General features: G+C 41.2%; 1 protein-coding gene across 1 annotated transcript; it reads left to right on the forward strand.

Moving 5' to 3' along the window:
* Nucleotides 1-24,511: 24,511 nt before the first annotated feature.
* Nucleotides 24,512-112,552, forward strand: PIGG (phosphatidylinositol glycan anchor biosynthesis class G). The gene is made up of 13 exons (XM_030467779.1): nt 24,512-24,689; nt 30,201-30,406; nt 31,131-31,340; nt 32,589-32,777; nt 38,149-38,287; nt 40,655-40,867; nt 46,646-46,863; nt 49,497-49,778; nt 58,650-59,107; nt 65,257-65,448; nt 71,302-71,611; nt 82,934-83,097; nt 110,784-112,552. Exons 1-13 carry the CDS (start codon nt 24,530-24,532, stop codon nt 111,007-111,009), a joined length of 2,967 nt encoding a protein of 988 aa, XP_030323639.1. The 5' UTR covers nt 24,512-24,529; the 3' UTR covers nt 111,010-112,552.
* Nucleotides 112,553-144,179: the final 31,627 nt, after the last annotated feature.

The raw sequence follows: 144,179 nt of genomic DNA on the forward strand, positions 1-144,179 counted from the left end.
TTAGTAACTAAACATGTTCAGTTAGACCAAACATGGCAATTATCAGTCACTTCCTTTGGTGTGGCTTTGCTGAGCAGCAAGACAGGAGCAGCACTCTGCAAGTTGCACTAATAGAATCATGGAATGGTTTGGGTCGGAAGGCACCTTTAAAGATCATGTAGTTCCAACCCCTTGCCATGGGCATGGACACCTTCCACAAGGTCGGGTTGCTCAAAGCTCCATCCAACTTGGTCTTGAGCTCTTCTAGGAACGGGGCATCCACAGCTTCTCTGGGCAACCTGTTCCTCTGTCTCACCACCCTCACACTAAAACTCTACCTAATGTCTAACCTAAAGCTATGTTATTTCACTCTAAAGACGTCACTGCTTTCCTACAGGTTTCCTTCAGGCTCTAGAAGGCCACTGTAAGGTCATCCTGGGTCCTTCTCTAGGCTGAACAAACGTGGAAACTGACCTTCAGGAAAGCAGAACCAGAAACTGTGAACCTAGAGCAGCAGTTGTGAAGTCTCATGGCTCCTCCATTCCTCCTGCTCTGCCAGTCTGTTTACAACCTAGCTATGGGTTACCCCAGAGGCAAATTAGGCACCAGGGGTATATGAACCAGGAGAACTGGCTCCCACAAGTATTTCAATGCATTTAATTAAGGTTTGTCCTGCTTTGAGAGGATCAGGATAGAAAACCCCTTCCTGAGACGCCATCAGCCACTGGCATCCTGGTGATGTGGGGGTTATAATGGGGAGCAGCTGAGCCTATAGGAGGAGAGGATGGGTCAGGTGATCCAAATGGAACAGTCAGAGTGATCTCTCCCATGGTGCTCCTTTCCTCCCTGGGGAAGAACATCACTCACTGAGAAAGGATTCCTTCTGCCTTCCCAGGTAGGACCAGCTTGGAATCTCTGAGACTCTTGCAAAATGTCACTGAGACCCTAAACTTGGGCACCCCCTCTCCTGCCTAGTCCAGTGTGGGGCTTTTCCAGTTGGAAAGTAACTACCAACTGAGGAGTGTGAGCTCTGTATTTACATATTGTTACATAAATTTGTAATTCACTGTTACTACCTCCTTAAACCTGCCCAAGTTTGTTCTTCAGGCTTGAAGTATCTCTCCCTTATTCCATTCGTTTCCCCTGGGAGGGCAGTGGGGAATAACAGAGAGCATCTGTCACTGTCTAGCTACTGTCTAAAACTGTGACAAGGTGGTTGTGTAATTTTGTTTTGAAACTTTTTTGTATATTAGGGCTAAATTTGCCTCTCTTACCCTCATTGACCCATCTGGAAACCAGGGATGAATAAAGTGTTTGGGTTTTTTGGTTTGTTTTGGTTTTTTTTTTAAACTATTTTGCTTTGCCATGGAAGCTGCCCTCCCTTTGCCTTCTCTCATTCCCACTTGTCCTTGCCTGGCTTTTCTGCAACTCCTACCCAGTATGAGCCTAACACTTACTAGACTTAATCTGCTTCTGTGCCCTGCAGCTGCATCCTGACATATACAAGACATGGGTCACTTTCAGACATCTGTTTCTTCTCCTGTGCATGAGGTTGTCATGAGCAGCCCATCTCCCATAAAGAGGTTGAGCCTCACTGATCTTCAGATGTAAAAAAGGGTGTTTGGGGATTTCCTAGGACCTAGGAATTTCTGTCAGCTAAGGAGGAGAGGCAGAGGGCACTCTGTTCTTTGCTTTTCTGAACGCAGGCAGCTCTTCTTGGCCTGTCTTTGGCCTTGTGGCCTTTACAGTAGGTGATAATCCTCTCCATCCTACTTGGACTGGAGAAGGGATGGTGAAGGAGGCGGCTTCCCTGGGCCAGCTTTTCCAATGTCAAGCAGGGCTGCGACCAGCGCAGCTCTGCCAGAAGCAGATGCATCTGTAGTCCCTGCTGGGGGGGTGGGAGCTGGGATGGGAGCTGGGCTGCAACCCTCAGCCATGCACTCCTCAGGGTGGGTGGCAGCTGCAGTGGTCTCTTGAAAAAATGCAACGGACTCCACGCGAAACTACTTATCAGAACTGATTGCTCCTTTGTTTTGACGGCCACCTGCTGGCAGAAGGACATCTTCACAGCCATTTCACACTCGTACCACAGAGTTTTGACCAGACTTGTACCACACTAATGATTGTGCATGTGTTTGCGTATTTGGTATCCGAAGGATGCAGGAAAGTGGCTGCTTTTGGGTGTCTGAATCTATGGAGCTGATAACACCTGCGTCAGGGCGGGAAAAGATGTCGACAGGGGCTGGAAAAGCGGCAGAGACACTCAGCTTCTTTCCCCAAGCCCTGATGGGGAATTTGCTGCGCAGCTGCTTCTGGTTCTAGCTGGGATAGTGGTGCCTGCTTTCCCGTGCCAGGAGCCCAGAGATTCTGCCACTGCTGCTTTTCAGCTGCCATGCCATGACAACAGCTGGTCCACTGCTTGAAGCAGAAGTGGACAATGTACTGTGCTGTTGTCTTAGAACTAGAGAAAAGTGGAGAGGAGATGTGCACCAGAGGAGCCCCTGAGCTGGGTGGGAGCCACACACACAACACTGATAACAGCATAAGAATGCAAAGGGCTAAGAGTAAGCAGACTGATCCCAGGCCAATGCATTGCTCATGCCCAGGCTGTGGTAAGGATATGCAACCTCAGTACAGATGTGCAAGTATTGAGTGCAGGTACTCAGATGCAATTGACTGCAATGGAAAGAGGAAGAGTAGACTAAACACTCAAAGCTTCCTTGCAGTGCAATCTGCTATAAGGTCCCAGTACTTGGCCTAACCCCGCAGTAAATGAGGCTGTACTGACTGCTCAGCATGGGCTGCTTCATTGTGGGGATGCTGCTGAGCCATCATTCCTGGGTGGTTGCAAAGGATTCCTTACCAACACTGTCAAGCACCAGTCTCAGGGGTGGCATCCTCAACACACATTCTCTTAGAAAATACACACTCTCTAAGTATCTCACACCAGTATTCCTACTACCCATCATGAAAGCCACCTACTACCCATCATGGAAATTCCTCTGATCATCATGTTAAATACTTAAACTCAGGTGCTCTATTAGGTTCTGCTTTGGGAAGTTTCCTGAAGATGCTATCAGCTTCAAAGAAAATTGATCTGCATTTCTTTACCCTCATGCAGGGAGGTAAAAAAATTCAACTTAGTTGACAGCAATTCTCAAGGAGTTTATATGAACAAAATCTGAAAAGCAAAGTTTGAGGTTTATGTGGAAGAATGGTCAAAAGCTGCATCTTTAATATGATAAAGCACCTTGTGTACAGTAAATAAAATTAGACAAGTCTCAAATTCTATTTCTGTTCCTGCCAAGTGTAATCTGCCTGCTTCAACTGAGGAATGATAAATGCTGTTCTTCAATATCAGTGCTATGCAAATAGTATTATAAGATTACCCCTGATGCTGCAAGATCAGCATCTGCTGGAAGATTAGCATAGACTGGAAGATCTATTGTTGTGATCCATGATGATGTTTAATACTACTTATTCTTTTCCATAGATAGACTTAAATGCAAATGCATTTCCCAAAGGCACTTTTTCTACCACAAGTATTTGTTGTTTCTGCTGAAGCTTACAAGGAAGAAGATGGTAAAAGGTTCACTTATCCAGAAATCTGAAATTAAGCTTCAGGTCTGCAGAACACTACAGGTCCTTCAAGTGGAGTGAATAATTTTTAATGATCCCCATTCGACAGTGCCTAGGAGAAGGCATACATACCTGCTTTTCCCACCTGTCTTGTCCTTGGCCACCTATGCACTTTCTCCTGGGAAGTCACTGGAGTTCAACTTGATCAAAACCAAGAGTTTCCCCCTACCCTTCCCTTAGAAATGGCTTAAGTCTTATGAATGCAAATTGCCTGAGGGCTGTATAGGAGAGAAGTGCACATAGATGGAAGGAAAGCTTTATGAAGGGTGCCAGGGGTTGTCTACGCATGAGCAGTGCTGCCACAACTCCCTGTGTGAAACCAAGGGCATGTGTTTGCCCACAAACCAAGAGCCTGGACTTGTCCTGGCTTCATCTGTGGGCTCAGCTTTGCTTCTGAGTTGGCTCCTCCAATGTGATGAAAGGAAAGGAGTAGAAGTTTTACACTGAAAAGTGCAATGCATTACTTCTAGCATTAGTTTGTCAGCATCTTGCCTAAGCCCTTCCCATGCACTGCTCATTGGCATCCTATGTCCTTTGTCAGGAGAAATGCTCTGTTGATACCAAGCAATTTCTTCCTTTTCAGACACGTGTACATTTAGAGTGATCTTTGAATGATTCAACCCCATACTTGCTAATACGTTATCCTTTATCCCCTCCTGTGTGTCCACAGGGTTAATTATAACATCATTACTTAGGTTTGCTGTTTCTTTATGCACAATATGATTTCTTAGGAAAGAAGAGCCACACAACTACAAAACCCAACCAAAACCTATGCTAAAGGACTTAGGCAATGGCATAAAAAACCAAAAAATCAATTAATTCAAAACCCACCGGCCATTAAAATATTTTGCTGGTACAGTTAGGCCAAGTTAGACAATATCTGTCTAAGCCTATGACAAGTTGTAGATGCTGGTGATGCATCTAACTAACTTTGCAGAAATGGCTGAAATCAAGAAAAGATAATTTCAAAGCCTGACAAGGCCTTAAAATCTGAGTTGAGATCTAACAGAACAAATTAATGCTACAAAGCTTGAGGTCTGTTATGAGGATGGCTGAGGTACAAGGATACAATTTCTGGGTGAGAAAAGGCAAGAACAAAGCCTCTTAAGACCTGAAATTTCAGAACTTGTGTGCCAGTGATGCGTTTGTTGTGAGAAAACACCCTTCCCCTGTAAGGCATTCCCAGAAGCTAGGAGAAATCAAGTCCTTCAAACAAGCTTAAATACTGAAGGCTTTGTATTGGAAGGTAAATATTTCTGATAATTTAGGTTATAAAAATCTCAGATTTGGTTCATTTAATATTTGTCCTACAGGCCTTTGAATTTCCTATGTGTCTGAGATACTGTGTGTCCTTATTTTCCAAATCCAGTTATCAGTGATGAAGCTGTTCAGTTTTGGAGCAATGATAATGAACAAGAAAGCAGCCTGATGCTCATGGCATGCTGAGGCAGACCCTTATTTTCAGATATGCACCTTTCACAGAATTATCTGCTTATCAGCCTCTTCCCAACTCCAATTTTGGAGTAATCTGAATTATTTTTCTATTATTCTCACTATGGAGAGAATTTGTTGAAAGCTGAAGTAGTTTTCCTTGATGCTAAGTCTCACTGCAGTTGTACCTCCACTTAGCTTTTTAGCTACAACTCAGGTTTCTGCAGCCTGGGACAGGGGTGGGTCTGTGGGAGGCCATAAATCCTTGTGGAGGAGAGAGGGGGTTTCTCTGGTGCTAGCAATGTGCTGTCTTCTCTGCAGGAGGGCTTAGCAAGAAACCTATGCTTTGCAGTTTTGCTTTTTGCTAAAGGGCAGAAAAAATAGAGTGCTCATAAGATCCAGTTGAGGTATCTGAATAAGTCTCTAACAAACTGCATAATAAAAAAGTGAATGCAGTAGGGGATCAGCTGTTTACAACAGTCTGTAATCTCTAGCAAATAGCACACTCACTTAGCATCTTTCTGGCTTTCAGATATGACAATAAGGACCTTTCAGCCCCAGGGATGTGGAGGGTAGGATGCCACGAGCTGTTTCCCTCCTTTCTACTTGCAACATCGTGGTTTGAACGGTCACTAGGATGAGGTGTGCCCTGTGTGGTGGGAGGCACTGCTGATTTATTGCCCCCAGCTGCACTCTGTAAGACTTGTACATGCCCTCTGCAACAGACACACCACTGCCTATTGCAACAGTGTTAGAGGCTCTGATGCTCAGCCTGGTTGTTCCTCAGCACTGTGGAGGGGCTGGTTCTTCCCACACGTGCCTCCTGCTCCCCCATGTGTAAGGAATGCTCGGAGCTGCGGAGCGCGGCACCCGGCACCTTTTTAAGCTTCCTGCCCTCTGGCTGCGGAGCTGCCTGGCAGCAATGCCTAAGATCTTAAGGTCCACGCCTAGCACTGAGTGTGTTCTGGCCCCTGGACAGGTTTTATGCTTTGGGGTCCTGCTGCACATCAGAATTGCAGCCCAGAAAGGCAGCCATGTCCTGGGCTGCATCCGAGGAAGTTCTCGCCCTCTGATCTGTTCTTGTGAGACCCCACCTGGAGTACTGTGTCCAGTTCTGGAGTCTCCAGCTCTTATGTCCACATAAGAAGGACATAGAGCTGCTTGAATGTGTCCAGAGAAGAGCCACTAAAATGATGAGAGGGCTGGAGCCCTTATGAAGACAGGCTAAAGAAAATAGAGTTGTTCAGCCTGGAGGAGGCTCTGAGATCACTGAATTAGCAGCCCTCCAATATCTGAAGGGGATCCAACCAGAGAGCTGGAGTAGGGTTTTTACAGGGGTGTGTAGCAAGATGACAAGAGGATATGGTTCAAAAAATGAAGAGGGGAGATTTAGGTTGGACATTAGGAAGAAATTCTTTCCTGTGAGGGTGGTGAGACACTGGAACAGGTTGCCCAAGGAAACTGTGTCTGCCCATCCCCGAAGTGTTCAAGGACAGGCTTTGGTCTAGTGGAAGGTGTCCCTGTCCATGACAGGAGGGGTGGAGCTAGATGATTTTTAAGGTCCCTTCCAACCCAAAAAATTCTATGATTCTATGGTGGTTCTATGATCTCTGGGTGCAGGGCTTCTGGGGATACAAATGATGGAGAGCCTTGGGTTGATGCACCCCATCAGCTGGGGCAGGAGAGGGTGGGACCTGCCTGACAGCATCTCTTTTCTGTCATCTCCACAACCTGATCTGCCTCCTCTTTGCTTGCACTCTGTGTGCTGGAGCAACCATTAATTGCCATTAATAGCAATTAATACCATTAAGCAGACTTAATTTGCTATCAAGCAGACATGATGGATATGCAGAGCATGTTGTCACATGCATTGCCAGATTTACTGCTAGTAAGGCTTTAGTGGCTGTGAAATGAGATAAGCTGAACAGTATTACATTAGTATCCATGAACAAAGGAATCAAAAGTAAGGGTTCTGAATAACAACAGCAGCAACAGAAGATGTATTAAGTCTGATGTTAGATTCATGAAGATTCATGATGTTAGGTTCATGAAATAATTAACGTTTCCAAGTGTGTCCTAATTTCAGACAGAAGAGAAAATACAACAAGATGAACAGAAAATGATGGGTTACACGTTTGGAACAAGGCACTTGAATGGAGCCAGATGGGCCCAGATGTTTCCTCCCACTCTCTGATAATTTCTGACTGAAATGATCACCTATTCAAAGAGAAATGTTGTGGAAGAAACTGTAACAAAAATGCAAGAGGAAATTTTCCACAAGCAGTGATTGCATTCAGGCAGCTCTTACTGCTGTACTGAGACTAATTATGTATGAAAATAGAACATTTGAAGGCTGACTTAAAGAGGTGCTTACTGCTGCTCACGATTCAGTTTGCATTTTGATCCATACAATGAAAGACTTCATAATCAGTCTCCTCTCTCATCAGCTGCCTTTGACTCCAGGTTTCCTTTTGGTCATCTGTTCTCTCTGTTCCTGGTTACTGCAAGCAGACCTCCTCTCTCTCTTTCAGCTTTCCTGACAAGTTTGAGAACAGAGACTATTCTTCTTGCTAGCCAGCCTGTGCTCCCTGCTCTCCTCCTCACCTGCCTAGCTGTAGTCAGTCACATGTGGTATGATCAGAAAGGTTTGGTTTATTTTTCTACTCAAGACTGCAGTGTTCAGGTGCAGGTCTTCATGACAATTGTCTGTGAACAGCCCTGACTGCATAGTTCAGTATCCTACTACTTGACCTTCCTCTTTGCTGGCCCTTTCTCAGCTAAATTCCTTCCCAAATAAACAACTCCCTACAAATTCCTGCTTTTTCATTGGTGCAGTTTTGGTAAGTCCATACACCAGTTTGGTATCTCTGATATAGTTAGCTATACAATGTCTGTACTCCATGCTATTACTGATGCTGGGTAACTGCTGGCCTGGGGAGAGTCTTTACCCCAAAGGCTCCCACAGGCGATGTTCAGCCCTGTGTGTTCAGCTACTTCTCACATCTCTGAATGGCCTGTGAGAAACCCAGGCAGCCCTCATGTTGGCCTGGAAATTTCCATCTTCTTCCTCCACCACATTCTGTCCAGAAGAGCTGTCAGGGTCCCCTGCAAAGCCATATCTCAGCACCATCTGTGGGTGGCAGTCCATCTCCACTGTTCCTCATCACAGATGGGAGAGAGGAGATGCAGAGACCTCACACCCACCATCCCACCATTGCTGCCATCGTTTTGCAGGGAGGGCAGGAAGGACAAGGGAAGATGCAACTTGTGACACACAGGCACAACACAGTTGCATTGTGACTGACTTTAATTGAAGCTCCTGCTGTATCCTGATGTCCCTAGTGCATCTCTTCCCTTACAGATCCTTCCTGTCAGATGGGAGAGTCCAAGGTGGGCTGCAGTTCCATCTTGCCCTCCTTGGAAAATGTGCCACCCTGGCACCAGGACTGCAGCCAAGGTCTTGCCCCACTCATGTGAGTCCCAGGCACTGGCCTTGTGCTGCAGGTGAGCAACACCTTCTTCACACCTTGCAAACCACCCAGGGTTGCCAGGGCAGCCCATGGAGTTGTTGCTGGGAAAGCGAAATAACTTCAACACTAAGGAGGTTTTCTGAACGAAATCCCCCAGGTCTGCATCTCAATTCTCCTCTTCCAAATGCCCTCAAAGTTAGGAAAAAGGCTCTTCTGCCTGGTACAGCCTCCAAACCACTCCACCAGCAGCTTCTAGGTTGGCTCTGAGGCCCTTTGAGTCTCACAGCACCCCAAAGGAGCTGATGAGCCTTGGATGGCACACTGTGGGGTTGCTGCCTCTTCAGAGAGGTTCACTGGGGTCTGAGAACCTTTCCTCAGTGAGTCACATCTCAGTCCAGCTCAGCTGGGGAGCTGGACAGAGAATCATCATTCAGTATTAATCTAGTTAACCTTTCAGAGATGCATTTCTCTCTCAGGTGTGTGTGTCCCTGCTGCTCTGCAACTGGGAACTGGCTCCTGCTAAAGGGCTTTTCCTCAGGCTGGTGGACCAAAATGCTCCAGGGAACCCCACTGCATCCCTCTCCTCCCTGCCTGAACAGTTTAACCCAAGGATTTACATTTCTTTATGCAGCCAGACAGGAGACTGTTTCCTTTGACTAACCCAGGGCAGCATGTTTCTCACCGTATGCCTAAAATGCTGTTACAGGATGGCAGGTGAGCAGGTACCACCAGCTGGGGTGGTGCTTAAGGTGTGAAGAGCTGCAGTATCTATCAAAGCAATGGATTCTCTAAACACAGGAGAGAGCTGGAGAGCACAGACCAACAAACATGCCTGCAGAAGCTCACAGCTCTTTAACTTGGCATATTTCTTCCAAGCTGCTATTAAGCACTACACTGCAGCCAGATGATGTTCTACTGCTCTTCTACAGCTCTACCGCTGTTTGCAGGCTGCAAATGGCCTAGAGCTGTACTGGTAGCATAATAGTTCCTGAGACAAGCTGCCTTATAGTTTCTATTCAACATATAGGAAGTGCTTAAAGCCATAAACCAAGTCTTTAGTTCTGCTCTGGATCCCTGTGCCCTGGAAGCCCCAGGGAGCAGGGGTAATACTCATGTTCAGTTGCTCCAAGGAATGCTACAAGCTGAACAGCTGTTAAAAAAAAATAAAAATTTTATGAAGGCAGTAACTCCTCACCACCCCCTCACACTTGTTAACTTGTAGCTTACAACATCTCCTTTCTGCAGATGTGAAAAAAAGAGGCTTTTGCCCTTTTGTGCTTCATTTCAGTAGGTTCCTGGGTAGGACCTGCACAGAAACAAAAATCACACAAGTTCCTGGCCTGATCTGGATGTAGTAAGACAGTGCCCTTCATGAAACTCTCCCGTTCAGGGTACACCTGCAACAGAGCTGATCAGCAAACACCACTTGGAAGGAAGATGCAAGGACCCATTGTGCATCCCCAGGCAGGATAGTTGCAGAAAAACACAAACCTACCTAGAAATATGCCTTGGTAACCTCTGACCTGCAGTTATTGCTACCAAAGGATCTCACAAGTGTGGGATACTCATTTAGAAAACTGACCTCCAGAGTGACAATCAGTTCTTCTTCAAGCACCTCTGCTAGGATGCACACAAGCATGTGAACCACAGCTCCTGAATGGAGAGGCTCCTGCATGCAGATGTGGGAACATTGCTTTGGCAACCCAAATGAAATGTCAATGATGATCTGGACAATTATACCCATTGTAACCATATCACAGGTTCTCTTTTTCTTTGGGTTTATTTTTGGTTTCTGTTTTGTTCTGTTTTCACTTTTTTGTTTTGGTTAGGTTCTGGGTTTGGTTTTTCTGTATTGTTTTGCTTTGTTTTGTCTAACTTTTATATTTTTTTCTCAGGAATAGGATAGTGAGAAGATGAGATAAACACAAATTTCAGTGCTGTGAGACACACTGATTCCTCAGCAGACTCAGAAAATCTTAGCCAAAGCTATTCTAAAGTCTGTGGTTCATGTTCCTCTTTGAACACTTGGCATATGAGATATTTCAAAGGTCACTGAACCCTAATCAAAGGAACTTTCAAAAAATAAAGGAAATTCTTGACAATTAAATTGGACAGAGTGTTTTTTTTCCCTGACCAAGAGGTTCAGGTGTTTTGAACCCGGCATTCAACAGCTCTCAACTGGAGGTATTTCTCTGCACGTACTTGGGGAGAACTTCCTTCTAGCTAAGAGACAGGGGCCAAACCAGGCACAGGAGACTTTGAGTACTCACTCAGCCTTAGCTTTGTCCCTGTGAGTGTCACACACTGCTCCTCATTGCAAACACTCCCCTGCTGCCACAGTCTGTGGCTTTGACTGGGAGTTGTTCACAGAAATCCTGAGAAGCAGCTTTTCATATGCTGGAAATGCTGTGATCTGCTTCCTGGCATCCTAGAAATGGGCAGGGTCTGCCAGTGTCTGTATGCCCTAATTTCTTCCAAGAGAAATACATCTCACCACTCTTGGTAAAGGAATCTGGTTGCCTCACTGGGTATAAATATAGGTGGGGTTTTCTTTTGGTAGCAGGAACAAAAAAATTTTAGCAATTCTGAATTCCCAAAATAATTTCAGTTTTTCATGAAATGTAGATGGGAGAATCTTCATGTGAAAATAGTTGATCTTTGTTGCTGAGCCAGCCTGTCCAGGATATACCTTCTCACATGGGACAGGTGACAGGTAAAGGCAGAATGAGTATTATTTTTCTTTGTTTGAAATCACAAGGGCCAAGTCACTTTAATAAATGCCATGTGGTTACCAGCAATGCAGCACTAAGTGAACAGAAGCCACATATAAATAAATGATGACTAACTCTTGACTTGTGAAAAGAAATGCCTGCCTTACCGCTGCAGTGGGATGGCTCCAGTTCAGTTCTGGGAGGACACTCACTGTCAGCTTGTGGGATGCTCTCTAAATGAAAATGGCACAGGTCCCCATCTCCAGAGGAGAATGCACCCTGCTCTGACACCATATTCTGCTGATACCTACAGCTGTGGCTGTTTGCTGAGGGGAATCACCTGTCCTTACTGGTCCCAAAGGCAGGCAGGCTCAGCTGCAAAATGAAGAAATTTGTTTGTGCTGATACAGACTGTGCCAGGAGGGATGCAGCTCAGATGTGTCTGTTTTTCAGCTGTAATCCCATGATCTAGTGACTGGAGCATGGAGTTACTGGCTTGAACATGGAGTCACCTTAGCACTGGGTTCCAAGTAATGCTGCCTTCTCTGTGCCTTTTCTCCCACACCTCCCTTGATTGTAGAAGCTGGCTTGCACTGACCCATGTGCTGCCTGGGGAAGATTTGTTTTGAAGAGCCTCAGCCCCTTGTATACTTGGGCATCAAACCTGTTCCCACCACCACATGCAAGCCATCAACTCTGCAGAGAAATCAGTCACCTCCAGCAGCCACTCACTGCTATGGCACCAAGTCCCACCAGTGACTGACCAGGCTGGGTCTCAGGCTAAGGCAGCCACTTCTGGAAGCCCTGTGTCACCTGCAGTGAGGCCTGTACCTATGCAATTAAAAGGGATGTTCTGGTACTGCCTGAAAACCAGGTGTGAACTGAGCTCTTTTACCACCAAAGGCCCTGGAGAGGAAACTGGCTTTAAGCAGATGATGAAAGGCTGCCCAAGCAGTGTCCTTGAGCAGTGTGTGCACCACACTCTGTCTGGAGCAATGGGCTGGGAGAGGGACCCATGGATGTGTTGCCTGTACGCCTGCTGTGAAACATCAGGGGTCCTGCATGTGCCCTTTCAAGGGGCTTTGAAGACGCTGGAGGAAACTCCTTGCAAGTGAGGGGCTCTGCACTGCCTGCCCTGGAGCAGCAGGAGCTCTCTGAGGCAAACTCCTTTGGCAAGTATCCTTGGTGCCACTCGGTTTCCCACCACCACAGCACCTCCAGCACCCTGGTATATCTGCACTGCCTGGACTTTCAGAACTTTGGCCAGCAAAGAAGCTCTGCCACCAAAAGACATCTTTTGTCAGTTGGCATACAGCATCTTGTCTGTGGTAACACTCCTTTTAAAGAACACTGTTTAACAAAAGCGGAGGCTGCAACACCTGTGTGACAACAGCAGGTTATCACAAGCACTGCAGGGGTGAGGGAATCAAGCTGCCCACAGAGGTGGGTGTGAGATGGTGATCAATGGACTGCAGAAGAGAGCTCAGGCATAGGACTGAGAGCACCTGTGAACCCACCCACAGCTGTGCCCTAGAGGGGTTGCTGGGAGAAGCTTTCCCCAGAGACCTACAGAGGCTTTGGCTGTGGGTAAAGGGGGATGTGCCTGCCTGTTAGGAACTGCCTGGCCTGTCTGGAAAGTGCTGCAAGCTGGAGGGAGTTATTTTAATACATCTTTATTTCTGCATCACTGGCAATGAGTTTCCTCAAGAACAGCTTCTCTAATTCCTCTTCTAGCAAACAGCTGTCCCCTAGTAAGGCTCATGATATCTTCAGGGCTGCACCGTGTCCAGTGTGGGCACAACATAGAGATGGCCAAAATATTACTCACATTTGTTTGTTCAGACGGAGTGGAAATGTGGAGAAGCTGGGTTCACTCCAGCAGTAATGGCTGGGTGACTTGTTCTGGTTTATTTGCACAGATAAGAGATAAGGATGTTGGTGCTCAATGTTCTCTCTCAAGATGCTGCAGGCATAACATCAGCTCTGTGGTGAGCCTAAATGTCAGGCAGGTTCATGAGGGTACGGAGCAAGAGTTTTTCAGGCAGATTTCCCAACCCCCTGTCTCTAGATGAAAACTGAGTTCCAGGGTTTAGCTCAATAGAAGGCAGGCTTTGCAAATGAACTGATATTAGAAGTAACGTAGTGAAAATGAACGGTGTGTTGCAGCAGGTGAATTGAAATGAATGCAGCATGAATATTAAACAGAGTAAGTAGCATGTGATATAAATTCTGTAAGTATAAATATCATACTGAACATTTTGAAAGCCTGAAGATGTTAAAATACCACAAACATTGCACCGGAATACCCAGCATTGCAGAGATTTCTCATGCAGCCTTGTTTTGTTACTTTGTTTTTTCAAGAACTAGGCTCTCTATCTTGAAGTCAGTTTAAACTACTAGAATATAAACAAAAAAGGACTGCTTTATTTCTTTAGTTACAGAAAACACCTCCAGTTCCTTTTTTCTCTTTGAGAAAAAGGGTTCTCTGAAGGCATCTGTCCTTCCTGGAGACCTCTGCTCCCATTTGCACCAGCTGCACCAGCCTGGAAAACAAACATAATCTGGCTACTTCTGCTAACAGCTACATGGTGGTGTTTGCTGTGTCCCCTCTCTATGCTGGGTGCCTTATCCAAGAAGCGAACATACTTTCGTTGAAATGGCTGTCAGCACTAATAAACTAGGACAGGATTTCTAGCATGATCTTGCTCTCATCAAAGAAGGTGCCTGTCAGCTGCAAAATCTCAGGGACTCATTTGAAAATATCTGGTTTAAATGGGGAAATACTGTGCTCTGGAGGATTTGTACAATCAACTCCTGCTTGGTAGCAAAATAAAACAGGAAGGTCTGAAAGTTTTTCTACCCTGGTGCTATGTCATGCTGTCCTTCCTTGACTTCCATGTATTTTCCTGTTCCCTCCAAGCTTTAAATGAAAAAATTCTCTGTATTTACAAAATGTAACAGAGCTGATGCTTGAGTACTGTTTTTGCATTTAGAGGTGTGTTGGTGTTACTTGACTGGAGCAGTCCTGGCTGATAATGTGGCAAAGTCAGTGCCTGACCTTGAGATTGGCCCCATGAAAATACTTGAAATCTCCTGCAGAATAAACTTCTGCTCATTCTGATTGGGAAAAGCAAGTCCTTGGTTACTTAACTGCCTTTTTGTCACTTCATTTTTATGTCAGCAGTCCCCAGATGGCACTGTAAGGCCATTTTATGTAGCTTTTTGCTTATTGATTTTTTGTTGAAGTCCATAGGCACTACACAGTCTTTGAAGAAATGCTATATTATTCCATATTGAAGGAAGTGCTGCTTCTTAGGAACAATGGCTTGATGACAAGATTATTTATTTCGGTTTTGGAGCCTCCTCCGTACAAATGGCTTAGTTCTTTTTAACTGTCAGTGTTTCATAATGCTTTGGTCCCCCCAGATCCCTTCCTCCCAAGATGGCAGATCTTCTCCTCTCTCACTTTTGAATGTTATTAAAGTACTGCAGAATAAGATACCTGGACAGATGATCCTGACACATCATATTCACAGCCTGGTGTATCTCTGCATTTTAAATTTCCATACTTCTGCTTTCAAAAGTTTTTTATTTCTCTACCATTTCTGATTTTTTTTTGTTTTTTCTTTGTTTTGTTTTTGTTGTTTATTTTATTGTTTTTGTTTGTTCATGGGTTTGATTTGGTTTTGGTTTTGTTAGTTTTGGTTTATTTTTAGTAACTGCTTCTGCTGTTAACTCATAATTCAGTTACTTAAAGAAAACCAGTATGAGTTCAATGCATTTTTCTCCAGACAGCGTCGCAAGCTTGTAAGAGGCCTCTCAGCTGTTAGTAACTATTAAGATTGCTACTTCTATAATTTGAGGAAAAGCCAAAGAATAATTTTTGTTGTTGCATTCAGTAGTCAGAAAGGGACAGACTACCAGATAAAAATAGCAGAACACAATGGACAGAAATCTTCAGGGAGAGGATCAATAGTGGCAGTGAAACCTGTTCGCAGGTGGAAAGGATTACATTCCTCATCTCGTAAAGGAATGGTGAAATTCAGAAAGAAATAAAATGTCTGTCTAGTGAAATGATGTTAAAACAACAAAATGAGGAAGACAGTTTGGGATGCTGAGGATTTAGAGAAGGAAGGACAGAGGTGGTAGGTGCTGTGCTGCCTGCAATAGCCTCATCAGCAACAGGATTGATCTGTGATGTCCTATTGGTTGTAATTTGTTTACATTTTTACTAATGATTTTTGGCACAAGAATTAAAATTGGAATATGTAAAGAGGGGAAAGCAATGATACAGCATAGGTTACAGTAAGCTAAAGTGGTAAAATTATGCTCTTGAGGCCAGCAGCCAGGATCTTTGTTACCAGCTGGAAGCACACGGGAGGGAGGTGGTGTTGGAGAAACCAAAGGTGAGAGCATGCCAGGTTCAGGATGATGGGACTCCTGATGGGGCACAATTGTGGAGAAGCTCTTCAGCATGTCATGGATGCTGCCAGCAGAGAGGAAGGAGACTCTGAGAGTCACAAGTGAGCTATTGTGGCCTCTTTTCAAACACTGTGTGCAGCATCGGTCACTTCCAATAAGGCTCAGTTTGACAAATTATAATCTTGGAAGGTGCAGCACAGCCTAAAGGGATGGTCCAATAGAAGTGTCCCCTGCAAAGTCATCAGTGCAGAAGTCCGAAAAAGAAGCTGGAATGAGAGGAGCTAAGCTGGATGACACACAGTACTAGCACATGAGCAAGGAGTCGCTAATATGTGAGAGTAGAAATCAGCAGTTTTCTAGCAACTCCAGATTGTATTTTTGAGGAGCCTAAAATTCCTGCACAGCAGCAAGATGAGTGCAACAGCTTTATGGAAGACAGAATTTAACATGATAGAAAAAGGGTAATTTCAGTGACTCTTCATCAAGTTAGTCTCATTTTACTTGAAAAAAGTGATGTGATTTGTCTTAATTAGTTCTTCTTTGTGAAGTTGTATCGGACCATTTTTTGGGAATCAACTTAATCACTGTTACAAATAAAAACCCACACAAAACAGAGAGAAAAAGGAAGAAAAAAAGCTTGACATCCTGCTGCAGCTATTATACTCTGTGATTTTGGTGTTTTGTGTATGCTGATAATTACACTCACAGCTAAGTCTGCTGCAGTTTAAAATGGAGTGGGTAATGGAATTCTTGTTTCAATAAAAGAGACTGCTGTGTTGCCTCCATTAAGGCATTCAAGGTAAGGCAAACTATTCTTATCAAAGACTACATAGAATTCTCATCATCTTGTTGGTTTTTGATTCCTATAGTTCTTAATGAAAGCTCTCAAGGGTCATTAAAGATGTCTCAATATATTCCTAACTTTCCTAGCTTCTTTTTAGTTCTCTTTTTTTTTTCTTACTATCAGGGATATGGGTAAATTTTGAACACTTCCCAGGAGCTCAGATAATTTCAATGGTGCTGTGACCCAAGCCTCATTCTCAATCTACCCTTTGAGAAAATAGACACTTAAAATAGATAAAGTAAGGAAGAGATCTTGCTTAAGCCTTGTTCTCTTGATGGATGTGACAGAAGCAGTTTTGGGAATGAAAAGAAAGCTCAGACAAGTAAACTGACAATTTACCAGAGCAGATAAGCTCTAACTTCCTGCAATCAGATGCAGACATTGCCTGACTTCCTCTAGCTATAGGGCTTACAGGGTCTCATGTGGTCTCTGAATGTCAGTGTGGGTCCATCTTCATGTTTTAATCCCCTTGTCAAGTACAAAATACACAGCAGTGACTCAGCAGTGCTATGTGACTTCAGGAAACAGGTGGCTTCGCAAAGTGGGGAGGGCCTATGAAAGGCTGAACACAGTACAAAAACCTCCTGTCTTCTTAAGCCTTAGGAATTCATGAGACTTCATAAATACCACAATGGCAGCGGAAGCAAGGGATCCAGACATCTCAAGAAATTAAACTGTAGAAAACCCAGAGGGATTTGTTTTTCTGCTTGGCCCGGCTGCAGTGGACAGGTGCAAAACACAGGGACAAAACTTGGGGAGTCTCCTTGCTCAGGTAACCTGCTCAGGAATGCCCACACCGATGAAAACTCCACCTCCTGCGTCTTGGCCCTAGACAGTCTGCATTCAAGAGTATTTTACTTTTGGAAGTGGTGATGCAGATAGTCTGTTTTGGGGACCAGCTTCCATCAGGTGACACTGCACCAAGCTTGGCTCCCTGTGACCATCCATCCAGCTGAGTTCCCTGTGCTATCCTCTGCCCTTCCCAGGGCATGCTAACTCTCAGCTTCACCCCACAGAAAATGCAGCACCCTGCCATTGCAGAAGCAGCCTGGGAAAACCCCAAAGTACCAGCATGGACGTCGAATTGATTCAGGGCAGGACACAGAAGAAGCTGGGGCCAGATATGCAGCAGGATGACTTCCTCACATAACCCTTCCCCACAGGGGAAGAAGTGGGTATCTGCTTGGCCTGCCTGCATCATCTGCCTGGCATGCTGTTAATTGGTGACAAAGCTATCAAAGCAAAAATGTATAGCTACAGGGTTTTGGTAGGGATTTATCCTGAAAATACAAGCACTTGAAAACCTCTTTGAGAATTTACCAATGCCACAGTTGGATGATGCTGATTCATTACCTTAGGTGACTATAGACAGCTAGGTTATTGTTTCTTCAACTACTAACAAACACTTCTGCTTTGTTTGGGTTTTTTTCTTCTGTAACAGTAACAAGCAGCATTTCTTGACCTCTCTACAGGTACTCATACATATTATTAAGGACCTTTGTATTTGTTCAGCTTCTCCTTTGATGATGGCCTGGGTATTTGGCATCTGATTTGACAAAATGCACACTTCAGTTAGCAAATGGCCTGCACTCTTAATGCCTGCTAGCCTTTCTCATTTTGTTTTTTCTTAAATTAAACAGTTGAATAGTGACTAAGCATTAAGATAAGTAGCTTTACGATGCTAGCTAGGTACATCATAGCATTTTCCAGCAATGAGAAGCAATGCATGAAGACCTCTCTCCTGAACACAAGTACTCATGGTAAGAACTGTCAGAGCTCGTTTCTAAAACAAGAGGTGCTTAACATTATACTTTGGTATTTTTTCAAGGTAAAGAATGAGGTGCCTAGATATTAATAAGTATCTAGGCTTAAAGCAAATCAAACACAGTGCTAATGAACTTCTGGCACCTGCAGGTTAATTTTGAAGTTAGTTAATTTTAAGAAGAATTTGTCACAAAGAAGGGAGAAATATGTGGCAAGAAGCTTGCAGAGATTTAAAAAATGGCTGGAGTTTCTTGCTTAGGAAGGTTATTTCAGTAAATTCATGTCTTGGAAGAAGGTAACTACATTTTCTACTTCAGCGTTGTAAATGAGTATTACCATTGCTCATAGGGACACAGAAAAAGTGGATTTCTGCACCATGAGAAATTTTTGGTAGGACAAAGACCATGTGACTGAAGAAAACCTTATAGCACTGGGCAGAAGAGACAAGCAAGGAGGGCTGCAGGGTGCTGAAGTCTTCACTTGGATGCTCGGGATAAACATGATTATTTGGAAAGGGAATAGCTAAGCAGGGGAAGGGGCAGTCATGTTTCTTGCAGCTGCAGGATGCTATTGCTGGATTCCACAGTGAAAAAAAAGCAAACATGGCTGTTGAATGTGTTTTGGTTAGGTAGTTTGTATCATTCCCCTTTTCTCCCACAGCTCATTTGATTCCTTGGCACCTGCTAATGAGCCAGCTTACCACAGATTGTTTTCTTGATGGAGCACTAAGCAAGTCTTTTTGCTCTTCCGAACTCTAAAGAACCAGTACCACCAGGACTCCTGTTGCCTCTCTAGAAATGAGTTAAGGAAGCTCATGAGAGCAGCAGAGGGACTGTCAAACCTAGAGCATGGCTGAAAAAGCTTTTCCCTCAGGAAGCAGACCACTAAGAGAAATAGGATTAAAGGAGGAGACAGTAACATACAGGGGCAAAAACAGAGAGAGGAGCAGTTTTGGTCATTTTTCGTGTGTAAAGCAAAGTTTTGCTTCAGCTGTGCCCTGATTTGGATCATTTTTCCAGTGCCTGGCCTGAAGGCTAGATGGCTGGCATTACTCTAACTTAAGGAATCTGCTGATGTTTTGGGGGGTTCAGACATTTATACTGCCAGAATCAGTTCACATCCTTACATGGTTCTGGAAGTTTTCCTTAAGAACATGTTCTTTTTTAGACGTATTTTAAATGAAATTAAAACCTATCACTGGGTCAGAGCATCCCAAGATGTGTTCTCACCAGCAGCACATGTGGGGATCAGCCTCAGTGATCCCATACTAGACTTCCAAGTCTCAGAAAGCCTGCCTGGATGGGAGCAGAAATGTGGTTCTAAAGCCAGCCCTTTCTTAAAAGAGAGTGACTGTATCTCTGTATAACTCTGTGTAGAGAAAGGGGGATAGAAACATTACTACTAAGCAGTATGAGCCTTGGGTGCCGGGCTCTGGGGAAAATTAACTAGCATCCTCTTTTTCAGTCAGTTTTTGTTCTGCAGCTTTGCTTGCCCTTTGAACACCAGTGATTTCATACTGCAGCACAGACCAAGCCTGCACTGTCAGAAACAAAACAGATTTTTCACCACCTGCAGCTTACCATCTTAGAGGTTATCAGGGGTTACCTTCTTTAGTGATCCCTGACTGTCTCCACCTCAAACACTAGAAACTCTGTAAGCATGTTTTCTTAATTATTTGAACTATTAAAATTAAAGGCAGACTCTGCATGTATGCACACGTGTATGTGTAAAGACAGACAATCATTTGATGTGAATAAAGCTACTGAATTATACATTTTTTTCCCTTTCTGTTTAATTCTCCTGTATGTGCACAAATTCCCATTTGGCCTGAGATTTAAAAAGCAGGGTTTACAATGACAGTGCTTCACTATTTTCTTTTGCCTCAGAAGCTACAAACCACTGGAGATTTTGCAGTGCACCAGAACGGAGCAGGGAGATTCATACTTCAATAGACAGTCTTTGATAACTTTTTCTGATGTTTTACCAGTGCTTAAAAACAGCAGAGACCTGACTTACATTCAAATTGCCAGGTACTGAAGAATGGAGAGATGAGAAGAAAAAAATACTATTATGTGTTCTTCCAGATTTCTAATTACACAGCAGTGCTTTCAGAGCATCAGATCACTTTAGAAAGTGTTTGTTGTCATTGTTACAGCTTCTCTTAACTGATACACTGCACATCCCCTTTACATAAAAAGTGTGACTTTTACTTACAGCAGTCAATGTTGCCACTGTCCCCATCCTTGCTTCCTTGCTTCTCTAGTGTGCTCCTCAATAGGGAACTGAAGCAGCATGAAACGTTAACATACCTGACTGTGCCAAGTTTGGAAGAAATGCACAGATTCCACATAAGTATACACACACACTCAAATGTGAAACCCTGTTAAATTAGGACCAGAGAGAAAAAATACCTGAGGCAGTTAGAGACCAAGGTGGCAAGCTGCAGATTGCCAAACTTATAAGCTTAGGAGGTAAAGAAACCTGGGAGCAAGACTACAAGAGCATCAGTCCAAAGAAGTAAAGCAAAAAAGAAACTGAGGAAACTGTCTGCCTATTGGATGATTTTGAAGTGAATATCTGGCCTCTTTTCCAGTAAAAATGTGAAGCATTAGTATGAGAGAAACAGGAGAAAAAGAGTGGGGGGAGCAGACATGCTGTGTATTGACTAACACGTGCAGCATTACCATTGGCAGAGGACTCGGAGACTGTGGGAAGGTGGTGTGCTCTTTCCTCATGGGACACAACAACTTCCTTTCTTACCTGCTTTCCAACTGTTACCCTAGTAAAGAAAAACTTTATGGGATGCCAGGGAGATTAACATCACCACCTGGCTGCTGTGTTGGTTGCAGTGACTCTCACTAAAATGTGTTCCTGCTGGTTTAACGGAACCAGTGGCAGGCCTGGTGAAAACAGTTTGGAGCAATGCCTCTAGTGAGGGTTGGGCCCAGCGCCTTAAATCCCTTCTTCTTTCTCAAGACAGAGAGGCCTTATTTTGCTGGAATGGCTCTCCACAGCAGCAGTAGAAGCAACGTGCTGCCTTTGCAGAGAAATGGGCAGATTTATTTCCCAGGTCAAGAAACTGCACTGTGCTCTGAAATGCTTGCTGGCTCTGATGAAATAACAGCCTGTTGGGTGGCATGAATTGCACTTTACTGCTCAGCCTCCTGACACTCTGACTCTAATGTTTAACCTTCTTAAGGTTATTGAAGATAGTCAATGCTCCTGGACAGAAATGGGTGCTCACAGTGCTGGTCATGTGCTTACAGACTGGGGAGCACACAAACATTTTCTCTGAATTCTCATGAAATAAGCAGCTCTCACAGGGCATACATCTGTTATGCAAAGCAGGAGATTACACCTAGAACTTGTAAAATGGCAACAGAAAAGCACAGCAGTGACTGGGAATATATTATGCTATAGTACACTCGTAAACTCATAGACAACTGCTCAGCCAGATCTAAACTCTGGTGCAGCATTTGTTTTTTTTTTTTCCTGAGGTATTTAGTGCCTGCACTTTAAGTGCAATAGTAATGACCTTGAATGTTGCTCTAAGATCTTGCCAAAAGGTGATGGGGGTGAAAAGGTGATTGTAGTGTAACGAGGCAACCAGGTGCCACTAATTGCCAGGGAGTAAGCATGAGCTTGTGTCAAGCCCACCTGTGCCCAATTAGGGTGGGCCCCCACTGCGCATGAGCAGGACCAGGGGGCCAATAAAAGGTAAGGCCTGAGACACAGGTGGGGCTCACTCCTGAGTTAGGCAGCAGAGAGATCAGTCGCTCTCAGAGCAACAGCACCGATCCAGGCTAGTCAACCCTGTGGGCTATAGGCTCGGAGCACTGTTCGTGAGTCTCTGCTGGAACACCTGGTTGGACCTTGAAGCACCGTACCCTAAAAGAGGTTCGTCTTGCTACAGGTGATGCTACTTAGTCCATGCTCAGAGGTAGGTTGTGGGGAGTGTGAACCACATGCCAGCTGATCACATAGGTGTGTGGAAAAATCATCTTGCATGAACATAGGAATTACAATCTTAGGTAGGAATTTGAAGTGATGAACCATGGAGAAAATGCAGAGTTTGGGGAATTTTCACCTTATTCCTGAAAGGGATACAGGGCTACTGTAATATTTAGAGCCTGAAGCACACATACAATGACCTTAAGTAAAAGCCAGAAGATTCCTTTTGCCCTTTCCTACCAATTTAAAGCCTTGCACAGTCTTCCTGGATTCCACTGCATAGTTAACTACTCAATATTAACTTTCAAAGGCCTTGAAAGCCATGCTTCTGGAAAGAAACAACCAAACCATACCTAAAACAAAAAGCAATTCTGTTTTAGGGTTATAGCTTTGCAACTTCTTAGGAAATGAAAATGTTAGAAACAGTCAGAATAGAAGCAACAGATGGTTAAGAGGGACCAGAAAAACCACTATCTGGCCATAATATTAGTAGAATGCTTCGGCATGTCTTATCCAATCATCCAGGTAAGAAGCATGAGCCCACAGGGTATGAGTTCCTTTAATTTTCCCCTGTATTTAGAGGCCCAAGGGTAGACTTGGAGGGATATGAAATTATGTGAAGTTTTTGTCTCAAACCCAGTCATACCTGCCTTTCACATCAAGGCAGTTTTGCCTAGTGACAGCTCTTGCAAAGTTCTTGCAATAGGCAGATGATCAGTAAAGGGTGGCAGTAAAAAAAAAACCTGATAAACCCAAGTGAGGAAACAGTCTAAAAGCATGGTACAACTCATGTGGCCTGTTTTTATGCAAAACACATCTTACTTTATGATGAGAGAAATGGCCCATCTGGAAAACTGCTCTGGAGACTAGTTGGTGTTTGTCTAGTGACACCAACCTGGGATAATGGCTGCAAGCAGGTGGAATGCCACCCTGGCATCAAACTATTGCAGTACACCTTAGACTGGGAGCAGACCACAGTGAGCAGTCACCTAGGATACTGACTGGCACTGGCAGCCTCTGGCTGCTGGGGAATCCTACTTGTCAGATTAAGGAAAAAAATGATGCTCACGTGTAAAGCAAAGTAGTTATGTATGCTCTGAGAAACCTCACCATGTTTGCCTAGCAAAGAAGGGAGACATTTGATAAGTGGTTTTATTTGGGGGAATGGAATCTTGAGTTTTGAGGCTGTCTTCCTGTATCAAAGAGCAAGGCCACTATCAACTCTCCTTTACTTTGCTCAAAGTCTTTTATTTCGTTTTTGAGAATAATAGTCTTTTAAAATCTAATTTCTCCACTGTCATCTGCCACGATCTACCTGCTACTGTGTTTCCTTCCCAATGCAAGTAAGTTATTACTACCCAGTATTACTAAAAAGGGGTGGAAAGATTCTGCTTGCCGAACACTTGCAACAGCCACTGGCTTCCGTTCCCTTCCTCACCTCCCACACACCCTTTGTAGCAACTTTACATAAAAATACCCCCAGAACTCGAACCTGTTCTTTACACGAAGCCGCCGGCTGCCAAACGGGTTCCTCTCGGGAACCCACCACTCTTCCGTCCCTGCAGCATCGCACCGCAAAGTCGGCACAGCCTCACCCCGCTGTCCTAGGGCCCTAACCGGTAGCTCCCCGGCCCCACGCCGGCTGCCGATGCCACGCGTCTAGGCCACGGGATTCCCCCACCCACCCCGGCAGCTCCTCCACCGCCGCAAGACGCGGGGCAGTGCCGGACTGCAGCCGCACGGCCGGGCCGGGCCGCTCCCTGCGCCACGGCAGGGCCCGCTGGGAGACTCAACTCCACTCTCCTCTCCAGTCCACTCCTCTCTCCTCTCTTTTCCACTCACCACTCCACTCTCCAGCCCACTCCTCTCCTCTCTCTACTCCACTCTTCTCACTCCTCTTCCCTCTCCAGTCCACTCCTCTTCCCTCTCCAGTCCACTCCTCTCTCCTCTCCAGTCCACTCCTCTCTCCTCTCCAGTCCACTCCTCTCTCCTCTCCAGTCCACTCCTCAGTCCACTCCTGTTTCCTCTCCTTTCCACTCTCCACTCCTCTCTCCAGTCCACTCCTCTCCTCTCTCCACTCCACTTCTCTCCTCACTCCACTCCCCATTCCACTCCTCCCCCCTCCCGCATGCCGCCTTCTCCGAGCGATCCTACTTCCGGTTGGGGTCAACCCTCTCGCGGAGCGGTTGGCTGGCCGATAGCCAATGGCGAGGCGAGGCGGGCAGCGCGCTGGGCGCTGGTTGGTCAGCAGCGGGGCGGGTGCCGCCTGCCAGAGGCGGAGGAGCGCGGCCGGCGGAGGTCGGGGCTGCGCGGGGAGGATGCGGCTGCGCTCGGGTGTGTTTGCCTCCTCCTGCCTCCTGCTGGAGGCCCTGGGGGTCGTGCTGTTCCTCCGCGGCTTCTTCCCGGTGCCTGTCAGATCGCTGCGCCGCAGAGAGGCCCGCGGCGATCCTCCCGCCGAACCGGCCCCGCCCGGCCCAGGTAACCCGAGTAGGCGCCACCAGCCCCGCCGCGCCCGGTCCGGCCCTGCTGGCCTCGGCCAGAACCGGAAGGAGAGCAGGGCGGGCGGGGCGGCGGAGCCCCGGTGGGGTTTCGTGTCTTGCCGTTCGCCGTTGCGTCTGCAGCTGGGGAATTTGTGTGGGGTCTTCGGGGCCTGCGGCGGGCAGGGCGGGCCCCGTGACGGCGGGCCCCTGGATGCTGCAGCGCGGCTTGCTGTAGCACCGTCGTGTTTCCAGGCCTGTTTCCCAAATAACTTGGAACTTAGCTAATTGTGCATGTAGTTACCGGTCACTGCTAGCTCTATCCACTCACGGTCGCAAAAAAGCTATAAGCATCAGCTCTCGCAGTTTCATAGGTTGTGCTTTCTTTGTCGTTTTATACCTGTTACCACTGATGCGGCCGTCATACCCATGCTCGGTAATGGTAAGTTGTTCGTGTTAAAAAATGCCGCTTCACTTATAACCCTTCACGTGCTTGCTCTGTTAACCTACTGGTTGTGTTGCACTTGTGAATCCTTGTTTTGGTTTTGTGGGACTGGTCTAGTGCCACTTCAGTGAGACTTCTGTAGCGAGGAAAGCAGCTGTGATAATATGGATTTCCTTCACAGTCTGGTCAGATTGCAAAATGCGCAACATACATTACTGTTTCTCCGAAATCATGATCTCATGATCATCTTGCTGTACTCCTTAGCTGAAATTATTAAACTAAAGTTTGCTAGCATCTTTTGCATGAAGAGTAAAGGAGGTGCTGATACTGTCTAGTCACAATTTGTATTAAAATAATGTGAAGAAGAGAAATGTGTACTTGAAGAAGTATTTTTTACCAGTGTGTGAAGATTTTGAAGTGAAACGCTTGTTCAGTGGACAGCTGAATTGAGTAATACCTTTCTTATACAAAGCTCTTGCCTGAGACATCTGCTTATGGTTAACTCGGTGGAACGGGGTTGTAACTGCCAAACTTCATCTCTAGCTGCTTTTTATTTTTAATTTTTTTTAGAGTGTATGACACTGTGTGTTGGCATAGGCTTACTTAAATGGTGAGAAATAGTGGAGGGAGAAGAAAGTTTTGTAATGTTGAGTGTGGTGCGCTGATATCACTTAAGCAGAAACACTGAAGGAATCTAATCTGGTATCAGACCTGAGTGGATGCTGCCAATGGTAGGTTGCTTTTTAGCTGGAGATTACCAAGGCTGTCAAAGATGTCAGATAGGCTGCTGTGAGTCATCAGTAGCATTATCAGGAGGCTAACACTGAGGGACACTTGTTTGGGTGAAAGGAAAGCAGCAGACATTTGGGTTTGTAGAGGACTGATTTTACTGGTTTGAATTGAAGTGTATAAATGTGTATCACAGGGCTCTACATTTTAAATATAGGCCTGTTACTGGGAATCCTGGGTACAGGCAGACAAAAATGCACTGGCAGTGGAAGTACTTCCTTTCTATAGTTTTTGGGGTGCAATGTGCTTGCAGTGATATCTTGCTCTGAATGATAAACTCTGAAGGCAGGGAACTGCTTACTAAAGAAGCCTTATACAGGCGGCTTCCAACCTACTTTAGATCTCTTCAGAAAAAAATATTCTTCAGTGCTTCTGCATTTCCTGAATGTTTCACTTTGAGAAGCAACCCTGACTGCCATTCAATTTATGCTGCCTCACCTGTGGGATGTCTGGTAAAGTTGTGTAGTTGCTTGTATACCAGTGAATCCCTTCAGCACATCACTGTGGTGACTTTTTTGTACACCCTGCGGTTTTCAGCACTGCTTACAGAAGTCCAGCTTCATTTAAAGTAACTGCTTCCTAAATAATAACAGGGATAAATAAGCAAACTGCATGGCAGGGATTGCACAACATGTTGCTCTAGCTATCATGTAATAAGTATTTTCAGGTGGTTTGTAAGCAGGTTCTAATTCCTTTGCATTTCTCAACACTCAGACTTAGTGATGAGTAACACTGTAGGAGTGAGTTGTGAGTAAGGTGCCTGTGTTTATGATATGAACATTTTTTGGTGTCCTGCAAGTTTTATTTTTTAAAGCAACTGTTGGGGTGTAACAGGATTCTTTTCTCAAGTGAACAATGATAGCACTTGGAGGAAATGGCCTGAAGTTGCAACAGGGGAGGTTTGTACTAGGTACGAGGAAGAGAGAGTAGTCAGGTGTTGGAAGGGGCTGCCCTGGGAGGTGGTGGAATCACCATCTTTGGAAATATTTAAAAACTGTGTAGATTACATGCTCAGGACATGCTCTAGTGGGTGATACAGAGGTTGATATGTGTGCTTTATTCGGGAGGGGATGCTGACAGTTGGGTGTGGTGATCTTATGTTCTCTTCCAACTGTGATGATTATGTATGTGGATTATTAGAAAGATTTAACTAACAGTACAGTGAACCCAGTTGTGCTTTTCTTTTTTTTTTTTTTTACTGAAAGCCAAAGCATGCCTGGCAACTTGGTAATTCCATCCTGGGAAAAACATTGTAATTTTACTGAAAGTTGCTGACAATTAGCATTTTGTTTTTGAGATTTTCTTCTCCCTCCTGTGGTTCCTCCCTCTGCAGTGTCCTTATCTGCAAAAGTCACTAGCAGTAAGGATTCTGTGAACATCAGTTTTTTGATGCTTATCAATGCACCCAAAAATACAGTTTTTGAGGATATTCTGAAGCTCTCTTTTTAGAGGAAACATTATCTATGACCTTTCCAAATTGTCAACCACTTACTAAGAAACGCATCCAAAGGAGTGTGAACCCCCTAAACTTTATATAACACATGTATTGAGTGGCTGATTAATCACAATGTTGTCTGAGATCCATGGGTAGGATCAATTCTGCTTCAGTTTTCATAGAATCATAGAATGGTTTGGGTTGGAAGGGGCCTTAAAGATAATCTAGTTCTACCCTGACTGCATGGGCAGGGACACTAGACCAGGTTGCTCAAGGCCCCATCCATCTTGTTCTTGAACACTTCAGGCAGGGGGCAGCCACAACTTCTTTGGGTAATCTGTCCAGCATCTCAGTGCCCTCACAGGAAAGATTTTTTTCCTAATGTCTAGCCTAAATCTCCCCTCTTCAAGTTTTAAACTATTTCCTCCAGTCTTCTTGCTGCAAACCTGTGCTAAAAGCCCTATCCCAGCTTTCTTATAAGCCCGCTTCAGACATTGGAAGGTTACTGTAAGGTCACCTCAGAGCCTTCTCTTCTTGAGACTAAACAACCCCAACTTGCTTAGTCTGTTTTAGATGCTTTAGATGCTTTAGACCTCTGATAATTTTAGTGGCTCTTCTCTGGACATGCTCAAGGAGCTCTATGTTCTTCTTATGTTGGAGACTCTAGAACTGGACACAGTACATGAGGTGGGGTCTCATAACAGCAGAGAAGAATCATCTCCCTTGGGTGGCTGTCTCTGCTTCTTTTGCTGCAGCCCAGGACATGGTTGGCTTTCTAGGCTGCAGGCACACATTGACAGCTCACAATTTTTGTTTGCACAAACCCAGTTCTAAAGCCTATCAAGGTCCCTCTGCATGGCATCCCTTTCCTTCAGTGTGTTGACTTCACCACACAGTTTGGTGTCATCAGCAAACTTGCTGAGGGTGCATTCAATTCTGCTGTCCAAGTCACGGGCAAAGACATTAAATAGCACCTGAGTACTGACCCTTGAGGAGCACCACTCATCACACATCTCCATTTGGACACTGAGCCATTGGTCACAACTCTTTGAGTGCAACCATACAGTCTGTTCCTTACCCTATGACTGGTCCATCTATCAAATCTGTATCACTCCAGTTTAGAGACCAGAATGTCATGTGGGACAGTGTCGAATGCTTTGCACAGGTTCAGGTAGATGTCATCTGTTGTTATGTCTTTGTGCACTTATGTGACCCCATCATAAAAGACCACCAAATTAGTTCAGGCAGGACTTGCCCATAGTGAAGCCATTGGCTGTCAGCAATCACCCTTTTATTGTTCACATGCCTGAGTAGAGCCTTCAGGAGGATCCATGGAGGAGGATCCATGATCTTGTCAGGCACAGAGGTGAGACTGACTGGCTTGTGGTTCCCTGGGTCATCTTTTTTTCCATTTTTGAAAATGGGGGTTCTGTTTCCCCTTTTCCACTTAGCAGATACTTCACCATACCAAATATGATGGACAGTGGCTTTGCAACTTCATCTGCCAGTTCTTTCTGGAGCTGTGGGTCCCATGGACTTGTTCACCTTCAGGTTCTTTATGTGGTCTCTTCATCTATACTGGGGGATCTTCCTTCGCCCAGTCCCTGCCTTCAGCTTCTATAACATGAAGAGTGTGCCCAGAGACTTTGCTAGTGAAGACAGAGGCAAAGGAGTCATTGAGTACCTTGGCCTTTTCTGCATTTTGGATGACCAGCTCTCCTGTTTCCTTCTGGATTGGGCCCACGTTTTCCCTGATCTTCCTCTTATAATTGACCTATTTATAGAAATTTTTCTTGTTGCCATTACCCCACCTTGTCAGATCCAGTTCTCTTTGTGCTTTTGCTTTCCTAACCTGATCGCTTGCTTCTCTGACTACTTCTCTGTATTTCTCCCAGGGTATCTGTCCTTGCTTCCATCCTCTGTAAACTTTTGTTTTTACCTTTAAATGAGTCAAGGAGTTTCTTGATAATCAATGCCGGCCTCCTGGCACTCCTGCCTGCCTGTTTTGTCCATCTGTGTTTTTTTTTTCCTGGTAGAGGTATGGGACCTGTAGAGGTTGGGCCAAAAAATTCCGCTGTAAAAGATAAATGTTACCATGTGGACAAAACTCAATGCATGTGAAGAGTTGCTGAAGCCAGCAGCACAAGAGGAACAAGAGGTGGGCTTGAAGGCTTGACAGTGCCTGCTACCTGACACACAGCAGTGTTTTGCTGTACCTGCCCATATAGCAAGTTTTGGGGAGTCTGGTGTAGGAATGTGGCCTTTCAGCTGCCATCACCAAACTATCCTGGCATATGGTCTTCTGTCTTGAAGGGCACAAGTGTGCACAAATATTTCCCTTCAAATTTATGTGAAGCAGTTCCGCTTCTCTTGCAGTGGGATTTGATGAGGCATTGCTTGAGATATGGTCTGATGTTCAAAATCGGATATGAGCACAGATAAATGCTGCATCTTTTTTCCTAACAAAAGTTGTCTGTTAGATATATGTAGTTTACTAAATTAATCCCAAAGAAGCTAGCATCCCTTCTTATTCTTTGAATCTTCTTCATTTCAGTGCTTACCCTCAGTTCTTCCAATTTCACATTGTGCATTCCATTCACATTGTATTTTCCTTCCTAGTCTGTATTGGATGTGTTGCTGTTCTTGTGTCCTTCCTATGCTGGATGGCTTTCTCTGGTTGCTTCTCATATTTACTATCATTTGCAGCTTCTCACTGATGAAAGTAAAGTTAATAAGGAAGCTGGAAGCACCTCATTCCTTTCGTGAAGTTGTCCTTTAAATTCTGTCTAACCATTGTTAAAATTTGTTGATAACTTTTATAAACGCTTTCTGTTTTTGTTTAGGAATGGTTTCTAATTGGACCAAGATTCCATCACCGCTTTTCAAAAAAGTTGTCATTGTGTTGATAGATGCTTTGAGAGATGACTTTGTATTTGGATCCAAAGGTAAACAGTTCATGCCATATACAACACAAGTTGTTGAAAAAGGGACATCCTACAGTTTCATCGCTGAAGCAAAACCTCCCACTGTGACCATGCCTCGGATTAAGGTAAGTGGGTTTTTTTCCACTTAGGAGGGTGCTTCCATTTAAGAAAGTTTTGAAAGTTGGGTGTTTCATATGCATGCAGTTGGCATAGGGGCAGGTTTGTTGGACTACTGCAAATAATGGCTGAGAGTTGCTTTGCTATAGTTGTGCCCGTAGTAAGAATCCCGATTTGCTGTATCTTCCTGCCTTTTGGCTGTGTCGTGAAAATACTTGATCACCCAGGCTTTTCTGCGACAGATCTGAGTGACATTTCTTGCACTGAAGAAGCTGAGAGAGTGAGCCCTGGTAGGTCAGCTAGAAGGATACTGGGAGTTAGGGAGTGTCAAGTCTGGTGACACCTGAGGGGTGGACTTAATTTTCAAGAAGATTCTTAATTACACTTATGAATATGTTACCATTGTTATTGCTGTGTCAAGTCAGTTTACTAAGGAATTGAAAACTGTCTTTTTGGTGATTTAATGACCAGTATATTGTGAATTTCAGCTGACTTAACAAAACTTTTGATGCCAGGTAATTAACAAAATATTGCTTTTAGTTTTCTGTAAAGAAGGTATTATCTCTGATGTCAGCTAGCACTGTGGTGATGGGATGTGGCAGCTTCTGTTCTTTACTGAAAATGTAATTCCTCTGCCTGCTGCTTCATTGCTTCCTCTTATAATGTCTTCTGAATATTGGAAAATTTGTGGTTTCTGCTAATATATCTCTATTTTATTCTTGTTTTATGTAGGCTTTGATGACAGGTGGCATACCTGCTTTCATTGATGTTATTGTGAACCTCAATTCTCCAGCTCTGTTGGATGATAACCTGATATGGCAGGCAAAAACAGCTGGGAAAAGAATAATCTTTTATGGTGATGATACTTGGGTTAAATTGTTTCCAAAACATTTTGTGGAATATGATGGAACAACTTCCTTTTTTGTGTCAGATTTTACAGAGGTGAGAGGATTTGTATAATCTCAGATTAAATAATATGAGTTAAAACACACAGTGGCACCTTCACGAATGAGTGAATAAAACTGTCCTTGCTCTGAAATGCAAACCTCGCAATTAAATAGAAATACATGTATTTTTGGTGTTGGCAATGTGGGGTTGAACGTTTCAGTCCCTTATGCATATGTTGTGGGAATTGTTTGGATGATACAGTGACAGAGGGTGTGTTACTGTGTAACTGTCCTAAACCTATGATATCCTCACAAAACCTATGGCAGAAATTTAGATCGCTTGCTTTGTTTAAGAATTACACTGTCCATTTTTTAGTTCACTATCACATTTACATTAGTATGTACTGTCTTTTAAAAAAGACTTATTAATGTGTAATCTTGGTTTCTTAGAGGCATGCTTTCTATAGTATTTATAGTTGTTTTTATGAATTGCAATATGAGTAGTGTTTAAGTAGGTTATCAAAAAGGAAGCATAGACAGTAAATGAAAGGAGTTGTGAAAATTCATATTTTGGGCACACTAAAAGAGTAAATAATTAATATTTTTCACCTTTATGATTTGAAAAAAGTCAGGCCATTGCCTTGCTGCTACTGATGTAAGTATTTTATTACAATGTTTTTTTAGATAGCTATATCCAGAGTGATATCTGAAGTGATGTTACATGTGAAATTATGTAAGGGTTGTTAATATCCAGGGAGAAAAATATGCTACTAGAAATAAGCTGTCAACCTAAGCAGGAGAACATGCAGTTTTCAAATTTTTTTTCTTTCCTGCTATGTTGTTGTCCTTTTTCTTACAGCAAGCCTTTTGTGTTCGCACAGTAGCAAAAATTGAGTTGAAAAAGCAAGAGGGATTTTTTTTCTCCTGCGCTTCCAAGCACCAATGAGAGGCTTTTCCCACGCTTCTTGTGAAGTGATAAATCAAGAGTGTGAAGTGACTGAAAATTTCCTGAAGTAGCTTGAAGAAGTATCTGTGGAAGCGTAGGAACCAATTTTCTCTATACATAATCTGATGCCTCATAATCAGAAAGCAGTGAAATGAATCTGTTTAGTAAGATGTATTTTTTTGACTGCCTGACATTTGCCTAAATTGACATGATTTTTTTTTTCCTCGGTAACGTTGTGAGCTATTGTAATTCTCATTGGATTTTACAGAATTTTCATGGATAGTGTGTAATTTTTCTTTGCTTTTTAGAAAAAGGGAATTATTCTTATCTTTTAATCGGTTTCCTTTTATTTCTGAGGTTGATGATAATGTTACCAGGCATTTGGATAGAGTGTTAAAGAGAGAAGACTGGGATCTTCTAATACTGCATTACCTGGGACTCGACCATATAGGACATATGACTGGACCAAACAGCCCATTAGTGGGACCGAAACTTCATGAAATGGACAACATCCTGAAAAAGATTCATATTTCGCTTCTTTCAAAGGTAATATAGCTTCTTGGATCAATGTCTTTTAGTTGTGGACTAACATTAAAATGCTTGCTTTTTTGTCTGTGGTAGCTTTTTTATGCCTAGACCAAAGTGGGTATTCCTCTGTTCTTTTCCTTCCCTGACCATTTTCTAGGCAACACTATAGTCTAGCATTTTTAAAGCTTTACTGACTGACCTTAGTAACATCTCTAAGCAGTGTTTTCTGATGAGCTGTGGGAAATAAGTCCCCCTTAGTGTGCAGAAAGAAGAGAGGAATGTATGCCAAAATTCTTTTATTGCTTATGAGTTGAAACGATGCTTGGTATCCTTTCTTGTAATAGGATTCAGGAGAAATCACCATGGTTTTGGTTTCTGCAGTTCTGAAGCCATAGCTAATTCTTAGATATTGAGAAGATTCAAGTGGAAATAGTGATTGTAAACAGCATTTTTCTTATGCACATAAATTATGAAATCTGAATCTGTTTTTAGATTTGGAAATATAAGATGTCACTTACCTTAATAGTCTAGATGTTGAAATACCAAGTTCTACTTCCAAGTGGCCTGAAGATTTTTTCTTGTTTATTTTTGGCAACTACAATTCAGAGTAGTTGCTCATGAAATTTTTAGACAAATGGATGATACTATCGTATGAAAAAAGAGGTTAAATCCTGCTTGTGGAACTTATAATCTCATGAATGTAGCAATGGTTTTGCCATATGTCCATATACGTTATAGTTTAGTTTCATTTTTTTTGTTTTGTGTTTAGTTTTTATGTTCTTCCAAATATATACAAGCCTCTTATTTCTGTTTTGAGTACAGAAACATTAAAAACACTTTATTTGTGGATACAGCGGGTACTGGCAATAACTAGAGATGATAAAGTGGCTTTTTTATGGAATTACAATGTTTATTCTTGCTGTCTTTGATTTGTTGGGTTCAAATTGTTGGTCAGGCCCTAGTTATGCTTCTCTTTCTCTTTATTTGGAAAAATAAACATAGTTTCCTTTCAGTCCAATCAGATTTCTATTCCAAAAGCACTTGAGATATTAGAAGCAATTAGAAATAGGATTATATTTTTCTATTAGATTAATATTTGTAATAATAACTCTGATCTCCATTGCTGGAAAAATCCTTGCAAGAATACTTTTGAATAGATTAATACCTGCTATAGCAGAGGAAGTCCTACCTGAAAGCCAGTGAGGTTTCAGAGCCAAGAGGAGTACCACAGACATGGTATTTGTACTCAGACAACTGCAAGAGAAGTGTAGGCAACAGAACAAAGGTCTTTATGTGACATTCATTGACCTCACTAAAACTTTTGTCACTGTGAGCAGAAAGGGCCTGTGGCAGATCTTGAAACGATTGGGATGCCTCCCCAAGTTCCTCAAAATGGTCATCCTGCTACATGAGGATCAGTGGGGCCAAGTCAGATATGGTGATGCACTCTCTGAATCCTTCCCAATAATCAATGGTGTGAAACAAGGCGGCGTTCTCACACCCACTTTATTCACAATCATATTCAGCATGATGCTCCAAATGGCCACAGCAGACCTCGATGAAGAAAATTGCATTAACATCTGATATGGTACTGATGGAATCCTCTTCAGCCTAAGGTGATTGAAGGCCCACACCAAGACCTTAAATCAGAGTCCCAGAGTTGCTTTTTGCTGATGATGCCACACTCGTTTCTCACACAGAAGCACCTCTGCAGTGCATAACATCCTGCTTTACAGAGGCTGCAGGTCTTTTTGGGCTGGAAGTGAACTTGAAGAAGACAGAAGTTCTCTACCAGCCTGCACCACAGGAAGACTTCCATCATCCCTACATCAAATTGGTGAGTCAGCTAGAGACAGTCCAGCAGTTCTGCTATCTGGGATGCATTATTTCCTTGGATGCCAAGATCGATAAAGAGACAGACAACAGATCAGCAAAGGCATACAGAGCATTTGGAAGGCTTCATAAAAGAGTCTGAAGCAATAAGCACCTGAAGAAAAGTACAAAGATTAGTGTCTACAGAGCCATTGTACTGTCTACTCTTTTATATGGGTCTGAATCATGGGTCATCTGCCACCACCACCTGTGACTCCTTGAACACTTCCCTCAGTGCTGCCTCTGGACAATCCTAAATATCCACTGGACTGACTACATGACCAATGTTACTGGCCTTGAACAGGCAGGGGTCACCAGTATGGAGGCCATGATACTGAGGATGCAGCTGTGCTGGGCAGGGCACATCTCCAGGTTGGAGGATCAGCCCCTCCCTAAGATTGTGCTGTATGGTGAACTTGCAACAGAGGAGCCCCGAAGAAGAGATACAAGGACTCCCTGAAACAATCCGTCAACTGTGGCCATATTGACTGCCATTGATGCTTCCCTCTGGCCTCCAGTCGGGAGACATGGAGACACCATCCATAACGCTGCTGCCTCCTTTGAGAGCACAGTAGGATCAGTCTTAAGGAGAAGAGACACCGCAGAAGGAACCGTGCCTTGGCTGTCCCCTCCCAAGAGACTTTCTGCTGTGCCTTTTGCAGCCACGCTGCCTGTCCCTCATCAGCCATCAGCGCGCTTGCGGCAAGTGTGGGGAGAGAGCCCTTCTGAAATCTTCGTTCACGAAGCCAAGCCATGATGATGATTTGTAATAATACTAGTTTAGCATTTATGTTATATTAAAAACTCAACAGAGGTGCAGAAATAACTTGACACAGCTTGTGGGGGAACCAACTAGGAAATGCACCCTGCTGGACCTGCTGCTTGTGAACAGAGAAGGACTTGTGGGTGGTGAGAGATTCAGAGGCTGTCTTGGGCATAGTGATCATGAAATTATAAACTTTCAATACTTCTAGATGTAAGAAGGGTCAGCAGAACTTCTAGCTTGGAGCTTGTAAGGGCAGACTTACAAACTTCTTACAGACTCCTGTTCAGGAGACTGGTTGACAGTCTATTGGGAAGCACAAAGGAGTCCTGGAAGGATGAATGGTCTTTTAGAAGAAATTGTTGAAGACACAAGAACAGGCTCTTCCTGTGTCTCCTCCAGCCGAAAGATGAGCTGGAAGGGAAGAAGACTGGATTGGCTGAATAGAGATTTGGCTGGGACTTTGAGTAAGAAAAGGAGAGGGTTTGGCCTTTGGAAGAATTGGCAGGCAACCAAGGAGGACTGCAAATACGTTGTTAATCTATGCAGGGAGTAAATTAGAAGAGCCTAACTAGAACTAAATGTTGTTGTTGTCTAAAAAGACATTAATAATATGTTTCTACACATACATTAACAACTAAGGAGGGTTTATTGGATGTGGGAGTAAATATAGTGGCAAAGGCTGAGTAAAGGGCTAAAGTACTTAATGACTTCTTTGCCTCAATCTTTAGTAGCAGAACCAATTAATTTCCAAGTACCCAGCTCCCCTGAGCTGAAAGTTAGGGCTGAGGAGAAGAATGGAGCCCCTGTAAGCCAAAGGGAGATGGTTTGCTACCTGCTACACCACTTAAAGACACTCAGAAGTCTATGGGGCCAGCCATAGACTATGGGAATTCAGCCAAGGGTGCTGAAGGAGCTGGGGGAAATGTTCTCCAACTGGCTTTCTATCATCTTTCAGCAGTCCTGGCTAACTGCGGAGGTCCCTGTTGGCTAGAGAATAGAAAATATGACACCTGTACAAGAAGGGCCTGAAGGAGCATCTGGGGAGCTACAAGTCTGTCAGTCTGACTTTGGTGCCAGGGGAGGTTATGGAGGAGATCATCTTAAGTGTCCTTGTATGGCACACCTGGGACAAGCAGGTGATCAGGCCCAGTCAGGAAGGGGTCTGTGAAAGGCAGGTTCTGCCTGACCAGCCTGATCTCCTCTGATGAGGTGACCCACTTAGTGGGTGAGGGAAATAGTATGGATGTTATCTACCTTGATTTTAGTAAAGCCTTTGCCACAATTTCCTGCAGCATTCCCCTGGAGAAACTGGCTCCTCATGGCCAGGACTGAACTAGTCTTCCCTGAGTAAAACGATGCTTGGATGGCTGGGCCCAGAGAGTTGTGGTGAATGGAGTTACATTCAGTTGGTGGCTGGTCACAAGTGGTGTTCCCCAGGCTGTAGTACTGTGGCCAGTCGTCTGGACAACAGGATTGAGTGCACCCTCAGTAAGTTTGCAGATGACACCAAGCTGTGAGGGAGTGTTGGTCAGCTAGAGGATAGGAAGACTGTGCAGAGGCATCTGGACAGACTGGACCTAGGGAATGAGGCCAATTGTGTGAGGTTCTGCAAGGCCAAAAATTGGGTCCTGTGCTTGGTTCACAACAACCCCATGCAACGCTACAGATTTGGGAAAGATGGCTGAAAAGCTGCACAGTGGCATAAGACCTGGGTGAGTTGATTGACATCTGAATATGAGCCAGCAGTGTGCTGAGGTGGCCATTCCTGGCTGGTGTCAGAAGTAGTGTGGCCAGAGGACAAGGGAAGTGATTGTGTCCCTGTACTTGGCACCTTGAATACTGTGTTCAGTTTTGGGCATGTCACTGCAAGAAGGACATGGAGTTGCTGGAGTGTGTCCAGAGAAGGGGAAGAAGTTGATGAAGGGTCTCAAGAAATAATCTTAGGGAAATAATCTGAGGGAATAATCTGAGGGAATGGAGGTTGTTCTGTCTGATGAGGGGAGACCTTGCTTTCTACAACTACCTGGTAAGAGGTTGTAGTGAGATGGGTGTTTGTCTCTTTTCCCAAGTAGCACACAATAGAGCAAGAGGAAACAGCCTCAAATTGTGCCAGGAGGATTTAGAATGATATTAGGAAAAATTTATTGTCAGGCTTGTCAGAAACTGGAACAAGCTGCCCAGGGAAGTGTTTTGGTTGCCATCCTTGCAGGTTTTTTAAAGGCATGTAGATGTGGTGCTGAGGGACATGGTTTTAGTGGTGGACTTGGGTGATGCTAGGCTAATGGTGGTCAAAAATGGTTATATTATTCTATATTTCTAAATTGAGGGGGTGAATACTTCTAATGCTGCTGGTCCTGAACTCCTGTTTTTCTTCCCACAGTATCACTTGCATTTAATCACTCAGACTGTTTCTTGTGACTTTGTGAGAGTGTTTTTTAAAACTTTTTGTGTTTTTTTGTATCATACTGTATTTTGTATTTTATTTGTATTTTTGTATTTTGTATTGTATTTTGCAATGTACTGACAAATACATTAGATACGTATGTGTGCCTTAACTGTTAAAAATGAATGTTAATGCATTGCTCTCAGTTGTAGGCATGTCTTATAATCTGCCTCAGGTGTAATGAGCCAGTTTTAAAAACAGAATTTATTTTGTGAAGTACTAATGAGTAAAAACTATAGAAATAATGAAACATTATATATACATATCTTGTTTGTACAATAACCAAAATATATTTCTGTTACATGCAGGAAGAGGATTCTCTGCCCAATTTGCTAGTTGTTTGTGGGGATCATGGGATGTCTGAAACAGGTAGTCATGGTGGTTCTTCAGAAGGAGAAATTCTCACACCATTGCTGTTTATCAGCTCTGCTTTTGAAAAAAGAAGTGGTAAGAATTGAAAAAGCATGACCTTTTCTAGAACATGGAACCATCTCTGATAGAAAGTGGGTCTAAAATTCTTTTGGAACAGTGCTTTGGTTTGTTTTACAGTTATATGGCAAAGCCCATTCTGTGTGACCTAAAATTATGCTTTTGCTAGAGTTTGCTTCTGTTTCATGTTGAAACCAAGAAGTTTTCTAAACACTGAGAACTGGGTATCTCTCAGAGATAAACTTTTTGCTGCACTATCTTACTTGAGTATTGAGACCTCATAAGATCTTTTGTTGGGATCCTGGGATCCTGGTAAATAGGATTAGAAATAAAACCCTATTTGTAACGAGTTCTAAGTTGTGTCTTTTTTTGGCCAGGATAGTTCCCTGGCCTCCATTCTTCCCTCTCAAACAGCCAGCATGGAGGAGTTAACAATTTCTAATGCTAAAAGCAGCAGAAAAGGAGAATAATCACTCTTGTGAAGGCATAAAGGGATGACAACAGTGAAAACATCACTATTGATAGCTAAGCACTAAGGAAAGAAACTGCAGCCTAAGTGTACTTACTGTGTAATTGGGCAGTTGATTTTTAAATCCCTAATGTGAGTTTATCTGTATCTGAAACTAATTTTCAACTTGTATAATACAGTTTAAGGTAAGAGGTAAGAAGGGAACAGTGTGCTAGAGAATCTTTAGTTTAATTTGTGAAGTCTTGATTAAATAAGCTCCTTGTCTGAGTGAATTGATAAAATGTAGTTATAACAGGAGTATTTCCCTCAATATAATAATTCGCTGTGTCTTTTGTTCTGACTCTTGCTCATTTCCATCTGATTTTCTTGCTTCAAAAGTCTGTTTGCAAAGCCTTGCTTTGCTTATCTTGCTGGAGGTTCTTGCAGCATACAGAAAGTACATTTATGTGTCTGTCATTCATAAAGCTGTTGTCTAGCTGCAATGGAAAGCATAGCTTAAAGAGTCACTGCAATCTTTTCAGATATAAAACCAAAACTAAGCCAAGAGCTGACCAAAGCTCTGAAGTAAGTTTTTGCCTTGTATGTTTCATCAGTGTGTGTTGATAAGCAAGGCACATGAGTGTAGATTCTGTAAATGCAATCTGTTGTTCATTGGGATTACTTTCTGTTAGGTTTAAAGTGAATGATACATTCGTAATACAGTGAAATACATCTATTCACCTGTGTTTTGGGGTCCCGTTATTGTTTTCTGTTGGTGGCCATGTAAATACCCAGCAGCTTGCTGCTCATTGCTACAGTAATCAGAATTCTAGTGACTGCTCCTTACGATCCTACTGTAAACAAAATGTACAGTCAGTAATTTGGTAGGCCTCAAAATAGTAATCCTGTGGGCTTTTTCATTTAGTATGCTGTCAGAATATTACTCATGTAGCCTTCTATAGAGATGTGTCACTCATAATTGCCTAAATGCTTTTGGTGCTTTGGCTTTTTTTAACTAGTTAGAAACTTGCCTTGAGATGAAATCTATAAACTAACATATAGATACTCATGCAAAGAGACTCTAGGGATTATAGATGGCATTCTGTACGAGCATGGGATTAATCAACGCTAGATGAGAAATGAGACTTGTAATGCTCTTAAAGGGAGCCTTAAGAGACATAAACATTTTATGTATAACTCTTTCTGTACTTAAGTCAAAACACTCGATGCCTGGAGTTACAAAGAGAACAAACTAAAAGCACAGTAGGAAAGCACTTATGTAACTAGTAAAGCACCTAAAGAAACAATTAGCAAGACAAAAAAAGGTTAGGTACCACAGTGAAATCTATGTAGGTGTGCAACTGAAGGCTAATCCTGCTAACTGCAGTAAGGTAATGGGATTCTGCAGAGAACCCTTTAAAAATCACTGTGACTCATGGATTTGGGCTTCAGGAATCTGCATCTGACCTCTAATTCTGTTTAACTAACAACGTGATATTAATTGGATTTGGATCTTGGACTGTTGTGATTATATCAAGTATATATCAAGTCAGCTTTATTTTAAATTCTCATTCTTTTTTTATTCTTTAAATTGTTCTGCTGCAGTGCCTTCTAGTCTTTCTAATGTGAAAGTTAAACCCTCTTAGGATGCATGCTGCAACTTGATATTAAGGTGATGTCTTGGACCATCTTTTCTTCTAGTTGTATAACATTTCTGTTGTTTTAACAGTAGTTGCTATCATTGACGAGTGATACTTGTTGAATATTGAATAAAATTTTGTTTTACAACAGTAGTTGAAGAAGATGATTAGCTTTCTGTCAGTCACTTGAAACAGATGATTTAGCACCAATGAAAAAAATTGAACGAGATTCCAACTGTCTCTGGAGAAGTGGAATGGGCCTATTAAAGCAATACTTCTTTTTATTGTTGATTCTAGGTCCTCTAACTCAGCCTGAGCTTGTGCAACAAACAGATTTAGCTAGCACACTGGCAGTAGGTCTTGGTCTACCAATTCCAAGAAACAGTGTTGGGAACCTCATATTTCCAGTTGTGGGAGGCAGGTCAATGAGAGAACAGCTACGTTTTGTGCACCTGAATGGCTTCCAGCTTAGCAGACTGCTGCAAGAGAATACACCTGCATATGAAAAAGGTAAGTCAGATAAAGAAAAACAAATTACATATGCAAAAGGATATTGTTTCTTACACAATTTGGGCTTTTAGATTAGCATGACACTGCAGATCAGCCATTCAGTTGAGAGTAGCATTTGGAGAAATAGAGCAGAGTTCAGTTCTTACTGTAACCTGCTTCAGCTCCTGCCTCTGAATAAAGTTTTTTTAATGACCAGTGCTACTCCTAGTAGGCAACAGAGCTGAAATAGTGATTAAAGAGTAAGATTAAAGTAAAACTGCCAATGTAGTTAAATCTCAGTGGTTTCAAGTCTGTTGTTTGTTAGGTATCATACTTAGGGCACTGATTCTGAGCTATTCAGAGTAATTGCACAAGGTAGTGAGTTTTCTATTTTAAATAAAAGAATGCTCCAGTTAAGCTGGGAAATAATTTGGAATAAGTTATCGTTTTATTTCATTCTTATGTTTAAATGTACTTGGAGTGAAAACCAGGATAACTGTAAAGTTGCTTATGAAAAATACACGAGTACATTTCTATGTGTGTGTGTATTTGGAAGAAATTTGGAAGAAAGACAGGTAGGAAAAAAATTAACCAAACAAAGCGAGATCTAGTATTTTGTTAGGAAGCATGATACCAGCTGCTGTAATGAAAGCAAGTAAATATAATTATGTGAAAAAAAATGAGTCATAGGATTAAGGAGAATATTTCACCATGGACATCAGAGGATGATGTTGTCTTAAATTGAAATTGACTTTGAAGCTTGAAGTCCCTGTCACTTGATTTATAATCTGTTGAATCATTAAAATAACTGGATGAGAATGCAGAGCTGCGTTACAGTTACGAATAATTAAAGTGGATAATGTAAAGTTTAGCAGGATGATCACTGTAGGTCAAGAATTAATTATCATTCAACATCAGGCCTTCTAACCATAATTAAACCCTGTACAGGAATCTAACAAAACAAATGCCGCTTATGGCAGCAAAGTGTCAGTAGCAGGACCCATGCTCCATCTATTCTGATATTTTTTTCTGAGAAACTTCCTCATTTAAAGTGGTTGTATCTAAGAAGAAACTTGTTCTCTTGGTGAAGCTCAGGATGTGGTTGTATAACTGAAAATTCCAGCACAAAACTCCATCTGAGAGTATTTCTGCAAGCACTGGCAGAATAGGTTGAAGTTTCTAATAGCTTCTGGTTTGCATCTTAATTTTCATTTTAATTTTGTCCAGGAACAGCTTAATTTCAATTTGTAGCTTTCATCTGAGAAATTGAAATTAAAATTGCTGAGGATGGAAATCTGAGATATATTTATGCTACATGATTTTGACTGCAAACTGCTGTAGAGGTGCTACCCTACTAGAAAGGGGTTTGGAGGGCAAAGTGTTCATGATGAGCGATCGAAGCTGTGGTAGCTTTATTTACAGGCTCTTAAGGTGAATTCTGCCTGCTGCTGCTAACTTCCTAGAGAGTCCTGTTTTTCTTAGTCCTAGATATGTGTCCTAGATATGCAAGGCTGTAGCTTAAAGCTTTGGTCAGGATGATTAATAATGGCATGGAAAGAGATGTACTGTTTATTGTAAGCTATAGCATAATGTATACATTGATCTTTTGAGAAATGTTTGTTCCCTTTTTAATGCAAAAAGATTAAATCAGCTGTCAGTTGAGGGGAACTGCAGTCAGATAGGAAGGCCAAAAGACCTTACAGGCTACTTCATGAAGAAACCATGGAGTTGCCTAGATTGAGCCACTGCAATATTAAGGAAAAGCTGAAACAGTAAGCAAAAATATCTTTATCTTCAAAAACCCTAGCTTATATTAGAAATAGTGTGGCCAACTGGACTAGGGAAACAATTGTCCCCACAATAATTGTGTTATACTTGGCACTGGTGATGTCTCACTTCCAATACTGTGTTTCGTTCTGGGCCCTTCACTACAAAAATAGCATTGAGGTACTGGAGCATGTCCAGAGAAGGGCAATGATGCTGGTGAAGAGTCTAGAACACAGATCTTATGAGCCTGAGGAAAATGGGGTTGTTTATTCTGGAGAAAAGTAGGCTGAGGGGAGGCCTTTTTCACGCTACAGCTACCTGGAAGGAGGTCTTAGTGAAGTGGGTGTTGGTCTCTTCTCTCAAGCAACAAGCAATAGAACGAGAGGAAATAGCCTCAAGTTGTGCCAGGGGGTATTTAGATTGGATATTAAGAAAAAATTCTTTACTGAAAGGATTATCAGACACTGGAAGGGGCTGCCCAGGGAAATGATGATGTTGTGTCATCATCCTTGGAGGTCTTTAAAAGACATGTGGATACAGTGCTTAGGGAGGATTGGGCACTTTTAATTTCATTGTTGGAGTTGATGACCTTAAAGGTCTTCTCCAATCTAAAGAATTCCGTCATTCTATGAAGTGTGTATTGATTATAGATGATAGATAAAAAGAGCAGAAGGGAAGCCTTAACAGCTTTATTTTTTTGAAAAAAGCCTGTTTGAAACAAACTCATTCATGCTAATGTGAGACATTAGGTTTTCTTATGATAGAAATGTACACATGTAACTAAAAAAAAAAGTCTGGAAATTGAGAGTGAAAACAGCTGGCAAAACTGAGGAAGATTAAAGAAGTATCTAGAAACAGACCTGAAGTTTCTGAGAGAGATTTTACTCAGTGTAGCATAGGCAGTTGTAAGTATCTAGCAATGCTTCCCTCAGGTTCTAAACTTCTGGACTGAATGATGAACTAAGGTTGTTTCTTTCTACACTTCACAATGTAAATGGAGGGTCATGCTTGAGAGCAAGTTTGATGCCATTATTAAAGTAAGTGTCCACTGTTTGGTTTGGAATTAATCCTGAACTTGTATTAGCTGCATGTTTCGATTAAAATAGTTTGATTGTTAATGGGAGGTTTGTATAGGGAAACTGGAGAAGTCAGCTTTACATTTTCAGTTCTGATTTTATGTTTATAAATTTTTTTTAACTGGCTGCTGCCTCTGACTTGGAATTAAGTGAAATTGTTACCAAGCAGATGCTTGGGAAGCATAGCCATTTTGCCTCATATTTAACTTACCTCGTGAGTGTCACATGCAGCAGTGACACTTATTTACCACATGTGGAGCACATTACCCACCACTTACTAAAATTCTTGTCCAGCAACTCAATCTGTGACTCTTCTTCTGTACTTATGGCATACAATTGTGCCATTAAATTGTTGAGTTCTCAAAGGAAACTGGGTAACCATGGTCCTTTGTTCCTGTCTGCAGTATCTTAAAATTATTCACTTAATGTGTACCAATGATATAAATCTGGGTTTGACTAGAGCAATCATCTTTTATAACATGGACAGATTGGGTTTGGTACTGTAGCATGGAACACAGGAGACTGAAGTGAAATAGTGCTAAAGGGAATGAAGAGAGACAGTTGGAAAAAGGCATGAAAAGGGAGCAGGACAACAGGAGAAGATGTGAAGAGAATTTATTTAGATTTCAAGATACAACTTGAACCCATTTCAGTGTTCTGTTTAATGAATAGAGTAATGTCAAATCTTAGTTTGATTGAAGCTTGTTTTAGATGATCCTTTCTGGATTTCCTCAGAAATATGAATATTTAATCATGGAAGAGAAACTTTTAAGGGAACTTTACTGTTTAAAGAACTAGGGTAGGGGAATGAAAGTCACTGTGTTCACTGACAGCTATCTCAACGTACAAGTGTTTGCTGCTGTCTGAGTTGTACTTCATAGCACATACCTGCAAGTGTCCTGCATAGTATGGTCAGTGTGCTATGGAGGGTGTTAGAAGTCTTGGAAGACCAGACTGGACATTTGGAGTTCAGCACTGCTTTCTAAAATTTTAATTCAGCCTGTAGCAGTGGTTTTGTAGAAGCTGTCTTGCCAGTGGTAAGAGACAATTCTTTCATAACTGTACAAAAAATGAACAGTGAATATTTCTGTTCTGTGAATAGAAATACGTAATCTTCTTTCATTTGAAATAAAATTGAAAGTATTTCTGAATTTAGTAGTATACTTTTGTTGAAAAGGCTTGAAAAACATGCTGGGTTTTTTTCCAGGTCTGATACACTGTTGATGCACCAAGAAGGAAAAGGCAGCATAACTTCAGTCTTTGTGACACCAAAGTAGCTTCAGCCCTTCCTTTAAACCTTGTTTTCTGAAACTGTACTGCAAATGTTGTGCACTATGCTTAGCCAAGATAAGTGTTGCAAGATAGGAAGATAATGATAGGCTTGCTACATCAAAATTTGAAAATGTGCCTTTTTGTCCCCAAGTTGTTATTAACTTTCTAGTTAAATTGCAGGGAAATTGTAAGGAATATTAATGTGAAGTGAAACTAAGAACTTATATATTGCAAAAAATACAGATGCATGTTCACACATAGAATAAACTCCAGTCAGATTAATTTTTTGAAAAAAAAATTCAATTGTTTCAATTGTTTCAATTGTTTCAATGTTTCAATGTTTCAATGTTTCAATGTTTCAATGTTTCAATGTTTCAATGTTTCAATGTTTCAATGTTTCAATGTTTCAATGTTTCAATGTTTCAATGTTTCAATTTTTTCCAATTTTTCAAATTTTTTTCAATTTTTTTCAATTTTTTTTCAATTTTTTCAATCTTATTTAAAAAATTGAAAAATTACTACCCACAGTAGTAATTTTAGCAGAAATTGTTTTAATTATGTTGGGGTTTTTGTCATGTCTGAACAAAATACTGCTCATCTGTGCTCATCTTCAGAATATAGTTCTTGTCACTGGTGAATGCACCCTTTTTGGAAGTAAAAAGGCTATCAAGAGTCATCTTTTTGTTCTGCAGCTTTTTGTGTTGATAGGAGAATAATATAGTATTTCCCTGTTTCCTTTGAATCTTGAATCATTGTCTTTCCACATCTGTCCTTTAGTGTGCATGAACCAGAATAGTTGATATAAATAAAGGGTTCTGTGGAAAAATCCACGAGGGTACACAGAGGTAGGAGAAAACCTACTGCTGCTGTACTTGCAGAGGATTTCTAAGCTGTAAAATTTGGTTGTTTGTTTCTTTCATGTGTCTCCTGTTGTCCTCACTTAAGCTTTTAAAATAAATTTAGAGAGGGTAATTCAGGCATGTTTCTTCAGTTTAAGAAGGAAAGAAAAGAAAACATGCTATATTTCTACATGTATTAAAAAGCATACATTAAAACCTGAACCCACGGAATTCAGTGATTTCTTATTTATAAAATGTAAGGAGGTGATTTAAATTTGCCTCTTCCAGGCCCATAGTCTATTGCTTGTCCTCATCCCCAGTTCTGAAAGATGACCAAAGTCTTCATATATGTTGTCAGTGTTCACCCACAGTCCTGTTTATACAAATATGTATCAGAAGAATTAACCAAACTTACAAGAAAATATTAGCCAGTTTTACATTTCCCACTTACCTTGAACAGTGTGGCCTAGATAAGGAGTGTTTCCAGTGGAAACCATGACTTTTTTCAGTATTTAAAGCATTTTAAGTTCATCCTGGAAGTAAGGGTAATGGATGTTTTAATATATTTGTCATTTCTAGAGGTCTTATGTTTGATCAGGTTAGGGTTTATTTGCCTTTATTCTGAATAACTGGCTTGTTATGTTCTTGCTGCTGGAAGATAATATCATGTTCCATGTGTGAAAAAAAGTTTTGCTTGATCCTCATAGCAATTTCGGGAGTTTTTTTGGAACTGTACAAGCCAATATATAAGTATGATCTCTAGTTTTCTAGAGATCATATCTTGTATCATTTTTTCATGGATCCTATTTTTTTTTCTCCTTTTTTTCCCCCTCCTGTCTCTTTAGATCCTGGATATGAAAATTTTAAGATAGCAGAAAAGTCCCATGGTAATTGGATCAAACTTTATTTAGAGGGAAACAATTCAGAAATACTCCTAAATCTTGGCAAAAAAGTCCTGAAGCAGTATTTGGAGGCCTTGAAGACTCTGAGTTCTTCACTGAGCAAGCAAGTGGCACAATATGACATGTATTCGATGATGGTGGGGACTGTGATCGTTATGGAGGTACATATATACAATTATATAGTACATACATATACAAAATACATATGTACATACATACAACTTTTTTATTAATTAGTGTACACAATTACTGTTCTTCAGAGTTACCTATGAACTCCTAGAGTTGGCTCAGTCTGCTTCAGTGAGATTAATACTCTTTTAGATTCTAACAAATCCTTTAAAATTATGCAAGGGAGCTTTTGATATAACCTACTTATGTTTTGATGTCTTGGTGTAACTATTTACAATAAATAGGCAGATGTGCTACAGCTTAGATTACTTAATTGGAGTAGTGTTACTGAAATAAAAAAGACAAACAAAAATATGACATGTAAGTTCCTACCTGTTCCTTTTTATCTAACAGTGGTTGTGTCTGCTCAGAACAGGCAATACCTTCTGTGAACAATTTACACAATTTGAAGAATTTTTCTTTATATGGGTACATGTAGAGCCTTGAAATAAATACTTGCTGTAAAGGTGTAAGGTTGCCACTTCATATCTCATGTAAGAGTAAATGTAAGATATCTTATGTCTGCAATTTAAGTGGTTCTCTGCAACTAGTATCTTGAGCAAATCTCAAATGCTGGAAATACCCTCTATGGTAATGCTTTGAGAACCATCCTGAAGGTTTCCCATGCATGCTCACTGAACTTTTATGTTCAGAAGCTTGCACTGACCTTTCAGGTGATATGAGTATCAGCTTCTGTAAGAATAGTCCTTGCATTTGTGTGGTGCTGTGTGATTGCTGTCACACTGTTCCTTTTCAGTGCCTGGAATATATAACAGTACCTGAGCAACCATTTAGTGTTTGAGTCTCCATTTCCCTGGCAGGGCTCCATGCTTTGTCTTATATCACTGTTCTCTGTATAAAAGTACATTTGAAATGGCTTTTTGGTAGACTGCTTAGTGGGGTTTATCACTATGCTAACCACTTCATGGGAACTGGTTCCACAATGCCCTTGAGAGATGAGGTTCCAGGTTCTCTTCTCTCTCCACAGGTGTCAAATCTGAATGTTAACAAAGCACAGTGCAAAACTAAAGTGCTTCTATTTCTTTTGTTCCAGTGTTCTGTGAATCTGTGTGTTCAGGCTCTTGATATATTTTTTCTTTTCTAAAATGCAGTTTTAAGTGCTTACTGTTTCTACAAAACAGACCTGAGATGTTTTACTCAGTGGGCCTTCGTCAAAGACACATGAGACTAGTAGCCATGAAAGTTTTGATTGGCATGAGCTTGCTTAGCATCACTGTAACACTCAGTGTAACACTGCTGCAGTTTTTTCTTTTCTTTTCTTTGGTGCAGTACTCAGGAAACTGCTTTGTGTTCCAAAATCTTTTTTGCTTATATATTCCATCCTCACTGAATAAATAAGGGTAGGGAAACTCACAGATGACTTAAAACTACACCCGGCTATAAATGCCATTTATCCTTAATTTCAGATGAGGAGAATCCTCTGGGACATAATGGTTACGGTGTATTTGCTCAAAGGAGCTAGATCTCGATTTGTAGATAGCTACAATTCAAGCATTTTCCTGTCATGAGGGTTGTTTTTTTGTTAAAATTTAAAGTGCTGTTTTAAAAAACAAGACCTAAACCATTTTGGAACTGCCAAATCTTGTATTTTCATAATGAAGTGAACTGTATGAAGCAGAATATGAAGAACAAGGAAGACTACTGCACTGCATTGAATTATTTTCTTCTCTTTTACTGTACCTCACTGTATGGTGGACAAAATTTTAGTCAGAGGTCTTCACAAGAGACAGTGAAAGATTACAAATTGGGAGTGGTCTGATATAGTTAGTTTTATCTTGATCTTTTTTAATCTTGCCCTTCTACAAGCTGTTTGATCTCAATCTAGTAGTGGCTTCATCTGTGCCCCCTGCACAACATTTCAGCTTGTGGCTGCATTTTCTCTTTACTTAAAAAGGTTTGTACATGGGTAGTAGAATTGATTATTGATCTCTTGCTACAGTTTCCTGAGAGGAAATTTGGAATTCTGCCTAATTTCTGTGCAGGTTAGAGCAAAACAGAAGTAAATCCAATAAATCAAATTAAGATGAGGAGAGACAACAAAAGTAAATATTTCAAAAATTCATAAGCCTGAAGAGCAGCATACACTTCTGTGATAGCCTGAGAACTTTCCTTAGTCTGGAAGCTATGTAACTAAGCAAGATTGCTGTGTATCACACATTGTGAGTTAAATGGCTTTTGGCAGAATGTCCGTGTAACTAACTGCATGGATTTACAAGTGACAAATAGGTCAAATTATTTTGCTTAGGAATTGTTTTGATATTGGGAGTTAAAACTCCCATTTCTGCAGGAAGTGAAGATCACTTATGGGATCAGTGACCACAGGTGAGGAGACTCATAGTAATTATGGTAAACACTTCGGTAGCTTGTGTGACCAAGCCCTTAATAAATGAAAACACAATTCTTGATTCTCCCAGTTATGTAGTGACATCTTACTGGGGTTAAAAAATCCAGCATAGTTCTTCAAAGTTCTTTTTTTATGAAGGATGTATACTAGCAGTGTGGTGTGTATAGCAACAATATGATTTTTTTGTGTGAATTCGCACACTGTGTTTTAGCCAACCACAGTTCTTTATATATTAATTCTCGTTTTTTTTTCCCCCTCTAGGTTCTGCTGCTGCTTTTGCTCAGTGTTCCAAAAGCACTGAGCAGCCGGGCAGAGTTACACGTGCCCCTATCCACTCCACTCTTCTCTCTGCTCTTTTACTTGGTGTGGCTGATTCTGTGTGCGATTCATGTCATTGTATGCACATCAGCAGAAAGTTTATGCTATTTCTGCAGTATGTCCTGGTTAACAGCAGTTGGAGTGATGATGCTAATTTCTGCACTCATGTGCAGTATTTTATCCACTGTTGCAAAGATCTTTGAGAATTCCAGACTTCCACAGAGGGTGAGAGCATGCCTTACTTATGATTTGAAACGTTTTGCTCTTTATAGCGTACTTGCATATAAAGTTTTATAAAAGTTTTGTCTGTATGTGTTTAAATAAATTATTATCTGTAAGGTAATTTGAATAATTTAAATTTGTAATTGAAATTTAGTGTGTTCACTGTGGCGTGAAACTGATAGCTATGATGAAGATCATAGAAGTGCTTATTTTCACATTTAGAAATATTCTAATTATTGTAAATTATTTTGCGGTTGATTTTATGAAATCAGAAACACTTATGCTGTATAATTTCGTGCTGTTATACAGTGCTGTTTCACTGCAATTGAAGTGAGATGTGCTGTATTTTGCAACAGCATACACCAGTGATCAGTCCTTTCTCAAATGCTACACTCACTAATGCTATAAAACTAATAAAGAAATACTTTGCCAGTGCTCTTTTTTATATTGGTATTCTTGATAATTTTTTTAAAAAATAATTTTGAAACTGTAACGGATGGACTGAAATTGATCATTCAAGTTAAACGTCTTAAAGTTTTTTAAGTTTAAGAGATTGAGTTTGTTAGAATCTGTGGAATGCTCAGAAATCTTCTCAGTTGTGCAAGCATGTGAAGTACCTGGTGAGTTTTGTTGTTTCAAATAGAATTCAGCTAACTCCAATGAAGAATTTGCAGTGTCCAACTCTTCTTTCACTGTGAAACTTAGTATGCCAAGAACTATCAGTCATATCATAAAATCAGCTTCTAGCTGTTTTTTTCTAATGTGCATTAGTCATATCTTTTAAAGGCCTCTGAAATTCAGTAACTTTAGTGCTCATAGAGCTTTAGTCAATGGTGCAACCTCTGTGCAGTACAGTCCTTTGTCAGTCTAGGTTTCTTTGAATCCCTTTGGGGGATTTAGTACCTTTTTGTAGTGTGTGACAATGCGTGGCAAGTACAAGTACATTGCTTTAATAATACGATGATGTACTCCTGCGAACTGAAGAGCAAACTTTCTGACTTTAGAAACATTTAATAACTGCTATATTTCACATAATTCAGAAAATTCACTACTCCTGAATGAGATTAATATTGCAGTCTGTGCAGCTATATGCTGTAATTCATGACATTAATTATAAATTTAAATTATAATAAGAATGCTAATTTTTACTATTCAAACTGTATAATAATAATTTATTTTCTGTAACTTACAAATTTGTACTATGTCTTCTTAGAAATTATGCTGAGAGAAAATCTGAGACTAAAAGTAGTGCCTTTCTCTCCTGAAGGGGGCTCCCCCCCACTTTGTAGTTTTCTTCATAGCAATTGATTTGAGTGTATTGAAAGTGATTAAGAAAAGAATTTCTGGTAGAACATGCACTCTTAAGTTTATATTTATTGACCACATAAGGTTTAAACTTGCTTGCTGATCATTTAGATAGGCTGAAGTGAAGTAGCAAGTCAGCTAACAGTGTCTGCTTAATGAATTTGAGGAAACAAGTTTCATCTTTGGTGTAGCTGCTAACAGAACAGTCTTTGTTTGTCAGTCACAAGTTTGCTTTTGTTACTGAAAATTTTTGTGTCCAAGTAATGATAATGTTTCAATGCCAAAGCTAGTTAGTGCTGGTGTGTAGTTTTTGGTTTTTTTATTTAAAGGCAAATGAGAGAGAAAGTAAAATTAAGCAAGTGAATGGAGAAGTCTACTGAATGAGATGTCTAGTTGTACAGTTTGTTAGTGCTGTTGGTACATAAGGGCATGTTTGACTCGGTTCATTTCTGTAATTTCTGAATTGTTCTACTTAGGGCATTTACTAGCTTTCTGTATTTCATCGTAAATGAGAGATATTCTTAGAAAAAGAAGAACAACGTGGTCATGAAACAATAAATGTTCCAGTGTATTTTGTAGAAAATTAACATTTAATTTCTATTCAATAATAAAGAAGCAGACTGTAGAATACAAGCTTATTTTTTCATCCTAGTTGTTACCAGTTTTTCTCATTCAAGCGTACACTAAGATGATGTTCTAGACCTGTATAAAATTTACAGACATTCCACTTTAATGGAGTTGAAAGCAATGATAAAGGATTATAGCTTTCTCCAGGTTAACAGTTTCAAATAATTTTGTCTGTCAGTGATCAGAAATCTTCATTATATGGCTAGAGATGAGTTAATTAAGACATGCACTACTGTAGGAGTAACTTTTAAGTAATTTTGTATCACTCAGAAGAAATGCTTTCCTACTAGATCAAAGATTGGAATCCAGGAAGATGCTGCTCTTCTTTAGTTATTAATTCCATAAATTTTAAACAAGTTATTGCCAAGGACTGATTGACCGGTATGAGTTCTGCCCTCTTAGTTTGGCCTCAGTCTTAAGCTTTCATTTGCATCTGTTCTTAGAATCATAGAATCAGATGGGTTGGAAAGGACCTCTGAGTCCAACCCTTCATCCACTACCACCGTGGTTGCCAGACCATGGCACTCAGTGCCCTATCCAGTCTCTAATTGTCTCCAGGCAGTTTTTCATCTTTATTGGTAAGAGACAGCTGCTGGTGTGGAAAACTTCGCACAGATGTCTTAATACACCTGCTCTGTCAATGATCACAGCAGCAATTGCAAAATGCCTCCTGGTATTCAAAACTTGAGTTGGGTGGAAGGGTTTTTTTTCTGAAAGGAATTAATTGCTAGCTCCCTGACAGGATAGTAGTTCCTCAGGGAACACGTAATAGAAGCACTGATACAATCCATGCTGTTCCATGTTTAGAATAAATCTTGCTGAGGAACTTTAGTGGAGGAAGTTTACTTCCTTCCCCACCCCTGCTTTGTACATCTATCTTAAAGACAAACTTAGCAAAACCAGACATGTTGGTCAGAAATTATATTCAGGATACTTTATCCAGTTTCGTATCTTTGCCTGCAACACCCCACAGTTTGCATATGATAGACCACTGCTGCTGGAGCTTTCTCCCTGGTTGATGTTGGGGATTTACATTAAACTCTCTGTTGCTTGAATAAGGACGTTTCAGCAGCAGTTTCCTTTTCCTCTTTTGTACAAATTTTGAGACCAGGGAATTTCAGAAGTAGAGAACACCTCTTTTATTCACAAGGGAAATATAGTGTCATTGGCAATAATCTGTCATTTGAGGCCAGGGAGCAGTTAGTTTCTCCTGGATGTGAAGATGCTTATTTTCGCATCATCTTTGAAATGTCTCTATTTGTCTGTAAAAGATTAACAATCAATTAAACCATTTCCTGTTTGAACTCAAAAGATGTAGGAGTATTTGACATTTGACATGTATACATGTTTTCTTAAATTAGCTGGCCCCTCAGGACATACTAGTAGGTGAACAGATAGTGTGCTTCAAGTTGATAGTATGTGAACTGGCGTTGTTTTCTGCAATGTTTTCCACAACATTTGTAAATTTATGTGTTAATTTTCCCAAGTCTGAGGCAGATAGAAAAAAAATAATGGATTCTTCATTCCAAGTATGTCTGCGGTGGTATTCCTAACTGAGACATCTGAAAATGTGGGTTTGTTGTTGTAGTTTGTTGTATGAAGTGTAGACAATAATGATTCTGGTTGAGGCAGATGTGCCTTTGTAGCAAGACCTGTAGAAATCCATTCTTGCCATTCCATCTTCAATCCTGTTCCTCAAGTGACTGGATATGTATGTCATTTCATCAGTCTGATGGGCTTTGCTGTCTCTGTTCAAGTTCCAAGGCAAGGCTTGAAAGATTTTGTAGATTATTTAGGAAGATCATCCGTTCAATCACGTTCAAAATCAGTGCCCTGGATTTGATTTACATTTTTACTAGCCTCAGGGCTGTTGCGGAGTGGTAAGGTGGGTTGGGTTTTTTTGGTTTGGTTTGGGTTTTTTGTTGTTTTTTGCAGATGGGTGCCTATGCAAAGACAGAGCCTGCAGAATGTGGAAGGTTCTTGTGGATAGTCTGTTATTGCTTGCAGTGTGGATGTGAGAGGTTATTTACTGGTAACAGGGGCACAAAATGTAATTCACAAACATCCATATTCCACCCATCACCCCCTTTTCCATTAGAATATCTGGACTTTCCATGAGAAACTGGTTGTCTGTATATGCTGTGTGTTGATGAGCTAGGAGTATTACTTTAAAATAGCTCTGAATCTAAGTGTCTGTGACCTGTGCATCTCCACTGTTGGAATCTGCATATGAGCTTCACTTCTGAAAAAGCTCTCCTGATGACAGGAGTAGAATCCTGACTCAGGATCTTGCAAAAAAGTTGAAAGCCTTTTTCTTAAGCTCATGTTATATGATAAAGTGTAGGTCTTTAAAAAAGTAATTAAGATAAGCTCTCCTGCTAATCGCTTCAGAGCTTTTTTCCTTCAAATTGTTTCCGTTCACATCTAAAGATTTCTCTGAAGTGCTTCTCATTTGCAATGCTTTTTTTTCCAGTGTGGCTGAATATAGAAACTGATTACCAAGTTCATGAATTTTCTGAAGACCAATGCAGGCCGTGTTAGCATCTGTTTCCTAGACGGTTATTTATAGGTTCTGATTACAATGTTTCTAGCAGCACCAGTCCCTTCTTTTAATGACATTTCAGGCTTTAAATAGTTATGCCACCCTTTTTGAATTCTAGAAAATAGTAAAAAATGTTAGCTGCTTGTTCATAGCCTCACTTGAATTGCTTGGTAGTTGACTTAAATATGGTATTTACTGCTAGTAGTTGTAGTCTTTTTCCTATTTCTGGTAGAAATCAAAACCAGTAGATTTTTGTTTTTGTTTTTATTTTTAAATGGAACACAAATGTAAAAGCTTGTTGAATATAACTTTTGAGAATCTTTGTTCTGCAGCATTACAGTATTTTTTCATTACACAAACAAAGTATCCCTCTTTCTGTTTATTTTGAAATACCCTGTTTATTTTAAATTTGTTTTTCCCCTTTTGTGTGATTTTCTTAGCTGAATTGAATGACAAAACATTTCTATTCAATTGTACCTATTTTTTTTTTTCTTTTTGTAACTTGGGAAACAAAAAGGTGATTGGATAGTGCCTTTTCTGGGTAGCCTTAAAAATGATCATAAACTGCTGTGAAAATGAAGGAGCAGCTGTGGTCTGCAATAAGCTGTCATAGGAAAGTAAGCATCATTTTTAATCAAGGCTGGATGCAGGGAGCTCAAATGTCAGAAGGGAACAGAATTGTACAGAACAGAATTGGGTGATGGTGTGCATGAAAAACCAAAACATTTCTCATCTGAAAAGTATTGTAAAAATCTTCAGCCGCTAACTATAGATGCTTAATTTTTGTGAAAAAGCTTTACTGTCAGCCATACAGGAGCCACATGGTTGGAATTGGACCTGTAAGGTAAACTACAGGATGTTTTATTTTAGGGTGAAGAAAAATTTAATTTTCATGGATAGAAATGCATATATTGCATTGTTTATGTATTGGCACTTCTGCAAGCTAGCAAGGTATGTTCACAGGGCAAAGAGGTCAGTTTCTGTATTATGTGGTTGCAAATTACTAATGCTGATACATCAAATTTTAAAGCTACCTTGGCTTGGCAGATTGTAGGCTTAAATTGAAAGCCTGGCATTTATAAATTTCTGAGTCAAAGATTCTATATTAAGTTGGTCTGCCAAGATACTGGTGCAAGATGTACAAGTCTCTTAGTATATGAAGTGCCTTCTGAGCTCCTGGAGGTTGGAGGTATTGAATGACTAGAAAGGCAGAGCTGCATATATCAGGGTAAGACCTACATTTTTATGCCTGTAAACTAGAGCTAAAAGCCAACTACAGTTGAAGTCGTGTAAATTCAGGACATATAAAAACTAATTACAACATTCTTAATAAGATATAGGTCATATAAGAAGGATTACTATTAAATTTAGAAAAACTTGCTGAAGTTTTTCATGAGGGTGCAGCAGATTGTAATTTGCAGGATAGTTTTTTATTTTGCATAGTGACTAACTCTGGTCTGAAGTGTGGTTTACCAGTGGTGCCATTGGACTTAAGCCCTTTGATGTGAATATAGGAATAGATTTTTCCTCTTTTCACTGGAGTTGTGAGAGTCAGACAAGCAGACAGGAAACATGGATTTCTCACACTGGAACATTTCACACTAGCACCACCGTAATTTTAATTGATTTTTGCATGTTCCCCATTGATGATATATCACTTCAGTTTCTATATCAGTGCTGACAGCAACCAGATACAAGAGACCAATCCTTATCTAGATCTTATGTCTTATAAAGAAGACAAATGAATTCTGTTGAAGACTGGCTCATTCTCATTTGTTGAAGATCTCTGATACCATCTGCTTGCAGAGACAAAGGAGCTTACATGCTCTCTCATTATTTAGTTAGCCAAGATCTTTAAGGTCATGATGACATTACTGCAGTTTAAACTTTCTGTGGTTTTGTAGTTTAGTCATGCACTCTTCTTTTCTTAGCTTTGTGAATTTTATGTTCTTTGGTCTCTGCCTCTACCTTGAGTGTGTCTCTACCTTGTCCTTTTGTTTCAGAGTGTGGCTTATGTTATTTGTTTTGGAGAGTAGAATACTAAACAAAAGTTTAAACCACCAAAGATATTCAAAGTGCTAGTAAATTTAGATTTGGCTTGATCAGTTGCTTTCAGATATGGCTGCTCTTGTATTAAATTTCTAGTGTTGCCCCTACCCCCCTATTGTTTATAACCCATGTTTATTTGTGTTGACTGCATCAAGTGTGCTTGTTGTCCTCTGCATGCTACATGGTCTTTCTTACTGGACAAAATTCTTAAGCTGGTGTTGGTATGCTTAAGTTAGACTTGCATCTGAGATGCTCAGGATGTTTGTGTTATTTGCAGCCGATTACTTGCTCTAGGATTAGTGAGCTATAAATTCTTCTAACAAATTACTTAACCAGCTCAGGAATCATAATACACCGTGCATCTTTGAATGTGAGCATGTGAGAATGTGTGTTCTGTGAGATTTAGATGTATGAATATTCAAGGCGTTTTTTTGAAGCTTGTTTGTAAAGATCAAATGTAGGAGGATGATGTGGTTGAAGTGTGCAGTTAAATTAACGTGAAAATAGGTTCACAGATCTTTGTTTTGTAGTGAAAATTGTGTGGTAGTTTTGATTTGTCTTTTAAGTTGCTGTTTATTATTAGGTGTTTAAAATACCAGTTTAATACTTTGATACTCTCCAACAAAGAAAAAATTAATGAGAAAATAAAGTGGTAAGGGATGATTTTTGCCAGTGTCTTTTCCCAGATTCTTCACAAGTCTGTAATGCTATTTGTTAAGGTATATTAAGGAGCTCGTTCAAGCTCTGGTCACCTCCAGGGCTAAGTCCTGCCTTGTTTCTGAAGCCCAGCTGTGCATACCCAGCCTGGCTTCCTGTTCTCACCTCTGTCTCAGAATTTTGGAAGAAGCCAAACAGACAGCTCTCTCTCCAGTCAGTGTCCCTGTGACTTCTCACAGTGCATGGCTGCACATTCTGTGCCCTCTAGTTTCTTATGCAGGCCTACAAACTTCCTGATTTGTGGTTGCTTTTCCTGTTGCTGACACCCGTACCTCACTAGCACTACAGTGGTATGTGTCCAGTTACCCATATTCCTACCGGAGTTGCTGGCGTTTGCATTTACTTGCTGTGGTCTCAGGTTGTTGGCACACAGGCTTGTCCACAGTTACTTGCAGTGAGACCTTGTAGCATGCCCCTGGGGAACAGAGCGTGGCACTGTGCAGGAAGATGGTTAGAGAAGGTTTTAATAAGGATAGACCAAGTGATGGGGCGTGGGACTCAGTCAAAAAGTGCACTGTCTGGTTCCTATACATGACTCTTGCCCCATTACCCTTCCTTCTCTCAGTTTGCCCTTTGCCTCCAGCCTTTTCCTTGCCACCTCCTCTCACCTACCATTGAACCTTTCCTGTAGCATTGCTTAGTGAGTTTGCATAGATCCACAGACATCCTCAGGTATCCATGATATTCATGTTCTGTCACTTCCCCCTTATCTGTTACTGCGTCCAGGCTGATGCTTTTCAGAGCTATGCCTGTGGATTCTTAATGGCCATGCCAGTTAATGGCTGAAGAGTTTTTGTCATCTTTGAGATCTCCCACAGTGCTTACTTACCATGTTTGTGCCCCTGTGTAGTCCTTTTTGTGTCTTTTCCTGTTACTTCATATTCCTTACAAGCTGAAAACATCCTTTACCTGATAATGTCAGTGAACCAGATGCTCTCAGCGGCCACATGCCCCTTACATTCACTTTTTAGCCTTATCATCAAGGACAAGTCTAAGTAGATGTGAACAGGCAATGCAACTAATGGAGGCATTAGACAAAGAAGTGGGCTTGAATGGGCACAGTGTGTGCAACAAATACTAGATGGATATGGCTTAGAGTAAATTTTATGGTGAAAGACACATTTCAAGCTAAGCAAGGTTGAGCAGTGACATCAGACTGCCTAAAAGTAACTTCTGTTCATTTTAGTAGTGAAGGCTGTCACTGTACTGAAGGTAGCACAGATCTGAACTCCTAAAAAATTCCTCATTATCTGTATGTCAAGTATGACTTCTGCAGAATTCCTATTTTTACTTCTGTGATGTGCAACAGGGAGAGTTCTTGTTTCAAACCGTCTGTCACAGGGTAGTAGAAAACCTTAATCTGTGTAGTTGTGATAATTATTCATAGAGAAATTTTTGCTGTTAAACAGTGTCATCTTAAATAGTTATTATGTTGCAGTGCTAGCTAAATAAGGTACACTAAAATGATACTTTCATAGTTTTACTTTGGTTCTATCATAGTAAAAATAAGTTGTCTTGCTGTTTACTTTTTTTTCTTAGAGGAAATTGTAGTAAGTATTCTATGAATGCTTAAACAAGTGAAATTTTAATACACTTTCCCCATTACTATTTTTTTGGTTGTCGTTTATTTGCAGAATCCAGTTGTGTCCAGTTCTACCTGGTCAGAAATAGATGTGCTGATTCTGGCTGGAACGATTGGCCATGTTTTGAGTTTGGGGGCAAGCAGCTTTATAGAAGAGGAACATCAAACCTGGTATTTTCTTATTAATACACTTTGTCTGATGCTGTGTCAGGAACTCTGTAGAAGTAATTTTCTTCTGAAAGAATGTGACCTTCAGCATAGCATCACTATGACGCAAAATTCTGATAATACTGGGGAAGCCTCTGAGTGCAAGAATATAGATATTCCAGCAGCAGCTGATTCAAAACTGGGCAAGGCCACCACTTCAGCTGAATTTATAAAGGGATCAGATAAATGGATAAGCTTGGGAAGTCCATGGATCATTCTTATTTGCTGTCGGCTGCTTCGTTCCTTGAATCAGACAGGTGTCCAGTGGGCTCATCGGCCAGACTTTGGACACTGGCTGACAAGGCAAGTATCTGATTTACTGTGTTACTTTTTGTCTTATTTAATAATTAATGTATGCTTCATTGGTGGAATATGTTTAAATTTCTATACAGTCTCTATTTACAACATGCTGTGAGCATGCTGTAAGCATGGATAAACATTGAAGCACCCTAAGGAGTTTTTCACTGCTATTTCATGCAGGAGTAGTTCCTTTTGTGCAATCAGTAGTTTATAATCTTTGCCTTTCACTATGACTTCTCTAATTAATGCCAGTTGAACTCAGTAGTTTTATTAGAGGCAAAAAAATATTTGCCATATGAAAGTCAAGTGCCTGGTTGGGGAAATTGGGAAATATCTTAATAGAACCTCTTAAAGAGAACTTTGAAATTAAAGGTGAGGGTACTGCTCAATTCCAGACATTGTGAAGTTGCAGGAGGAGATGCTGCATATTGACTTCTTCCTTGTCTATCACAGGCATTTACTATGTAGGTGGAAATCTGAAGGAATTTTTCAAGTGTAGTATGATAAACAAGAAAGGGAATATTTTACAACTTGAAATACGCTGGAGAGGACTTCTACTTTTCCTGGTACCATTTAGAATTTTGAAGGACTACAGTCATTATTCAGTGATAAAAAGTACTTTTTTTCAGCTGTTTTCTGTACTTCAGCGAGTGAGCAGAGAAGCAGTACCTTGTGGCCTGCTAGTCAAGGTTTTGCAGACAGCAGATGAGGAAGCTGTGCTCTGTAAGATAAGGAGAGTTCTTGCTGGTGTCTTAAAACATGCGGATGAAATGTCATTCATCATTCATTAACAGTGACATGAGCAAATGAACTAATATGAAGCTTGTTATTTATTGGCAACCTCAGAGATGAAGTGCTGATTGCTGTGACAAACATGACTGCAGAAAGACATGAGTTCTGAGGGAATTCACTGCATTACAGCAGTTATTCTATACCAAAGCTTTTGCAAACTATCCCTCCTCTTGTGGGTGAGGGACAGAGGAGGGAATGTCATATTCCCAATGTTAAGCCCACAGGATAGAGAACTCCTTCAGTATGAACAAGGCTAGTGTGTAAGCAGGATTAGGGGAAGATTTCATGTGTCTGGGAAGATTTTATAATTAAGCCTGAGCATATTCCAGAGATTTGTTCTTCCAGTAACTATTCTACAGACTGACAGCCCTCTTCTTTGGAGTGTGTTTGTACCACAATACCATAAAACAAGGACCTGATACTCTTGCAGCTGAAAAATTCCATTCGTTTGAGAGAAGTGCTTTTGCTTCTATTTTCTGCCAGGGAACTTTAACTGACACTTGACACAGCCTTCTTAAAATTGTGTATGCATGCCTGGACTTAATTTCCAAAGATCCTGTCTCACTTGCGTGCTTTCATCTCTGAGTTCCTAATGTTAGATATTCCAGTAGAGCAGCAAGACCTGGGATTTCAGTGACAGCCCAGGTGGAACGTAGTCTGAAGCTAAAGCAGGTACTTCTAGAGATTCCTGATTTATAGCAAAAGCTGGGATATCCTGTATGCCCAGCTTTAACACTACTGTCTGTCAGGAGCTTCCAAGTAACCTACTCAGATAAAGTGAGATTCTTTACAGCTGTTCTGGGTTGGTCTTTTTTGTCATTGTTGGGTAAGGAGGGAAGAGAAGGGACAAAGGAGGCTTTTTTTGTGTTTTGCTTTTTTTCTTCTGTGAATTGGAATTGGCATGTTTTACAGAATTCCTATACATCTTTGAAAACAACATAATCACAGGATGGTTGTGCTTGGACTGGATGTCTGGAAATGGTTTGGTTCATTCTGCCTACTTGTAATGTAGTGATCTGTAACAGCTTGCTCAGATCCTTTTCCAGCTGGGTCTTTATCTCCAAGGATGAAGGTTCCATAGCTGTTCTGGGCAACCTGATTTCTTTCCCCCCGCAGAAATTTACTTCTGTTAAACAGAGTTTCCTTTATTTCAGTTCACGTCCATTGCCTCTTGTCCTTTTGCTGGGCACCGCTGGGGAGAATAAGGCTTAATCTTTTTTAATACTCACCATGTCCAGTCTGAGCCTTCTCTTCTAGAAGCTAAACAGTCTCAGTGCTTGAGCTTCTCCTTGTATGTTAGATGCTTCATTCCCATCATAGTTTTACTAGTCCTTCAGTGCACTTATTCCAATATGTCTTTATCTTTCTCTGTACTGTGTAACATGTAACTGGAATGAGGATAGAGCACAAAGAAAGAAACACATTCTTAACTCTGCTGGTAATGTTTTTCATAATGCAACCACAAATCCTGTAGTACTGTCAGTATGGTGAACTAAATAATTTAATAGGTATGGCTGGAAAAACAACCCAGGATGGGTAGGAAACTCATGGCATTCAGATGGATCGCCTCCCACTCTGATTTACCATCAAGCGTCATAGACAAATGGGCTGCCATAACAGCAGGAAGAGAAAATGCACAGACCAGCAATACTGCTGTTGAAATTCCTGTAGCTAGAAAATGTGGAAGTATGTGCATCTTTGGAAGTGCTGCAGGCATAAGCAGTTTTTTCTTTCAGCCACTATCAAGCACTCCTTACAAAAATCCTCAAATGTTTCTCAAGAAGTAATAATTTGCAAACTTCTACTTTTGGGTAGCATTAAAAAGATAGTGGAACACTCCAGAGAGCCATGCCATGTCAGGCGAAGCAGATTTGTCATTTGGACTGCTACAGTTCTGCCTTCTCCCTTTTATTGGTTTAACTGCATCTGCTGTGCTTAGGGAGTAGGCAAAAGAGCAGAACCAAGCTACATCCTGACGGAAATCAATGGAACAGTTTTTAGTTTAACAAGAGAATACAATATATGTCACCATGCTGTTATATACTTCGGTTTCTTTATAGGATTAAAAATTTGCCCAAACAGCAGCATTTGAACTACACAGTTTTTGGACTTGAGTGATGGGATGTAGGTTATTTCTTGGGTCTCAAATGATTCACTGGACAAGCTTAGAAAATATCAGTAAACAGCACAACTGAATCTTTGCACATCTTGGGTGTGTTTTGTAGAGTATCTGTGAATTCAATTTGGCAACCACACTAATATGTTATGGGGGTTTTAACATCTTTGTTGCTTCTCCTTCACAGAATAGGTTCATAGAGATGTTTGTTTCCCTAGTGTTTTAATCAGGATTGAGATGATGTGTTTTCCTTACAGTGTAAATTTGTGATAAGCTGAGTTGCATAAAGCACTTACTTCTCTTCCCAAAATGCACTGATAGTCTATAAGTTTGATTGTTATTCTATTTTTAGCATGTATGTAATTTGCATAATTATGTCTTAATAGCACATTTTGAGTAGTAAGATATTAGAATGTTACTTGTGTCATGTGTACTCTTCTCAGTTTGTGTTCAATCTGCTCCTCAGACTTTTTCTAGCCAGCCTTCTATTTTGTCTCTAAGATAAACTAATGAACAAGGTATTATCTTTTTTTTTTTTCCTTTTTCCCCCCAGTATTGACCTTTTACATGTCTGTGCTCATGCTGAAACTAATATTTTGCTTATCTGGACAGTGATTGAGGAGCTCAGTCTTTGAGATAAAGAGACTTTAGGGCAGGTTTGTGCATTGAAAAATGTAAGCAGCAAAACACAGTGAATCTTATCTACTGGTAGTGTGTTGAATTTGACTATTAGAAATGCATGCAGCAGTGCTGAAATAAGAAAAGTGTTCTTTGTTATTTGCAAACTCTGTGAGACCTACTGCAAATGAAAAAAAAAAAAACTTCAATAGGAAAAGGGGGAAAGAAAATCTGACAGTAGATGAAGCATTAGGGAACATGCAGTCTCTAAACTTGTCTGGAAGTCAGATATTCTTTTTAGCTAGTTGTTACTCCGTTAGAATCATCTGGATGTTAATCTTGGTCAGAGCTGATACTTCCAAGGTGTCAGAGCAGCTATATGGCTCACTGTGGAAGAGGTGAAACTGTAAATGACAGCATCAGCTTGATGAGAAGTGACAACAAGCAGAAGCATAGGAATGTAGTTGTATTTTTGTTTAATGATATATTTAACCATCCCCAAATGCCCTCCCCTCCAAATTTAGCGTACCAAGTGACTCCTCCTTACTTTATTGTAATAGTAGAATGAAAGTAAACAGTTAAAAAAGGCTTTATCCACATAAAATATGAATCATGCACACATACTTAATTCCTTTCACTCTTCTATTTGCAGTATTAAGGTGAGGTCAAAACAGTGGAAGGAAATGTATTCAGTCTTCATTCTGATACCAGAAGTATGAAAATGTAGACCACAAGCTGTTGCAGTAGGAGAATACAACTGAAGCCCTCTTTTTTTAGTTTCTCCATCCCCAGTTTCTCAGGAAACTATTGGATCATCCCTTTCAGTTTTGTGGCTTGGGCAAACCCCAGTACGTTTTAGCTGAGATCAGAGTAGCAGAGGACTCAGCTGTTAGCGAGTGTCTTACTTAATATAGCACTGGCAATTACTTACAGTTAGGAATATTTTTAAATTTTTATGTGTTGCAATGTTAGATTTACCTGCAAGAGTCTCTTAAGAGAATTGCATTGACTTCATTGACTTTTTTAGATAAAGTTACAAAGATGATGTTGATTTGCTGTTATAATATGATCTGTTCATACAATGAGCAGGCAAGAAGAAAACAGCCTGAAAGCATTTCAGATTTTCCGCAAAGGATCATTTTAGAGGTGCAGTGGATAACTAAATTAATTATGTGTTGATGCATGTATTATCTTCCCAGGTTGTTGCAGCAATCCATTCTCTGCTTTTGCTGTCTCCTTGTGTAGAGGAAGAGCAGCAGTGGGTAAAAATATCAAGACTATGTCTTCTCTCCCCTAGTGTTCTAGTTGTTACTTCTTCACTTTCCTATCCTGGCCTGCAGAGAGCAGTGCATCTCTTGGGAATCTTGAGTTGAATGAACTGCTGGATTGGATACTGCAGGGAGAACTAACAGGACCAATTTTTCTGCCTGCTATCCTTTCCAAGCATTGCAGCTGAAACAGCTGTTGGTCAAACTCCAAATAAAGCATAGGGACCGTTCCTAGGGAATAGGAAAATAAGCCTACTTGAGCTACTGTAATTTTTATTAAAACAAAGATAAAATTGGAGTTTTCTAAGTGGTATCAGGGTTAATGCTGATAACAGCCCAGGCTCACTGTCATTTTGCTGAAGTTAGCGAACTTTTATCATGGCATTTTGGAGTGTGTAAGACAGAAGATGGAGCCCTTGGCTCTCACAGTCTGTAATGTTCTTAACAGAAGGTAAATCTGACAAAATTAGCAGTTCTGTGTCATTTCAGATACTGGGAGTATTTGCAGTAGGCAAGGCTTAGCAATTCTTGGATTACAGTGGGCTTTCTGGAATCACATAGCTAGCTATGGTAGGGCTTGAGTGCAGATTTTTACCTTAACCTAACATTTTAGGGTGCTAACTGATATAACTGTAAATGTAAATATATAGCACTTGCGGTATGCTGAATGAAATATCCTTGAATGAGTGTTACCTCTTTAGGATGTAGGAGAATGAACCGTATCTGTAACCTTCTTGGCCATGATGCAAATTTTGTGTCTTTTTCTCTCCTATGTATTGATGCAGTACAAGGGCTGTACTTATGTAAAGGAGTCTTATGTGCTAGTGTGTTTGCATTTATCTGTTTTAAACTACATAAGCATATTTCTGGTCATTTTGCTACATAATATTTTGTGTGTCTAAAATTAAAAAATCAAATACATTTGTAGTTATTTTAAAAAGGATATTCTAATTCTGCAGTGCAAAAATCTTTTGCTGTAAAATGAAAAGCTGTAATATAAGCAAAATACACTGCTTCAAAATGTATAAATAAGAAAACCCTAGTTTAAAAGCACTAGCTTCTTTTCCATTATGCACTGTAGAGCTCAGTTCTTATATAATTAACTGAATAACTAGCATGTGGTAGAACACAATAATTGCACTTCTTAACAAGCATGCTTGAAGAGAAAACCTCATTAATAAAACAGCTTCAATCAAAATACTGAACTATTTTACTATACCTCTTAGAAATTTCATAATGCATGTCATTGCAGTGATTAATTTGGAAATACAGTGTTGTAGCTATGGCTTTGTCAAATGTGTTTGTCAGTAATTACAGTGGTTTAAAGGAGGGGTCTTTGTTGTTTTTCATTCCCCCAGCTCTGAACATAAATCCGAACTCTCCTTCTTGGCTGCAGTCTCCCTAGTTATGATCTTCTTTCTGGTTCAAAGAAGATGCTCGCTGGTTTCAAAAATTGCTATGGCACTTGGTCTCCTGGGAGTCTACAGTTACCGGGCAGCCATTGGAAATGTTGTATATCCATGGCAACATGACAGCAAAGATATTTCAAAGTAAGTTAAATCAACAGATATGTATGTCTATTTATATTTCTATAGAAGTGTTAACACTTTGGATATCAGGAGATGAAGTGGGAGGCTATGTTGTGTCTAGGCTGGAATCCCATTCGTAGGAATAAAACTCTATTTTGTAGGTTAGTTTTTGTGATATGTGCAAAATTTTGAACCCTGTGAAGTCTTTCAAGTGAGGCAGATCAGAAGCCAGTCAGTTAACAATCAGTGTGAGGAAAATCTAATCATCATACATTAGGCTGTGTTTTTTTACTACAAAGAAACTTCAAATACACCATCACCTCTGCTTAGGTGGACTTGCCACATTAAACAGAGTGGAAGCCTAAATCATGTAGCTACTCCCTAGTTTTGAAAAATTGTTAGGCTGTAGTTGGGAGAGTTGCTTGCTTTCTTCTGCAGATGAGTGTTCTGTAATGTGTGATCTTTCAGTGATAAAGCCAAATCTGTCTTGAGGTCTAGGCTGTGTTGTACAATGCATACTAAAAATTTTTATGGATATGTTAGATTTCTTACTGAACTGATCTGTAACTATCATGAAATTTTGGCTATTTCACCAATAGCTACTTATGGAATGTAGCTAGGGTCTCTTTAGTTTTCTTATGATACTTGTTACTGTAGGCTGTGCAGCCTCAAGTTTTCCTAAATGTCAAAAGATTCACAGAAAGCTTCAGTGTCAGTTAGCACATTTGATGAGGGTGATCATGGGAGAGAAATTGTAAAAAAGCATCTTCAGGGTGTAAGAAGCCTTCTTTCACATTCATTTTAAATTCAGTATGGCTACAAATGGTTTATTTTTGAGCTTCTTAATCAGTGATCAGAGATTCACAAGACGTGCTGGAGAAGATCTTGTCTTGTATGGACCCTGGAGATAAGAGATAGTTCTCGAGAGAGGAAGACTTACCCTTGATAGAAGAGGACCAGGTTAGCAGCCAGTTAGTTAAACTGGAAATCGCTAAATCCATGGTCCCTGATAGGATACATCCATGAATTCTGAGAGAGCTGGCAGGTGTTAATGCTAAGCCACTCTCCATCTATGACCTTTGAGAGGTCATAGAGAACAGGAGAGGTGCCTGAAAACTGGAGAACAGCTAATGTCGTTCTAGTCTCCAAAAAGGAGGAAACAGAGAACTACAGGCTGGTTAGTTGTCGGAGGGTACGGGCTTACAGAGCAAAGAGGCGACTCAATATGAGTTAGCAACTAAGCTCAATTTTATTAAGCAAAGCGTTACATTTATATGGTCTTAGCGCCTTCGTGGCTCATGTTGATTGGCTGCGTGTAGCTGTTCACACACCTATTGTCATGTTGCGATAGGGTACTGCTTATTGTCCTTGTCCTGCTTTGTTGATCGCAGGCATTCTGTCTGCAACTTTTTATCTGCCGTAACTTTCTTCTTCTCAGGCACTGAGAACTGGTTAAATACAACTGTTTATGTGCTGTCTATGCGATGCTTTCCCAGCCTATTATTCTTCTTTCTGCTGCCAATTCCCTTGTCTTCTGCACATAGCTGATCTTTTAATAACCTTGCACCTGCGCCTCAAGGCCCTTAGCTCACTTTGGCTAACACTAATTAGTCAGGATTGTTCACATGTCTGTTTTCTTCCAAGTTAGTCTCACCTCTCTCCCTGTTAAGGTGTTGGGAAAAATCTTTCTGGATGTCATAACAATACATGTGAAAGCAATTTAACTGGGAGAAGTCAGCATGGATTCACCCAAGGGAAGTCATGCTTGAACAGCCTTGATTGCCTTCTATGACATTGTCACTGGCTGCTAGATGAAGAGAGAGTAGTGCATATTATCTGCCTTGACTTCAGCAAGACTTCTGATACTGTCTCCCATAACATCCTCAACTTGGGAAGTATAGCTAGATGAGTGGACAGTGAGGTGATTGAGAGATGGCTCTGTGGCAGAATTCAGAGGGTGGTGAGCAATGGAGCAAGATCATGTTGGAAGCCTGTAACCAGTGGTGTCCCCCAGGTGTCAATACTTAGTCCAGTCTTGTTCGACATGTTTATCAGTGACCTGGATAAGGGGACAGAGCATATCCTCAGCAGGTTCACTGAGAGGGTCCAGCAGAGAGGATGAATGTGATTGGCATATGGAAGCATCTCTGAGGAAAGGCTGAGAGAGCTGGGACTCTTTAGCCTGGAGAAGAGAAGGCTGAGGGGAAACCTTGTTAGTGTCTGCAAATAACCAGAGGGTGGGAGCAAGGATGATGGAGCCAGACTCTTTTCAGTATTTCTCAGTGACAGGACAAGGGGCAACAGGCCCAATCTGGAACATGGGAAGTTCCATTTAAACATAAGAAAAACCTTTTTTACCATGAGGGTGACATGGCACTGGAACAGGCTGCCTCTCTGGAGGTATTCAAAACCTGCCTGGATGCAGTCCTATGTAATGTGCTCTATGTAATCCTGCTTTAGTGGGAGAGCTGGACTAGATCGGCTCTAGAGGTCCCATCCAACTCTGATAGTTCTGTGATTCCTTGATCTTAGGATGTATGGAAGTTCAGACTTGCTAACAGGACATGTTTTAGAACATTTTTATGTGTGTGTATCTGGATGTATTTACTTACATTCCATCTCTCCCAATAGTGAAGATAATTGTAGTTGTGTGCTAGTAGTAGTAGTACATTGGTAGTTCTGCAGAATGTGAAAATAAAGGTAATATTTATTTAGTCTACAGGATTTGGCTCTGTATTTGAAACGTGCCTTATTTCTGAGTGTGACCTATAGTTTTGAATTTTGTTTGAGTAAAATCCTTGGAGAAGAGTACTGTCCTTGCACTAATAAGAAAAATGTTGCAGTTTGGAACGGACTATTAGATAGAGCAATTGAGCTGCAAATAAAATGTAATTAGAGAAATAAGTAGAGTGCATAAGTACTTAAGGCAAAGTGTTTACTGTGTGCTTGCTCATTCCATAGTTAGCATATTGATCGCAATTATAAAAAGAAAAATACAGGCTTTTTGTATTATGTCGCCTCAAATAAAAAATGAACATTGTGATTTTCTAAGTTATATCTGATTGTAAACTAGTTTAAAAGTCACTGTCGTGTTTCAAAGCTTTTTGCTCTTCAGGTGCTTTGTGTAAACTGTTTGAAAGCTCGTAGGGTCAGCAAACACAGGTTCTGACTCTTGTGTTGGCATATGTTCTGCGCCTGGGTCTGGAAATGGGAGTCTCAGGTCTTTCCAGTTCTCAGTAACAAAGGACTAACAGCAAATGTGTAACAGAAGCTGTTTAAAGAATATAGAGTGAAAATTGTAATATAGGTAGTGAGCAGCTTCAGATGGTGTGAGCACTTTGTGCAGCATCAGACATACTCACATCAGATCAATCTTTCCAAGGCATCCCACTGCCTCTCATACCATGGTGGCTTTTTTTGTGTGTAAACAAAACCTCAAAGAAGCCCATGTATGTACTCCTGCCATGTGCACAGGCCAACACAGAGGTTCTAGCATGGTCCCTTGCTGATGGTTGCTGCTCATGCTAACGTGGTCTTCTCAAGCCTAAATTACAAAGATAGAGATTCTCTGCTCTGAAATACTCCCTCTCTGTACTCCTTGCAGAAGATACATGTTTTCTTTGGATGGCACAATTGGTGGGTGGTGAATGAGGGAGAAGATGCAACTAAAGTGTGTCCTGTCTCCTATGGATTACCATAAAATAGCTTACAAATTTAAAAAGGCAAGGAAGTAATTTGGCCTTACATTTTCCTCAGAGTTCTTTTAAAATTGTTAGTTTGTGCAGTCAGATGAGTTTATATAATACTGACACAAACAAAATAACAGTGCATTTGCTGAGAAGTTACTTTTTTTTTATTTTACATTTTTATCAATCACTTAATTTCAGGTTTCACTTAATCCTTTTAATAGTGACAAATGCTCAAAGCTATTTCCTGAGGTTTTCTTTCTAAGTTTCAATAATATATTTGAATATGTTATAGTAATTACTACATGAGAATTACTGGACATACTGAAATGGGGTAATGAATTTCTATATTAGCCAGAAAAACAGAAACTTTCTAATTGTTAATGTTATTTGGGGGGGATTTCCCCTAAAGGGGAAAGCCAGTGGACCTTACAGGGTATTTACAAAAGCTTGCTGTTTTAAGAGAATATAGTAGTAAAGACCAGTAGTAATAGACCACTACGTATGAGTTAGAACCTTTGAAAGCTAAAGCACAGAGCACTCTATTCATGTTTAGGGAGGCCACATCATTATCTTGTGGTGGTTTTGTCTTTTATCTCGGTTTTGTGGTTGCAAAAGGAAAACTGAGCATGCAAATACTGTTGCTTATTATTTCTTCTCTTGCTATTTGGTTCTTTTTCCTGTACATGGAAGAGGAAGATTGTATTCCAGTTCATTGGTTAGTAGTTGTTTGAGAAGAAAGGGGACCCTCCAAAGACTGAAAAATATATCAGTTTAAAAGGAGAAGTATATTTTTAGAAATTTTGACTAGTAATGTTTTCTGTGATCAGCTAGTTATACTGCTCACACCGAGTGTAGCTATGCTTTTACTATTTTTACTGTCATAGTCTAATCCTCCATATATTACTGAGGATATGACTCAAGAATCATCACTTCTCAGTGAGTTAGATTAGCTTCCTAGGGACCTTGTTCATTCACCACTATTGGAAATTGGCTGGTAATCCCTAAGGACAGTGTAGATTAAATTATGGATAAAATATGTGAATAACATGTATTTTAACCCTTTTTGAGATAAAAAAATATATGCATAATGACAAAAATTTGAATATGCTCATTTGGTGAGTTCTTTGAATTATTATTATTATAACTTAATTTACTCTTACGCATTCTGTGGCTTTTTTGCCTACTAAGTGTAAGAGTATCAGTGCATTCTGCTAGATAGCTTTTGCTTTCTTTGTTCCTTGGGCGTTACACTTCTAAAATAGCAGGTCTCAGTTTTTAAGGTTATTGGTCCTTATCAGCTGTTCAGCTGAGATGCTATGCTTTCCTCGGAAGCAATTTCCACTAGAAATGAAGAGGCCAGTGAATTTACAGGTGTAAGGAACATAGCAGTAGATATTAGTTATACTTACTACTTAAACATCCTTTTTTTTTTTTTTTTTTTTTTTTTTTTGTAATGAGATTGCTTTGAGATTGAGGAATGAGTACAGTTGAAAGGAAAAAATGTGTTGGTATAAACCAGCATATATCTGTATCTCTGCAACTATTTAAGGTGAGAAAAAAACGGGAGTATGCAGAAATTTCAGACAGAAATAAGGATTTCCAGGTACCATCACTGTCCTTTAGGCTGTTTAAAAAGAAATACATGTTTGTGTGAATGAGTTGTGAAAAATCACCGAACAGCTTACAAGAGATAGTAATTTTTAAGTCAATTTAATTCCTGAAACAATGTTTCCATGTCACCCTAAGGAGTGTTTTTTGGAACATTTATTATGCTACATAAATGGCATTATTTATACTACTGTACTCATATATATGTCTGGATTTAAATCTTGAACAGTAATAAAACAGATTTGATTTGGTTACATTGATTGATGTATAATTTAATATTTTAGCTTAGTTTAGCTTATAGCACAAGCTGTTTACTTTGATTTGGATTGTGGATTTGGATGTGTTATCGTTTTTATATGAACCATTTTTAGGGTTTTTGTATTTGAGAAGGCTCTCTCATGAAAATGGCCTGTATTATCCTTAGAATTTAAATTGTCTGGCAGAACTGCACTGGTCTTGCACCTGTCTTGAAAGACTATTTGACTGTGGAGTAGTTACTAATAAGCATCTCATTGTTCTGTTTTATTTATTTACTAATTGCTCTTACTGCCTGTTTTGTTTTTAATTTCTTCCTTAGGGGGATTACTGAAGCTCACTTTGTTTATGTCTTTGTTCTTGGCATAGTCTTCACTGGCACTAAAGATTTACTAAAGTCACAGGTTATTTCTGCAGACTCCAGCGTGAAGAGTACAGGATTATGGGAATTGTATAGCGGATTAGTTCTACTAGCAGCTCTTCTATTCAGACCTCACAATTTACCAGTCTTGGTGTTTTGTCTGTTGATTCAGACAGTGATGACAAAATATATTTGGAGACCTTTGAAATTTGATGCAGCACAGATTAGTATCATGCACTACTGGTTTGGACAAGCTTTCTTCTATTTTCAGGTAAGCTGAACGCCTTTCCTGCTAAAAGGAGGGGGGAGGGGTAATAGTTCTTGAATGAAGTATTGTGCTTGTGAGTAAAATGTCAGCTAAATCTCTGGGTGGAAAAGTTTACTAAGTTCTCAGAAAGGTTTAATTTCTGACTGTATTATTGATGTTTTGTTCTCAGAATCAGGGAAGGATGCGTATCTTTATAACCTATACCAACTTGGATTTCAGAAACTGCTAAAAATGTAGGATACCTATAGTAGAGGTAACCAAAGGGTCTGCAAGTGGGTCTCGTAAATGCTGTTCATTTGCAACGAGTGTAAAAGTTTCAGCAGACTTGATTAATATCAGTAAAAGGCACGTGCCTTTTTGTCCCTCATTCTTGAGGTTTACAAATGCTTTGGTAGCATTACAATAGGTCTACACACAGTTTAAGACTGAAAAGAATTTCTGTGGCAAGGTAATAACTCTTACAAGAATCAGAACTAATTGTCATTCTCATTATATGAAATGGTACTGTGTTTCTTGAGTCTTATTACTTTCCATAGCGTAGTCATTTGCATTCCAAATAAGGTTGCAATGCCACAAAAATGCTACTTAGCTCTGAAGTTGGAGAGGTTCCTTGCACTTCTAATAATGCTGGAAATGTGGCAGACTGTCTTAAGAGGGTATTTGTTAAGTAGGAAATCAGGTTGTTTCTGGATTTGGAGGAGAGGCTTTCCCATTTGTTCTAAAATTTCAACATGAGAGCTGTGCTGGTTTTACCCTTGAGGCAAGGCTGAGGATGTTAAAACTGTGGTCAAGCTTAGGGTACTTCCTACTGTCTCTCTGACCCACCCTGCTAATACTGACAATTGGCTTTGCTTCGCTCAAAGAGTACATGCCAGGACAGGGAATTGCTCATGGGGATCAGAGTGTCATGATTCATCCCTTCCTATTCAGTTTTCCTTCTCAGAGGACATAACATTTCTTGGTTGAACAGCTTTTGCATGTCTTGAATGTTACTTTTCAGGCAGTCAGGTCTGATTATGGCCTTCTGAGAGTATCCCTTAAGGGGCTTGGCAAGAGGCTGAAGGCAAGACCCTCTCTAGCACTGAGGTACCAAGCAAAAGCAACTCCCAGAAATTTAGTGAAGGATAGGCTGGCAAGAAAATTCTGGCTAAGGGACTAATAAAGAATTGTTTCAGTGTTTTCATAAAGCACACATTTTCAGTGGTGACTTCTTGGTACAGTTGGCTGTCTCCCAGAACCACCAAATCACAAGAATTGAAGCTGGAAAGCACCTCTTAGAGTCACTCAGTCAAACCTCCCCTTGTTCAACAGCAGGTCAGCCAGATCAGATGGAATGTGTCAAGTTAAATATAAATACCTCTAAGGATGCAGACTTTGCAACATCTCTGGTCAGTCAGTCTGAGTGCTTGAACATCCTAGCCAGTAAAAAAGGGTGTTTTGATCACAGAATCACAGAATGGTTTGGGTTGGTAAAGACCTTAAAGTTCCATCTAGTTCCAGCTCCTTCCTGCTATGGGCAGGGACACCTCCCACTAGACCAGGTTGCTTAAAGCCCCATCCAGCCTGGCCTTGAATGTTTCTAGTGCAGGACCATCCACAGCTCCTCCTGGCAGCCTCTTCTTGTGTCTCACTGCGCTCACAGGAGAGAATTTCTTCCTAATACCTAATCTAAATCTACCTTCTTGTAGTTTGAAACCACTGCCCCTCATCCTGTCACTACATGCCCTTGTAAAAATCCCCCTCCAGATTTTCTGTTGGGTCCCTTCAGGTTCTGGGCAGATGAAGGGTTGGGGAACCCAGGATGATAGCAAGTGCAGCCCCTGGCAGCCCTGCCGGGGAAGGCAAAGTGCTGCCTGTGGGGCCTGTTGGTTGCAGCTGGGGTCTGGCACTCTCCACACCTTCCACTCCCTCTTAGTGGGTTTGTGTTGATACCTGTTGCAGCACTGCTTTGCTTGCCCAGCAGCACCCAGTGGCATTGTGCAACTTCACAGAGTTTTGGCTTTTGTGTTTCTTTTTTTAATGCTTTAACCTGTTATGAGGGAGCATGTTGTATCTGAAGCCTTGCGTGGTCTGTGTTAGATGTTGGGTCTCGGACACATGGTGCCCTACACAGGGACAGGGGGTGGGCTTGATGATCCTGATGGGTCCCTTCCAACTCAGCATGTTCTATGACTGTGATTCTATGGAGGTCTGCTGCAAGGTCTCCCCAGAGCCTTCTCCATGCTGAACAATGCCAACTCTCTCAGCCTGTCTTCATAGGACAGACCCTCGAGCCCTCTGAACACCTTCATTTCCCTCCTTGAGACTCAATTCAGCAGCTTCCACGTCCTTCCTGTGTCAGGGGCTCTAGAACTGGACACAGCACTCTAGGCAGGGTCTCATGAGAGAGGAGTAGAGAGGTGTTGCACCTCCCTCAACCTGCTGATCTTATTTTGTTCATGGTTGGCTTTCTGGGTTGCAAGCCCACATTGCTGGCTTGTGTTGAGCTTCTCATCAATCAGCATCCTCAATTCCTTTTTCTTAGGGCTGTTCTCAGTCCATTCTCTGCCCAGACTGTAATTGTGCTTAGGGCTGTGGATGACCGAGATGCAGAACCTTGCACCTGGCCTTGTTGAATGTCATGCAGATCACACACGTCGACCTCTCAAGTCTTACCGGGTCCCCCTGAATGGCATCCCTCTCCTCCATGTGTGTACCTGCCTTACCACACGGTTTGTTATTGGCAAACATTCTGAGGGTGCACTCAATTCTGCTACCCAAGTTGCTAACAAAGATACTGAACATCACCGATCCCCATACCATCCCCCGATGAACGCCACTCATCACTGATTTCCATTTGGACATGAAACCATTGACTGCAATTTTCTGAGTGTGACTATCCAGCCAATTTCTGATCCACCACGTGGTCCATCCATCAGGTCTGTGTTTTGTGCTTTCAACTGCCTTTGCATTTGAATTTTTTGGTTTTAGAAGACTGGAAGAGGTGATTTCCATTTTAGCTGGCTGCACATTTTTCTGTTGGTTTTTCTGGATTTTTAAGGCATCTGCCCGGGCCCTGTAACCCCAGTGGCAATGTTTTTAATAGATGCTTTTTCTTTGAAAGTAATGGCTTCCAGCATGATACAAATTCCAGTAACCTTGTATATATTTTTAAAATTATCTCTGACAAGGGAGTCTCTTGCACAGAGACCTGCTTATAAATGGCAAGCATTCAAACTGAGAAAGGAGAAATTGTCCATTGCTTTATTGTGAGCCAGATTGCTTAATTGGTCTTTATTCATATCCTGTCACTCTAACATCTGGAGAATCAAGAGTGATAGTTACTTAGCAAAACTTCTCATAGGAGCAGACCACAGTTCTTCCCACTTGTTGTTTCCTGTGCTGATTTATTATGAAGTCCAAGAAATGAGGGGGTACAGATGAGGAGTTGCTTTTTTTTGTCCCATCATAGGTAAGTTAAATCCAGCTTTGGAGAGATTTTTCTCAATTTAGCAATGGCTTAGCAAAAATTTTGACAAGGCTTTTTAATAAAATGCATCTGTTTCTAAAGAACTTAATGTTTTGCAGATTTTTTTGCAGATCTACTTAAAAAACCGAAGCTGTGTACCTCTTCAGCATGGACAAGACAGAATAAAATAATGAATTAAATGCAATACAACAGGGAGGGATTTTGGATCAGTTTTGATTGTGTCTCTGTTTTCTTCATTTTTTACTACTTATGTCTGTTTATATCTCTATTTTTTGTATTTTCAAAACATCCTAGAGATGTTTCAAAAATAGAGAAATAAATTTTGCCAAGGGAAAAAGTGCTTTTAAGAGTCAAGGCAGATGGAATTTTCCTCCAGCCCCCACAAATCAGAGACCAAATTTTCATTTCGCCTTAAAAAATGCTGTAAGTGCATTTTCATTAGATGCCCTTTCTAGGAGGGTATTTGGTATTTGACCCAAATACCACTGTTTAGATGTTCACTTTGTTCTTTTACTCTCTGATGAAAAAAGTGTTCTGCAGGTATGGAAAGAAACAAATTGGATCATACAAGACTAAGAGAAGGGGTTTTTTGTTCTTCACAATTTAAAGCAATTGCCTCATCTGCGAAATACTCTTCTAGAAAAGTAGAATGGTAAAGCTGGTAGCTCATAAAACCACAGAGGCTACAATTAAAATTCTCTCTTCAATTGGTAAATTTCTCCCAATTTGTTCTCAAAGTAGGTTTTTCTATCTGACACTCCTGACCCAAGGACAGAAAAAGCTTCTTCCAGAAAATACATTAAATTTCATGCTCTTTTTATCTTATTCCTCAGTATCTAGCATTCTGTTCTGCACTACCAGGGAAAATTAAAAACCCAACAACTTAAAAAAAACCAGTTCATTAATTATTTTTCTTTTTTATATTTAAGTTTCTCCTTCCTTTTCCTTAGAGTTCAGGGTCTAGTGTATGAGCAGCTTATTATAAGAGAAAAACTGCTCAGTTTTTGAGACCTGAAATCAGGTTTGAAGTGTTACAGGCTTATTAGTGATGGTGGTAATTAACTGGTAATTAATGTACTGACAGTCAGTAAACTATAGAAGGAGGGTCTGTACCAGATACAGAACAGATGAATACTCACCAATTATTTGCCGTCTTGTATGCCTGATTTCAAAAATACCTAGCCTCTCTCTACAGCTGTAGCCGCCCTCTCCCAAACACATAGAGGTAACACCTCCTTCAGGTGTGTTACAGACTCTTCTCATGGAGATGCAAGTTCCCCAGTTTAGCCATGACTCTTTTTGACAGATACAGTCACTTGAAGCTTTAGATGTTTGTGTTTGTTAGGAGTGTGGTAGATAGTGACCTCAGGAGAACCATAAATGATTTAGGATGGTTATGTTCACTTTCCAGCTGTTCCTTATCTGAACGATGGAAAGTGGACCTCTGAAAGTACCCATAGTGCTCATGGTGTAGCTTGCTTGTGTAGTAACAGATTCTAATTGTCTGAAGGAACCATATGATCTTTTTTATTTACTTTGTGGGGAAAACAGAAGGATCTTGATTTGGTGGCAGCTTTCAGGTCTCTCTCCTTCCTGCTGTGCCTTCCAGTGAAGATACACCTTTCTTATTGAGTGCAGGTGTCCCAGATTTAGCAACTACCTGTCTTGGCCATGACTATCTTCACCAAGGTCTTTCATTTTGACTGACTTAGGAAAGGGTTGTATTTCAGACAGGATATGCACCATTTGTTCTCTTATACTAAATAAACTTTATGGAAATACAGCTGCTCTGTTACTACTGGAGCAGCCGATCAAGATCTCAACTTAAGTGTTTAGATTTGGCCTCCATAAAGCCTTGATAGCTTGTCACTGATTTACTGCCTCTGCAGTGAGCACTATCTATGCTTGAATGCTAGGGGAGAAATGAGAAGCATATCTATGTTTTTAGGAATGATGTGCACTGCTGGAATAGATTTAAATGTCTTCCCTGACTTTCTTACCTCAAATTTTGTGGTACTAGGTCTACCACTATTAAACCAGCTAGGTTTAGAGCAGTAATAGGTTTTTTTAATTTCCACACAGGCATAAAGATCTAATGTAGCATAGAAAAATGATAGCAGGCCTATGGTTTAAATACAGAAATTGAAAAACACTTAAATTTGATGTTGATGTAGATCAGATTGGATTCTAAATTTAAACTCTGCTAGCTAAATGAGGCAGGAGAAGAGAAATACAAGCTAAATATAACATCCTTCCATCTGGAAATAGGAGACAGAATTGGTGGGCTACTTTTTGCACATGTCCTGGTGTGATTATGAGGAGAATGAGGCTTCTTACCCATGCTGCTAAGCCTTTATTAAATTTTGGTAGACAAGAGGGTACGTAATGACAAAAGCATTGCTAAGTGTGGAATGTAAGTGATGGCCTTTTGAATACGATAGCGAGTAAAAATAGCCTCATTCGGGATAGCATATTTAATGAATGAAGCAGGCTTCTATCGAATAAATGTTGTGGTGTCCTTAAAGACTTCATGGAAGTATAGCTGTGAACATCCTAATTGTACAGTGTAAGCAAGTTTCATAGGAACAGATACTATTTTTCCTTAATCAGTTCATATGGTTGATAGGCATAGGGGGAAAAAATGAAATGGCTGAGTGTGGAAGCTAGTATTTTGTTACTAAATAGAAGTTTTAAAAAAGGATGAAATTAAATATGGATTGAGAACAAATGCCTTGAGCTTGCTCTTGGTTTTGCATTCTACACTTGATCTGTGCCAGGGCCCTGTGTGCGTCTCCTGTGTAGGAGTTTAGTGGAGTTCAAGGTCATCTCCTTCACTGACTGGAACTCTTGAAAGGAAACCTATAAGGAAGGGTCTGACCCTTCTATTCTTTGGGAGCTGTTTTTGATCTGATGCTTTGCTGCCTGTGCTGTGTTGCAGCTGTGTAAGCAGATGTATCTTGTCTGTGCCTGACTTGTACACTTTTGACCCTGAGCTGGAACTGGACCTGCTGGCTAGGCTTCTTGGCCCAATTTTGGACCTGCCTTGTGACTACAGCCTTGCTGTGTGATTGCTGGACTGCATCTGGCCTTGATGCATGAGTCTGGATCCAGTCCTGTCCAGGACATGCCACTAAGCATTCTCAGTCCTGGTGTACTGCTCTCACCTCGCTTTGTTTCATGCTCATATCTCAGGTTGCCTTCCCTTGCTGAACCAGCTGGCTCTTGCTGCTCTCTGACGATGTGAACCTAAAAGCCAAATTTATTAAATAGTTGTCACATGGGAAGACTATATGTTACAGGCCTTTACAAACTATACTCCAGGCCTCTATGGAGATTTTTGGAAGTAGTAAGTAGTATGAAGTGTTACTCACACAGGTTGTGTGGTCTTCACACTTGGAGGTTTTCAAAACTTTGTTGAATAAACTATTGTGTTATTTATGTAAAACCCCGTTTGTTTTTAGTTTTGTTTTAGTAGTTAGGATGCTTATTTATTGCTGTGTGTAAATTGATGAAGAGTAAGAAAAATACTCCAGTATTGTCAAGCAGATATGGAATTAATACATTTAGACAGAGTACTACTTACTTGTTAGGATTTTATTGCAAGCTTGGTAACCTCTTAGTGAATTTTTTGACAAGCTTGATTGTTTTTATACTCTTAAACTCTGAGTTGTCCACATCTTATAATCCATGAGTCACTTAGCAGAAGTACTTTATATGTTTATCATTTCTCCTTGCCCTTCATATATGGTGAAAGCAGCAATAAATGTCTTGGTTGCTTCCCTTAAATACAGAAGCTCCTAAAAAAATTAAGAAAAAAATGTTTCCCCCTGTACTTGGCACTGGTGAGGCCTCACCTTGAGTACTGTGCTTATATTTGTGGTGCTTCAATACAGTAATGACATCAAGGTTATGGAATGAGTCCAAAGAGCAACAAAGCTGGTGAAAGGTCTGAAAGACAAACCTTTTGAGTGGCTAAGGGCACTGGGGCTGTTTCATCTGAAGAAGAGGAGGCAGATGGGAGACCTCAGTGCTCTGTACAACTGCCAGAAAGGAGGCTGTAGCAAAGGGGCTGTCGGTCTCTTCTCTACTAGGAGTAGAGGAAATGTCTTCATATTAAATCAGAGGATGTTTAGGTTGGATTTTAGGAAAAACTTCCTTACTGAAAGGGTTCTTAAGAACTGAAATGGGCTGCCGAGGAAAGTGCTTAAATCACCATCTCTGAATGTGTTTAAAAATCATCTAGATACAATGCTTAGGAACATGGTTTAGCAGTGGGCTGGTAAAGCTTCTCTGGTAGAGTTAGGTTAAAGTTTGGACTGGATTATCTTACAGGTGTTTTCCAACCTGAATGATATTGTGGTTCTATGATTCTATGTTCCTGAATACTTAAAATCTTTAAAATACATTGAATTAAAGCTCACAATTAAACCAAAAATTCCATGTACTTATTTACTACTCATGTGTTTTTTTGTTCCCATCATTAGAGCAGTACATCTGCAGAAGATGAGAGAGAAAATGCAGTCTCAAAACCTTGTTTGTATGTTCTAGTACTTTTAATGACTGGAGAAGAAAAGAATAGGTTTGTACATTTTCAGAATTGTTTACACCTAATTCATCTTGCTTTTATGTAGAGAGATGGATTGAGTGATATTTTAAAGCATTTATGACTTCAAAGCATTGTAGGATAATATATGTTGAGGAGGATCTCAGAAGGTCCACAGTTCAACCCTATTCTTAGAGCAGCATCAGCTGTGAGGTTTCTCAAGGGCTTGAGACCAAGACTGCAGAATCTTTCTGGACAGCTTCTTCCAATTACTTTAATTTTAAACCATAAATTATTTGCATCAAATAATTAATGTAAATTCCTCATTTTTTGCTTGTTTATAGAATTCCAGTTATTGGAAAGGCTTACAATTTTGTGCAGGGCTCAGGTGAAGTGTGGTAACAGCCTGCTGTGTTAAATCAATTGTTAAGCAAGCTGGAAGCATCTCAGTTTTGTCCTGCTCCTATATACTTCCCAGTTCAATGGCAGTCATTGAGATACTGTAATTAGTAGCTCATATTCAGTAAGTGGTGTGGTATCTGAAAAGTTTTCAGAAAAATCATTGCAGCTTTGGGGAGGATTTTAGATTGTTTTCATTACTGGCTATAGTAACAGAGGATTCTCCTCTGTTACTATAGCAAAGCTGCTGGCTAGTTTCTGTAGCTATTCTTCTTTAAAATTTATGCTCCATTGATCTAGATGATGATGGATTATCATGGAATGCTTTTATGCAATAGCGCATCGTTTCCTTCCACTTTCTGCCCTTTTCACAATACGGTATTGCACTGTTTGAAATACTTGTGTGATACTTCAAAATAAAAGCAGTCTGAATTGCCATTTATTTATGTATTATTATTATGGAGTACTAGAATTTATGAGCTATGAAAATTAAGTTCAAATATATGACTTAGTCTTGAAAAAAGGTATCTAATGTGAAGAAAGAATGCTCAGCAGGGCTCTTCCAGTCATAAATGTGAAGACATCAATGAGACTCAGCAGATTCCTGGTGGACTCAGCATTCAGTGTGGTTGCAATTTTGAGTGTGTGGGCCCAAGTGCATCTTTGGTCTCCTTGCTCTACATCGTCACTTAAAATAAAGTCAAAGGTAGCTGGAGTGAGCACTGGGTAGCCATAAAATAAGCTGGACTGAAAGGGACCACAGGGCATCGGGGAAAAGGTGGAGAGCACATTGTTCCTTCTGTTTCCTTTCTCTGCCCTCATTACTTTCCAGAGAATACATCTTTTTGTGCTGTTGTGCCAGGACAATGACATACACTCACATGTACAGCGTTTATTCTTGTTTCTTCTCTCATGCCACACGATGGGGAGTCGCTCCAAGATTCCTGATGTTGTAGCTTTTTTGCTCTGCACACATTCTACAGAGGAGGAGGGGAAAGAGAAAATAAGTAGGTGTTTCAGGGAAAAGATCTGTTCTTGTGGACAAAGAGATTAAGAGAAAAGACATGAGGTTGTCTCTCTGCCTGTCCATCAAACTTGTGCTTGTTCAGGAGAAGCCTTGCTCTCAAAAATGTTGCAGCCTGACCTTTCTACTCATGCCACATCATCAGTACATGAGGAGGACTCTTGTTTTATGGTTTTCTTCTCTATTCTCATAGGTTAGAGGGCACAGCTCTTTTATTAGCTGCTTGTTATTAGTTATTCTTTTCTGTGCTGCTGCCATTGCTAAACAGTATGCTAAATGCTTAACAGTAATTGATTACGGTGATGCAATGTGGTCCATGGTGAAGCTCAAAATAAGGAAGACTGACAGTCATAAGTCAAGATTTCCCTGCTATATGTTGTGGTAAAATCTAAACTTTACTGCTGTCTTAGAGCTTCAGGCTCCCTTTACATTCTGGAGATACCTTCATGGTAGGACACAGAGGGATAGTGACTGCTGCTGATGAGTTCTGAACAGTCCTGTCAACAAGGAGGGCTTTTTACTCCTTAGATTTTAGAGCTGCTTCAGGAACAGGGTTTTTGCTCTTCTAGTCCCTATTTACTTAGGTATGTGAAAAAGATAACTATTTTTCAGGCTAGTTGTTCAACCTTAGCTGTATGTCAGATGCTCAGCAAAGCCATTCCCATCACTCCTTTCCTCAGCTGGAAATGAGAAATAAAATCAATATAAGTAATTTTTATAAATAATAAAGGCTTGTGAGTTGAGATATGGACAGAGCGAGTCACTCACGAATTACCATCATGGGCAAAAGATTCAACTTGAGGAAAATTAATTAGCAATCAAATCAGGGTAGGATCATCAGAAATAAAAACTAAATCTTCTAACACCTTTCTCCACCGCTCCCTTCTTCCCAGGCTTAACTTCACTCACTCTTATCCATACCTCCTAAGAAGACTGAAGTCACTAAGGTCAGAGGGAAAGAGGGAGCTGCCATTCTTCATGCTCTGCTGAGATTGGGTCTGAGGCTATTGGTGGTGACAGCCCTTTGATATGGGCTGTTCTGGGATTCTCTAGGGGGAGAAGAGAATGTGAATACCAATACTGTAGAAACCTATCATCTTCTCCAAGTAAGAATATCTGAGAGCTTTTGCAGTAGTCTGAGGAAACCTGTCAGTGACCTGCTAAGCTAAGAAGTATTCTGCCTTAATCACAGGATTGTGATTTAGGTGTCTTGAGTACAAAGGTAAAAACTTGGGCATTTTCAGTGGAAAATACTTTCAATTTATTTAAATAACAGTCCCTTGTCATTTAGTGGTCGTGGTCATGGGAAAAGAAAACCTGGTAAAACATACCCTTTCTCTAAGGGCAAGAAATATTTATTTTATACAATTATAGAATCATAGAATTTTGAGGGTTGTAAAGGACCTTTAAGATCATCTGATTCCAACCCCCCTCCCATGGGCAGGGACACCTTCCACTTGATGAGGTTGCTCAGAGCCTTGTCTGACCTTAAAAATCTGTAGGGACAGTTCCAATTGTGTAACTTTAACAGGCCTAAAATTTTGGGTTTGAATTACATGTGATGAAAAAATGCATTCTTTTCATTACTGTGACTGAAATCAACAAGTGTAGCTGCTTTAAACTCTTTTTGGATGTAATTTATTAAATTACAGGCATGTTAATAATGAAGACAAAACAATCAAAAGATCATTTTGTTTATGCCTTCATTAGTCTGTAATCATAAATAGAGGCTCTTGTTTGGTAAGCTGCTTTATTGACATTCTAACAAATACTATAGCTGAACTGTAAAGAGTAGGTCTTTTAACTGTTGCAGTAATTAATATAATTCTAAATATTTTAAGTATGTTTTTAGGAGATACTTGAGTCTTTATTTTTTACTCTTATTTTCAGGGAAATTCAAATGGCATTGCTACGGTGGATGTTTCAGCAGGTTTTGTGGGACTGGAAAGCTATGTAGAAGTACCAGCTATCTTCCTTACAGTATTTGCAACGTATGCAGGACCTTTGCTTTGGGCCATTCATCTGCTGTGCTACTTGAGTTCTGAAGTTAGCAGGTAATCAGGTTTTAGACTAAAGTAATGTAGATACAAACATCTTCCACACAGTGTACAAGCAAGTAGCTTTTTCACATCTGTTTTTTTTCTTGGAATTCAGTTTTCTTCTAAGAAAATGCATGTTCTTTGTTTGGTATGAGTTTGTATGACCTCAATCTTCCAGTTTAATTTTCTTTCCAGAAACTTAGTGCTGGGAATATATATGTATGTTTCACTAATTTTGTTTCTCAATGATTTCTCAGTTTGCTGTGATAAATTACTTAAAATTTGAATGCATTTTGTTTTAACGACATGTGCTGCCTAAAAGCATTCATCTTGGCACCTATGAAATAGCACATCTGGGAAGAACTTCTTAAAGTAATAGAATAGAATTCAGACTCCACTAACCTCATGTTCTTTGAATGTCTGTCCCTGTTTAGCATAATAACACACAACATTTTACAAATAAAACAGATTTATTTTATGTTGCTGGTTATTGCAGTCATTTGCAGCTAAAGTATTTGTACTTTTGGCTATCTTGTGTAGCAAATGGTTCGTGTTAAAGGAACTTGAAAACATAGGAAACACAGTTGGAAAATGGCTTCCGTAACTTAAAAGTGTGCATGTAAAACCCAATTGGACTCTCTAATACTGCATTTAACTCATCATCCCAGGCTTAAAAACTCAGAGATACAGTATGTTAAAATAGAGAGGAGCTGTAAATTCTGTATTGTATAATATCAATTCAGAAGTGCAAAAAACTTGAGACATTTCCACAGAAATGGCATTTGACAGCAACTAGCAATATTTTCTGTTTTCTGTGGAATTAAGTGTACTCCTTTTACTTTTTTTTTTTTTGTGGGGTGCAAAATGATGCAGGCTTGGCAAGTAGGACTTTAGACAGTACTTAGTTTATCATGACTCTTTGCCTTAGTTTGTAAAACTGTCTTCCATTTATCTACAGAGTGTCATCTGGTCTCATCCTGCTGGTGCTTTTTGTTTTCTTGCTTCGCTCTTCTTTTGCTTGTTTGTTTTGGGCTGCACCTACACTTGGAACCTGTATGTTCATCAAGGTTGTAAGAAGATAGGGTCCCCAGCTAACCAAGAAGCATAGTGAAGGTTTTTGAACCACAAAAGACCTATTCTAATAGGCTAAATTCGTACACAGGCATTGTGTCCATTGCTCTGTATTAACAGGAACATTTAGCAAGTAGTGTTACTCATCCTGTTCCATGATTTGTCTGCCTTCCATATTGCTCTAAAGAAATCTGTCTCTTTCATGGAATTAGGCAGCCCAGTGCTAGGTGATTGTATCACTCTAGCAATGTACTCCTTATTGTATATTGAGACTCACTTATAATGTTGCCTTCTAGTGTGAGGTCAGCTATGTTGAAGTCATCTTTGGTTTTGTTTAGACTGATGCTGTCTAAGTATAGGTCTTTATGTGTAATGCCTCTAAAAGTCTCTAAAAGTGAGCAGTCTTTTTTTCTGCTCACTCTGATATTTTTCTGCTTCTGGAATGCACTAAGTATTGATGTCTAGATATTTATAACCACCGAAACCCTTTTCTTGAATTTTCCTTACTACTTGGTGTTTTGACTCTAAACTCAGATTTAACTCTGTTTCCAGTGCTCCTCAGTTTAGATTTAGTTAGTTCTTTGCTCCATCAGTACATTTTTTCCAGTATCTCACCTCAGTGAGTTTTCTCCATTCTTTAAACTCTCTTTAAAGAGATACTGTCTACATACAGTCTTGTCTTCTGGTAAATATATGACCCATGATCCCGTTCTATTAATCTACTGTTTTTCCTAATTCTTTTTTCTCTCTTCCATGCTTTTTAACAAATAGTGATGGACATTTTCACAGGTTACATCTATGTTTATGTGTTGTTGGTTTTATAGCAGTTGCACTTCCTGTTCTTCATTATTATGCCATAGATATTTTGGAACTGGGGCTTTTTGCTTGTGCTTGGAGGACTCTGAACACAGAGGAGCAGACCACCTCAGTGTCATTGTCAGGAGAGAAAGGGAAAGAATAAGAGTTCCCATAATGTTTTCCAAGAGCTCAAGTTTTTATGTTGTTTAAATCCTAGACTACAGACTGTGATTAACACTAAGATACAATAAAGAGAAAATGGTACCACATGTTCCTCTAACAAAATAATAAAAAAATTTCTGTAGCAAAATCTTAAAGGATCTGTACTTACTCAGTATTGTTTCAAATGATGTGCCTCTCTAGTAGGTTGTTGTTGTGCTGGTTGTTGTTCCAATGTTTTCTTGGTTGAACTTTCGCAGATTAAAAGCTCAGCTAGTAATGTTGCCAGGTACAGTGATGCTTTAATCTGCTCTCAAGTGGGTAGCTGTGACCTGTAATATCCACATCACTGATATAAGTAGAATCCACCAAGTAGCTTGGGTCTGTAGCCATTTAAGGTATGTTGGGTCAACTGGTAAGGTTGTTTACTCTCTGTAACAGTGATTAGCTCTGAATTGGAATCTCTGTGGCCACTGGGGCTTGTGTTAAGTTGGCATGTTACGGTGCTTTGAACTTAGTCCATATGCTTTTTATTTTGTTCTTCTATTTCACTATGGCTGGACAGATGTTTGTGTCACTACTTGGTCATTCATTAGTTGTTGAACCCAAAACTGAAACTACAGGAGTCAGCTGCTGCTTATGTTTTAAATGTATGGGAGACTCAATGTTTTTTTTTTTAAAACTGCTGAATGCTTTAGAATGTTATTTATAGAGGCTTCTTGTTTGCCTTTTTATATGTAGTATGTGTTGGTCAGTTAAATTCAAACCCTTTCCTTTCCTTATATGGTCCAGAATGCAAGACAGAAATCACCCCTACCTGAGGGGATACAAGGTAGGATCTGTTGGTCACTAATGCAGGCAAGCTAATCAGGCATCTCAAGACCGGAGGCAGCCTTGCATGGGCTGCAGTGACCATGCATTGGTGGAATTCACAGTGCTAAGGGTCATGAGTCAGTCAAGGAGCAGTCAGGACCCTGAATTTCAGAAAAGCAAACCTCCAGCTCTTCAAGGAATTATTCAACAGGGGCACCCTGAGAACTGGTCCTCAGGGACAATGGAACAGAAGAGCTGGCAGATCTCCAGGGACACTGTCCATAGAATGCAAGAGATATTGATCCCCAGGTGTAAGAAATCTAATAAGGAAGGGAAGAAACCAGCATGGTTGAGCCATGACCTGCTCGTCAGACTAGAAGACAAGAGAAAACTACTGACATTTCAAGAGAGGACCAGATATCTTGGGAAGAGTATAGAGATGCTGTCTGATTGTGTAGGGATGAGGTCAGGGAGGACAGGGCATAGTTGGAGCTAGGCTTGGCAAGGGCTGTAAAGAATAACAAGAAGTGATTCTACAGGTACATCATTGAAAAAAAGAAGGTTAAAGAAAACATACCCCCCCTGAACAGCAAGTCTGGCGAGCTTCTAACAGCAGATGAGGAAAAGGCTGAGGTTTTCAACAGCTTTTTTTCCTCAGTCTTAACTGGCAACCTCTCTCTCAGTACCTCCCAAGTTAAAAAAACACAAGGAGGTGGCCAGGGCAGTAGAGTATTCACTCTATGTAATATCAGGTTCATGACCACCTGAGGAACCTGAACATACATCAGTCTATGGGACCTGATGAGATGCACCCCAGAATCCTGGGGGAATTGGTGGATGTAGCTGCCAAGCCAATCTCCATAATACTTGAGAAGTCATGGAAGTCAGGTGAAGTCCCTGGTGACTGGAAGAAGGGACACTACACACATTTTTAGAAAGGATAATAAGGAGGACCATAGGAACTACCGACCTGTCAGCCTCACCTCTGTGCCTGGGAAGGAACATCATGGAGCAGATTCTGCTGTGTCTGTAAGGCATGTGGAGGGCAGGGAGGTGATCCAAGACAGCCAGTGTGGCTTTACTAAGGGCAAATCCTCCCTGACCAACCTGTGGCTTTTTATGATAGGGTAACTAGATCAGTGGACAAGGGATGACCTGTCAGTGTGATCTGTCTGGACTGCTGCAAGGCCTTTGACATAGTCCCCCACAATATCATACTTGCCAAGCTGGAGAGGTATGGATTTGATGGGTGGACTGCTCAGTGGATAAGGAATTGGCTAGATGGTTGTATCCAGAGGGTAGTGGTCACTGGCTCCAAGTCCAGATGTAGACCAGTTACAAGTGGTCCATACCAGGACCTGTACTGTTAATATTTTAGTATTTAATATTTTGATCAGTGATATAGACAGTGGGATCGAGTGCACCATCAGCAAGTTTGTGGATGATACCAAGCTGAGTGGTGCTGTCAGTAAGCCAGAGGGACAGGATGTCATCTAGAAGGACCTGGACAAACTGGAGAGGTGAGCCCAGGTGAACCTCATGAGGTTCAACTTCATGAGGTCAGAACAATCTGCACTATCAGTACAGGCTTTGAGGATAAGGTTTTAGAAAGCAGCCATGCAGAAAAGGACCTGGGGGTGCTGGTGAGTGGAAAGCTAGACACAAGCCAACAGTGAATGCTTGCAGTCCAGAAGGTCAGTTGCATCCTGGGCTGCCTCAAAGGAAGCATGGCCAGCAGATTGAGAGAGGTGGTTCTGCCACTTTGCTTTGGTAAGACCTCACCTGGAGTACTGCATCCAGTTCTTCCTTCAAAGGAAGAATATAGACCTGATGGAATGGGTCCAGAGGAGGGCTGCAAAAATGATCAGGGGCTGGAACACCTCTGCTGCAAAGACAGACTGAGGGAGCTGGGGTTGTTCAGCCTGGAGAAGAGAAGGCTCTGGGGAGATCTAATCTGTACCTGAAGGGGGCCTACAGGAAGGCTGGAGAAGGACTGATTTCAAGGGCCTGTTGTGATAGGACAAGGGGCAATGGTTTTAAATTAGAGAAGATCAGGTTCAGATTGGATGTTAGGACAAGGCTCTTTACCATTAGGTTGGTGGAAATAATGGAACATGTTGCCCAGGGGGGTAGTTGAGGCCTCATCCTTGGAGATACTCAAGGTGAGGCTTGACGAGGCTCTGAGCAACCTGATCTAGTTGAGGGTGTCCCTGATTACTGCAGGGGGTTGGATTAAATGACCTTTAGAGCTCCTTTCCAGCCCAAATCCATTCCATTTCAGCATGCTTTCTCCCTCATGCATGCTTTTACTTGTATGCATGGTCTTGTCCTTTTGCATGTTGCAGTTTTGTTTCTGCTGATCACTCTTGTATACTTTTCTCTCTTGTGTCTGAATAAACCTTCTCTTTCCCTCACACTCTACCTGTTTTCCTCCTCTCTCAAACTTTCCCACTCTTTCATGTATGCTTTTTCCCTCTCTCTGTTGCATGTTTCCCCTTTTTCTTCTGCTTTCTGTCTCTGGCATATTTCCCCTGTCGCACTTTTTTGCACTTTCCCTCTGTGGGTTCTGCTTTCTCTCTGTCTTTCTTGTTTGAATGTTCCCACTCTTGGGCACAATTTGCCTTCCTCATGCAGCCATTTTCCTCTGTCCTGCACTGGAGTACCCAAAACTGGATCCAGAAGCCCAGTTGTGGTGTCACCACTGTTCAGCAGAGAAAGATACGTTCTTCAACTTGCTGGCCCTACTTTTCCCTCTATAGCACTGGGTTGGATTAAAGGAACATTGCCTTCTAATGTTTAACTTTTTGCTCACCAGGGCCAACTTAGGACCTTCTCTGACAAGCTGTTTTCCATTTGGTCAGCCCCAAGCCTGTTCTGGTGCATGGGTTTATTTTTCCCCAGGGGGAGGATTTGGCATCTTCCTCTGTTAAACTTCTTACATTTTTTAACAGTTTATTTCTCTAGTCTGTTGAGGTGCCTCTGAGTGGCAGTAGACTCATCTTACACTATTAACCACTCCTTCCACTCCTATATTGTTTGCAGATTTACCAAGGGGGCGCTCACTCCTGTTGTCCAGGTCACTAATGAAGATGGTAAATAGTATTTGCCCCAGTGTAAAGCCCTGGGAATGAGGAATAGTTTCTGACCTGCTGCTGGCCTTTGTGCTGCTAATCACAGCTGTGTGAGCCTGGCAGTGAAGCCAGTTTTCAGTCCACCTCACTATCCGCTATTGTAGCTTTGACTGCATCACTTTGCCTGTGAGGATGTTACGGGGTATAGTGTTAAGAGCCTCTTTGTAAGGTGAAGGTGCATTAGATATGTGTAGCCTATGTATCTTCAGGCCCATATAGTAAGATGGAATAGAAATAATAACTTGAAATAATAAATTTGCTATGCAAATGTAGTTGGAAACCATTAACCAGTTTGCTTCCATCTGCTGAAACATATAGAACTATAAAATATTCTGCTCATAGGGAAAGGTATATACATTTCTAAAATAATTAAATGGCATGTGATAGACAGTTGCATGGAAATTACTGCCACTTTTAGTCCTTTAGGCTCTCCTGAGGAACTTGGCAGCTTAAATGGGATGGGATATTCACAGACAGAAACAGTAAAAATAACTCTTTGGCTTCAGTCTCCATGGAAACTGTGCATTAGTTCTTGAAACCATGTTTAAAGCAGGGAGCACTGATTAAACAGATGCCTAAACTAAACCAAGTATTCTCTGTATGACTTGCATAAATTCCAGAGAGCACCTGATTCGTGTAAGGGTAGTTTTTGCAGTGACCTCTGTATAGCTCTGATCTGAAGTAGAACATTGTTTTTTGGGATTCTTATGAATGGGCAAAGGGCTATGTTTTTTGATAATCTGACCTATGTTTTTGGATAATCTGAATGACTGTGCAGTACATTCCAGGAAGATTCCGTTTACAAGCTTCTCCCCATGTAAAGTTTTCATGTGTGTATCATGTGTGTAACGTTGACAGTGTTGTCACTCTTTAGCTATACATTGTGATAGTTTTCAGATTATTTGCACATTGGAATCTTTGTTTTAATTGGTGTAATGAGTCAGTTATCAGGGTGAACTGGTGGATCTTCCTAAGCATTAGAAGGCTGTGTGCTTATTGGCTTCCTTAGTCATCAGAAGTTGCGACGGCTCTTTCATGTTAGCAAACAGCTTTAGGTATTGAAAAAGGAAGTTATGTCTAACATGAGGATGTTAATAGTTGCAAAAATTTTAATTTTAGGCCATGGCAATGTAGTTTGTTAATGCCATTTGTTAATGTAGAATGCCAGCACAGCAAACTTAAGTTTTGCTGTGAATTCTTTTATAATAGCTGATCTAAACTGAATTCAGAAGGCGCAATAACTAAAGTAATTTCAGTAATTAATATCAGGTTTTGCCATCTTCAACCTAATGTGTTTGATTCATGGAGTCCCTCATTCACAATCCATATTAATATAATTCTTTTTCTTTCTGTCATTAGAGGGACATGCAATGAATCTTTCAATACACTTCTTTTTTTGAGTCCTAGGGGGAAAGTGCAGCCCTCCTTAAAGACAAAGGAACAATCCAAACTCTTTCCCCTGAGCCCTTCCACATATTACATAGGTAGTTTTTAATTCTTCTGATTTCATTCCATTCTCTCTTCCTTAGCTTAATTAAAGCTGAACAAATGTTTACATCTAAGAATATACTGCTGCTTCATTCCCTAGAATGATAAAACCTGTTACCTATTGTTTACCATTTGTTCCACTCTCTTAATTAAAAAAATAAATGAAAGGTACAAAAGAAAGTATCTACTTATTTGCTGGTGTGTATGGGAATCTGGAAATGATTTGATAAAACTGGAGAGAGATTTTATTGCCACAAGCCAAAATTTTTAAGTTTTACTCACTTAGGTGCCATTGCAGTGATAGCTGAAGAGTTCTCTTAGACATCATTAGTGCTCTATGACAGATACCGTTTCATTCCTTTGCCATGCTGGTCAGATACAACATTTCCTGTGAGGTTTTCCTCAGGTTGCCATGACTCTTGGTATTGAAATATATTTTCTTAGTAGTGAAAAGTGATCCAGCAAAGTAGCATTGCATGCAGTTGTCTGTACATACTAAATGAATGACAAGTTTTTTCAAAACCATTTGCAAAATAAATGTCATCCTCCTGCTCTAGGGACCAGCTATGCAGCTGTGTTTTAGGAGCTGAAGAACTTTCTAAGTAAATTTTAAGGAAAGTGTGTACACAGGATTTATAAATACACAAATTTGGGATGGGTTAGGTTATTTTTCCTTTGTGTAGAAAGATGTAAGCTTTTGAACAGATTTGAAACTAAAAGAATTTGGTTCTAATTTTTGGCAGAGTTGGCATATCTGACATGGGGTTTGTTTTCTAGTAATGGCTGATGATCCTAATAGAGAACTGGTGCTCCATTGTGCTAGTTACGGACCAAATGCATCATAGATTTGGCCACACAGCTTTTAAATGGTCATGTTGATACTGTGTATTGCCATTGGTATGAGATCGTTTGCATCAACAGAACTGCTGGCTTAGATTGAGTCCACTTAACATAAGCACTTTTTTTTTGGTGAGTAATCCTGAATTGAGATGAAAGGGTTATAAAATTTGTTGTCCAAACTCTAGTTCGAAGTTTTTATGGTTACATTGTCCTTCTCCTTTTGCTCTTCTGGTGTTCTTCTGACTTACAAAAGTATGCTCAAAGCCACAAGCAGAGTTTGCTGTACAGCCTTCAAGTTCTCTGTGTATCTGTAGAACTACAAGCTTCTTCTTACTCTATCCAGAAAGCAGTTATACCATATTGCTTTGCTGTATAAAAGAATGCAGTTCTTCAGTCTTGCTTGGAGACTCTGCATTGTGAGATGGTATTTTTGCACAATCCTGTATGGACAGATTTACAAATGCTGCTTATGAAAAAAAGTTCATTGAATTTAATACACACAAAAACTTACTGCATCTATTAGGAGAATCCATATTAATTACATTGGGCAGGAGTAATCTGTGGAATGTCAATTTCAGGCAAAAATTCTGAGATCTAGTGGCAAATAACCAGTATTTCTTCAAAGAATAATTGTAATATATACAGAATCTGTTAGCAAGACTCAATAAAGACTTCAAAAGCCTCTGAAAAGATAAAAAAAAAATTGAAAGAAAGGCTTATAATTTTTTCTCTCTAAATAGATTTCTGATAGTTCTCCCTGCTAGTGAAACATGTCTGTTGGAGCTTAACAGAGGAAAGCAAACTTGCATCAAAGTTGCAGGATAGCAAGTGGTCATGCGGCATATAATTTTCAAAAATCATAGCCACTGAGGTGCAATAGAAGGAATTTTACTGAGTTCTGATTAAAGCAATAAGATTTATCTGTACTGACATCTGAAAAAAATTATTTGGGAAGTCCACTTAGCTGCTAGGTGAGGAAGGACTCTAAAGCTTGGTACTGCTTACACTTCCGTGTGTGCTTCCTCTCTCTGACTTACTGTCCTTAGTTCTCTCTTGCTTGCTGTCCTCTCTCATTCAGTTGGTATCTCTGTACCTTTCTTGGTATCTTCTCCATCACTCTCTTGCTCTCCCATTACCACCTCCCTCCTGTTAAAGCTTCCCTTCTGTCTCCAACACACTTTACACCTCTTTGATGTGCTTTGCCTCTCTTCCTCTCACACTGTCTCACTTGAGCATTTTCTGACTTGTGACTAAAATTTGCAACCAGCTTATGCCAACTGCAAAGTGATGCAAGGATACTAAGTTTAGAATTCATAGAATAATGGAATTGCTAGGGCTGTAAGCAGCCTTAAAGATCATCTAGTTCCAACCCCCCTGCATGGGCAGGGACACCTCCCACTAGACCATGTTGCTCAAGGCCACACCCAACCTGGTCTTAAACACTTCCAGGGAGGTGGCAGCCACAACTTCTTGGACAAGCTGTTCCAGTGTTTCGGCACCCTCAAGGAAATAATTTCTTCATGATAATCTAATGTAAATCTGCTTTCTTTTAAGTTCTAAACCACTTCCCCTTGTCCTCTCGCTACACACCCTTTTAAAAAGCCCTATCTCAGTTTTCTTTTAGGCCTCCTTTAGATATTGGAAGGTTGCTATAAGGTCACCTCAGAGCCTCTTCTTCTCCAGGCTGAACAACCCCAATTTCCTTAGTCTGTCTTCATCAGGGAGGTATTTGCTCATGCGCATGAGTTGTCCCAAGCGAACTGGGGCACCTCAAATGAGGTTTCACACAGGGTTGTTAAACTTCTTTTTTTCTCTTTTGCTATCCCTATCTCTCTGTCTCTTTACACCCATCTTCCTCCCTGCTGAAGCTGTTCCTCTCAATCTTGCTTTCCCACTTTCTCACAGATGCTCCCCATGCACTTCCCCATCTTTCATGTCTGGGACTTCATCTCTCATGTGTCAATGTTCCCTGTCTCTTGTTTGCAGGCTTTTCTCACCTGTCATGCACACGCTTCCTCTCCTCACACGTGCTTAGCCTCTCTTTCATGGGCTTCCCCACTCTTGTGCTCTCCTCATCCATCATATTTCTTGGATGCACTTACCTTCTCCTGCTTGTGATTTCTTGTACTCTCACTTGGTTGTTTAGTGTTACACTCTGGTTGCTCATTTGCTTCTGCTCTTGCTTTACCTCCTCCTGGGCTCCTTTTGTTTCAGAAATGTTTTCCTTCTCTTTTGGATTTTTGGATGTGGTTTGCCTGTTGCACATGCTTCTCTTCTTCCTCTTATCCCTCCCTTGTGTGCTTAAACTCAATAGCACACCTTCTAGTATGTTTCTTCCCTCACCTGTTCCCTTGCTTTCTCCATGCCTTTTCTCACCTCTTCAATGCACTTTCCAACTCACTCACTTTCCCCAGTGTTTTTGCTTTCCATTTCTTGTGCTGCCTTTCTCAATATCATGCTATACATCTCTCTGACACACTTTCACTGTTTTTCCTTTTTATTACCTTGCATATTGTTTGCCTTTCTTTCATGATTTACCTCTCAAGGTTTTTTCTTTTCTGTCCAATGGACTTCCTACCTCTCAACTTCCTGCCCCTTGTCTTATCTCTTGGATACACTCTTCTTCCCCTTGTATTCCCTTTCTTTTGCAACTTTCTTCTCTTGTTCAGCCTCACTTCCGCTCTCCATCTTTTGCTTTGCCATTCTGTCTTTTGATTTCACCATCTCTTGCATGATTTTCCATCTCTGAAACATTTTCTTATTTGCATGCAGTTTCCCTTGGTTATGCTTTCGTTGTCTTGTGCTTCCTTATTTCCATGGCTCATTTTCCCTGTCTCTGTTGCACAGTATGCCCTTCACTGTCCTTATTTCTCTGATGCATTCTTGCTCTGTCACCTGTGCTTTGTCTCCTATATGCTTTCCTTTTGTCTCTTGTTCCTTTGACTTGTATGTTGGTTTTTGTCTTCTTGGGTTTTCCTCTCTTTTGTTTTCCCCTTCTCTGTCTTGCTTTCCTGAACTCTTTCCTCATATTGCATGTTTTCTGCCTGTTGCAGTTTTCATCTCTCTTGCCTGCAGTTTTCCTCTTGCTCATACTTGTCGCTTGTGACTTTGCTCTCTCTTGTGCTAGCCCTTGCTAACCTTTGCCATCTCTTTCCCTTTCACTTGCATCTCCCTTTAGTCTCTTACCTCCTCTCTCCTCAGCCCCACCTTTCCCTCTCTCCCTCTCGATTTACTTTTCATCAGTTTTCCTGCTGTCTCTTTTGTTTTCACCTTTCCTTCTCACTATGCCCCTCACCTGCCCTCTCTCTGAAACACTTTTCCTCTGTATACTTTTCCCTCTCACTTGCATAGTATCTCTGCCACTTGCTTTCTTCTTATTTGCATGTTTCTTCTTTCTCTTTCACTTGCTTCTCTCTTCCTTCCCCACCCCTAACATGCTCACCCCAATCCTCTCTCAAGGCATTCCAATTTCTTGGTCACCAAATCTGACATGCTTCATCTCTTACATATGCTTTGCCTCTCTTTTTCACATGCTTTGCCTCTTTCAGGTGTTTATCTGCTCTTGTGGATTTGCTTTACCACTCCCACATGCTGTTGCACTCTGTGGTGTGCTTCTCCTCTCTGATATGATCACCTTGACTGTGTTTTCTGTATCTTAGTTGTGCTTTTCATCTTACTCTCATCCTACCCATCTGTGTCTCTTGCCATCTTCCCTGTTTCCCTTGCTTCTATCTCTCTCAGTCTCAGTGTCTGTAGATACAAAGGTGATATGCACAGACAGTGCAACACAACCGATGGAGACAAGCTGTCTGTCATACAAACCATGGGATAAACATAGTCCCGAGCTATGCTAGATAAGCATGGAACTTCCTGACTACGCAGCCCCCTGACTGTGAGATTGTCTTGAAGGGATTAGTGATATAGATAAGGTGCGATTTCTTTCCTTGAGTAAATCACCATTGTGAAATAGTGGGATAAGAAAAGGTATATAACTGCATGTAAGGATACGAATAAATGCATTTAGTTTGCATCAAACTGTTGTCCCCGTCCTTGCTGCGGCAAAATGGTGACCCCGGACATGATTCGGGAAGAATTCTGCTGAAGAAGCAGCCGGCCAGCAGGTCTCCGAGAACTTTGAATTTGAGGCTGAAAGAAGCCTGGACGAGGGCGGCCGCCCGTCTGCACCTCCTTGCGTTTGGCAGGTGAGCTCGGAGAAACGAAGTCATGGGTAATCAAAGTTCCCATGAAGAACAGGACGTTTATAGACTTATGAGAGAACTGTTGCTTAAGCAACAGAAAGAAATCTCGGATCGTGCACTTAAGCTCATTTTAAAATGGGTCCGCGATAAATTCCCAGGTACTTCTGCTGTTACTATTTTTGAATCTGAACTGTGGGATAAAGCGGGAGTTCGTTTATGGGACCTGAGTACGCGAGGGGATCATGAAGCACTTAAACTCCTATTTCCCTGGCGGACAGTATTTGAAGGGATTAAAGCGCAGGAATCGGAGCGAGCAAACACTTCTCCTGACGCTTCTGCCGTTCCCAGCGCCCCCCCGCTACCAGAGGGAAGAGCGCAGGAAGACGCTCCCCCTGCCAGAACTGTAGCCAAGGTAACCAGACCGGATTCGCCGAGCGACGATCCGTTCGAGCCTGATCCTTTCGATACAGGACAAAAACCAGATCTAATTCCCGATTATTACGATCCATACGCGGTATGGGCTGCTATTAAAAAGCAGGCTTTAGATGCGGGAGAAATTGACATGGCTATAGCTATCAGTGCCCCCACGCCCTGCACAGCGACGGCACGAAAAAGCCGCAGGGAAACTATTATCGCAGCGTGGCACGACACCGCGCGCAGACACAAGTTCCTCTGTCGTATCAAACCCCATCGGCTCAGCAGTCATTTCAAACATACCCGATGCAGCAATATCCAGTTCTCAATGCGCCACAGCAAGTGACCTCGCTCTTACAAGAGCAACAGCACGGAGCGCCGGACTGGATTTATCGACCCGGTTCACAGTGATTCTTGCCGACACCTCGGTGCATATAATAGAAACTTTGTTTCAAGGGCCTCTTCCGTCCGGGACTATGGGTCTTATTGTGGGTCGGTCATCAAGTACTTTTAGTGGTCTTTTTGTTTTACCAGGAGTCATCGACAACGATGCATTAGAAATAAAAATAATGGCTTGGACGCCTACCCCACCCTGCAAAATACCCGCTAAAAGCAAAATAGCACAATTGGTGTTGTTACCTTTAAATATTGATTTTTTTCCCCTCAGATGTCACGCGGCAGGGTGCCTTCGGATCTACAGGCTGCCCGCAAATATACTGGACACATGCGATCTCAAAGGACAGACCATTGAAACAATGTAAACTTAAAAATGGGTATCAACAAGTTGTGTTAACAGGTCTTATTGACACAGGTGCCGATGTTACCGTAATCTCCCAAGCTAAGTGGCCACGCCAGTGGAATCTAACTCGCACTGCACAGCCATTAGCAGGAATAGGGGGAATTGGTAACAGTTACCAGAGTGAAGATGTTATTCAAATCATTGGTCCTGAGAACAGGGTAGCTAGTACTCGACCCTTTGTATTGCCAGTACCATTGAATCTGTGGGGAAGGGATGTTCTATCACAATGGGGATTGCATTTAGAAACGGTTTTTTAACGAGGGTCACTGATGAAGGGCGTGAAATTCCACAATTAACCTGGAAAACACAGGAGCCAGTGTGGGTGAATCAGTGGCCCTTATCAGAAGAAAAACTCACCGCCCTAGAACAATTGGTACAAATTCAATTAAAAAAGGGACATGTAGTTCCAACTTTCAGTCCGTGGAATACTCCTGTTTTTGTAATTAAGAAAAAATCAGGTGGTTGGAGATTATTGCAAGATTTACGAAAAATTAATGCTGTTATGGAGCCAATGGGAGCGTTACAACCAGGTCTCCCTTCACCAACAATGATCCCGCGGGAATGGAATTTGATTGTTATTGATTTAAAAGATTGCTTTTTTGATATTCCTTTACATCCTGATGATGCACCTAAGTTTGCCTTTTCTGTGCCTAGCCTTAATATGGGAGCACCTCTTAAACGCTACCATTGGACGGTTTTACCTCAGGGCATGAAAAATAGCCCCACAATCTGCCAGTGGTATGTTGCCAAAATATTGGCCCCAGTACGTCTTGAATTTCCAACTGTAATATTGTATCATTATATGGATGACCTGTTAATTGCTGCTGCCACTGAGGGTGATTTACAAAAAGCAATAGAATCTGTGTTAACTGCCATCGATCAGGCAGGCTTGAAAGTCTCACCAGAAAAAATTCAAAAACAAACCCCCTGGAATTATCTCGGGTGGAAAATTACCAATCATTCCATAATTCCGCAAAAGCTATCTATTAATACTCAGATAGCCACACTGCATGATGCTCAAAAACTTTTGGGATCTATTAATTGGTTGTGACCCCTTCTGGGTATTTCAAATTCTGAATTGGCTCCCCTATTTGATCTTCTTAAAGGAGACGCGGATCTAATGGCTCCCAAACACCTCACACCCTCTGCGGAATTAGCATTACAAAGAGTTTGCAGGGCCATCGAACAGAGGCAAGCCTCTCGGTGGGACCCTGATTTATTCTTTCAATTAATAATTTTAGAGGATGGTGTAAAATATTGTGGCATGATTTTTCAGTGGGACACCACGCTTACAGATCCATTGTTGATTTTAGAGTGGATTTTCCTGCCGAATCAATCCTCTAAAACTATTTTACAGCAACCAGAGATGTTTTCTCAAATCATTATGAAAGCCAGAGAGCGACTGTTAACTCTTTCTGGCAGATCTTTCTCTACAATTTATATGCCTGTTACTGAATTGTATCTTTCTTTTCTTCTACAGAATTCACTTCCTTTTCAGATTGCTGTACAGGACTTCACAGGACAATTTTCAAATCATTTTCCTCCACATAAACTCTTTCGATTGTCTTTTTCCCTTGCAGAAGTTCCAAAGAGAAGTGAAATTCCTTTACAGGCAATTACTGTGTTTACAGACGGTTCAGGTATCTCTCATAAAGCTGCAATTGTATGGAGAGACCCTGAAACCAAGGATTGGCAATCTGATATCACCTTTCACCCAGGTTCTCCTCAGCTTGTTGAATTAGCAGCTGTGACTAGAGCCTTTTTTCTTTTCCATAACCAACCTTTAAATATTATTACAGACTCAGCTTATGTAGCAGGTATCGTGCTTCGAGCAGAGTCTTCAGTCCTAAGAGACATTTCCAACTTACAACTGTATAATCTGCTCAGAGCACTTATTGATCTTATCAACAAACGGCAACACGCCTTCTTTATTATGCATATCAGGTCTCACACGTGCCTCCCAGGCTTTGTAGCCGAAGGAAACAGGGCGGCTGACCTGTTAACAATGTCAGTGTCTCCTCTTCCCAATCACTTTGAACAGGCTCGCCTAAGTCACAGATTTTTTCATACAAATGCTAAAGGGCTCCGCAGACAATTTGGTCTGACTTCACAACAGGCAGCTGATATCTTATCTGCTTGCCCTGATTGTCAAAAATTTACTTTTCAGCCTTTAGCAGGAGGAATTAACCCTAGAGGACTTCAAAGCCTTGAACTCTGGCAAACTGATATTACTCATTTTTCCGAATTTGGTCGTCTTAAGTACATACACTCTTCCATTGATACCTTCTCCGGAGCTATTTATGCATCATGCCATACAGGAGAGAAGGCCAGAGACGCCAAAAAACACTTTTTAAAAGCATTTGCCTCTCTAGGAGTTCCTCAAACAGTTAAAACAGACAATGGTCCTGCCTATTCTTCTCAGCTTTTGAAGACCTTTTTTGCAGAATGGGGAATTAAACATGTGACAGGTATCCCCCATTCTCCGACAGGTCAATCAATTATTGAACGCTCCCATCAGTCCCTTAAGGCACTATTACTAAAACAAAAAGGGGGAACTGGTGGGCTGATAAATACACCAGAAGAAAGATTGCAAAAAGCTATATATACTTTTAATTTCTTGAATTGCTTTTCAGACAATGCCCCACCAATTACAAAGCATTTTGCAAGTAACCATCTTTTTAAATTTCAGGAAAGACCCCCTGTGTTAGTACGGGATTTGGAGTCCGGGAAAGTTGAAGGCCCATTTCCTTTAATCACCTGGGGCAGGGGCTACGCTTGTATTTCCACAGAAGCAGGACCTAAGTGGTATCCGGCAAGGAACATCCGCCCATATCGAGAAGGACAACCGAAGGAACAGACGTAGCACAGATCTCTCAGCACACGCAAAATGCTATACAAATGGCTTTGTATGTTGCAATTGTTTGTATGTTGTTATGCTGTATTAGAAATCTCTCCAAGGCGAAACATGTGGGTAACATGGGCAAATGTAACTGGCACCACTGATTTTTGCATTGCAATGGCTTCCGCTCCAGACCCTTTCCGTACCTGCCTTATAGGTATCCCAGGTTTTAATGTTTCTCTGTTTGCTGACTTTTCAATTGGATCCTGCAAAGCAAGCCCTTCACTTGGAAATTGTTCAGCAGAACTGATTTTGGGGCTGAAAAAATCCCTCCCCTGGGATCCACAGGAATTAAATCTATTGGGATCCCAGGCAGTTGGCAACGTATCAGGAAACTGGACACCTACTTGCATAGTTTTTGGTCCTAAGTATGCTGCTAGGGCATACCCTGATACCTGGCCAGACATCAGTCCTACATCTGGAGATTATAGACTGGGATCAGGATATTGTGGGTACAATGGGTCGGAGCGAATGCCGGTAATAGGGACAACACATAACCCCAAAGCTAACATTAAACTTATTTGGGTAAATGAAACTGCTAAGGCTTTACCCCCCGGGGTATTTCTGATCTGCGGTGATAGGGCCTGGCAAGGCATCCCCCATAATGTTGTAGGCGGACCTTGCTATTTAGGCTCGTTAACCCTTTTTGCTCCTCGCTTTGCTGAATTAAGGCAGCTTGTAAATACTATATATCGTGCTCGTAACGCAAGAAGTATTGGCCTCACACCGCAGTGTGATGATAATGTTAGGCTTTTAAGTGTAGCTGCTAGAACTGCTTTAGCTCTTTTTATTCCTGGTGCTGCCACAGGAAATGCGCTTACTAACCTAGCTAGATTAGCATGTTGGGCTGAAAAGCAAGCAAATATTACTACTGAGATTTTAGATAGCCTTTTAATGGATCAAAATAGTTTGCGACACGCTTTATTACAAAATCGCGCTGCTATAGATTTTTTATTGCTAGCCCAGGGTCATGGCTGTCAGGAGTTTGAAGGCATGTGCTGTATGAATCTTTCTGATCATAGTGAGAGCATCCACACCAGCATCACACAGTTGAAGCAACACACACAGAAGATTCAGCAACAAATAAACCCTCTCGGAGATGCTTTCACAACCTGGCTTCATGATATGGGACTTAAAGGATGGCTTTTATCTTTAGTTAAAACTCTTTGTTATGCTGGGATTGTTATTGTGATTTTGCTTTTGTTATTGCCTTGTCTTTTTCAATGTATCCAGGGAATGCTTAATAGAACTGTTTCTAAGGTTTTTTTAGTGCAACAGAAGGGGGGAGATGTAGATACAAAGGTGATACGCACAGACAGTGCAACACAACCGATGGAGACAAGCTGTCTGTCATACAAACCGTGGGATAAACATAGTCCCGAGCTATGCTAGATAAGCATGGAACTTCCTGACTACGCAGCCCCCTGACTGTGAGATTGTCTTGAAGGGATTAGTGATATAGATAAGGTGCGATTTCTTTCCTTGGGTAAATCACCATTGTAAAATAGTGGGATAAGAAAAGGTATATAACTGCATGTAAGGATACGAATAAACGGATTTAGTTTGCATCAAACTGTTGTCCCCGTCCTTGCTGCGGCAAGTGTCTGTCCTCCTCTTTCTCTCAGTTCTCTCCCTTCCCTGTCCTCCTTGTGTTCCCACTCTCTCTTGCACTATTCACGTGTATCTCATTCCATTTGTGTCTCTCTCATGCTTTGCATCATCTGTTGAGCAGAAGTGAGAGAGAATACTGACTCCTTAGTATTCCGCCCGTCTCAGATCCCTCAGGATCCTAAGACCCTCCCTTTAGGTCCTCTTACCGGTACCAGAAATTAGCACAGTCCACTCAAACCATAACATGTATATTTTCCTTTCTTGGACACATTGCCTCTCACAAGCACTGCCCCTGTCGTGCACATACTTTGTGTCTCTGGCAGGCATGCTACATGGTCCTTACTTCTTCTGCATACTTTTTGCCTCCCTTGAATAAACTTTTCCTCTTAGCCTTACAATATAGGAAATTTTGACTCCTTCACCCTGTTCTCCATCCTTCACCTCTGTTTCTCCATCTCATGTTTTCCTTCTCTTGCACATACTCTTACATGCAACCTGGCATGCTTGAGCACTCTTGCACACTTCCTCTCTCTCACACTTCTTCTCTCTTGCTTCCAAAACCTCTCATGTTTGCCCTGTCTTTTGTGCTTTCTCTCTCATACACTATTGTACACTTCCATTTTTGGGGGGAATACCTTCTCTCTAGTGCTTTGTTGTGCTTTCCTTCTCTAGAGATGCACTTCCCTACTCCTGTATGTGTGCTTTCCTTCTCTCTTGCTTACATGCACTTTTCCTGTCTTGCATGTGTTTCTATGTCTTTTACTTGCATTGCATAAGAAGGTGCTTACCTTCTTATGGTTTACTTCTTCCTCCAGTCCTCAAATATTAATTCCTTTATCTCACATTCATATTTTTACTTTCCCTTTCTTGTTCTTGCATCCCCTTTGTCTCTCTAATATACTTCCCTTGTTTACTTCCTTTCATGCTTTCTTACGCTTTCCTCACATGGCTGTCCTTTCTAGCATGCTTTCCTTGTCTGCTACTCTTCTGCATATGCACCCTTTTCCTCTCTTATGTGCCCTTTCTTTCTCTCATTTTTTCCTTTTCTTATGGGTTCTCTCTCACATGTTTTGTTTCTATTCTGTAGTTTACTGGTTTTAATGCTTTCCCTTTGCTACCTGTAGTTTCTCTCCCTGTTGAATTGCCTCACAGTCTCTTGCTTGTACTTTACCTCCCTCATGCACAGTATTTTATTCCTACTCTTTTCGCTTGCTCTTTCAGTTCTCATCTCTTTTGTATGTTTTCTGCCCATCTCCTTCTCTTGCACTTCCTTTGCATGCACACTCTATTTCTAGCATGCTTCCTGTCCTGGTTGCGTGGTCTTGCCCTTTTGCGTATTGCAGTCTTTGTTGCTCACTCTTGTACACTTTTCTCTTGTGTGTGAATAAACTTTCTCTTTCCTTCACATGCTACTATTTTTTTCTCTCTCAAGCTTTCTCTTTCCCTTTATCCCCTTCTTCTGTATTCCATTCTTTCTCCATCTCTGTCTCCATCTTAGCTCTCTGTTGTGCCAACATGTGCTCTTTTCATGTTTTTACCTTTTTCACTCTTCAGTTCCCTTTCCCTCTCTCTCATTTGACCATCTTCACCCCTTTCCTTATGTTTCCCTTGCAAATGCAGGTTACTCTGTGCCCATTCTTTTTCCACCTTTGTCTTTTCCTCTTTCTCACTCTTTTTCACTCTTTTTTCCATTGTCTGTGTTGTATTTTTTTCTTTATCACTCATCTTGTCTCTCTCTCCCCATTTCCCTGTTTCAATTTCTCTTTCCTTATTACTTTCCCCCTCTCTTTTCTTATTTTTCCTCACTCCCTCACTTTTCCTCTTTTCTGCCTTTCTGTCCCTCTTTCTCCACCCTCCTTTCTCTACTATACCTCCCTTTTCCCCTTTATCATGCTCTCTTTGCATACCGTTGTGTATTTTCTTTTTCTACTTTCCTCTTTTCCCCTCCTTTCCCATTTTCTCTTTTTCTCATTCTTATTTCTCCCTTTCCTTTTCCCACACCTTTTTTGTGAATCTGTTTCTTCATTAGTGTCTTCAAGCCTCTCTCCCTGTTGCTTCTTTCCACCCATCTACTTCTGTCTTTTCCCTTCCCTGTCGTTCTATTTCCTCTTTTTTTTCCTCTATTTCCTCTATTTCCTCCTCGCATGCTTTTCATTCCACACCCTTATCTCCCCTCATTTATGTCCCTTGCTTTCACTTTTTTTCTCCATAAAGCCCCCAGACTTTTGTCTGTTTCCCATTCTCTTTCCTGCCTCCTTTCTCCCCTCATGTGTCTTTACTTCTGTGTCTGCTCTCTCTTTACACTTCCTTTTCTTTTTCCCTTTTTTCTTTCTTCCCCCCTTTCTCTGTATTTCTCTCCTTTTGTGTCTCCCTTTCTAGCTCTCCTTTTCTCTTTTCTTATTTGCTCTTCCCCTTTCTTCCTCTGTGCCTCCATCTTGTGCTATCTCTCCTGCTCTCTCCTATGTTCCTTCTCTTCCTATTTCTGACCATTTTCTCTCCCTTTCACTGTCTTACCTTGTCTCCTCACTCACACTCCCTTTCTCTTTTGCTTATTTTTCCCTCTCACTTGTACTGCTTCTGTGCTCTTCTTCACTCTGCCCCTCCTCCACTTTCCGCTATCTTCTGCAGCTGTCAGCTCCTGCTCTTCCATCCGTCCTCTTCTTTTGTCTCTGTCCCTTTTCCTCTCTGTCATCCTCCTTCTTTCTGTCTCCTTTTCTTTCTCTTCCACTCTCTGACCAACAGGTGATACCCATATTTTCTTTAGAGCTGTCTTTTAAGTTCTTTGGCCACTTAACATAACCGAACTGCAAAGTAACATACGCAGCCTTCCAAAAGTTGGCATCTGTTTACTTTGTATTTTCTGTGTCAGAATCAAGATTAGCATGATAGAATCATCAGAGCTATGGCATGGAAAATCCTGAGCTGATTTTTCTGCATTCTTCTCAAGAGAATTCTAGAGCTCACTGAGGAAGAGGGTCTACAGTTACTACACAAGGGTATCTTCCTCAAGATCAGATTGGCCTTGGAACTTAAATTCTTTTCAAGGTTAAACTATTTTTGTTTACTATTCCTTTTGTACTTCCTTGTATTAGCATTATCTAAGCCTTTGTAGACACCCTAGGGTATGAGTTTACAGGTCCAGCTGCAATCCATTTTGCTTGCAAGGGAAACTGCTTAGGGCTATAGAGTCTTCATGCTAACTTGGAGTATTGTTGCTTTTAATTATTCAACTTCATGCAAATTATTTGTAACCCCAACACTCATATAAACTTGCCAAAGTGAAAAGTGTATGTAATGTGTATTGGGCTCAGTAGGAGCATCCTTGCATAACCCCAGAAGTCATCTCATTTTACCACAAAGAATGAGTCTGTGAAGAAGAATCTGCTACACATTGCACCAGAAAAGGATGTGCAGAAAGTTGGAAGCAATATTCTGATATGCTGCATGAATGAGATAAAGTGCTATGAAGGACTTCTATGCCTTTTCTCTTCAGTACTTCTGTCATCATTTGAACAGGAGGAACTAAAGAAGGAGGGCTTTTTGGACTCTGAGAGGGGTGGGATGCAAATGGAGGGATCTATTCCTTCCCATTTCATGCCATACTCTTGAAAAGATCAGAAATCCAGCAGCTCCTCCCTCTTTTTCCTCTCATCTCGTGCTGCCCGTGCTGCTGTTCCTTCCCACCATCTCACCATGTGTTACTGGGTTCTATATATATATCTATTTGTATATATTTGTGTTCTTTGTTACCTTACCCTTTATGTTATTACCTTTCCCTTATGTTAGTAAAATCTGTATCCAATTGTTTTCAGTTTCCAACTTAACTTCTCCAGTCTTTATTCCCCTTTTATCTTCCCTTTGTGTGTGGATGAGGGGGGAATAAAGAGGAATTCTGTCATTAGGTTTGTGGCACATCCAAACTGCTAAACCATGACAACTTTTGATGTTCCTTCCTCTTAATTCTGAAACAAAAAATTTCAGACTGAAACATAGTATCATCCTTATTTCTTCTCTACAGTTAGTAAGGGCTGCATGATTATGATGGTGTCTCAGTATTTTATACTACTGCTCAAACAGGAGCAGAACCATTCCAAGGGCACTTCTCGAAAGAGAGGACCATATTTGTATACTTTTGCTTACATACTTCTTTATTGTAGGGATGATTCTAAATGTCACCTGTACTTTTAGCTGTCAGTGGCCCTGTCTTACTGTTCTTGCTTGTCAGATTTTTTCTTTTACACCAGTGATTTTCTATCCTTTGTTCTGTAGCCAACAGAAGCTGACTTCTTGGTTCTGGTAGCTGGTAGTAATGCCCCTGCAGATACAGCCTTCGTTGCTACAGCAGTGCTCTGCTGGCTTAGTTCAGCTTGTTGTCCACCAGCACCTCCAAGTCCCTTGGAGCAAGGCTGTTCCTCAGCCACGCAGATCCTAGCCTGTGATGGGCCCTGTGGTTATTCTGTCCCAGGTGCAAAATACAGCACTTGTTTTTGTTAAACTTCATACCTTTCTTGCTAGACGGCTCTTCCAACCTTCCCAGGTCTCTCCTTAAGATGGTTTTCCCTTCTGACATGTACACCTCACCTCTCAGCAAACTTGATGGTGATCCTTTCAGTCCTATTATCCAGAACACTTATGAAGCTGTTGAACAGCTTGGGTCTAGTATCAATCCTTTTGGGGAACCCTGCTTTTGACTCAGTACAGTTGATTTCTTGTTGCCCTAGCAGTTAAATTTTGATGATAGCCATTCAGAATGGATGTTCAGACCTTCTAGCCCAATGGCAGCATAATTGGGTTGCTACTTCCAATCTAATACAAATCATTGTTAGGCACCCAATTTAGGGAGTTTCTCTGGGACAAATTTCAGGGGCTAAGCCTGACTGAAGAAAGAAAAAGGAATCTGAAAATTGTTACATACCTTGTGTTTTAGATAGAGCTCTCTTCTAAGTGGGTTAGCTAATAGTGTTACGGGAAGAGTTACGTCTGCTGGGGGACTGAGACTGCTTCTCCTTCTGACAGGAAGCTTTTGCACAGCTGATTAAGCCAGCAATGAGAACAGTTGATATTACTCTGTTTTTCGTGATCTTTATGCTGAAATGAAGAGAACTGAAGTTTTAGGTCTTAGTAGCCTTTTACAACTTAGTCTTCATGAGAACCTGCTGAACCTTATACTACAGTCTACACATGCTGCAGTCCACTGTAAATCACAGCCACAGACATTTGACCTTGCTCAGATAGTTTTAGCTTCTATGCATTTGATACTGGGAAAGAGGATACCCAGGAAAATCAGTGGTTATTTCCAAGTTCCTTAATTTCCATGGTTGTAGAATGTACTTGACAAGGCTTCTAGCTTGCTGGAAGCTGCCCTTTTTGACATCTGTTTATTGATAGGGTTTGGTGTCAAAAATTGTAACTCTAGAATTCATGGTATTTTGATTCCTGGTATATACCAGTTAATGTAAATTTTCAAAGGACTCTTGGTTCCCTGGGCTCTGCTAAAAATATACAATGCAGGATTATATCTGAAAACTATATGATTTCAGATTATATATGAAATCTCACAGTTGAAAATTACACTAGGTGAGAGTAAGGCATGCTGGAGAGGCACAGCAAATTTGTTGCTTCTAAATTAATTGGCATTTGTTTATACTGGAGGAATTTCTTATAGATTCTAGATATTCTTATGATGTTGCAGACAGACACTTGGAGCACTACAGGGTTTGTTTCTGACTGCAACGCCTTATTAATTATATGCAGGATAGATGCCAACCAAATGCTGACTGTTTTTCAGAGAGAACTAAACAGCTCTCAATATCTTGTGAACTGAAAATGTAGAAAACCTAGAAAGAAAAGTGACACTAGTACAGTAAAAAAAAATTGATACAGTAAAAATTGTCTTCATATATGCAGCTTCAGTTTGCACAGTAAAAGGCAACCTAGGCAGTGATATTCAACTGGAAGAGAGGAGCTGGAAGGACAGAAATGGTGGAGGATATCCTTCGTTTAAAAGATTAGTCACATTTCATACTGAAGCCCTCCAGATGTGACCCTCCTCCCCCTATCACAGAAAAATTATAGTCTTAGAGTATTATTCACTCATATGTATGCACATTTCTAAAATTTATACTTGATTTGGTGAGTTAGAACAAGAGCTTGTATGATGTAAAGTACTGTATTTTAAAGTTCCTTGAAGAAGCATTTGCAGGGCTGTCTGTAGAGGTTTTTTGCTTGACTACAAAAGCTGTGTCACCATCTGCCAAATATTGTATATATCTGGGGAATGTGCTTTTACAAGAGAACTGTTGGTTTTCTTTCATGTTTTTGGCGTAGTAATGTTTTCATTTTGCAAAGCTTGTGTAACCCATTTTAATAGCACCTTAGAGACAGTGCAATTTAGGAGATCCAAAGAAGCAGAAAACCTATTAGTAGGACAATATCTTGGACATATTTTTCTACACATTAAATATTCAATTAAAAGAGAGGATTTCTGTTGAAAACTAGAATGTGCTCTAGACTGTATTTAATGTTTGCAGACTAAATATGGCATGTTCAGTGAAGAAGTAGTGTTTCAAAAGTCTCTGAAGGCATAGTGTTTTTTCTGAATCTAGCAATCTTCAACTTGTTGCATGAAGTTTGGATATGCTGTGCAATCTTTGGATTTCTCATTAAAGTCCCCAGAAGTTAAATCGCTAAATGAACTCATTGGTAGAGACCGAGTATGTATTTTTTTTACTCCTGCACAGGCCTTGATATTGTGCAGAACTTGAAGGTAGTGTGTACAGATAACATCATGTTATGCTTTTCTCCTTTAAATAAGAAAAGGTGTTAAATACTTTGGACCATTCAGTATGTTGTTGTTACAGGGTGGTGCTTTAGATATATTGCATAATCTTCCATTGTTTTTATTGAAACAGCACTGAGAAGTTTTAAGGTTATTCATTACTGTCTGATCCAGTTCATAAAGGGTAGGATATGTACATGGCATGCCACAGACAGCTTTATGTGTTCTCCGAGTGGCTTCTTGTGGAATAATTCAGGAACCAGATTAATTACCTGGATTTTTTGGTCATGTTCTCAGCAGCAGCCTGATCCCTGGCTATTGTGTTCCTTGTGGCCTGGTGAAGCCCTGTACCCTGTGGTCACTCAGTGTCTGTAGAATTAATAGAAAGAGTACAAGTGATTATTGTTAGCTCTTCAGAAAATGAGGTGCCCAGCAGAAGCAAGAAGAAGGGAAGGTGCTATGCCTAAACTAAGTCATTCCCTTAGCATCAGTAGAGCTGGGTAAGTCACACTGCTTATGCTCAGTCATTCCAGTGCTGTTTCCACAACAACATGTGTGAACTTTACAAGGTCCAAAATAAACCAAATTATCTTGCTATTGAACCCTATGAAGAGTTTAACTCTGTGGATATAGTGTGCTGCTTCTGTTGCCTCCACTGTATTACACTGTGAAGCTAAGATTTCCCACTGCAGGTAGGTGTCTGTGTTGTTGAGAGATTGAGTGCTGAGACCTTTTGAAAGTATAAGCCTTAAATAAGCAGAAGACAGTTTGTTAGTTTAATTGTATAAGAATACAGAAAGAATTGTACCATTTCCTTGTTGACTTGGGGATTCTTTGTTACTAATTATAATGTGTAAATGCAGAATTTTAATGTTACTAGGAGAGATAACTATGTGATCTCTTGTTGATATTAAATGATATAAGCCTACCTATTTTTTAAGCCAAGGAACTGAACACACAGAAATTCAGTTTAAAATAGTCTTCTAGCCAGTTTCTTCATGATTTAAAAAATTTAATACCATTGATTTATGATAAAGACCTTTTACTCTAAACAACTATTTTACATTTCCTGTTTGGTTGTCTAGCTTAAAACCATTTCCTCTGTTTATTCAGTTGTATCATCTAACTACTCCCGAGTATTGTTTTTACTGATACAGGGATGAAAATAGCTAAGTCTGAGTGAACTGCAATTTGTTTAATCCTTATCAACAAAATCAGTTATGAAACATAAGGATAATTATTTACACAAGCTCGCTGAGGACAAGGATAGTTATGCAGAAGCAGAGAGCAGGCTAGTTCACTTCTATGTCAGAGTTTCCTTAGCTAAGTGGCAAGGGAAATAGTTTTCTGTGAACTAAATGTATATTTTGTATATTCATTATCAGTCATCTGTGCTGTTCTTAACTGATTTTTCAAACCTGCTTTCATGACCTGTTCTTCCTTCTGCTGAAAGCCTTGGGAATTTTGCTTGATTTCGCTGGAAAACAGGACTGTATCCCAATTACTTTGATTTAAATAATAAGAAGTTTAATGGTTTATACAAAATACTGCATTCTGTAGCTTACTTAGTCACAAGTGGCTAATTTACATCTCACAGTCATCTTAGATTTTTATTACTTGGAACAAGATCAGAATCAAAAACTGGGAGGACCATAATTGATTCTCAGATGAGGATTTCAGTGTAAATCACTGCTGCTTTTTTGCCAGTGTGTTCTTTTGATAACTGATGATATAAAATATTTTGGTGGGAAGAAGAAAATGTTCTTATTATTATTCTAGTGAAATAGGTTTATTCCTTCCTTTTGTCTGAACAGGTAAGCATCTGAACTTGGTGTGAATTAGTCTATGCAGATGTATTTTGGCAAAAGTGGACACATGCCACTGTGGCATTATTGCTGCGAGTTGGCATCTCAGGGGAGGGAGAGCAGTTGTAGTGTGGCAAATGCTTTCACTTCCATCTTCATCTGGTTCTTATCATCCCCCAGAATACCTCAGTGTGTCAGATTTTGACCATGCAGGTTACATGCGGGGCAGGCATTTCTTGTAGTGCAGTGGGCACAGCTGAGCTAAGCTGCTGTGGCAAGAATGCAGTTTATTGCTCAGGTAAGCCTAAGAAGATAGTATTCTCTGGAGAATGTTTTGTTAGTTAGCTTTTTGTTAGTTAGTTTTCTGGTAGCATGGTTTTTATGTTGCTTTATGTTACTGACTGTGGGCAGCAGTGTACTCAGTCAAGTTTTACACACTTTACAAGGGTAGCAGACTCCGTCTGATTATCTGTTGAACAGGTTAGGCAGCTAGGGAAAGAGTACTGAAGTCTTCTCTGCCTCTCACAGTATGGATTCTGTAGAAAGGCAGTGGGAGGGCAGCAAGAGATGAAGCTATCTGCTTCATGGAAATTCTAGCAATTAGAATAATGTATATTAAAGCAAAGAACCTTCTAAGTTTGAGGTGAACTACTGGATATCTTTGTTGTGGTGACAGTTGCTATGCTTACACTTACTGTACTTAACATGCTACAGGATATATGGAGAGGTGGTATGGACATGCTTTATGAGTTACATCCTTGCGTTAATAATCAGTTTTCTAACACAAAGGGGAAATCTGTGCATATTCTTCACATTTTGATATAATGCTGAAGGCTGGAAAAACTTGGATGTCTTTGCTAAGTTTGGCTGAGAATGAACTCTGTTTTTGTTACCAGGAATTCGGCAGCAGTGGGTCATGGCTGTTTCTGCTACGCACTGATGCGTTCAATTCCGGTTGCCATCTACATTGTTCTGGTGACAGCTCTGCGTTACCACCTGTTCATATGGAGTGTCTTCTCACCAAAACTACTTTACGAGGAAGTTCATGTGTTCATCACAGCCGCTATCTGCCTGTTCTTCACAGCTGTGGATCAGAACCCCACTCACAAAGTCCAAGATTGAAAAGAAGTGTGCAGTACACAGTTCTGCGCTTCTGTGTCAAGTGTCTCACTCCAATGGAAGAAGGGAAATTGTTGTGTAGAACTGGAAGACTAGCTTTGTTTGTTCTAGTCAAAATCAGGGGTTTAAGGGCTGTTCTAAAACCAAGTTTGCTAAAATGTTGAATTGAAATAAATTTTTTTCATGGGTGACTCTTGTTACATAACTGTCATTATAGCACTCTTCAAATAACGGAATGGCAATATTACATGATTTAAATTTTAAACTGTACATTTTGTTATAAATATAGACCAGTGCCTCTAGGCACTGAAAAAAAATCTTTTGCTCATACAATTTTTTACCTTCTTACTCTACAGAATCCTAAAAATATGCAGGGTTTCTTGGTGCTCTTTGGAAGATCTTATATTCATTAGTCTTGGTGAAGTTTTTTGTCTGTTTCGTTTCTAGTGTGTGCATTTGACTTATTATTAAATTATTGAATTATGGTGTAAATATCCCAGGTAAGGGACTTCGTTTGTTTTGCATAGGCAGCATTTCTATTTAAAGGCAGTATTTGTAAGATGAGTGCAATCATTATCTGTAATGTATTCTGATCTGTACTTTAGACACTGGGTAAGAAACGTGTATGGGCTAACAAAGTAATTAATCTTCTGTGGACTCTGTTTACTGCTAAAATGTTGTGTTTCTTGTTTTTTAGTGTTTAAGTGCAGAATCAGGTTGGTGATGGCTGGTCTGAGAATTGGACCACATTTCACAGATTGGAGAGCATTATGACCCATGAGCAGGAAAGTGGTGCAACGGGGTACATTACCAGCAGAATGAAAGCTGTGTTTGCGTCACCTTCCTCCTAGTGACCTGTCTGCCCACCTCATTTGAATGTGCTATCGTCAGCTTCTAGAAGTCTTTCTTTAAACTTATTTATGTCAAAAAGATGCACACTTGTGACTACCTTCAATATAGGAATTCTTTTCATGTCGTTTTTTGCTTTGTCTTTTTATTCATGTTAGCAGCCAATAGCATTCAATCTAAATGTGTAATGGGTGTAGCAGAAGAGAAGCATACATGGGACTTCAACTTTAAAAAAAAAAATCTGAAAGTAAAAAACTTTGAAGCCCTATGTAGCTGACAGCACATTTTTTAGGATCACTGATAACACTTTCCATCTCATGTTTCAGATAGAGCAAATCTCAAAAAGTAGGCCTTTAGTTTTTACACATTAATAATAGGCCATCTTGGTCCCTAATTCTTTTTCATCTGTAAAACAACAAAATTTTCAGTCCCCTGGCTGCAATTTGCTCTTCAAATGCAGAAGAGACTACAGGATCATAATGTGATCCACTGTGACCTCTTGGAAGTCTAAAAATTTAGTACTATTAATAGATTGATTTCTACTGTGAATTATGAAATCTTTAAAACAGTAAGTGTGAATGTTGTACACATTTATGATTATCTATGTTCTCAGTATTTTTCTGGTTACCTGTTGCTTAGCAACCATATAGGGATTATTGACATCTTTGTTTGTTTACTTGGTTAATTCCTCAGCAGTGCTCCCTAACATTCAAACAGAATATGTTTATAAGAGATTCGATTGGAGAGAAGAGATGGTAATAAAAGGACAGAAGGAGTGTAGGAGAGGTTGCTTCCGGGTTACGGAGTCCCAAAACAATATGGGGTGAAACCTTCACAAGATCTTTTATTCCTTCCTTCTGATATTTTTTGCTTCTACTGTATCTCTTGGACATTGTAGGAAAGCGTGGAACCTGTACTATTGTGTATGTAAAAAGGTTGAGTTTCTTCAGATTACTTAAATAATCATAGTGTTCTCTTTCTCTTGAGATGAAAGATGATTGAATCCAGAAGAAAACAAGTGGCTTATTTAGGTCTCCAAGACTGGGAGAGTAAGAAGAAGGCACTTAGGCTTCATCTCTATCTCAACACATGAGTTTGGGTGAAAAGAAAACATGGTGCTTTCAACTTTGGAATTGTAATTTTTGTTCTTTTTCACCTTTTTGGCATAAGCAAAGGAAAAATTATTTTACCTTCGTAAGCTTTTTGACCATGGAAATGCAAAGCTAAGGCAGTGAAGAAATGAGTTGGTTCTTGACACAGGTAGGCAGACTTGAACTAGGGAGTTATGTAAAGATCATTTTATTTAAAATCAGCACAAGGTTTTGGCAATTGATCTGAGTGTATGGATAAAGGAACTGCTTAAATGCAAATTCCCATTTCACTGGTTAGCTGTTTCCCTTCCCTCCTCATCCCAGCTCCCCTTGTCTCATTTCAGTGTGTCCCAAATGCTCTGACAAGAAGAGCAACATTTGAAGCAGGAATGGTGAATGAGATGGTTTCTGAAATTCTGAGCATATGGGTTTCTTCTGTCCAAGTCCTCTGTGGTCTCTGCTCTGACATGATAGCAGTCTGGGCTGAAGCTTCTCTGGAGAACTCTGTGAACAGGCAGACTCTTCCTTTATTACATCATTAGTGTACTTCTTTGTTTAGGAGAAGTTTGGCATAGGGTAAATTTTTCCACTTGGTGTCTTCGCTGCTAGTGAGAGCCAAGTTCTGCCAATTACACTGGGCTACAGCTTCCTCTGCTAGATTTCACCAGATCACCATTGGCCTGTGTGGCTCACTGCCACTCAGAGCTTGTGATATATGTCCAGTATCGTCCTAAAGATCCAGAGTGCTTGAGGTAGGAAGAGATTCTTTTAAATAAATTCATGTTTTAGAAAAATTAAAATTCGTATTTCACATATCTGTATTTCCACTCTGTTGTTAAAAAGCTCCAAATGAAGGGCTTCCTCTGAAAAGCAATCTTCCTTGAGTGCTTCAGCAACACAAGGAGAGGAAGGAAACTATGGTCCCACTGATAAATGGAACAGGAGAGAGAGAGCTGGCTGATCTTATTCTACAGTGTCCTCTCTGAAGGCTGTGACTGGAGGCTGTTCATGAGGCTACCATTGCACCATCTTCCAGAAGTGCAAAGAGGGTCTAGGGAATGACTGGCCATCAGCTAGTCCTCAGTCCCTAGACAGACAATGAAAATGAAATTATTTCCCAAGATCTGTGTGGTGGGGAAATGACCAAAAGGGCTTTACCAGCACAACTTGTGCCTGGCCCATTGGTGCCTGTTTGCCTTTGCTAAAGAGGTAACACACACTGGAGAAGGGAAGAGATCTTGATGTTGGGCAGATTGATTTTAACAAGGCCTTCACCACTTTAACAAGGTGCCCAAGTGGTAAGCTGTAGATCAGTGGGCTTGAAGATGGGACTGGATCACTGGGCTCTCAGGCTTGTCTTTAGCAGTTCCAGGTCCCACAACTGGCTGGGGAGGAGTGAGTGTACCTTGGGGGTCAATGTAAGGGCAAGGCAATTTAGAATCTTTATTAAGCTGGATGAGGGGATGGGAAAACGTGGGAATAGGCTGCCTGGAGAAGTTGTGGATGCCCCATCCATGGAAGTGGTCAAGGATAGGTTGGACAGGATGTTGGCGAACTGGTCTAGTGGGGTGTATTACTGCCTATACAGGACAGTTGGTATTAGATGGTCTCTAAGGTCCCTTCCAACCCAAACCATTCTATGATTCTATGATCTGGACAAAGGCTGAGTCACACCCCTGGGCTGGGAGGAACCTCACAGAGGTAGAACATGGGGCCCATGTGCTGGGGAAAATCTGTTGGACTGCAATAGACAAGCAAAGAGGACCCTGAGCAGCACTGACAGTCTCATCCTGTTCCCCAGCTGATTGGTAGTGAAGTAAACACACACAAACATACACACATTTGCACAGATACATTCATCCAACACCTGGTGCAAATCCCAGTGCTTCCCCAGCTGCTAGCAGCCAGCCAGAGGAGCACCAGAGGTTAGCATCAGTGGCCCAGTTGCCGATATCCAGAACTTCTCTTGGTGGTGAGTCCAGTTTGAAGCTTATTGGTGTGCAAATGTACATGTTAGGACTAGAAACTACACTCACAAAGAGGTAGGATTAATGGGAGGGTGGAATACAAAGAACTGTGAAGTGAAGGTCTTTATCAAAGAAATACACTGACTACTTTATTTATACCTATTTATACTCAACCGGCCTTTTTTATCCACTTTTTCCTCTGCTTTTTCATGTTTGTTCCTCCCTGAGCTATCTTGATCCTTCTTTTTCCCTTCCTGTAGTTCTGGCCCTAAGCATCACATAGTGTCTTGCATGCCCCATTAATCCCCTTCACAATGTTCTGTTAGGTTTACAGAATGCTCAAGTGCTCTTCCCTGTGCATCCTATAATGAGTCCTGTGTTTCTTCAGGCCGTAAGCTCCTTCAGTTTGCACTTCCAGGAAAAAAGTTTCTTTTTGTGTGCCCTGTGCTTACACCAGGGGCAATTGTCTACTTGCTAAGTGATTAGATTATCACCTAAAGAAATCACTATAAATTACTGATTAAGTGATTAGTTTAGTAAAGATTCTTATCATGTTATTCTGACCCTCCCCAGATGTTTGTGTGAACCACAAACATTACATATGTTCACAATGATCAATGCTGGTCTTTGGCCTGGGGATGAAAGAGAAAGCATTGGGGAGCCCTTTTGGCTGTAGTCACCTCCTAGGAGAGCGGGTGTGGAGGTGCTGGAGGCAGACACTTCTCAGAAGGGCACGGGCAGCTCCCAAGGTGAGAGGCACAAGCTGCAGTATGAGCATTGCCAGGAGATCAGAGGAGCCCTTTTACTGTCTGGGATGGGGCCCAGACCTCCACCATTGGAAATCTTCCCACCTTGGAGCAATCTCATTTAGGTGGCCTTGTATTGAGTGAGCTCCAGAGTTCCCCTCTAGCCAATATTTTTCAAGGATTCTATGATTTTGTAATGTTTAAGGTCTGATGGTTTCACCAGCTATTTTCTGAAGTTGTGAGGAAACAGCCTTGTCATTGATTTCATAACAAAAATAAAAAGACTTTGGGAAATACAACTGTGTCACTGTGTTGGTTTTTAAGAGATAAAACATTGCAGCTGGAAAGTGTCAATTTTGGATTTATTTGAAGTAGCTGTGTATTTGTATGTTAGATACAAGTATCAAGTGTAACTGGAAGGAGAGATTTAATGCCATCTTCTCTTATCAATGCCAGCTTCCTGAGCACTGTACCTTAGGATTCCCACAGAGAAGGGTGCTTTTTTGCCATTGCTTTTGTTACAATTGAGATGATTCCCTGAAGCATGAAGACCTAAAGTTAAAGTTGCTGTTTTGCTGTGATCGATCTGAGGCCATTCCAGATACATTTAGTAGGGCACTCACACAGAGGCAACTTATTATCTGAAGTTGTTTTTCTGGCTTCTAACTGAAAACTCGGCCTGTGTTTGTTAGTTCCCATGTTTTGCCTGATGGAGGATGTAGGTTCATCCCAGGAGACCTGTTATCCCCCAACATTTGATAAAAAGTGTGGGATGCTGTAAGGAATAGCACTGTTCATTCAGCAGCTCTCTTGCGCACTCAGTTTCACATTGTTCTCCTCCTCACTGATAGGGTGTTGAAGATACATTTTCAGTACGCTACAGTCTTAAGGTGTAACTCAAAATCAGTCCACAGCTCAAAGTACATCTTTTTTTTTTGCTTGATGTTGTTGTAATCTTAAGAATGAGGGTGCTAACCACTAACTAGAGATGGGCTTCAGTATAACAGTCTCAAGACTGACCCTGCATGGCAAAACTTTCATCATGTATGCCTTTTTTACACCACTAAATTTACAATAAAGTGTGTTGTATTTGTTACTGCAAAGACCATTGGTAATGAAGAACATAACAGAGCACAGGTCTTACAGCAGATGTTCATTCAGTACTGCATAAGTGGTCTATTAATCACCATCAGGGACAGAGGGGGTCCAAAACACTCAGTCTCCTGCAGCTTTCACCCTGAAAGTTGCTTGTATCTAGTGAGATCAGAAGATAGGAGCTAACCTTCTCACTAAAATAAAACACATAATAATAAAGGCTGCTCAAAGAGTGCTGTCTTTGGAGTCTATGGTACTTCTCTGTGGATCAAAACAGCCCAACCTGGTCTCAAGCTTCAATCAGACTGCAAAAGCTGTTTGTGTGGACTGGTCCTCTGAAAAAGCTGAATCTGAAGTCCTGGCGATGGTGCTGCAGAATTCCATAGTGTCTGCATTTCTTTGGGCTTGCTGGTTTGACATAAAGTAACTTGTATTCATGTGTGTTCTGCAGTTGTTGAGCAGAGTTATCATTTGGGTGGCTGCAGCCATGATCAAATTAAGGAAAACATGCTGCTAAATTGTGCAAAATTCAACATCGTATTCTCTAAAAGTGGGAATGAAGGCAGAAGAGAATTTTTTGGGCAACATTTGCTCCATGTATTATGGGTTTGGGGTTTTTTTGTTTGTTTTTTTGAATAAATATTTCAGAAGACACTAACATGGCTGGTGCAGCTCTCTTGGCTGGAGTTGATTGCCCAGAGCAGCAGTTTACGAGTGAGGGAGCATCCTCCTGCATTTCAGCTGCACATCATGGCTCAGGGCTTTCAGCAGTGACAGCAAAAGCCAGTTCCTCCACAGAAGCCATGCTGGAGGTGCCTAGTGAGAGGAGGAAGTTCCTTGTTTCTCCTCTTTCACAAAAGGAACACAGGAGGCAGAAAAGTCAGAGTCTCATTGGAGAGGTCTGCCACAGCAGGAGGTGCAGTTGTGAATGGGTTTTAGCTGTCTGCAGCATGTCTGTGGGCATGTGAACACCTCCTTTCTACTGTGAGTGTTGACAGAAATTGTCCAGCCTTACTCCTTTAATCCTATTAGGCAGTATGCTGCAGGAATCCTAGGCTTCCCTCCTCCTTTCCCATATACACACTGAGCTAACCCTTGGAGATAATGCCACAGGAGCTAAACACGTACTGCTGAGGAAACTGCCACACAGCATTTCATGGAGGCATTTGCACTGAGATCCCTGCATGTAATAAATCCCACAGTGAACAGCAGCATAGGACTCAGCTTTAGTTTACAAAGCACAGCCTAATGTGAGAAACGTGTTAAAGGTTGATGTGGAGAACCACTCTCTTCTCACTTTCTTGTTTGGCGTCCTGCAAGATGGTTAGGAGCTCCACATTCCTGGGGTTTGGATGCACAGCTGGGAGGCTGGGGAAGTCCTCTGGGGGGGCTGTGGCTCCTTCCTGAGGTTCTTAGGTAATTCTCAGGTGAGACTGCAAGACTATCACGAAAGGTAGAGCTGTGGTGAGTCAGGTACAAGGGTAAAACAAAGTAGGAGTTACTGGAGGCAACTGGGAGCAATTTTCCTGTTGTGGGGCAGTTTCTGTAATGTGGGCAGGGCTAGGGGAGATTGCTGTAGATCCCATCTGCCCTTTTAACACATCCAGCATCTCTGAGCCAGCCAAGGTGAAGCCATTTTATAAAAAACTCAGGGAAAAAATCCCAGAGAACCAAGACTATTGTCTGACTGGGAGCAATAAGTCACCTACAAATAAACTCACAGTAGCTGACTCCCAGTTTGCTTTCATCTCAGCATCCTACTCAGAGAAAGAATATTACTGGTGGGAGAGAAAACAGGCACAAGGGAACAAAATGTGCATGAACTTATTCATACTGCTGACCTGTTTCAACCTACCTGGAGTAAAGCAGAGGCCTCAGGGTAACGTGACTTTCTGTTTCTCTCTGCTAAGCATCAGCACTGTGTCATGGAAAAGGATCTCACAGAGGGTGTAGCAGATAGAATCACCTGGCTAATGTGCCTCTGCAGCAGAGTTTTACAGGGCTTTTGTTGTAGACTTCTTAGTTCAGACCATGGTCAACATCTGCAGCTCTGCTTTAGCATCCTTGAGGTGGAGTCTGGACAGCTGTTGCCTGTTTGGCTGCTGAGTACAGATGCAGGGTAGAAATGAGATGCTTTCCACCCCTCTGCACGTTTCTGCATCTGTTGGTGTATGTGAGACCATCTGCACTGGACTCTGGCCTCAACAGAAAAGGATCCAGAAGTACCACACAGCCTGCCCGGGGCATGGACTTATGATTTGGGGGTGCAAGTCTCTTCCTTTTCACAAAGTGTTGTGGGGTCACGCCTGAGGGCTGTCTGCTACCCAAAGGGACACACAGTACTCTCCTACCTTGCAGATCAGCATAGACACACAAGTAAAGAAAGGTCAGTCTTTCCTTCTGCACCCCTTGGAAAACTCAGATGGTAGGGCCTGCTTGCTTCACCTAGGGCGAATTTGGCAGAGCCAGCATGGTGATACTGAAAGTATACCATGTGCTATACCATGGCTGGCAGGCAGATATTGCACAAACAAGCTATTTAAAGCCTGAAATTCTGATGGTAAAATACTAGATGATTAGCAAAGTAATTTTACTCCATTTGCAACAAATGTGCTCATTTGCATGAAGAGTGCAGTGAACATAGATTAGCTGAAACAAAAGCACAGAGATTGGGCAGTTTTCCACTTTGATGTGGAGATTATAATTATTTTGTATTTTTGTATGTGATGGATTGAAAATATCTTAGCTGAATACGGAGCTGGTGTAACTTCTGCAGAAGTTACCTGATGTATGCTTAACTCAAATTGCTGGATTCTTTTCATCAAATCAGTTCGATTTTCTTATATTCTTACATGTGACATCCCCTCCAAAATCCATTAAAGATACACTTTTCCTGGAATTGTCTTTTTAATGTTATTGGTTAATGGCTTTGCTCCATTCCCTCTGAAATCTGGGGAGTTTTGCTCATACTGCCAAGAGATTCCTAACTTGCAAATAATTTCCAGTTCTCATTATTGAAATCTTCTGCATGCCTGATGCTGTATTGTTTAAAATGTCTTAAGTACTCTTAGAAAATAAAGGCCAAATCAGTTTAATTCTGCATTTGAAATGTCAGTGTCATGCTGCTTTTGTGTAGGCATATGCATATTGAGTATTATTTTCTGAGTGTAATTGCCTTAAGTGCTGTTGATCATGATAAGAGAATGATGCATTCTCTGACTCAAGGGTCTGAGAATCAAAGATTCAAATCCTGCAAGTGCTTAAGCATGTGGAGAAAGCGCTCTCAAGGGTTTTCTGTGTTCAGGGTAGGGTCTGTATTTAGCAGACTGAAACCAGAAGAAGAACACAGCATCTCATTTCTGAGCAGTACTGGTCGCTGAAGGGAGAGGCTTGGCAGGAGAGAAGGAGGGAGGCCTGGTGAGGATAGGAGAAAAGCAGTGTGGATGGAATGTTTGGAATCAGATGGAAGTAGCCAGATGGGACACAGAAAACACCAGAAAGATGAATGAACAGAGGAAAAAGAAAGGAAGACTGGAAAATGTGTAAACACAGGATGAGTCATGAATCCTTCAACTTACTGGTGGTAAAAGGAAAAGTTAGGTTGAAATCAGTTTTTCAAGACTGTGTCTTGATGTAGTGGAGGTAGAAAAATAATAATAACAGAAAGAGATGGAGCTGCGCAAGTGAGTCCTAAAGGAGATCCACAAAGGTGGCCGGGGGGGTGAATCACCTACCCTCTGAAAACAGACTGAGACAGCTGGGATTGTTCAGACTAGAGAAGAGAAGGCTCAAGGTGACCTTATTGTGGCCTTCAATACTTAAAGGGGATTTATGAGAAAGGTGGGCAAAAAATTCTTAGTAAGGCAATAGGACAAGGTGTAATGGTTTTAAACTAAAGGAGGGTAGATTCAGACTAGATACAAAAAAAAGAAATTTTTTACAATGAGTGAGGTGAAACACTTGAACATGTTGCCCGGAGAGGTGTTAGATGCCCATCCCTGGAAACATTCAGAGTCAGCTTGGAGGGAGCTCTGAGCAACCTGATCTATTTGAAGATATCCCTGCTCACTGCAGAGCAATTGAAATAGGTGACCTTTTAACTTCTCTTCCAACCCAAAATATTCTATGAAAAACAAGAAGGGGGTGGGAAAAATGCAAATGTAATATACAAATATCCAGACATTATTCCCAGAGCATTGCTCAAGCTGAATGTGCAGAATAATTCCCTTTTGCAAGTGTGAATGGTTTACAAAATCCTCATTTGATAGTTCTTACATTGATGAGTTGCTTGGTCTCTGAAGGTAACATCTGAGGAAAAGCCTTCCCACAGCTTGTGAGTGAAGAAGAGAAGATTGTTTTAAGAAGCACCAAGATGAAATTTCTTGCAAGTGGATAGGAATTGCTCTGCTTTGAAGAGGTTTCACTGATTAAAGGAAATTCACACCACTCTATGGAAAGGGATTATATCTGGGAAATCCATTATTTTCTGGACCTGCCCTCTTACAGGAACATGCAAGAACACTGGAAGTGGAAATCAGCATGTGTATCTGCCTATTATGCCTATTTCTTTAACAACCCTTCTACCTCACAGGAATATTCTACTCTCTCTTGCTATATCTACTGCAGCTGCTGAGTGCCTGCACTATACAGCTGCAGACGAGCCTGCTTGTGGGGACATTGCTATGATGTGTCTCCTTCAGGGTGCATGTTTGTCCATCTCCTGCATGTCACATAGTTACGTTGAATGAAATAGGTTTAAAAAGAGAAAAAAGCTCTTTTGGATAGTATTCTTGTGCCTCTGCCTCCATGTGGCACTTACAACCTCCAACCCATATGGGGTTGGAGGGAATGTCTGGAACCCTATTATAGTAAATTAGAAGACAGGGACGTTGCTGCTGTCTGTCTTGTGAGACACTTAGGAAAACTGGAGTACTTGAGCCTGGTAACTGATGAGACTGGTGGTATGCTACTGCCCAGCAACTATAGCAGGTTCAAGTTCTTGTTCTGCAGAAGGGGGCATAAGGGCAGAAAAAGAAGTGTTAGGCTATCCTTTCTGCTGCCATGTTTGAGTAATGTATTCAAGGGAAAATGAACTTCTAGCTGAATTTGACGTATGGATTTTATATTTGAAGGAGAAGTGGAGAACTTAGAGATCAGTCATGATGAGGAGCTGGAAGAGGCAGTGGCAGCTCCTTCTCTAGTATCCTCTTTTCAGAGCACTCACCCTGGGGAAGAGAAGGGGACATTTTTCTGAATCCCTCAAGCTTCTGGGCAACCAGGAGCATTTACCTCAGTATCACCGGACACCATTTTTACCCTCTTCTGATGACCCTGTTCTCCTTTTCATGAAGCAGCTGAAGCCCTTCCCCACCAGTTAGTGAGCTGTCTTCCTCTGCATGCTGATGAATATTTCATGTCTTATGCAAGCTGAAGACCTTCATGGAAAGTCAATGAGAGCTACCCTCTGCACATCTCTCAGAGTGACCTGCAGGAATCCAGGCAAGATCTTTATGTGCACAGAGACACTCTTCAGTCATATCTGGGAAGGGCATGATGTGTTCTATTACCTCCTTACTCATGGCATCCTGTAACCAGGGAGACAGCAGATTCTCCTATGACGTGGGTCTGGTCTGCATATTGGGCCCCCTTCACCCTTCAGGAGGGAGTCACCCACAACAATGACCTGTCTATTTGTATTTCTGAATTGCATTGTGATCATTGGTTTAGGGTGAACTGGCCTCAGTGGTACTTTGGGCCTATGTGAGGTGTCCTCAGTGCTGTCTGTCTGCCATTTCCTCCTGCTGGGCTCTGTACCTGTTCTGCAAGGACACTGAAGGTGGTGAAGTTCTTGAGGTAACATGCCTGCCCCATCTGTGGCATTGGGCTGGGCCCTCTTCCCATTGTCCCTGCTCCTGTAAGTTAGCTTGGGAAGGTTGGGACGATAATGAATCCTGAGATGATAATGACTCCTGTGCTCCATTAATGAGATTTGCATCCTGAGCTGCTGTAGTGGTGAGTAGGCTTTGAAAACACTCATATAATGCCTTCTTGCTCCTCCTGATACTCCTCAGTCTGCTCACCTCCTCCCCAAGCTCCATCATTTCATCCTGCAGCATTGCCACCTGGCAGAGTGGGTCATCAGCCTGCTCACACCAGACACAGCCATGGTCACTGTGGTCCCCTGCCGCCATGGGAAGGCTGTGGCATTCCCAACAGTCTGTGACCTGGATAGCCACATCCTCCTGTCTGAGTGCCCACATCCATTTTGGTGGGTGCTGTGAGCACAGTCTCCCTCAGCAGGGCAGACACCCTGACTCCTGGACCATGCTGGCAGTTCTCAGAGGTCTCAGATGCTTACCCTCACCCTGAGTTTACCTCCCTCAATCCTTGCTGCTGTCTCACACTCTCCTCTGTGAAAGAAGCTGTTGCTGTCTGTCCGTGTGGTCAGAAGAACTTGGTGAGAGGAACCTTGGTGACAAGGCCAGCCTCTGCAGACACTGATGGCTAAAGTCAGATTTTGGTGCTTAGGTTGAGGCAGCCACACTGCAACTACATGAGATGCTGCAGTGGGTGCTGGACCAGGCTGTGAAACTCTTCCCTGGGTTAGCAAGGTGAGTCCACAAGCTGATTTCGTAGGGTTTTTTCTGTGTTCTTGAAAACTGACACATGTCCACACATGCTGCTGACTCAGGGCCCCTTCCCCCACAGAGGCTGCTTCAGGGTCTGAGAAGCTGGAGCTGCCTGCATGGAACCTGTGCTGAGGTGTCTTCCAGTGAATGAAACAACAAACCAAAATATCAGCCCTTACGTTTGGTTATCTGCTATTGGCTGACATTAATCCACTTGAGATAATTTGGCAGTAGTGAAAGAGAAAGAATTAATTTGGGATTTGCCAAATTTGTCAAAATATTTGTCAAATATTTTTCCTCAGGCAGCTTTGTGTCAAGTTTCGAGACTTGGGGGATTGCTGCCATTTAAAGCAGAAGTGTGTGAACTTCCAGGATTGTGCTTACGCTCTCTCTGTCTAGCTGAGCTGATGGACTAGGTGATGCATGTGAGTGCAAGCTTGAAATCCATTGTTCTGCTGCTCTGCCTTGCTTCTCCCCTCCCTGATGGGATTGCTCTTTCTGAGTTTCTGCCATCAAAGTATAGGCTTGCAAATCAGCTGGTGTGCTGGGCTGTACTTTCTGGCAGCTAATACTGCACTGGAGACCTCTACAGCCTCGAATTCTCTAGGAGGAGACTGATACTGATTCACAGACACTTCTTTGAGGCTAAAACTGTTGCTGTTCCCTATCTGCTACTTGACACCAAAAATTCAAAATGCTGCTTCCACTTGCAGTGTTCATTCTCTGCCCCAGGAGGATCAGTCTTTAGTGCTGGAAATAAAGCAGATAAATAGAAAAGAAAGATAAATAGAAAGAAAGAAGAAAAAGAGGCAGAGAAGTTTGGGGAGTGGTGCAGGGTCATAGCAATCTTCAGTGTGCAGGGAGCAGCTCCCCAGGCTGTCCAGAGCAGAAGGGAGTTTGGCAGCCAAGGACCAGGGCACGCTTTGCAGCAGCTGCCATTGCCCTGTCCCAGCCCTGCAGCTCAGAGTGGCTGCGCATCCAGAGAGAATGTTCCACTTTTCCCTGCCTGCGTGTGTTTGATACCTTTCATACTTAGATGTCCATACCTTTTTTAACAGACTCTTTGACTTGGGTGGACACTGTGAGGGCAACTGGAGTCACGGGAGGCTGTGGAAAGAACTTGGGAGTCTTGAAACCACCTGCTGAAAAGCAATTGGTTAAAAAATGCATGTAGAGGCTGAGATCTGCAGCCTGACTTTCAAATGGGTAGACTGTGACATTTTCCAGAGGCTTTAATAGCAACTGTTTGGAAACAAAACCACAGTGCTACCCAACAGATCCATCATCTGTGTGCTTGACATCAAGTTTTCACCTTCTTTTTATGTCCAGGTCTACATTTCCCTCCTTTTATACTACAAAGATGCTTTTACATGCTTTATGGTGGGAATTTAAAGGAAGAGACATTTAAAAATAAGAGTAGGTTTGTTGGTTCTTCTGGCCTTGACCTTGCAAAAGCACTTCTCTTGGATGCTACAGCCTGGTGCAAGGACAGTGAGATGCACAGAGAAGGCTGTGTTTGACCTTGGTAGGCTTCAGCTTTCCTCAGCAGGAGATGGCCTAGCAATTGTGACTGTGGTCACAATCTATAGCTCCATTTCCCCAGTGGCTGCTGGAGGAAGCCTTCTGTTAACTCCTAGACAGATTAAGACTTAGACCTTCCCCATAAGATGTAATTTAAAAACTTCATTATGTTTTTTAAATGTTCAGATAAAAATCAACTCTCATCCCACACCTTCCTATTTGCAAACTAGAAGTTTTTAACTGACTAGAAATATGGATCTGCAACAAGAGATGGCATCTAGAACTGTCCTGGTAACCGATTTTACAGTTGCAAGTTACTATAGAAAACTTTTCAATCCAGAAATATTTTAGCTGGCACTTGTATTAAATTGGATCCTCTTAAAATAGCATGAGTTACTGTAGAAGCCTTTTCTGCCTTAAGCTTCTTAGTACCTATTAGGAAATATTAAGTGTCCATTCACTGCTCTAGAAAGAATAATGGAGCTCTCAGAGTAATCAGTGCTGTGTGAAATTCTTAAAGAGTTAATATATTTTGAAGTTATTATTTCCAAACTAGGATACTTTGAGTTGGGAATGATCATAATGTGACTTCTGAAGTTGAAAGACATAAAATAGGAAAGAGAGAGAGCTGGCAGTATATATGTGTTCTGAGTTAGGATTAAATGTTTATGTGTGCACACTCTCAACCCATTGCTATAGTGTTATTAATATCCATCCACATATAATTGATCTAAAAGCTATTCACTCTAAGTCAGTTTCTGTGATCTCAGAACTTCACAGAGAGCTACTAATCTCAACCAATTTAAAGCAAATCATATTGTTATTTGTTAATGTACAGCTGGTTTTATTGTTCCTTTTTATTTTTTTGTACATAGGAAGAAATTTTCTTTTCAATGGGAAAATAACCACTGCTGCCACAGCACAGAGAACAAGCTTTTGCCCACAACTTCATTTTAGATTGAGTGGCATGTGCCAGAGAAAACCGTGTGATACTGAACCATCATGACAAACAATGAGCTTCTGTCAGGCACGGATTTGCCCATCCTGCTGCCCCTTGGGATCCTCATGATTTTGAGAGCATTAATATTTGCTTCTGTCTGAAAACACCAGGGAGTTTCAGAATTCCTGGCTGATGTGGGAGGGAAGTTCCAGGTAGCAACTGAAGAAACATCTTCAAGCTCAGATGCTTTTTCAGCCTGCAATCATGAGGAGGGGGCACTTACACAATCTTGTGGAATATATAAAGCTGATGCTGCTGGAGGGCTTGAAACAAAACCAGCCAAAAACTATATGCCTACCTCCCCTAAGAGTGTAAAGAGGATGGTGGGGTGAGGCGGGGTGAAGAAGTATTGGGAGATAGGCAGGGCATAGTTGTGTTACAGGCTGGAGCAGGAGCTCCAGCTTTTTGAAAGCTTCTGGGGAATCTTCTGAAAAGAAAGAAGTACCACAGGGCAGGGACAGACTACAGGGATCATAGAGGTAGTACCCATTTTCCTTGCTAAGTCCCAGGGCCACCCCTGCAGCTCTATTTGCAGCTTACAGAATGGGTCTTCCTCCTTTTAGGAAAGCACATCTTTGTTTCTTTCCTCCACCCAAACCAACCAACCAACCAATGAACCAACCAACCAACCAAAAAAAAACCAACCAAAAAACCCAGAAAACTGTGCTAACAAAAAATTTGGCTTAAGTCACACATGGTAAAAATTTCATGTTCTTTCTGATTCGCCTTCTTTTCAAGGCAGTAGTTTAGGCATATCTCTCCGCAACTGCACAGTCCTGAAGAAGAGAGGTTTCTGTCCACTGGGATGCTGCATCTTACTATGTACACCTTATGACTGAAGTTACTCTTTTTTAGGCAATGAATTCAACAAACCACACATCACAACACACACAGTGAATTTGACAGCTCTGCATGGCCCTTCAATCAAAAAACAAACCAAAATACACCTGGTATGCATTTATTCTACATATATTCTAGTGCATTTAATGATTTTTATGTCTTATGCAGTGTTCTAAAAAATATGGTGTTGGAAACAATGGGTGTTGTATGGTCTGTACTTAGTTTTTTCCTTATACAAAATTGCCTCAGCCTTCAAGCTACTTTGCATTTTGCCACCAGATTTATTAAAGGTAAAGCTAGATGTTCCAGAGTGTCTTGAGTCATAGTGGAGCCAAACAGCTTCTAGTGCATATAAAAGTACTTCTCGGGTCTGGAAAGTTCATACAGCAGGTATTTGTTAGCAAACAAACAAACCAAACCAAACCAAACCAAAAAGAAAAAAAAAGAAAAAAAGAAAAAGGAAAAAAAAATGGAAAAAAAAGAAGAAAAGAAAAAAGAAAAAAAAGGAAAAAAAAGGGAAAAAAAAAAAAAGACCAGTTGTTGGCACCTGTGGAAAGGCAATAAAAATAATGTAAAGCAAATTGAAACCCATTGTGTTCATGCCTTAGCTGGACCACATTAACTGGACCACAAGAGGGTGTTTAAATACACCTCCATGGAACTTTTGATCAAAATGTCTTATAAATTAAAAAACATCAAACAAGTGTTTGCCTAAACGATGTTTTCCAGTGCCTCAGAACATTTTGGGATCACACGTTTGCCAAGCAAAACCTCCAAATTTGTAATAACTGCTCAATAGAGCAGTTACCCTGGCAAAAACACATAATGAAAAAGAAAAGTGAGATGGTAACTGGATTCAGGCCCTTCAGGAAAAGACGCCTGGGATCTGATTCTGTTCAGTGGGAGCTTTAGGCCTCGTTGTTAGCTCTGTTCAGGGTCACAGAGTAGTCCTTTTTAACACCTCTTAGGGAATGGCATCTAAGATGATCCAGGCCAGCTTTCCACACACAGCTTCACTGACAGGGAAGCCCTTTCATGTTCCTCTTGGCAGGACTCAAATATGGGCAAAATCCTCAGTACGAGGCTGAGATGGGGCAGAGCTTTTCACACATTAAACTCACAAACAGCTGGAAGCACCTTCAAAGTTTGTTCCAGAAGCTGGACACAGAAAGAGAACGATAATCCCCCTTCTCCTTCTCTCACTCTGCAAGGGACCACCCTGAACTTTGCCCTGGAGTAGGGGAATTTGGATAGGAGAGGATAGGGAAAGAGATTTATGAAGGTTTTCAAATTTTGATATATACAAAAAGGGCTAAAAAAAGAGCACAAGAGCCACATCTGTGTGATTCTTGAATTTCAAACTATCCAGAGAAACACTTAATCTCTTGGAAAGATCCCAGGATTAATAAGAAAAATGCTGCTTTTCCACAGTAGGTATCATGTTGCAAATTACGAAAACATTTTGTTGGCTTAAACTAAGAAATTAAAAAAAGGCTGCAGGTTAATAATTTACTTTTCATTAACTTAATCTTTAATAAGTTGTTAAGCTAAAAGCTTGGAAGTGATGTTTGACAACTTTCCCAAAGTAGAATTCTGGCTTTCAACTGCCAAAGACCTGAAGTTTTGCAGATTGTGCTTCCTGTGAGGTGGTAGTAGATGGTCAGCTTGCAACGGCAGAGCTGCTGCAAAGGCATGACTAAAGTGGGAAAGAAAATCCCCTTGTCCCATTACTGCTATACTCTAGTCGACTTTGTACTGGCTGGGGTGGTTATTTCCTTTACTTTCTAATGCAGTAGTGTTCTAGATGAAGACTCCTCCCTCTGGACACCTGGTTAAAATTGTTAAAAATCTAATTGCTCAAGGGAAGCCTTGGTTGGATTTTACTGATTTTCCAGAGAGAAGAGGATTTATTTTTTTTTCCTTTTTTTTTTTTTTCTGTCTGTCCAGTTTCCTGTGCTGCCCAGGCTATCCTGCCTGATGCAGAGTAGTAGATAAGCAAGGACCAAACAGGGCCTGGAGGAGGACTGTGGCTACCACTACCCCTGTGAGGGTGCTGCACTGGCCTTTGTTGCTGTTGGCACTGCACTTCTTCTGCAACAGTATGAAGCATTTGGTTAGCAAATTTTTCATTCCAGCTTTAAATTACCTTCATTCTAACAAGAACTTAAAGCAAGCCCCCAGTGGCTCTTTCCTTACTCAGAAAACCTTATTCTTTCCAAAACCAGGAAAACCCTCTTGCACAATGTTATGTTTAGAATGAGTCCGGGTACCAGCTGTATATATATATATATAGGATCAAAAAGCACAAAGCTGACGAGCAAGGCATGTACTGAGCTGATGACTGCATTCCCAAAGGTTCATTAGCATTTATCCCACAACTTCTGTGAACACGACCAAAATGGGTATGCACCTTAAATTACAAAAAGGAGTTACAAGAAAGTCATCAGCACATTCAGTGCCATATGTATGTTTTGTTTTGGCTTTTTGTTGTTTTTTTTTCTTTCCAGCCTTAATGGAGACTAGGAAGGAGCAGCCTAAAAGCAATTTACTTGGTATTTAACCCCATGCCTCAGGCTTTCTCGTCTTGCCATGGGGTAGCGGATTCTAGCCAAAGGACTTTAGATGGATACAGCATTTGAATTTCCTAGTATATCAGATGCTGTGTCTGCAAGTGCAATGAAAGACTTTTGGGACGGATGGTATGTATGGCATGTGGGGCAAAAACATGAAAATAGGGCCAGATTCTGGTCTCATTTGCATTAACTTTAATGTAGAGTAAATTCAAGAAAGCAAAATTAGTTCCTGTCCAAAGTGTGACTGCTCCTGTCTGCTGCATATCTGAGTCCATCACCTTCAGCCTTCCTCTACTGTGGATGATGCTTGCTGACCACAGGGAGATGGGGTATGATTGCTGTGTGATGGCTCATTCTCCACAGAGTCTCATTTGCTCTTTGGCTTTGCAGAGGCTGCAAACCACCAGCCCAGATACCTACACCAGACCTAGGTTCCTGACAGCTGCTGCCATCAGTAGACATGTTAGCAGTCAGACCAATGGTTTTGTATTCTTTCCTACATGCCACAAACATGCCAGTGAAAATCTTGAAGGGGAAAGGCAACTTGCAGAGGAAGGATGCAGCTGTGGAAGCAAGGGAAGACAGCAAATGCCAAAGTGTCATGGCAGAAAAGAGGTGAGGATGCTGCCTACAAAATGTAGGGGCAGAGAATGGCACATCAGAGGAGATGGGAAAGGCCGGAGAAGGGAAGAGCCAGACAGCTGTTAAAGTGGCTTGAATTAGTGTGGAGAGCTTTCAGTTGAACAGGCCAAAGGGAGAAAGGGAAGTCTCTTGTCTTATTTTTAGCCAAGCAGCTGAATTGCTCCACTCTCCCGCCTGAGGGGGTGAGGCAGTAATGGAAGCCACCCTCCGAGCAGCTGCTGGGCAGGAGGAGGCCTCTGCTTTTGCCCTCAGATTTGCATGATGGCACGTGCTGCATGATGGCACGTGCTGTGGTGCAGACCTCCCCTGAGCTGAAGTTCAGAAAAATGAAAATGCTCAGAGAGCACACAATGGATGGACATGTACATGAGGCTGGCCATTCCAGGGGATCAGGGGCCATCCAGGGCTGCAAACGACCCTGTCCTCTTGACTGCTTGGGAGATCATGGCTATGCCTGGGCAGAGGAATATCCCAGCCTCCAGACCACCTCTCCATCAGCTCTGGCTGAAGCAGCCAGTCTCCATACCAGCTCTTGGTGTGTTTGCTGTGCTTGTGAGCTTCCACAGCACATAATTTTGGGTATCTTTGGTAAATCCTCAGCTATCTAGGGAGAATATCTTCCTAATTTAGCAGCAAGCACCTTGTGCTTTTTCCAGAGAGCAATTCAGTGCCGCTAAATTAGGTCCTGCCTCTTTTGTGCTTTGAAAGAACCTTTATGCTTATCTATTGACTGCAGAGTATGTGCTTCCAGCTCACATGCTGAGGTTAGGTGATGTATGTATACTACTGATTTCCCCTGGGCCATGTCCAGGAATTAACACAATGTACTCCAGGCCTTTTGGGAAGGAACTTTTTCAGAAATACAGACCAAAGCTATGCCTAGCTGAGTACATAGGACAGGATATGATATGTAAGGCTGAGGGTGACAAATGAAGTGAGAGGATAAGGGCTGTTCTGAGTTAAGTGTTAGTCACATAAAGATTTGGCTGGGCTTCCTTATCTACTGGGACATATTGGTGATATGTTCTCAGAAGCCATATTAATCAGTGGTTGCCTGTGAGGAACTATAAAAAAACAGTTAATTGTGCAGATTTATTTTTTTTAACGAACCTTTTTGTTTTTTCTGTAACCTTTTTTCCTGCCATCATAACCCTGGAGGTGGTATTTGAAGAACAAGTGGAAGAACTGACATCAGCTTTTTGTCCTCCAGGGAGCTGTGAAGAGGAGATGAATGTAGCAGTTAATTCACCAGTTCTAGGATCCTACCTTTTACACAGAACATTGCCAACATGTTTAGCTTTTGTTCTTGTGATTTTGAGTGATTTGAGTGCAGGGGGACCAAAAAGGATGGGGTTGTTGAGTCTGTCCTTTGAGATAATCCCTCTCAGTTCAGCTGGTGAAAAACAGGGCTTTGCTGGGGCTGACAGCAAATGTTGACAGGCAGGCAATGGCATGGCTTGCCTCACTATTGCTGGTGCCCAAGAAAGCGGCAAAATGGATTCATTCTCTACCAGTAAAGAGTGGAGCGACTGTGGTGTGATGACCATAACCTAGGGGGACAGAGCCTAATAAAAAAGGATCCAATCAGCTCTGGCAACTGTGACCACAAACCACACCATTTTGTCCTGCTATATTTGCTGTCCTTGCCTAGTGTACACTTGTGGATATGAATGTCTTACAGTGAGAACAAACTCTCCGGGAAGAAGCTGGAGAGAAGGAGGATGAGCTGGTGCTGAGTAACAGGCAGCAGTAGAGATCCTCTGGGTACCTTTCTTCCCTTGCATTCCTGTAAGGAGTGAGAAACTGCCAAAGATCTGTGTTAAGCCTGTGCCTGTTCTGAAGTGAGTTAGGTACTTCAAGGATATTGTGTTCCGGTGTCTTTGGGACATTAGTTTGTGTAAGTGTCTCAAAGATTGCTGCAGCAGAAGCTCTCAGTGCTTGTTTCTGTCTGACATGTAGAGAGACATGAAATGGTCAGCAGGCCAGGGCACCTCTCCTACAAAGACAGGCTGAGAGAGTTGGGGTTGTTCAGCCTGGTGAAGAGAAGGATCCGGTGAGATCTCTGGTACCTGAAGCAGCCTACATAGCAGGTTTTAGAACCTAAGGGGGCCTACAGGAAAGCTGGGGAGAGACTTTCTGCAGTGACAGGATGAGAGGGAACTGTTTTAAACTGAAATAGAGGAGTTTTCCATAATTTATTTGGAAGAAAGTCTTTACTGTGAGGATGGTGAGACACTGGCACTTGCAACTAGCAGCAAGATGGGAGTCTGCTGTTGATACCCTCTCCTCTCACAAAAAAATTTTGCACATGTCTCTTGAGTTTGCTCAGAGCAGGACTGTGATAGCAGGCAAGATGCAATGAGTCACAGCTGGACAATTTCTGGGATGCTCTCTGGACACTTCCTGGTATGCTTTCTGGACACTTCCTGGTATGTTTCCCCAAACTGATTTGCAGAGAGGTCTGCAAGTCATACCTCCTTTAGTGCTGCAGTTACTACTCTGGCTGCTGATCTGGATTAAAAGATTGTAAGAAAGCTTGGAACCAAAGAAATTGCCTTTCTGTGCATATGCTCAGACTTTATGGGGGCTGCAGGAAAAGCCAGATCAGGCAGGCTTGGCTTTTGAATAACACTGCTGGGTTGTATTTGAGCAACTTAGTCCAGCTGCTGCTCTGGGTCTTCCAGTTGGTGAAAGCACTGCCAGAGCCTGAAGTGGAAGTGAGAGCAGTGGGCAGAGGGCTCCTGATGATCTCAGAGCTGCTGACTGCCTACAGGATCCAGAGGAGGAAGGGTAGCACCCTACACTGCCTGCTGAGCTCTGCTGAAAGTCATCTTGCTGACTTTTTATCACTGAGAGACACCACTAGGCTTCAGGTGGTATCTCATAGCTCAGGACATGCTGGGGGCTGTGGATTATCACTCTCTTCCCTTCTGCAAAGAGGCAAACCAAATTCCTCTGTCTGGATTGTCAGCAGGAGCTCAGTGGGTGTGATGGCCAGGCAGAAGCTGGCACAGAGCATACTGCAGCATCCCAACTCAGCTCTGGGATCTGAGCTCTGTTCTCCAGTGCAGTACCAAGCTGGGGACTGGTGTAATCCTTCTGCAGGGTTAAGTTGCTGCAAAAGGAGAACTGAGGAACTCCTGTCCCGGGTTTTCACCAAAGTATAACAGGTGCTCAAGTATCAGTCTCTCAGCATCTCTGTCCTATCCTAGTAAAATGCACTGAGTGGCAGGTAACAGTACTGTGGTCCCCCTCCACCTTCAGGCTGATTTTGGAGACTCCAAAGAAGTTCAATTCTCCTGGAAGGGAGCCAGGAGATTAATTTCACCAAGGGTGCTAGGCTTTGAGCTTAAGCCATTGAATGGCTGGAGATGTGCTTGTCTGCCTTAAAGAATGGGCTACACGTGGCCCCAGAAGCAAATGGACGAGCATCAGAGAATCTGGGGAGCTGACTGGTACAATTATTTTAATATTGCTGAACTTTTAGTATACCTGTGATGTGTTAGGGCACTGAGAGCCGTGGGCAGATATCTTTTTATTGTTGCTTAAGCTGACATGATGATTCGTACCTGCTACTTGATCTCAGCTGGATCTGATAGAGTGACTGTCTGTACCTGCTGTTCTGGTCACACAATTTTTTCCATTGTGCATTTTCTGCAGATAAGATCTCTGATGTGATCTTGACATTAGATACTGAGGCTACAGAAAAGCTATAAGGTACGTGGACAAGGTTTTGGTGATGCTGTGTGTTTGAGTCTTGGCTCACTTGGAAACCCAGCAGGTGAAACCATCTCCTTCAAATTTTGCAGGCAGAAGAATCACAGATGTATCTGGAGTGCTGTCTCCTTTCTGGCATTACTTCATAATTCATTCAATTTGGCCTTCCTCTTCTGCTTCAGTCCTGCTGTTCCACAGGCTCTATTTCATCCTGAGACCTCACAAGCAGTGAATGGGTCACAGTGGTTCACAAGAAGACATCTAGCTCTTCAGCTTCATCTCAAACACTAGTTCAGTATGTACATTTTGGAAGTGCATGGCAGAAGACACCACAGGCAATCCAGGAGCGTGACTAAGAGGCAAGAATATACTGCAGATGCACCTTGGAAATGCTGCTATGTTATGTAAGCATGTAGGACCCTGGCTTGGTGTTAAGTGTTTGATAACAGCCTTGAACTCATCTCTGCTTCTCCCAGCAGCCTCAGACTAAGCTGCTGGCATGCACAATAGCTTCAGTTCAACAAGGCTTAACAGACATGGGGTTGACACTCTCTTCCCTCTGCTAACCCAGGGGTAAAACATACAAAGCCAAAAGGAGAGGATGCAAGAGGAACTGCTGATAGAAGTTATAGTTCAGTTCAGGCAGATGAGAGTGTTTTATTATCCCTTGCACAGTATCCAGGGGAACCTCAGGAGCTCCCTAGCAACAATGCATCAGGAAGAGTACTAACTCATGGAGAAAGAGCATTTGTGCAGGAATACTGACAATCTGTGCTGTTTGTAATGGAATGGACAGATACTAACTCTGCCACAGTAGTGCCAGGCAGCAGAAATGGTAAAGGCTGTAACTTTCAGAATTGAGAAAGAGAAAAAAGAGCAGCCCTGGTCTAAAGGGATCATGTGGTTTCTTTATGAGGAAAATCTTCTCCAGTTACTAGCAGAGATTCACTGCCAGTCTGCATAATTTAGAGAGTAAAGCTGTTGTGACCACCCCATTCCTTCTGCTCTCATAAAAATCCACCTTTTCAAGATTTTTTCCTCCTTTTCTATCTGTTTAATCATCCCTTAATCCAAATGTAGTGTCGCCTTGTTTCTGAATATGGCATACCCGACTGTAGAATTGTAGAATTATAAAATAGCAGGGGCTGAAAGGGAGATCATCACCTCTGGAGAGGATCAAGTCCAACCCCAGTGCCAAAGCAGGAGTGAGCACCTTGGGCAGGTGATACAAAAATGCAACCAGATGGGTCTAGATAGTCTTCACAATTTCTCTGCACAGCCTGTTACAGTGCTCCGTCAACCTTGTAGTAGGGATTTTTTTTCCTTATATTGAGGTGGAACTTCCAGTTTATGCCCATTGCCCTTTGTCCTGTCACAGGGCACCACTGAAAAGAAACAAGCCCCTTCTTCTTGATACACACCTTTCAGATATTTGTAATCATTAATAAGATCCCCTCTTAGGTTTTTCGTCTGCAGACTAAACAGCCCCAGGTCTCTCATAAGGCTTCCTCATGAGATAGATATTCCAATCCCTCATCATTGTCATATCCCTCTGTTGAACTCTTTCTAGTACATGTCTGTCCCTCTTGAACTGGGGAGCTCTGAACTGGACACCATACTCTAGATGTGGTCTCTCTAGGGCAGAGTAGAGGGGAAGAAGAAGATCCCTTGACCTGCTGGACAATCTCCTCTTAATGTACTCCAGGATACCACTGGCTTTCTTGGCCACAAGGGTACAGTGCTGTCCCATGGATAACTTATTGTCCACCTGGACCCCAAGTTCCTTCTTGGAGCCGCTTTCCAGCATGTTAACCCCTATCTTGTAGTAGTGCATGATGTGATTGTTCCCGAGGTGCAGGACTCTACACTTATTCTTGTTAAACTTCATTAAATTCCTCTTGGCCCAGCTCTCCAGTCTGTCCAGATCTCATTGAATGGCAGCACATCCCTCTGGTGTATCAATCCTATCAGTTTTGTATCAGCAGACTTACTGATCAGTCCCCTTATCCAGGTCATCGATTAAGATGTTGAATAAGACTGGATCCAGTACTGACTCCTGGGGAACTACACTGCTGCCCCTGCATCTACCCATTCAGTCACACTGTCTTAGATCAGTCAAACATGATTTCCCCTTGGTAAATCCATGCTGGCTACTCCTGATAGCCTTCATCTCTTCCATGACCTCCAGAATAACTTGCTCCATCACCTTTCCAGGAGTGGAGGTAAGGCTGACTGGTCTGTAGTTTCCGGGATGTTCCTTCTTGCTCTTTATGAAGACTAGAATGACATAGATTTTCCTCCAGTACTACTCTCCTGTTTCCATGATATTTTGAAAATTATGGAGAATGGTAGAGGAGCCAGCTCTCTGAGGACTTGAGGGTGCACCCTATTGGGGCCTGTGGAGTTGTGCATGCTGTTTACCCAAATGATCTCTAACTCAGTTCTCATCAACCGCTAGAGACTCTTCCATCACCCAGGTTTCTTTTTGACCTTCCAGGGTCTGGCATGCCCAAGGGATGGCCTTTGCAGTAAAGACTGAAGCAAAGAAGGCAACTCAGTAAAACTGCCTTCACTGCATTCTCTGTCACCAGGACTCATTCAACACTGGGCCTGTCTTTCTATTCTTCCTTTCCCTTGTGAGGGAGAAGCCCTTGAAGAAGCCCTTCTTGTTCTTTTTTACTTCCTTTGATAGATTTAAGTCTAGGAGGATCTTGGCCTTCCTTGTTGCACTCTTACATATCCTGACAATGTTCCTATAATTCTCCTAAGTGACCAGTCCCTTTCTCTACAAACTGTGAACTTCTTTCTTCCACGTAACTTTTTTTCACCTTGCTCACCCATGTGAGTTTCAAATCTTGCTATTTTTTCTCTTATTGCTCTGCTGTAAGTGGTTCACTACAAGAAAATAGGAAACTCTTTATTCCCTCAAGACTGGCTTTATAAAGGATGCTAAATTTTCTTGGTGGAAAAGCTTTCAAAGTCAAAATGCAGCCCTCTGAAACAAATAAGTGCTAAGGTCCTTTAGGAACATCCAGCTGACACTGAAGACAAATGGCTTCATGTGTAAATGTCACCTTACACATTTGATTTTAGTTTTTTAATTTTGAAATTGTTTATTGTTTAGGCCATCAGTGCATCTTTAATTTCCTCTTCATCTGAAATCTGTGCTCACCTGATGCAGTTTTCCTGAAAGACAGCATGACAAGGCACACTTTGCACATGTTCGTCTTCAGATGAAGGCAGTAGCTGAGAGCTCACCATGCATCTCCAGTTTCCCCAGTACTGTGCTGTGTTTCATTTGGCTGGACTGGTGTGTAAACATCTGTAACCAAAACTGTGATGTTCACAAAAACTACTACTCTTTCCTTCAAGGTACTGAAAAAATGCTATGTTAACTGCTACCTCCACATGTAAGCTCTGTTCTTAGAAGGCACAAGCATGTCTTCCTCCAGAAATGGAGTTTCTGAAAAGAGCTTAAAGACGGTCTCAGGTGTCTTTGGGACTGGTAGTTTCTTTCTGCAGCTCACTAGCATGTAACTTCCAGAAATCTTGTTCAGGTAAGAGCTGCGGACACCTGAAGCAGAATTTGTTTTTCTGCTTGGGAAAAGTGTGAGGAATGTTGTCTAAAACATAGTGGGTTTTTTCCCTAGACTGTTCTGACAACTTGAAAGGGATGGAACACTCCCCTCATGGGATGCGTTGCCTTCTCCTGCCTTGACATAAATAATTTCCCTGACTAAAGGAGGCATGGATACATCTGGGTTATTTTGCTACTCTCTAGAGCGCTCTGACTAAAAGGGAATAAAATTTGCTTTGCCACTGATGCATATTTCAATGCAGACATTGGTGTAAATACCTCACCCCTAAATTGAGCTCTGCTATGGGTATGTGTGCTATGCCACTCCCACATGAGGCGGGTACAATTTTGCACGCTTCACAGGAATCCAGCATCCACCATACATGGTCATCTGGGGATGAATCCCCAGTCCCTTACTCAAGTTTAGTGCTATTGCAGCATTTGCAGCCATGATGAGCTGAGCAGAACTTAAGCTGATGATTCATTTCTGGAGGGGTGTTTAGCATACAAATGAGAAGGTACAATCAGCAGTGGAGCTTGTTTTGCCTATTTCAGCTCTGCTTTGCTTCTCTAGCAGGCACATTTCTAAGACCAGCCTGCAATCTTCTGCAGCCTTGATGGCCTGCTCACTGGCAATGCAGCACTGTAGAGATAGCTCTGACATTTACAGACAGTAAAAGGAAACTTGTGCTTACTGAATGTAGAGAGCTGTTGGCATGCACCTATGCTAAGCACCTCCTTTCCTGGTGGCCAATATTAGAGCTTTTTATTGGTCTGACAAGTGAGCAGTTCAAACACACACACACACAAAAAAACCCAAAAACAAACAACAAAAAAACCCTGAGAGGGCATATACATCTCACTGCTCTCCTCATATAAGTCACTCTGCAGTGATGAACTTACTATTTGTGTGATTCTAGCTACTTGTAGATGGACACAGTCCAGAATAGATGCTCTGTGCCAGTTCCTCTGATTGTCAATAAGAGGCAGCTTGACTCAGTTGAAGAAAAAGCTTTTTCTTCATATGACAGAGGAGTGTTGCTAAAGTTGGCTGACTCTCGAACTGTGTAGGATATATTCCAAATAAAATGATGGTTGAGTTTCTTTTATTTCTCTTTTTTATTTTTTTATTTTTTTCCCAAAATATCAAAATATCTTCCAGAATTTATATATATATATATATTTATTTATTTATTTATTTATTTATTTATTTTTAGGAAATGCATTCAGAATTTCCTATACGGCATCTGGCAAACCTGACAGACAACACTTCATGTGTTCATCCCTCCTCCTAGTGAAAAGCAGCAGGCTTCTGAATAATTCCATTGACAGCAGTGGTTTTATTTCCCTCTGTCCACCAGGTCCTGTAAATACTGAAGTGGCCAACAGAAATCAGCCATTCACTGAAACCAGCAAGTGGTGGTGTGATAGACCAGCAACACACCCATTTTCAGCACAGCTGCTTGTACAAAGATTTACCAAGCTCCTTAGGGAAGCAGCTGAACCAGGCTGTTATGCTGCTTCCCAGGTGCTGAAATAGCCTGTTGTCTCTTTGCATTAATTAGCTGTGTTGAGGTTCTAGTGGTATTTTTAAGTGGAAGTGGGTAAATGTTTGTTCTGGAGATGCACTTTGATGCCCATCTCCTCTGAGCAATAGAGTTATTCATAGAAATGAGGAAATATAGCAAGCAATAGCTCAGGAAACTTGCTCTTTCCTATTTGGAGCCTTAATTAGAGTGATTAATCACTGCTGCTTCTGCAATCTAAGCTTCCAGGCTAGAATATATTGTCCTCTCTTGTCAGAGCAGAAATGTAAAAATGGTTTCTCTTTACCTAGTACATTGCCAGTAGAATTTTTCTCAGTGTCTGCCTCCTACGAGTTTCTATCTTGCTTGAGAACTGGAGATGATAATATAGAGAATAAATTGATGTGACTGTTCCAAAAGAAAGAACAGGTGTGAAATTTTAACATATCAACTCCGACTCTGTGTGGAGTTTATCTGGATTTCTCTGCTTGAATTACCTTTCTGGGGAATTTCTTGTGTGTTGAATTCTGCTGACCATTTTTGGGGGAAAATACCTAGGCATTTCCATAGTGGAGAGGAATTTTCTTTTCATTTGATGCAATTAAAATCTCTCCCCACAAAGTCCTTACCTACTGAAGTTCCCCCAGCGTGTGCCCAGTGCCAGGTGGGGATGAGGTTTTGTCTATGTGTTTTACCTCCATGTCTGCCATTTAGCCAGTCCCTCAGTGTTTAACTCGTCAAAAGCACAACTGTCACTCCACTCCCCCTCCATGTAGGAGGAGTGTGTATCAGCTGATGAGCTATAGGGGTTGGGGATCACAGCACAGTGCCATGACTCTCTCTGTCTGAAACTATGCACCTCTCTAAGTTAGGGATGCCTGTGCTTTAGTGTCTCTACTGGGTGGTCTTGCAAGACTGATAGCTTCTTCAGAGAAGAAAGGCATTTCCTGTGACACCTGACTTCCTGATGGTCTGCACCCCAATGGTGTGCTGAGGCTCTGTGCTATTGAAGATCTCACTGGCCTAGGGGGGGGGGGTGATCAGCTGACCCCCTCTTGCTTCTTTTCCTTGCAAGACCTGTAAAAAAGTGTGGTGGCATCTCCCTGTCCACAAACCTGCAGGTTTCACTTGGGGACTCCCTGGAGTGTGACTGGGGAAGCAGTGGGTGTGGGTCCATGATGCTGGAAGTGCTGCCTGCATTCCTGCAGAGATTTGGTGGCTGACTAGGGGTGCTTTCCTGCTCCTGTGCAGTGCCAAACAGAATGGTGAGTTTGTCTCCTCAGTGTCAGTGAGCTAAGTAATGAAGATGGCCAGCATACACATTTTAGCCATGCACAAACAAGATTAAAAACTCCTGGTATGTAGCCATGGACATAGCAGGTACTGGACTGCACGTCTAGTCTAGTGACATATAAAATAGTCTTTGAATACTCATCAAGAGACTTAAAGCATTTCCAGCTGCATGTGCAAGTTGAAATTCCTGTTCCTGTTAGCCTTTCTGCACGTTATGAAAATTGTAACAGCAGAATCGTGAAATATCTGTTTTCCTTTGGTATAAATACATTTTGCTACTTCCTTATCACTCAGCTTCAAAACCTTTTACTATGAAGCATTTCTCCAGATCTGAGATTCTAACGCTAATGTTTGTCTTTATGCTGCCCTTGATGAAAAATTAATGAACTATGAATGAATGAACAGTTCTACCCTGTTTATACTTTTCTCTTGTCATGCTTGAATGCCAAAATGTATTTACTGAAACAGGGCCAGGGTTGCCTTTTGACTTTTCAGATAAATTAATCAAAGGAAAACTTCGCACAGGGATCCTTATCCTTAGAGCTCTGGGTCTCGCAGGCCACAAGCAGGTAACAACTACCACAGCCTTCAATGAAGGTCAGCCCAGAGCAGCATACAGCTCGTGTAATGTGCCAAACATGGAACACAGGCAAAGGTTTTTCATGTCTCATTGCTCATTTCTATTTATTGCCTCACCAGCTGATTGAACAGCTCAATAAACCACTGGCAGGCTTTTTCCCTAAGCACAGAGGCAGCAAAGAGCATGCACTTTGCCTTCCTGAGCTAGTATGAATGCTCTTTCTTCGGAGAAGTTGCTTGGGAAGTGGAGGATGAAAACTGAACTCAAGACAGAACTTAACATCTCTGTTGTGAAGGTCTGCTATTTGTTCACTTCCATTTTGTTTGAGGGGGAATAAAGGCAGTCCTCCTCTCCCCATGCTACTTGACTTGAGTGTTTTTCTTTTGTGCAAGTGAACCTGGAGCACTTCCCCACGTGCATCCTAGGTCCCTCCACAACCAAGATCACTGAGTAATAAATTTGGATTCTTGGCATCTTGACAGCAAGCTGCTTTCCCCATCCTGTAACACAAGTCAGTGTTTCACCTGGGCTGCAGCATGTCCCACCTTACCTTCTCTCAACACAGAATTGTGCCACAGTGCACCTGCTTCAGGGGTTCAGAAGCTCCCTGTGTGTATCCAGCAGGTGCTGGCTTAATGGTGTCACAACAGAACTGCTGGTTCCCACTGGTAAGGCAAGAAAGTGGGTGGTCCACTGCACATGGGAACTTTAAATTCAGCTTGTTAAACAATGGCCCAGGTAAGGCTGGATGATGATGGAGTCTTTCAGTATTTTCTCTTAGTTGTGTAAGGACTTTGCTGAAGTTGAAGTCCCTGCCAGCCAATGGTATTTCTGTGCAGCTGCTTCCAGTTTTTGAGAGAAGAACCCTTCTGTTCTCTACAGCAGAAGGGTAAAGAACCATATTTCCTATCATTGTGGAGTTTGGGGGTTGTTTTTGTTTGTTTTGTTTTGTTTTTTAAAAAAACCCTGCATCCGAAGTCTTTTCTTTTCATTTAGAAAAAGGGAAAAGCAAGGAAGCGATATATTTCCTTAGTCTTCCACTCTTATTTTGGTGCTAGTTGATTTGTTTGTTTACTAACAATTTTGACTGTTCAGGTCAGGAGCTACTGCTCCTGGAATTGACACAGCTCTTGATTCTACATCAAAAACTTCTGGACAGATTGAGCAGTTTTCAACACTTGCATTTCTGTTTCCTCTGTTTGCCTGGGAGTCTAATTCAGATTTCAATGCACTGGCAGCTCCTGGGTCATTCACAAAGAGGCAAGTATTCAAAAATGCAACAAAGTAGAAATTTCTCAGTGTCTTTCTCCTTTCTGGTGCAAGCAAGCATGAACTTATTTGGGCAGGACTTTTCCATATCTTGAAGATCCATTTGGCCTAAAGCTAGAAAGATGAGCCTCCACTCAGATCCACCACTGATAATCCCTTTTGAATATCTTTGTAAAGACATTCATTTTACTAATGAAAGCATGGTAACTACATACAGCTTCAGACTGTGGTTAGGTGATCCAAAATCCGTGAGTGCTTGCTTGCCTGAGAATGGATATTTTCATCTGGAGCTTTCCTTTTTATAGCTTAACATTCTGCTGTTGATGCCTTAATTTGTGAGAAAATATCAAAGTTTGGATGCTGGCATATAAGGCCCCATCCACACCATGCAGCAAATTCCTTATATGACCTCTACAGGAACTGGTGGCACTCAGTAATTTGTAGGACAGCTCTATTAAATCTCCCTAAATTTAATAATTTAAATGCATAGAGATTTCACTGAGTATTTTAGTAAGATGGGCTTCCATTTAAAAATTTAGAACCTGGGAGAAAAAACAAATTCTGAAATAATCTTTTCTAAACCCAAGATTTAAAAAATATAGCCCTGGAAAATAATCCTTTTAGATATTATAGGTATTCTTCTAACCTTAAATCCAGTGTCTTAATATAAAAGCAGTGAATGCTTTATAATGTTTAGTCCACTGAACCTGTTAAGAAGATTATGATAAGCTTTCTCTCTCCCCAAACTTCACTTTATCCTCTGCTAACAGAGGCCATGTAGGAGACCAACTTTTAAGGATGCTCATGGTATTTAGTAGGTATTTAATTCATACATGCTTTAGTGAAACAAGTGATTCATTTGCAGAAACGATGAAATGGACTTCCTAACATCTCCATCAGCCATAACCATGCCAGGAGGAGAAATCCAGAAACAAAACACTGGGAATTTCTGAAAGATTGTATTGCTTTGGGATAAATCTACTAGGTAGTTTCTCTCAGGATATTTTCACTCAGGATAATTTTCTGTGATCTGGTGATAGGTCATTTTGAATGTGTTTTTCACTAGAAGTGTTTCCCTCCATAAAGCCTGTGAAGGTCTTCCACACATCTAAAACTCAATGAGTGAAGGAGTAGCAGTTTGCAGTGTCATGTTCACACCCACCTCAGGTAAACACATGGAAGTTCAAGGCAGCTGCATCTAAAGAAGGTAATGAAGAGGTCATCATGATTCTTTTCCTCTATAAAGGAAAATAACCCCTTCCTAAGAGAGTCTTACACCTTCTTAATTGACTTAATCTTCAACTTCAGATCAACTTGGATGACATTAGGGTGACATACGTATAAACTTTAGCAGAGCTTCACCCCGTACCTGAACATTGGGTGGAAAGTAGATTACACAGCTGGCCAGCATAAAGCAAGACAGTCATTCAAGTCAAATTTTGAGAACATGTATTCGTGGTTTTCATAGAAAGGTAGGCAGATGAGTTTCAGAACTGAGAGTGTAATAGAAAGAACATAAAAAAACCTAGAAACCAACTTAAACTCTTCAGATTTCTTCTGGCTGCTTTGTTTGGGCAGTTGTCCTTTTGGGCAGGACACACTGCACAGAACTGTTGCAACTTGACTGGGAAGATTTTCCCCCCAGCACTACATTTGCCAGTGGGCTTCCTGGGGACCATCTTTTATCTGCTAAACTGTCATTAGATCAGCTCTTACTGATTCTGGAACACATACTAAGCACTAATCACAAGATATTAAGTACTGAGAGATAATTAAGAATTTTTAGAAACTGGACATTGACCATGAGGAATTCAATCCAACTTAACACTTATGCATTTTAATTGGAAATATAAGCCTACATTGAGAAAAGGTAACTTTAGTACACTTCAAGAGTGCCATCACATGAAATTAACAGATATAGATTTTTTACCAATGCAATTTATCTAAAATATTGGAATATTCTATAAAAAAAGAAATATTTAACTTACGGAAACAGGCTCAACTCCATGGTAAAATCTCGAACTTTATGTTAGGGTTTCGCTCTTACAAGTCTTAAGTCCCTGTAAAACATGTTTTTGTTATGAAAATGGTAATTAAATACCTAGTTTCAGGTACATTATTAGACATTCACCTAAGAGAATGAAGAATATGAAATGAAGAGCATTAGGCTTTTCTTACAGGATATGCTGTGCTTTTAAATGTATTTTATTGATCCTAAAATTACAAGATCAATTACTGACATTTTCTTGAGGATCAAT

Source organism: Calypte anna, chromosome Z (assembly GCF_003957555.1).
Source record: "Calypte anna isolate BGI_N300 chromosome Z, bCalAnn1_v1.p, whole genome shotgun sequence".
Classification (NCBI taxonomy): domain Eukaryota; kingdom Metazoa; phylum Chordata; class Aves; order Apodiformes; family Trochilidae; genus Calypte; species Calypte anna.

What these genes read in the sequence shown, in the direction of transcription:
- PIGG (XM_030467779.1), top strand. Translation starts at nt 24,530, where the DNA reads ATGCGGCTGCGCTCGGGTGTGTTTGCCTCCTCCTGCCTCCTGCTGGAG. An exon ending in TGACCATGCCTCGGATTAAG is followed by an intron (nt 30,407 to 31,130) that starts GTAAGTGGGTTT and finishes TGTTTTATGTAG; the next exon opens with GCTTTGATGACAGGTGGCAT. An exon ending in AAGCTTTCTTCTATTTTCAG is followed by an intron (nt 71,612 to 82,933) that starts GTAAGCTGAACG and finishes TCTTATTTTCAG; the next exon opens with GGAAATTCAAATGGCATTGC.